This window comes from Alexandromys fortis, unplaced genomic scaffold (genome assembly GCF_014885135.2).
Source record: "Alexandromys fortis isolate MF-2015 unplaced genomic scaffold, M_Fortis_MF-2015_v1.1 scaffold_89, whole genome shotgun sequence".
Classification (NCBI taxonomy): Eukaryota; Metazoa; Chordata; class Mammalia; order Rodentia; family Cricetidae; genus Alexandromys; species Alexandromys fortis.
In genome coordinates this window covers 5,195,753-5,310,694 of record NW_026067973.1, presented here as the reverse complement: position 1 = coordinate 5,310,694, position 114,942 = coordinate 5,195,753, and the positions used below count along the sequence as shown (strand labels likewise).

Below are 114,942 nucleotides of genomic sequence, written 5' to 3'. Positions count from 1 at the left end.
AAAAAAAAAGATTAGTTTCCCCTGTTTCTGTCATGAGCGATAGAACACTGACACTTAATATTGCCTTTGTATTAGACTTATTTGAAAAAATGAGAAAAAGATGTGTCCAGTGCCTACCCCATACAATTCAGAATCTTTAGGGGGCAAACCTTGGCCATGGTCATTTTGTCCTGATACACAGGACATGTGGCAGGAGGAGGTGAGAGCTGGAGGTCTTGTATCACACAATCCCAAGTTCTAGTGCAGTTTTGATTTTCACAGCCTGCCTTTTTCTTGGGTCCTTCTGAACATTCTTAACTACCTAATCTGTCTTCCTACTGGTAGAGTGAACAAGAGTTGTTCATCTCCCCTTTAAAGAGCTAGATGGTGGAGGTTTAAAGAGATGGAGAACTAGCAGGAGCCAGGGGATGTTCAGAGGTGGAGTATGGATTTTCATCCAGGCCTCCTGACTCCAGCTCCATCCTGCCTCCTCTGTAAAACCCACGAGCTCCAAGCTCTAATGGAATCAGTGACCCATGAAAGCCAATGCCCTCAAGTCTAGGCTGTTTCTGAAAACTGTGTCCAGGAGGCAGGGGGATACATAAGGTGACCTCTGACCAGATTATGGATTTTTTTTTCAATCCATCCCTTTATCTTGGCAGGCTCAGGTGACTCCTTGAAGTGGATCCTTCAACTCTCTGATGGCAAGAGCTAGGCCCCAAGTGATGAAGAGCTGCAAGTCTATGAGCACAAGATGACTCTCCTCTACTTCCTAGTGGGCCAGGGCAGTTTGGAGCAAGTGAAGCTGCTGCTGTCCCATAAAGTTGATGTGGACTGCCAGACGGCGTCTGTCTATACACCACCCCTCCTTGCCCACGATCAGCAGCCTGACCTCTGTGCCCTGCGCCTGGTACACGGTGCTAGTACCAACTTGGTAGATGAGGATGGCTAGGTCCCACTGCATTTTGAAGCCCAGAATAGGGATGACCATATTTCCCATATGCTCCTGAACCATGGGGTCCTGGTGGATGCTCAGGAACATGAGAGCTGGACTCCACTCAGCCTAGCTGCACAGAATAACTTTGAGAATGTTGCATAGCTTCTGGTCTCCTGACAGGCAGGTTTCAACCCACAGGAGGTTTAGGGTAAGACGCCCATCCATGTGTCTGCCTGCTTTGGCTATATTGATCTGGTCAAGCTGCTGATAAGACATGGGCTGAGATGGATGCTCAGCAGAGAAACCTGAGGACACCCCTGCACCTTTCAGGGGCGAAGGGGAAAATGAGAGCCATCCAACACCTGCTAAAAGGTGGGGAATTTCCTGATGCCCTTGACCATGGTGGTTACAGCCCATTGCACATGGCTGTAACCAAGTGTAAGCAACTTATCTTCGAGATGCTTCTCAGATATGGGGCCAGCCTGGAGCTACCCACGCAACAGGAAGGGACACCCGTAAGCCTAGCAACTTACAAGGGTCACATGGAGATCATCCATCTGCTGGACAAGAGCCATGCAGACCTAGATGCTCTTGGAAGAACGCATGGGACTCCCCTGCACATGACTGCCTTCCATGGAGAGGAGGTGGTGGTGGTGTCGCTGCTTCAGGGTGGGGCCAACCCCAATGCTGCTGATCAGTCTGGACTCCTCTCCACATGACAGGGCAGAAGGGGGCCTTCCTGGTCATCATCCACCTTCTGGAACATGGTGCTGATGTCCACGCCTGCAACAAGGTGGACTGGACAGCTGCCCACTTGGCTGCTCTCCAGGGCAACATAACCATCCTTCAAGTTCTGGTCAAGGCTAATACCCAACTGTACATCAAGGATGGTGTTGGCTGCACACCTCTGCAGATGACCCTCTGCAGCCAAAAACAGGGCATAGTGACCTTCCTGGAGGGCAAGGAACCTTCACTAGCCATTCTGGGAGTTTCTGAGCCTGGATCTTAGACAGAAGTTTAGCTGTAACAGGGCCTCTGTGCATGGAAGGAAAAAGGCTATGGAAAGTGAAAGTGGCTTTGGAGAGGCCATTTCCCACCTGCCCATTTGACCTTGAGAGGAACCAGTCTCCTAGGTGACAAAAAGGGGAGAGAGTCCAGTGAGGTTGTTCTGGTGAGCTGGGAAAGCTACAGACTGCCTGGAAAACTGATTTTAGCTACTCTCCAAGTAGTTTCCAGTCAAACCTCATTCTTCCTTCTTTTCAAATGAGCTCTTGTGTCCATGATAAACTTCCTCTCCAGCCTCAAGACTCTACCATGTTTTGTTGCTTGCCTCTGAGTAATGGAGCCCTTGCATCCCAAGAAACCACCCCCAAATAAAGACCTAGAGATAAGGATAGAGGGCTCCTCTCAGCTCCAATTTTGCATTTTAGGTTCTTCACCTTAGACTGGGGCAGGAGAATCAGATGCCTGCTTTACGTAGGGAGCATGCACTTGGAGCTCAGAGGACATGTCTACTCACTGGCAGGCTCCTGCCACTGTGGTGACCATAGCTTCTGGTGGCACTGGTCTCAGTCTCTGGTATTCTATATCTTGGAAGTGATTTTTAAAAATGTGCCCAAACTGTACATATATGCTCATCTATGGGACGCCAATTTCCTGTCTCCAACCCCATGTTTCTCTGTGCCCATTTATATGGTCAGGTTTCAAACCCCATAGTGAATAAAGCTGATGACCTCATTCTCCTAATTAGATATGGACCAGCTGGGTACCCATGGGATCCGGTGGAGTTGTTGTGGTGTGTGTTTTTGTCTGTCTGTGTAGTGTAGTGTTGTGTGTGTTGTATGTGTGCATAATATATGTGTGTGAGCTTACAAGGGAGGAGAGAGAGGGAAACGGAGGGGAGCTGGGTGACTATGTGTACATGCATAGGTGATTTGTCTGGTGTGGACATTGTGCATATATGATACTTGTGTGTGTTTATGTGAAAAGAGGTAGAGCAGCGAAGAGAAACTGCAGATGTATGCATAATGCATGTATACATAGAGAAAGCATCTGTGAATCTATATAAGGGATTAGGCAGGGTATCCAATAGGCGATGGAGGGATAAAAGTGTAATACTTGCATGTGTTTATAATTTGTGTGTAAATACGTGCAAGGGAAGAGGCAGGGCAGCTGAGAGGGAGTTGGTGGTGCAAGGGGGTTATGTGGACTTGGAGTGGAGCTACAGGATCTTTCTTCCTTATCAGCTGCTCAGAGAAGTACTTCCTGTGAACAAATATAGGCTACCCATCCATTGGTCTACCCACCAGTTGTGGGCAGGCTGGGGAAGGGCCAAGGCTGCTAGTATTCACTGTGTGTGTTGGTAGGTCTGGTTCAGTGGTAAGTGGGTCAGTGGCTGTTAGAAGGGTATGAGGTGGGCAGGTTCTCCCCTCTGCCTCATCCCCCCACCCCATCGTCATGCTGGCGTCATCATGGGGTGAAAGATGAGGCAAGGGAGACTTGCTACCCTATGTGGCATTCTGCCTAGGGCTTGAGTTCATTTTGGCAGCCTCACTTTTTGTCCTGGAGTTTCTAGACCAGTTCCAGCTGGGCTCTGAACAGTTTAGGGACAACCAATGGTAAGCCTGGGGGTCAGCGCTTGGCTGGGTTGTGTCCTCAAGAAATAACTATCAAGCTAGACTACACATCAAAATATCCTGATGAGGGATTCTTCAAATATATATGCAACCAGTTAAACCACAGTCAGATCCTGGTGTGACTGAGCAACTTGACTCTGAATGTGGAGCAGCCAGGGCTTAGGGTGACCACCAGGGGGCATACCCAAGGCTTTCTCTGAGCTTTTCTCAACAGAACCATGCCCATGGCACAGGGGAGGTAGGAAGTCTTCCCCTGAAAAGTAGTAAAAACTCCTGGGCTCTGGGACTATTCAACAAATTGTTTATCCCTATTCTATGCCTGCTGCAATTAAGAAAATACCCCTAGTTTTGTCTCCTAAAACAATCAGCAGGAGGAAGGGGAGGGTCAGGTCTGTATGTTCCTCTTGAATCCTAGAATACTGATATGGCTCCGAGTCTAGGATTCTAGAAGAGCCAGAAGAGATGCAAGGTCTGCATATTTATATCTGGGTGGGTCAGGGCAGCATATGTGAATGGTAATGATGGAGCCATAGGACAAGATGGTGCCAGGCTTTTCACAGAAGAAAGGGTGTGAGGATAACCTAGAAGAAAGGTGTTGGGGAAAATGCTTTGGCATGCATTATCCAGTATATGACAAAGGTGTCCTAGAAGTGTGGTCAGGACTGTGCCTGTAAATCCCTTTGTCTCTGATAATCCTGACTTTGCATGGAGGTTCTTAGATCCCTGCTTCTTTGAATCAATTCCTCTCAAAGCTAATAGTGATGATAGATTGGGCTCAGTTTGCTGTCTGCTGTATTCATGAGTTGCCTTAGTCAGACACATACACCTTGAGCTTCATTTGGACACACCTGCCTTTTCAGTTGTGTAGGGATATCTTTAATTGGGTTTTAAGGGGGCAGTCCTTGAAATCGCTGGAAGTGGATCTCTAGTAGATTTCCACTGTGTTCAAAGTGCCTAAGGACAGGAGTCCTAAAAATCGGGCCCTGATATCCTACTGGACACCTCCACATGGGGGTTCTAGAGAACCCTTAAACTCAAATCAGCCTTAAGTGAACATTCCCTTCCCATCCACAAACCCACTCCTCACTCTTTGTCCATATCTTAGTTGAAGATCCCCAAACTCCAAATGTAGGGCTGGTATTTCTAACAGAACTGTAAGGGAGGGAAGAAATCAGTGGGATCTACCTTATTTAGTAGGGTACCACTAACTACTTGTAGGAGTAAGTCCTTGAGATATGGTGAGTGTAAATGAGAGAGCAAGCTTTTATTACCATTAAACTTAAGTAGCCATGTATTCATAGACTGGATAGAACCAGTCTATGAGCTCTCCTTTTTCACCCCTTTCCAGCAGTTTCCAACCTAGGCATTGGGTTGGTCAGAAAGAGCCTCCTGAAAGATGTAAATGTTGGAGACAACATGGATAGAGCTTAGAAGGGCCAGAGGTTAGGCCTGGTATAGGCGGAGGTACCCCATAAGCTCCAGAATGTGGGAGGGACAGATTTATTTCTACAGGCAAATAATGGGATGTATTCACAGCAGGTGAGACTCTGATGTCTACCTTGGGTCTCGCATGCAAGAGGATGTGGAAAACTCCCATCTCTTTCCAAGTAAAGGGTAGATAGACAGAGCCTGAATTTTCAGTGCAATCTGAAGACCCCTGGGAGCTGTGTGCTATTGGGGAAGCTGGGTGCTGTGGTAGAAAACTGGGATTCTAGGCTATGACAGAGGATTTAGAGCTGGCCAGACAAACCTGGGCTAGAGTCTTCATTTTACACTTTATTAGTGGTAGACTTTTCCTTGACATCACCACCAAACAGGGAGGCCTGTAGATGCTCCAGCTCCAGTGTGTAGAATTTTTTGATGTGCGGATGCTGTTGGATCACACACGGCCCCAGCATGCATCAGCACTTACCTTCACTCTGTTCCTCTTCTGTCTTCCAACTCTTGTCCTCTCTCATCAACATCATCCCACTTACCTGCTCTTTCTTTACCAGGTACAGAGGCGAATTCCTTTCCTATTCTAAACCTCTGCTTGGGTGACTTCTTGTCCTTTGAAGAGTCAGTGAATAAAACCCTCCCAGATAGGAGACGGGGAAATCAAAGGAGCCATGCATTTTTGCAAACCACAGCCAAGGGAGTTAAGCTGCAGACTGGACGTTCCAATTGGCTTGTGAGACCTTCTCGGATGGGACTCAGGCTTGCAGTCATCTGCAGAAAACTATAGGGGGCTAGAGATGCCCGTGGATGCATCCTACAAACATTGAGAAAGTATGGGGGTGGCAGAGAGTGCAGATGCAAAGAGAGGAAGCCAATCTCCCGACTTGTGGGAGAAGGGAGGGCATCATCAAGGCAGAGGAGCCCTCTGGACTTCTGGATACACAGATGGCTGCTCTGTTCATCTGCTCAGGAACATCCTTTTATAGAGCTGTCCAACCCCAGGATAATACCATAACCCTTTGCACCAATGCTGGGTTCCCTTCCCCAGTCTGTGCCTGATGGGGTCCTACATAGCACCCCTTGCACACATGCCCAGATCCAAACCACTAATTTCTACCTATGAAGCTTTCCCTGCCTGCCCTGTTGGAGATGGCTATTCCTGCTGAAGGAATAGAACTGACAACCCTTGATGTTTGCTCTATTGCTTGCTCCGGTACACAGCCTAACTCTTCCTACATCCTGTTCTTCCTGACTTAGTGTTCAGGACGGAGAAAATGAATTACCCATGGTGCCTAGTCAAATTCTAGGCAATGGGACCTGGAAGATTTTGGGCGATGTTGTGTAAAGGACAAAGGGCGGGCGCCAGGCCAGCATGTGGCAGTGGAGGGAAGCTGGAAAAGGACTGTGGGGAAGGTTGGTAAGGTGGGCCCATGACGGAGACCCAAATACAAAGCTCTCCTGGGTCACAGCCTTGCATAACCCCAAGCTGCTGGAAGTTCCTTTGCTTCAGTCACACCACTTAGCAGCACTTGTGTCCTTGGGGAATTGTCATTATTAACTCTGAGGCCAAGCCTATGGTATGGCAAAGTAGTTAATAGGTACTCAACATTTCAGTTTCTCCTAAACAAGAGAATTATTTTCTCTTGGAATAGGGCATAGATAATCAGGCTTTGGGGGCCTTGTGAAGAATGATACCCTAGGACATAGCCACCTGGTGTCCAATCTGGGAAGGAAGGGTGATTCTCTCTGGGCCTTTGGATGGACTGTGATCTTGGAACACACCCACTGTAGTGCAAGGCAAGGAAAAGTCCCTGGCTCACTAGTTGTGACCTCAGAGACGCGGTGGTTAAGACCATCTGCAGACTACTGTACAAAAGGCCCCAGCAGTCAAACAGCATAGTGTAGATCAAGCCATAGCACCATGTCTGCAGCCATAAGAACGGGACAGGGTGCAGGCAGGGTCTCTGAATGCCATAAGAGGCAGCGAGATGATGGATGAAGCGGCTTCAAGAAAAGGACGGGAAATAAGAGGATGGTGGTACTACCTAAGGACTGACGGGAAGGAGGGAAGCCATCAGGCCCATGCTGCCAGTCTTTCTGCCTCTGGATGTGACCCTGATATTCTTCTCTTGGCGACTCCATGTTTTCCCCTGCTCAAGATGGAGCTAAGAGAATAACCTCACCATGGCTCTCTTCCTCACACTTTACATGCCTGAAGGCGAGGCTACCCAGATACCCACAAGGTAATGGTATGGCTTCTTAGCCCGGTGTCTCCATAAACTCCACTTCTCTTAGCCCCCTCAATGGTTCCACCTCCTCCCCCACGTGACTTCAGCTCTCCATTTGACCTCTACTTGGGTGGCTGGCTTCCTCTCTCTGTCTCAGCTCTGCTCCACACCTTAGGATGTGCTCATAAGACAAAGTTCCAAAGTAATGTTATGGTCAAGTGGCTGACATTTTCCTTCTCCTCTCTTTTCTTAAGATAGGCTTGTTATACTGCCTTGGCTGCCTGGAACTTGCTGTGCTAACCACACACTTACAGTGGTCATCTTGATTGCTCCTCCCAAGTGCCCGGATTATGGGTATATGTATGTATGTACTCCTGATGGATGAGGTACTAAGGATGAAACTCAACTAGGCAAGCACTCCGCCAACAGAGCTACACGCCCAACAACCTCTATGGTGAACTATTTTTTTTAAATAACTTGCACTCTCTAGGGCTCCACCTGGGGTTAAAAGATCTCTCTAGAAACAGCAATAACTACCACCTTGTTCCCTCCTCTGAAAGTAACTGGGCAGAGGGAAGATGGGAATAGAATCTCTTCTTATCTGGATCTTCCCTGCATCATCCTTAAAGCTGGGGATGGGTCATTTAGGTCTTCTCACTTAGAAGAGACTGTGTTTTCTCTTCCCCAGCTTCCTGCTTCACTTGGTGTAGCAGAGCTACAAACATAACAAACGGGAAAGGATGTGCAGAAACATCAAACACCCGGACTCTAGACTCCACCACCCGCTGCTGAGCAGGAATAGCTGTTTGTATGGACCCTTGATGATCATCCTAAAGATCTGGTCTCAAGCAGGTCTTCTTTCTCTATAATAAATAAATAAATAAAGCTACTCACATTAGCCACTTCCACCTGCACTCCACACAATGCATAAGATTCAATCAGGGGTCTGAGCTGTCACCCACCCAGGCAAACCACCTCCTCAAGTGAGTCCAGGGCATAGGAATGGCCTCCTGGGACTAGGAGGGGAGGACTATCGGGGAAGGCAAAGCCCAAAGTCGCGCTGTACAGAGAGATTCTGAAGTCACAGATTCAGACTCTGCCCTTGCACCCAGGAGGACAGAGAAGACTGGGCAACAGGTAAAGGAAGCCATGTCGTCTCTGGGGACAAGAATGATCTAAAATTGGGCTCCAGGTATGTGGGGACACTGGAAATGTCAGGGAAAGGAAATGGGGAGGGAAGGCTCCCGGAGCTTCCTTCCCAAACCCAAGAGGAGCAGGGGCAGGGCCTTTTTGGAGAGCCAGAGCCTGGGATACCCCTTTCTGCTATGTGTTTTTGGTACCACTCCTCCAATCCCTTTGCTCCCAAGTGCTTAAGGGGGAGAGGGTGGAGCCCAGCCCTCCCCCTGCCCACTCCAGCTGTCAATCTGCTGTCTGGAAGAAAGACTTGAAGCCTCCTGACAATTGTGGGCAACTCTCTCCTGCCCCGCCTCCCGCCCCTGCCCTGCCCTCTTCCCCTCTTCTCTCTGACAGGGTTCTTCTCTGATTGCTCTGGGGCTTGCCTCCCCACCCCACTTTCAGGGCCTCCCTTCCTCTTTCTCTTCTCTCTCTCTCTCTCTCTCTGTCCTCTCCTCAAGTTCTCACAGCTGGTAAACTTGAATGTCCTCATAAGACTTCTAATGATGAAACAAACTTTAAAACTCCCAGCCAGGTCAAGATCATCCATCCTTAGGCTGACAGCATGGTGTGTATGTTTGGGGGGGGGGGGTGGTTATTAGGTGGATACCAGCAACCTAGAGTTTCTTAGAGTTTCTGGACTCAATGGGGGTTTGATCCACTTCCAGGAGACGACCACCAAGTTTTTGGTGGTGCTGAGCTACCCTAGCGGACCTGCTTAGCTCACCTTCTGGTACTAGGGTGCTCCTGGGGACAAGAGCCTTTCCCAAGGCTTAGCACTACATTCAAGTTCAGCAAGAAGATCCAAGTCCATAATTAAATGCTCAGGGCAAGTTAAGTGCTCCAAACTTTGGTGCTAAAAATATTATATTTAGCATGCAAATTATGCCCTGACAGCTGCCTAGAGCCTGAGCCCGTGGGTGCCACTACCTTGTTTGTCATTATTCCTGATTTTTAAGGTGCCAAGAACATTCCTCTCTCACTGGGTTGATTTCTAGCTCTCTTTTAAGGTGTCAAGTTTCTGTGGTTGGGGCAGTATGAACCTGCAGACCCTGCAAGCTTGGAGCTGGGAACAAGCCTGGGGTGAGAAGAGGTTCACCAGTCCAGGCCGCTCCCTTCAGACATGCCCTGCCTCACACTGTCCATGCTAGAGACTGGACGAAGAACAGACAGATGCAAGCAAAACCAACACCTCAGGAGACACTTTTACCATGGAGCTCCCTCTGTCCTGGTGGCTAACATTGGTTCTTCAGAGGTACTGGGATCCAGGTCCCTGGGTGTAGCTGGAGTCCTGCTAATTGTTGTTCCTTTTATGCTGTGTCTAAATGTTAAAGATAGTATTGGTGGTGTTCCAGGCCACTCAAGGGCCCATGGGAATGACTCTTGTCAAAGTTTTATTGGTTTGGTGCATGGATAGTGATGTTACAGAGTTGGAGCCCAGGGCCCTCCAAGCTGCGGCTTCCCCTCCCCGCTCAGGGCTGGACTACACCCAGCCCAATAGTGTCAGTGGCCTCCTACCCACAATCTCCTCTAAGGCAGAGGCACTGGGAAGGAGGAGAGCTTGGGAAGAGAAGACGTCGGCAGGGACATGGAAGGAGGCTACCCACTCCCCCAAAGAGACCCAAGTTATCACCTCCAACTTGAGCTCCAACACGGGTCCGAGGCCTGACTTCCCAGGATGGTCAGCGTTTGCTGTGAGGAATAAATTTGTCCAAAAACTTGGCAGAGGGTAGCAGGGCAGGTTAGAGGACAGACCGAGATCAGCTATTTTTCTCCTTATGGTCCCTCAATGAGCCCTTGAGGATTAGAGTTGTTCCCCTCAAAGGGCACAGAAACCATATGGGGTGCTTTAACAGGATAGGGTACAGTGTGGTACCCACTGCTATGAAATGTAGGGGTTCACGCTGGAGTTGGGGTGGAAAACAAATTTTCCACCTCAATTTCTCTGGGGTCTGTGGAGCTATCTGGTGTTTATGTGTGTCTCCCAACACTAATGTTGCCTGGGATCCTTGGCGTGTTCCCTGCTTTCCTGTATAGCCCCCGTGAAATCTGAAATGTCCTTCCCTCCCACCGCCTGATCCAACACAGGCAAGCAATGACTAGGTCAAACTGACTACCAGGGAGTGCTTGGCCACCACGCTAGATTCTGGCCTCAGCAACCCCAATGCCCCCGAGAAAGGTCAAGGAAGGCCGCTGCATCTTTGGTGCCAAGGAGACAGGGTCTGGATGGGAGCGGGGCACTCTGTGAGCTGCCCTGAGCCACGAATCCAACCCCAGAGCTGATAAGATACCAGTCTCCCTGGCAGGATGAGGGTTTGTGGGCAGAGAGGGGCACCAAGCCAAGCTAACACTGCAGGGCCTGCAGGGTCAAGAGAAGGCCAAGTCTATCCGGGCCTTTCTGCCCACAGCTTGCAGGGATGAGGTCTGGCCTGCCGAGTCAGGGAGGTGGGAAGCAGCTGATGTGCAGGCAAGGGGCAGACTCAACAGTGCAGGATCTTCATGAAGGCCTTGCGGAACTCGATGTTGAAGGTGGTGTAGATGATGGGGTTCACGGCACTGTTGACATAGCCCAGCCACGTGAAGGCGCTGTAGAGGACTGGCGGGATGTTGCAGTCACAGTGTATGTTCAGGATGTGCGTGATGAAGAAGGGCAGCCAGCAGATGATGAATACACCTGGGGAGAGGGCAGGGTCAGGCTCGCCCCTGGCCAAGGAGAGGCTAGCCTGACCTGAGTGGGCCCTGCCCCCTTTATGCCTGTCTGCTCTGCCACTGGCTTCCCTGGGTGCACTGGGAGTGCTAACTGTGTGCAGTAGTTCCAGGATCACAGCCAAAGGGGCTCCTGCCTCAGATCTAAGCATCCTGCTTCTGACACCTATCAGTCAGAAGGTCCCCACGCCTTCCTTGGCCTTATTTGTTTTTTCATCTGCTGAATGGACATGACATCTATCTGCTAGGGAAGGAAGTGGCTTACAAGGGGAAATGTTAGCCTTCTGACCCTCATCCGTCTCTGCAAATGGACACACAGACTATGTCCCAGTTACGGTTAGAAGCAATGTTATCCTCAACTGGTGACACTGGAGAGAATGTGCTGTCAGCAGGGTGGGTTGTACAATTTAGGGAAAGGGGGAGCTAAATTTCCATCTTGCTTAGTTTTCATAATGGCTCCATGAATTCCATGGGAAACTAGAGTTCCTGTTGTCTTTATATTGTCCGTGAGGCCTCTTTACTCTTAGTAGCACAAGTAACTCTTGTTACTAAGTGTTACTTGTGTTATTTCCCACCTGTCTAGGTCCCTTAGATGCCAAATCTGTTGCTCCAGCCTTTCCCAAGTTTGCTCAATATTGGTAGACACAGCCTTTGTTGGTCCCAACAAAAAAAACCCTGTCTTCTTAACACAGGCAGGCCTCAGGGCCACTTGCTCCTGTTGGAAACTCAATGTGTAGGTGCAAGAGGATGTTTTAGGGGCAGAGCATAGACCCTAGGGTAGAACTGGAGGACCGTCACATAGAGCCTTGCTCCAAACCCATCCCTTGCCCGTCTGGGGCCTCTGTTTCTGAGCAGGAGGGCATCAGAAGCTGCCCACTCATTTGCCAGAATCTCCTGACCATCAGATGGGGTCCCAGGGTCACAGAGATGGCAAGCTCACATCCTACCCTCCTCTCCCAACTGTCTGCATCAGTCTGCTTCCTAGGTGTTGTCTGTCATTAAACAATTTTCTAGAAGTTGAAAAAAATTAATTGCACTGTGTGTGTGTGTGTGTGTGTGTGTGTGTGTGTGTGTGTGTACATGAGCATCCATGCTCCACATGAGATCAGAGGGCAACTTGGGGGTACTGATTCTCTCCATCCACCATACGGGACTGAGGGGTTGAACTCGGGTTATCAGACTTGGTGGTGGCGAGCGCCTTTATCAGCTGAGCCACCTCTCCAGGCCATAGACGCTAGAGACACCTCTCAAAGGCCCATCTTATTTTTCACAGTTTTATCCCACAGGGACATGGTTGAGTGAAAATGTCTATTTCCAAATTCCTCACCAATAGTGATAGTAACATATCACACAATTACTCACATATGTGATGCTTTCCCAGCTCTGTGCTATCCTTACTATAATAACAACCCTGAGAGGCCACTTACTCTACAGACTGGGGGACTAGAAGGAGAAGACGGGGACACAGCCTGGTACACAGGCTATGGTGCCTTCCCATAGATCAGTGAAGCTCAGACACTATAGTCAAACTGCCCGAGTTGACCACGGTCAATTTGTGTAACTACTCAAAGTCCTGGTTTGCCCTTTTGTACAGTGGGCACCATAGGAGGTTCTACTGAATATTGACTGAATGTAACGAGCATGACCTGTTACTAAGGAAGTACCCAATCCATGCCCCTCCAGCCATGGTCATCAAGACAGAGTCTGGGATTGCAGGGGTTACCCTTTCCCCTAGCGAGGCAGGCCATAGCAGGCTGTCACTGTCAGCCTGATCTGACTCACCAAGTACAATGGCAAGCATCTGTGTGGCTTTCTTCTCCTTCTGCTGGGAGAGCTTCCTGCGGCTCATTGACTTAAGGGAGGTCCGGGTTTTGCCATTGGGCATGGTCTGGATCTCAAAGATCTTGGCAATCCTGGGGTTGATAATCCTGGCATGCCCATTCTTCTCTGGCTTGGCAGGACTGTCAGGGTTGCTATGGAGGCCGTGGTGGGATGGATCGGGGAGAGTTAGCTGGTGGTGACTGGGTGGGATGGGACTATACCGGGTCCTCTCTGGTGGACTGGTACTCGACAGCATCTCCATCTCCAGCTCCTGGGCTCGGCGGGCAGCATCCTGTGGTGGAGGCAGAGAACTTAGGATGAAATCTCTGGGCAGAAATCACCAAGCCTTGGATTTCCTGCCCTTCTGCACACTCCTGCAAACAACAGGGTGGCTCTGCAAGGAAAACAGAGAAGGCCATCACTGGGAGGCAGGGCCATCTGAATACAGCACCCAAACTTATGGCAGTCACTCCCGGACCACTTCCTAAATCCTTGTGAAGCCTCAATACCCTAGAAACACTTGGGTGCTATTACCCAGGGACTTCTCTTATTTTTAACCTGAGTGACACTTTCTCGGTTCTAACTAAGGGCCAGACATCAATCCAGATATTAAGATAAGCCTCTCCCTGACTGACATTCAGTCTTGACTCACCTTCAAGAACTCAGTTCTGACTACATGGAAATCGTGTTCCCCATCCGCCCTGCCAGGCTGGAGTACAGACTCCTGCACCAACACGGGCATGTGGGCTGATTAGCCTGATCCAGAAACCAAGGGCTGAGCTGGAAACTCCATATCGTCTCTGCTGGGCTGACCTGGAAGGTCCAGCACAGACGCACACATGGCTTCCAAGTTCTTCTTTAGACTCCCTTATCCTGGGCATTGGTGGTCTCAGACCAGCCTCTGAAATACAGCCTAGGTGCTCGGATGACAAAATGGGCTGCTGCCTTGAATATAACCTGAGATCTCTTTTAGTGTCTGCTTCGCAAATGGTTCTTTAAAGTCTTATCCCTGGGAGGCAGGCCCATTGTGGGGACCCTGCTAACTAAGAGACATGTTTCTGGACTTTAGATATAGTCCTCCATGGGTTTCCTGGACAGCAGGGGGATGAACTCTGGTGCTAGCTAGTACCACGAAGGGCTCAGGTACGCTATGTATCTGCACAGGTTCTACTTATAGGATATGCTTCTTGTCCACTTCCGGTGCTCTGCTCCTCCCCTATCCCACTGCCAGCTACCAGCTGCCAGCTCCCAGCCCCAGAGCTGCCTATCCAGAAGGTACCACACACTGAATGGACATTGTGGATTCAGAAGTCACATAGATCTGGACTCCAGGACATGCTCGACACTAACTGTTCAGACTTGGGTGAGCTACCTGTACTTCATGAGCCTTGGATTCCTCTTCTGTGAGCTGTAGACCAATAAGATTTACTTCCCAGGGTCACATGAGGATTTGATGGGATGACAGAAAGCATGGCAGGTGCTTGAGAAGTGGAAATAGCCCCTATTGTCACTTTTGGTAGGTTACATAAGCAGGTCATGTCTTCCAACAAGCTTCTGTGTGTCTGCACCTTGCAGAATTAAGGTATCTCACTGCACCCATACTTGGAAGTATGCAAGATGAATGTGCTCTCAGCTGATGCAAAATAGGGGTGCCAGGAGGCATGTTCCCCTTAAAATAGCTAGCGACGTCCCAGGATCCAGGATTGCGGGCTCCACTGGGGGCAGAAAGACGGCACTGGGTCCCTGGCCTGAACACTTACCATTCTCCGCCTGTTCACTGGGAAACTCCCATTAGACTTCATGATAACGGTGCAGAGTTTCATGTCCTCAGGGTGAGTACAGTTGCCCTGTGGAGTGAGCCAGCACATGGGTCACACAAGACAGTGGGGAGCAGAGGCGGTAAGTGGACAGAAACCCAAGGCAAGGGAGTCCATGGAGAACTCAGACTCTGAGCAGAGAGGCTCAGGAATTAGAGGAATGCGGTCACAGAAGACAAGCGGGGCAAGAATGAAGGCTGGCACTGTGATGAGAAGAGTGGGCAAGGGGAGGGGCAAAGGGACCTCATCCTTCCTGGAGGACCCACTCAGGACCATGCCAGGCACATGCTCACATCCTCTCTCACATCAATTCTTCAGGAGCACCCTGTGAAGTGCACATGACTCCCGTTTAACAGACGAGGAAACCGAGGCTCACAGAAGCTAAAGCAACATGCCCAAGGACACACGTCAACAAAGTGATTGCACCAGGGTTTGGACCTGATGCCTCTAACCGGTGAGTTCTTGCCCTTTCCATACCCACACTCTGCCTTCACTGTAGTGTTGATTGGAAGAGGGAGATTATATGATAAAAAGGGCAGGGGAAGGCTAGAGGGGCAGCAGAGAGAAGTAGAAGGGATGAGGCAGGGGTGTGCGTGGAGGGAAGGGCAAAGCATAGCAGGTCAAAAGAGTAGTACGGAGAAGATGGAGGAAGGGAAAAGGTTAGCGAGAGAAAGGTAAAATTACATGAGGAGGAAGAGAGAAACTAAGGACCAGACCAAGCAAGAACTGCTCTGTGCAGCCACAAAGGTCTCATGTAGACCATTCTAGCTAGCATCCTTCACGGACCCACGTCTTCCCTTTCTAAAGATGCTGTCACTCAGCTGAGGTGCACACCATCACCCAGCCCCAGGAAACTCCTCCAGCCTAGATTTCCACCTTACTGTGATGTCTCAGGTCCCCACCCAAGTGTGGTATGAGCCCTCTTGGTAGTGGTTAGGTTAGGTAGGGACCCTCTTCGGGGCTGAGGTTTGAGAACCTTGAGTGGGGTCTTCAGGTTGGCTCTGAAGGCTCGGCTGCTGCGCTTGGTGTTGACCCGCTTGCGGCGCTTGCGGAGGACAATGTAGATTTTTATATAGACCAGCAGGGTGACGATGAAGGGCACGTAGAACGAGACTATGGAGGAGTAGACCACGAAGGCTGGGTTGGCGATGATACACTCATTCTGGTCTAGAGGAAAGGAGAAACCCATACGGGCAAGGTGTCAGCAGGCTCGCCAGACCACAGTGCCACCAGAGGACAGTCATCCCCCTTGGTGGGAACCAGAAGCAATTTTACAGGCTAGATACTGGCTGTTGCCTGGAACGCTAAATGCAAATAAAGGCACAGTTTAAAAAAAACCAGGGTATAAATTGTTAGTAAGAAGTAAAGTTGGTACTATTGACTGCTTCCAAGTTTTTCATTCCTCTTCTCTAATTACTTGCTCGTTAGTTTTGTCCTTTCTGGGCATATAGGAGAGCCATGATTCAGAAGAGATGACACAAGGAAACATTTTCAAAAGAGAAAGCCATTACTTTAGCCTTTCCTATATAATGGGGGAAAGAGAGGCCCTGACACACCATAATTTTGTTAAGAGAATAATTTTATCTGCTTACTGAACTAGCTTAGCCATGTTTTAGTGTTTAATATGCATCCACAGTCCCTTCCAGGTTGACCAAATGTGTGTTACTATCAAACCCATTCTGAATTAATCAAGTATAACTAGCCTTTTCCACATTTCTGGGGACTCCTGCGGCGCCTGTATTCTCAACTACTCATTTGTGGAGCTTCACTCTAGCCTATGAACCACAGAGGTGCCTGTGTAACTCTTGTCTCTCTGCTGAGAAGCATCCCCATACTGCAAGTTTTCTGTTCCTCTTTTGTCTGAGATGCTCCTGACTCTGCCCCACACAGGAAGGGCATTGGGGTTGGCTTACTTCCTACTTGTTTGTAGCTTTTTTGATCCAGGCAGCATGGAACCTTCACTCTGCTGACCCACTGGGTTTCAATCTCATCCCCTAAATACCACAATCTGATATGGATGGAGTAAGCTCCCTGCTAAACACACGTGAGCACACACACACATGTGCAAGGCTATCTGGCTTACTTCAACATATTAAATGATGTTGAAAGTGGTCAGACTCCCTCCTCAGCCATTTTCCCCGTCCCCCAGACAGTCCCAATGTGCGTGGAGTCATTGTTTCCTCTCCCGCTCAGTCTGGAGCAACTCTGAGTTAGGCAGGAGCTGGGGGATGTATCCAGCCTCCTTGAGGATAAGAAGGGGCTCCCACTGGGCTCCCACCCATTTCTGCATCAAAGACTCAGCCACTCAGTGTCCTGAGTAGAGCAGAGAGGTGCAGCTCTCTGAGCCCCAGGCCAAGGACAGACTTGCCTGTGTTGTTGAGTCCGAAGAGCAGCGGGCAGGAGATGGTGAAGGACAGGACCCAGACAATGGCGATCATGACAGTGACCCGGCGCTTGGAGCTATAGCGCGTGTTGTACAACATGGGCATGGCCACAGCTGTGTACCTGCAAAGGGGAGGGTCCTAAGTTTGGGTTGCAGGCCATGTGTACCTGCAAAGGGGAGGGTCCTAAGTCTGGGCTGCAGGCCATGTGTACCTGCAAAGGGGAGGGTCCTAAGTCTGGGCTGCAGGCCATGTGTACCTGCAAAGGGGAGGGTCCTAAGTCTGGGCTGCAGGCCAGAAGATGCCTCCTTCTGCGAGATGCACCCAGATGTCCCTTCGGCTCGGTTCTCTGACATCTGAGGAATTCACTCGGTCAGCCCTTCCCCTGTCCCCACTTCAAACACACAGTCAAGCTCTTACTGAGAGGCAGCTACTGGGGACTCCTGGGCCTTTACACTAATTAATCTCCCCACCTGAACTACAGACTTCCTGATGGATCTTTGCACATTTGGAAACGTACTTACTGTACTGGACTTCAGGCGGTGGAAGAATTTGTTGACGAATGGTAGTTCTGTCCCTCAGAGCAAGCCCTTAGCCCCATTTAGCAATAAGGGATAATAGTGGCAGCCATTTTTAATCCTCCCCCACATTCCTCTACTGAGCTCTACTTAATCTGGTCTTCCAATAATCCTGTGAGGGGGAAGGGCAGGGCCTCTGGAAACCCTCATGATGTGTCTGCATACACGAGTAAAGGCTCTAAGGACACAGTTTAGTCAAGTGGGCATGGCTTGGACTCCCTTGACCATATCGCTTGTGCTGGACACAAAATTCAAACTCAACACCATGGCCTAAGGGACAGTTGGTGTTTTCATGTCTAGAAAATGAACCATGGAGTTCAAATAATTTCTACAATCTTCCCATGAGCTCCAGTCAGAACTATTTTTTATACAAGTTACAATCTGGGTAGTCCATGGGGAGTCTACACTTACTAGCCAAACACACACACACACACACACACACACACACACACACACACATACGAACTCACATACACGTAGCCAGGAGTTATAGCATCACAGAGAGAGCATGACCCCGAGGAGAGGTGAGGCACTCAGCAGAAAGGTGAGTGACCAGGATCACCTCACCCCCACCTGGTTGCCCTTACCTGTCGATGCTGATGGCACACAGGTTCAGGATGCTGGCCGTGCACATCATGACATCCAGAGTAACGAAGATGTCGCAGTGAATCCTGCTGAACTTCCACTCGCCCACCACCTGGAGACAAAGCAGTGTCATGGATGGGAAGCAGGGTTGTGGAGAGTACATATCAGTGGTTCATTACTGGGAGAGGTTGGGCAACAACCTTTCTCTCTCACTCTACAATAGAACAACCCTAGCATCTGTATTTGTGACATTTCTCCTTTCTGCAACAAAATACCTGGCAAAAGCAATATAATAAAGGGATTATTTTGACTTGCAGTTCTAGAATATTGCCCAACGTGGTGGAAAACGCAGGGTGGGCAGTTGAAGATTAAGGCATCTGGTCATGTTGAGTCAAAGGTCAAGAAGCAAAGAAAGGTGAATGCTAGTGTTCATCTGGCATTTCTCTTTGTATCCAGTTCACGTAGTCCACACCATGGGCTAGCATTTGCCCACATTTAGACTGGGTCTTTCCCCTTCAGGTAACTGAATCTTGAAAAGTCCCTCACAGACGTGCCCGAGGTTTGTCTTCTATGTGGTCTAGATCCCATTAGGCTGACAGTCCCTGTCCATCCATCACAGAAACCTTACAGCTCATCAGCGGAGCAGCAGTGAGGAGCAAGTGGTGCCTTCGAGGACCTGGGGCCTGTATCCCTGACCTCTCTCCTTTCAGACGTATGAAGCTACTTTGTATACCAGACACTTTGTGTTAGAAGAAAGATGGCTCACCCCATCTAAGGGCCGCAATTTTGAACTCTAATCTGTAAAGCGCCTGCGTGATTACCTTCTAAAATTCTGGCTTTGCCCATTTAGCATCTACTCACGACACAGACCATAGCCACTCTACTCTCTGATTTTTGGCAGCACATCTCACAGATCTAAGGTAAAGTCATCCCTCCCAGGGTTAGCTAACTCAGCAAGTCTGGAGTACCCCAACCATAGAGTAAACCTTCTGTCTCTCACAGGAGAGAAGGGTGAGAAAGCCCCATCCATGTCCTGGAGCAGGGAAGCACCCACTGAGTGTTATATAGAGTCCCCGCAATAATTGTCAGGTTGCTCTTTCCTAACGCTGTCCTTTCTTCGCTTCCCAGACATTAAATCAAACATTCCCAGGTAAGCTCCACTGGGGGTGCCCCCACCTCCCATGGATGAGGCAGCAGTTTTTCTGTGTACACCTTCTGGAGGTTCACATGAATCTTTTCCTGCACTGTGGGAGCCATCGCTGACTGAGTATCCAGCTGTAAAGCACAGCTATACAGAATTCATTTTCAGAGGACCACTGGGCAGGGCACTAGGCCCATCTGATTCACACTAGCTTTGGAGTCCCTCCTGAGACTGGTATCTAGAAGCTACCCCCATGTCCCTGAGGACCCAGAATTCAAGAACCTCTTTCCCATCTGTCCTGCCCCATTTCTACCTACCATTCATCCTGTCTACAAACATCTACTCAGTATCTTGGTGTGTGCTATACTCTGACCTAGACTTCTGGATAGAGAAGGAAATGGTCCAGACAGTCCAGGCTTTCTCAAGCAGAGTGTATTGTCTAAACCCTGATCAGGTTTTTCATCCATGGCATGGAAATTCCTCAGGTCCCAGGTTCAATGGGGAGAGGAGGAGAAAATGCTCAATCAGTGTCGAATAAGTGATTCAATGACCCTGAAACCTTTGCAATCTCATCTCTTCTAAAAAAAAAAAAAAAAGGCTCAGAGCAACTCTCTCTGTGAAGGATGTGAGACCTTGAAGTCTCCAGAGAGGCAGGAGCTCTCTCTCCTCTGCCCTCCCTCAGGAATCTATCTTCCTCAATTATCTAAGTGGAAAGGGGTGGAGCCAAGAAAGCCTTTCTGCAAGTGGACTCTTGAAGCACCTCTAAAACAATGGTGAAAGTTATGAATAAGAAGACATCTTTGTGTGAGACTGAGGTTCCCAGAGATCCCAATGCAGTTGGCGCAGAGATTTGCCCCTGTCCCACATGGTGTCTGAAAGCCAACAGAACCCACGGACAGAGCCCTGAGCCGAACAAGTTTCCCTCTGGAAAGAGAGTGACTCTTTGCCTGTGCACGAAGAAGGGAAAGAAGGGGGAAGTGGAAAGAGCAAAGGGAAGTGGAGGGATTCTAAGTATCTGTCACCTTTTCACCTTCATCCTCCTTGTTATGTCGTATGATCCATGAACCATCCCAGGCACTTTGAACATCAGGATTCATTTGATTTTCAAACAATCCTACAAGGTAGGGACTGTTGTTCTTCCTAACTTATAAGCAACGGGTCAAGGCACATGAAGGTTAGTTGTGCTCCTATTTCCTCAATCACTGCTCTGTGATTGCTTGAGGTGTAGGACCACCCCCCTTTTTTTTAAGGGAACAGGGGCAGATCAAGCCTGAGAATTAGGAGGTTCTTCAGGGAGAGTTTTGCACAGGGTTTGGAATGGACAGAGTCTAGGACCCTCACAGAAAAAGGGTCATGGAGGGGCAGCAGTGGGAGCCTGTGGTGGTTAGTTCTGGTTCTCAACCTGCTGCAACCTACGCTCACCTGAAAAGAGAGCCTCACTGAGAACAGGGCTGGCCTGTGTCCGTGCCTGAAACTCTTTGGTTTTGGATGGGTTCATTGAGGTAGGATGACCCACCATGGATGTGTGTAGCTCTATTTCATAGGCAGGGCCCTAAACTGTATAAGATTTGAGAGAGCAGCCAGGCCATGATGGCACATGCCTTTAATCCCAGCACTTGGGAGGCAGAGGCAGGCGGATCTCTGTGAGTTCGAGGCCAGCCTGGTCTACAGAATGAGTCCCAGGACAGGCACCAAAGTTTCACAGAGAAACCCTGTCTCAAAAAAAGTAGAGAGAGCAAGCTGAGCATTTACACATGTATCACAAGTATTTCTATCTGCTCTTTCCTGTGAATGAGATGTACCAGTTGCTTCAAGTACCTGCCTTGCCTTGTCCCAGCAACAGTCTATAACTTGAATTATGAGCCAGAATAAATCCTGTCTGCCCTAAGCTGCTTTTTGTCAGAGTATTTTCTAGCAACAGAAACAAATGACAACAATATTAAATACCTAGGCTTTGTCCCACGTACCCAGACTTGTGACTGCCACCTGCCCTGGACAGGCCACCCAGGCTTCCAGGCAGAGAAAACATTTGTGCCCACTGAAATTCCCCAGTACCCCATATCTGCTTGCTAGGCCTGGAGAGTGCCCTCGGGAAGAAGGGAGCCACTTTGGAACTTCTCCACCAGCGGCTCTCCACTTCCCTGGGAGACTTAGGTCAAGACAGACCAGACTGCTTTTCCTCAAAGCCTCTGGTTCCTGCTCCAGGAACTAAGCATAGAACTGTCTGTTCTTAGTTTTTCCATCAGTGTCCTCAATGTGTGATCCCTCAGCAGGGAGCTGCCTGCCCTCCAGTTTGAGGGATAGCTGGACTCTGTCCTGGAAGGTTGCACTATCCTCCCCGGGGAAAAGGACTGCAGCACAGGCTGACTGACCATGGGCACCTCTACCAGAATCCAGGCACCAGAATAAACTGGGAAGAGGAAATAAAGGTCACACAGAACAGCAGCCCCAGCGTCTGCAATGTGGAGAGAATGATGAAGAGATTCGGGCCTCAGAGCACAGACATTGTCCCCTCTTTAGGGGTTCTCCCTAGTGAGTCTCGCTTCTAGTACAACCTACGGAAACAATTCCAGGGCGATGCAGGATTCTAGCGTGGACCTTCCAGCCGTGTGAGTAGAGAAGACATTTATCTTCTCTGACCAGCTGGCCCATCATCTGCAAGATGGTCACAGTGCCAGCTCCCTGCAGGGCTTCTTTGAGGATCGTATAGGAAGATTCTGTATATAAAATTGCTATCCATTACGCCATAAGCTTAGAAAGTACACTGTGAGTGATGGTCTTAATTATTATGACTGTCTAGCCCATAAAGAGAAAGATGAGTCCAGAGGAGAAGGAAAGGCTACCTGGGGGAAGTGGCAGAAACCACTGGAGTTTAAGAATCCAGCCTCCAGGACTAGGTTCTCCTAGACGAAGGCAGGGACCCAGACCTACCTCCAAGTAGACGACCCAGGGCATGACCAGTGTGGCTACCAGGAGATCGGCCACAGCAAGGCTGACTATCAGGTAGTTGGTGGTGGTCTGCAAAGCCTTCTCTCGGGATACAGCCATGCACACCAGCACATTGCCAAAGACGATGATGAAGATGAGGAGGGTGAGCAGCATGGCATAGTAGTTGTAGTGGGGCCTGTCCGCCTTTCCTTCTGACCCATTGAAGGGCCGGCTCCAGTTCTGCCTCTCCAGATCATCATCGTACCAGGACAGGTTCAGTGGATCCATCGGGGCAGCGGGGCCACTGGGTGGCAAGGTTCTGCTTGGGAGAGATGAACACAGAGAGTGAACGGGAGGGCTTTCCAGGCACGCTTCCTCTCAGTGTGGGGTTCCCCGAAGAAAACCCAAGCACTAGCAGAGTAGAGACTTCTCCAGCCTGGGATTTTTTTGCTCATATTCAGTGATCTTATAATGTTGAGGCCTGCTTCTGTTCTTGTAGCAGATGGTATAATAAATGAAAAGCATACATTTCTTCAAGTGTAATAAAACAAATAAAAACTTCAAACAAACTACTTATTCATTCTTTTACTTGCTCAACCTACTCATATGCACAGTAAACTAGTTGGGAGTTCCAGTATCTGATGGTGGAAACAGGAACAGGCACTCATTAATTCCTGATGCTATTAACATTTATTAATCACCATTCTATATGTGACTAGAAAATACAGGCAAACCAAAAAGAATAATGGTTTTGTATCTTACATTCTAGAAGAAGTAATAGCTACTGTGCTCAGTAGCACAGACCTGAGATTCCAGTTGCTCCCAAAACTAATGTAGGGGGACAGAGATTGCAAGGCTATCCTGGGCTACAGGGTGAGTTCAAAGTCATTCTGACAATTTACTGAAACTCTGTCTCTCAAAAATTCAAAGAACGAAAAAAAGATGTTTTCGTACATTTTAATGGTAGAGAGTTTGCCTAGTATATACAATGCTGTGGGTTCAGTCTATAAAGAAAGAAAGAAAACAATAGCCAATTGATCAAGCAATGAACTTTGTGGTGGTGGCGGAACTAGGAAGTGGAGAGATCTTTGAGATACACATCTAGTTTACGCACTCAAGCAAGACTTTTTGATGAAAGTGACATTCAATTGAGACCTGAAGGATATGTAGGAACTAGACATGTAGAAAACTGGAGATTGTGGGATAAGTCCAGACAGAAAGGCCAGGTGCCATATTAAAGGGCTTAAAAGAGATTTGAGGGAACAGGAGCTTAGACAGTCTTGGCATGAGTTGAATCAGAGCAACTATATTGGTGAGATCACAGAGGGCCTGAAAAGTCATTAAGACTTGATCTAAGGGCAGAAACCACATGTTCAGGTCTACCTGACAGAGTGTGATGAATCTGAGCATGGTACATATTGGATGGGAGAGGTCCACAGAGGAGGCAGGATACCAGGAGGAAGCCAGTGCAGGTATCCAAGCAACAGATGATGAACTTCCACAGAATGCATCTTGTGGTAGGCCTAAGATGAAGTAGGAGGAGACTGTTAAGCAACTAAATGTTGGAAGGTTTTTCGCCTGGGAAGAACATAGCACAGCCCCAACAGCAAACCATTCTGTTAAGCTAAAATGCAGGGCATGACAATGAGATTCAGGAAAATTAAAATAGAGGGACATTCATAGACTGAATGGGTTTTGTCAGCTTGGGAGTCCACGGAAACTTAGGAGGAAAGAATGATGGGTTCTGGAAAGTTCACTGAATGCTTAGGGTGGAAGAGAGTGCAGAGTGAAACAAGGTAACTTTAATTCTGGAAAGAGGTAGTGGTCACTGAATGGCAGCAGGTGAAGTGAGCACAGACAGTAGGTGCCGAGGAGCCTGGTGGTGGAGTCATTGGGGACAGGAGCGGAAATGAGGCTAAGAAGGGAAAGAAACATCCATGGAAATTCACGGATTTCCCTAGGGCTAGCAGAGATGCGCTCACAGAGAAAATGTAGCTCAGGAATAGAGTCGGTAGGCATCAAGCTTGACTTGGGCTATGGCTGTCATTGAGACAATGCACACATTGTCATGGAATATTAGTTGACAATGTGTTACATTAGTTTATGCTGAGGAACATTTGGATAATGATGCAAAGACATGTTGCATTCTTTTATGTTGCGTTTGTTTAACTCTGTAAAGCTGTGCTACTTTGCCTGTCTAAAACACCTGATTGGTCTAATAAAGAACTGAATAGCCAATAGCGAGGCAGGAGAGAGAGAGAGAGATCTGGAAAGAGAGAGTAAGTAACAAGGAAGGAGAGGAGAACTCCAGGACCAGCCACCCAGCTATACAACAAGCTACGGAGTAAGATGTAAAGAAAGGTATATAGAAAGGTAAAACCCAAAGGCAAAAGATAGATGGAACAGTTTAAGAATAGCTGATAAGAAACAAAACAAGCTAAGGCTGGGCATTCATAAGAAAGAATAAGACTCTGTATGATTTATTTGGGAGCTAAGTGGCAGGCCCCCAAAGGACAAAGAGTAAAACACAACAGAGTAAAATATACCAACTACATCACATAATATAGTCTTAACAATGGCAACAATATGTTCTGACTTCATGGGGTTCAGTGAACTGTATTGGCTTTCTGAGGTCTTCCACACAAAGCACTATGACCTCCAGGGGCTCCCCTACCCAGATGGGCTGTGAAAGCCACCAGTCAATGCCATTTGGGATGAAAATGGGGGAAAAAAGCAGATGGCTGATCTCCTATTCAGCACCACCGCTCTGAGATCCCTGGGGAAACGGAAATGTCTAATTCAGTGTGGTGCGACATGGAGCGCAATCCTGCAGCAGGTTTCCCAATTCGCAGGCAGTGAGGCATCGTGTCTTATTGATGCCGCATTCAGCAAAGCCAATGAGTTCCTCTTCCCACTTGGAGCACACAGCGGGAGACCTGTATGCACATATTGATCAGGCAGCCCTGCTGCTTGTGACTTTAATTTATTCAATCAGCATCTATTGAACCTGCTACACATGAAGCACCGTGCAATGCGTTGAAGTCTAGAGGAACCTTCACTCCTATTCAGTTGGCTTTTTTTCCCAGCACTGGGAGATTGGACTAAGGACTTAGCGTCTGCCACCTTTCAGTCCTCTTTCTCTTTTTATTTTGAGACAGCCTTACTAAAGTGCTCGGGCTAGCCCTCCATCACCAGGAAGACCTTTAACTGGTGATCCTCCTGCCTCAGCATTCTCAGTCACCATAATGGCTACTAAGCCTGCCTCTACCCCAAATCTCTCTGTCCCCCTTCTCATTGCCTTTAGTCCTCCTGGCCTAGCCAGTGGTACCTGCTTTGGTTCTCAGTTCCCTGTATCTCCTCCCTTGGCCCATTCTCAAGAGATCAGATTTGTGGTTCTGCAAAACAGGGGTGAGCTAAGATAATGGAGCCATCTACTTACGGGCTTGAGAGTCTGCCTGGTGATTTTTAGATATACTGTCTCAACCTCTAAACATCTGTCTGTGAGCTTCCAATATTACCCCTACTTCATAAACGAGGCAAGTATCCAGAAAACTCAGAATTCTCTGTTCTGGAATTAGCCTGGACTGTCTCCACCCCCCTCAGGGCTCCTGCTTGCCCATCCCAGGTTCTGTCCTGGAATACCCCTACTTGTGTGTCTGCTTTCTCACTGAGGTACAGCGCTCCTTCACTTTCATGGAGTAAATACACAAGCACACAGCTTTGTTCTTTCCTGACTCCCTGTTCCGTGGTCTGCAGGCAGTGAGCATTAAACAGATGTTTGCTGAACTGAATCAAAGGTTCCACTAGTAGACCTGGGAAGAAAACCCATCTGGCCCTGAAATGCACTTGCTGACACTGACCACTAGATTCACAAACGCCCAAAAGTAATGCAGCCCTAAGAGCATTGAATGATGTGGGAGTGATTTCTTATTAATAAAGAAACTGCCTAGGCCCATTTGATAGGCCAACCCTTAGGTAGGTGGAGAAACCAGAACAGACTGCTGGGAGAAAGAAGCTGAATCAATGAGTCTCCATGATTCTCCCACTCCAGAGAGACGCAGGTTAAGATCTTTCCTGGTAAGCCAGTTCATGGTGCTACACAAAATATTAAAAATGGGTTAGATCAATATGTGAGAGCTAGCCAATGGGAGGCTGGAACTAATGGGCCAGGCAGTGTTTAGGAATACAGTTTCCATGTAATTAATTCGGGTAAAGCTAGCCGTGCGGGCAGCCGGGTGCTGGGGATGCAGCCTTGCCGCTCCTACTACAACAATTGAATGGTGACTCCAGTAATGGGCTGTATTGTGTTTCACATCAGCCTTGCAAAATTCATATGCTAAAGCCCTAACCCCAAGATCTCAGAAGGTGATTGGAGATAGGACCTTTACACGGAAAATTAACTTAAAATGAGGCCCCTAAGAGAGACCCTTCTCCAATCTGATGTGTGTCCCATAGGAAGAGAAACCCTGGACACCCAGGGTTACCAGGGCTACAGGAACAGAAGAAAGATCACCCGGGGATGCTGTATTAAGGGGAAAATGTTCGAAGAGGAGGTAAAGCTTGTGCCTGGGCCCCGGCTGCAGGAAAAACCTACAAGTAAGGTAGCAGCTAGCCTGGAGGTTTCTTCTTTCCCAGGCCACCTCCTCTAGTCAATTGCTGTAAGGTGAACTAACTTTCTTGGGTCCTCAGAGTGGAATATAGGCTTCAGTATTGATTTAGGGAACGCCAAGAAAGCAAAAGGATAGCGCTAACCTCCAGCACAGACTTAAGATGCTGTCAGTTACAAAGAGCATTCTGACTTTGTAGACACTGAAAACGGAAGGGAGGGAGGGCATTGCATCTTAGAATGGATTAGGCAGAGCACCTTTTGGACTCCTTCAGAAAGCCTGAGAAAACCTGGCAGGATCAGAACCCTATGTTCATCCATCTCCTTCCTCTTTTCCTTCAGCCTTTGGATTGCACAGGTTGTTGGACCCCCCAAAATATCAAGAGACACAGAATACCTAGAGGACCCTGCCCCCTCTCCTCTCCCCCATGTCCTTGACCTCTGAGCCTCTGGATTTTTCATCCTTGCCAGAGATTATCCCTATGGGGTGGACAATGAGAATGTCCATATTGAGACATCTTGGGGCTCCTCCAGGTATCCTGGGCTGGTTGGCCAGAAGGGGTCAGCATCTGCTCCAAAGCCAGATGTAGTCAGCATTTGCTCTGAGACTTGTATGCAGAACATGAGAGGCCACATAGCAGCCAGGACACTGGATTGGCCAGGAAAGACCAAAATGTTTGTTCTTTTCCTTTTTTTTTTTTTTTTCCTGAGAATTGCCCTGAGTGAGCTATTCTTCCTGTCATAAGAATTTTCAGGTACATATGGTCACATGCCAGAAGATTTTGGTTGGGGCTTTAAAAACACAAAGGAATTGCTCACCGGCCCCCAAGTGCATCCCCCATTTGTTCATAGGTGGCTCCTACCTCCTGGAAAAGTACAAAGGCTCCCTATCGCAGTTCCGAGTTAACGAGTACTCACTGAGTAACAAATACAAACGTGTTATGGCCATATCTCAGCCTGAAGGGTGTAGCCACAGCACTGTGCGTCCTGGGAAACAGGCAACTGATCTAACCCTGAGATGCTTGGCTCATTCAAGGAGTGTCTGGGTCAGTGTCCCGAAAGTACCCACTATATCTACCTGAGCATCAAAAGGGTGGTGACAACTGTTCCCCATCCACCCCACCAGGAGACACGGTGCCATGCGTACTGTGGAACCTCTGAGGCTTGCTTTCTCAGATGATCCCATGACAGATGGGATCATAGGAAAGCCTTTAATATAGGTGGCCTACAAGCCCTGGGCCAGTGAGGTGACAGAAACCACCTGCCCCTCATCTGCTCCCAGTATTCACTGTTTCTGCCCTTGTTTAGAAAGGCAAAGGTCATCTAAAAAGATCTTCCAGAACCATCTATTCTGGGGCTCAGTGCGCCCCGCCCCCACAAGTGTCCCTCAAACACCCAGCCCAGCTCCAGCCTGCATTAGTTAGCAGTGGCCTCTTAGAGCAAATGTCTGCAGTGAGCTAGGATGTGTGGAAATAGCGAGCCAAGAAGATGGAGTCAGGGTATCCAAGCTCAGCAGCTGTATTGTGTGTTGCCTAATTTGGAAATAACCCAGCTTTCCCACGGAGAAGCTGAGAGACTCCTTGGTGCTGAGCTGGATTCCCAGCAATCTAGACTGACACCCTGCAGAGACCACCCTCTGCTGAGCCAAAGACGGGGAGAACACAGCATGGGACAGGGAAGGGAGCAGAGGTTATGGTACAAAGCACCCCCCTCCTTTTTCCAGTCACACCCCAGAGACGTGCAGGCTCTCGGTCTGTCAACAGATGTGGCTCTTCACAAGCAGGTTGGGAGAAAGAAGAGGCGCCATGGTTGAAGGATGACTCCCAAATGAGGTATTTTCTCAGGGACAGAACTTGAGGGGGGTGATCAAGTTTAGCCCCCAGACAGCTAGGGTAAAAGGTCAAAGAGTTCCATCCATTGGGACAACCTGGGTCACCAAAGGAAAGTTGGTTGGTCCAGGAAGGTGGTGTCACCCTTTCATTCCTCCTTCCGGCCTCTGTGTCTTCTCATTTCTGTTCCAGGGAGCTCAGAGCTGGAGGGTGGGGGAGGGGGGAGAGCTGCTTCGTGAACCCTAGCAGCCTGTTTCCTGTGCTCTCCCCTCAGCTTCTCTGTGCTGCCTCCTCTGAAGTTTGGCACTTGAAGGAATCTAATTGTCTAATTAAAATTTAACAATCCCTTATCAGGCTCGATGGCGGGTGAGACACTGCTGTCTTAAACACATCATTTTTTTTTCTTCTTCTTTTCTGAGACTTTAAGCATTTCAATGAAAAAGTAAAGGGGGGGGCAGTTCTCATTCCCATGTCAAAAGCAGTTTGGTGGAGTGATGTGCTGGATGGGGATGGGGAGTGAGTAGGTAGGGTGCTCCTCTCCAGGGGCCCTGGCAACCGGAGCCACCACTTCCCTCCTCTAAGAGAAGGGTGGGGGTCAGGCTGTGGTTCAAGAGTGGCTCTTTGTCGGGAGTCTCCAGAGGCTCCAGGAAGGCAGAGTGGGACAAGGAGGGGGAGGGGAGGAGATGCTCCATCAAGTAACAGTTCCTTATATTTCTTGACCAGCCTCTGCCTGGGTGGGGGATGGACAGATGTCACCCTAGGAGTCCTAGGTAGAGCACCTACCAGGGATCTATTAGTAGGCATCCACCCCACCACAGAGACCCCTAGACCTAGACTCCAAGGGCCTGGAGTGGTAGACAAAGATATTAGCATTGTCTGAATGTCAGGGTTTCTTAAATCCTGAGCTGAGGGTCTGGGGTGGCAGTGTCTGTGGAAATGGCAAAGAAGAGGGATGAAACTGGCCGTGACAAGGGGTGGTGGTGGACATGAGACAAGGCATATACTGTCAGCTCCAGGTTCACCCCCCTCCTCACTCAACTCCTGAGAACACTCTTTCTCAACACCCTAAGCCCAGGTACACTGAGAAACTGGGTCCATCTCAGGTCTCAGCAACTTAAACATGAGTGAAGGTTTTAGAGGGAAAGAGGCTTTGGGGATTGGTTGTCCCCCAAGGCCCATGTGCTGACTAATGACTCACTCCCCAGGTTGGCATTATTGGGAGGTGGTGACAATAATAAGAGGAGGGGCATGATGGGGGCTTTTAGAGCACTGGGGTGAGCCCTCAGGAATTCTTACCCATCTTCTTCCTCTAGTTGCCTCCCAACCACTGTGAGAAGAGCAGTTTTCTCCACCACAGTCTCCTGGCATGATGTGCTACCTCCACACCAACCATAGAACCAAAGGGCTGCCATCTTGCTCTCTAAACCAGCCTTTCTCAACCTTCCTAATGCCGCAGCCCTTTAATACAGTACCTCATGTTGTGGTGAACCCCAACCATAAAATTATTTCGTTGCTACTGCATAACTTTCATTTTGCTACTGTTATGAATTGCAATGTAAATATCTGATATACAGGCTATCTGATACGCTAGCCCCCAAAGGGGTTGGGACCCACAGGTTGAGAACCACTGCAAACCCTTCCTCTTAAGTTGATTATCTCCTATGTTTGTGATAGTCATAGGTATTACTCTCGGGCTCCAGAACAGCACCCTCCTCAGCCTCAACACCACTGTGGGGCACAAGTCTGTACTATTTAGAGACCTAGACTAGAGGGGGGCCTTCCCTCTAATGACCCGGCCCACCATTGCTGGTGACGGGTCTCTATAGAGGAGGTAGGAAAGAGCACAGGCTGATATCACATTCTTATGTACCTCTACTTCTGACACCCTCCACGTCTGACATGGACCAACCAATCTCAAGTTTCACAACACAGCAGCAAAGCTTGTCTCCTTGTAGGACACTGTTAAGTCTTCCTTAGAAAGTGTGGAAAAGCCAAGAAAAAGATCTCTGGCCCTCTCACTTTCTGGCTGTGTCTGCCCCTGCCTTGCTGGAGCCAGAAGGTATAGCTTATGTCAAGGCCTTCAGTGACCCAGCCTGAGGGTGGTAGTTCAGCCATCAACTTGAAGTCCCCAACTTCAACCCACTTGCTGGAATTAAAGCTTTCCTGGCAGCCTCCAGCCTCCTGCTTTATAGGAAAAATGGAATCTTCCTATGGATTTGCTGTCACCAAATCTGCAAACCTCCAGCACAGGATGCTGCTTGCTACCTTCCTGGGTTTCAGTGTTCCACTTCCTCTGCAGGGGCAGCCCAGACTTGGGCCCAGGATCCTACCACATTCAAAGTCCAGCCCCGCCCTCAGGCCTGCCTTCCCAGCCTTTCTCCAGGGAAGCTTCCATTGATACCTCTCATCCCAGCACAGTGCTTCTGGAAACAGTGCAGATGCAAGGCCATTGTTTGCCAATTGCTCGGTATCAATCAGTGCATCTTACCAAAAGTAAGCAACTTGTTATAAGGCTGGCTTCTACCTCGTTCCTTCCAAATGCTCACCTCCGGGCACAGAGCCTGGCAACAAGAGATGACTCACAAATGAAAGACATCTATAGAACTAGTAGTATCTCATGCAAGGGTCTATACCCAGCAGACACTGGGCTTGGGGTCTTATTCACCTTGTAATAGTTTCTCCCTCTGGATCCTTCTCCATAGGGACCATGCTTCTCTTCTTAGAGCTCACCTGGCTTTCTGCACCCCAGTGACAGAAACTTAGCTATTAGAGTCCTTCTAGGGTTTCTATGAAGTGTATACTTAGCACCCAGGGTTCCAGGATGTGGGAGGGCAGAGTTTATGCACACCTGAGATTGCAGATAAGCAGGAGGTAGAACTGGATCCCAGGTAACTTGCATTCTGTGGAAAGGGAGCCCCCAGCTAGACTCTGCGTTACTGGAGGCCAGGAGATGCAAGGTTTCCTAGCCTCTTGATTAACGACCCACTGAAAAAGTGAAGTTGTAGTGTGCAAGTTGTCATCTTCTAATGGAGTCAAGTAGGATGCTAAAGATTTGCAAAGAGCTAGCTTATGTATGGGGATGGAGAGGGGTCTGGGGTACCCTCAGTTAGATTGGAGCATGCTCATTTCTTCAATCAGCCACAGAGAGACCTCTGACTGAGAATCTTCTGGAAGAGAAGGGAGCTGAATGTGGACTAGGGTCATTTCTGTCCCAGGATAAATGTGGCTGGAGTGTCATCACCTCTGGGACCTTCATCCCAGGCAGTCCTCCCTGCGCCTCTCCTTCTCACGGGGACAGGTGTCACATGGGATGTCCAGTCATCCCTGGCCATATGGATCTCCCCAGGGAGGCCCAGGCAGCAGAGGGCTGATGTCAGAGCTTTGTCTCCTGCCTTACTTGCAGGCCTTCAAGGTCTGCATTGGAGCTGGGCAGCATCTGGAAACTCGGCAGAGACAAGCAGGCATGCATGGCTCCCAGGCTCATCCTTGTGCATTTTGATGGCTCCGTAAAAATGTCTCCGCACAAACTGTCAAATTGTCACACATTAATTAACTGTTAGCTGAGTGACTCAGTGTGGGGAGGGGTGGGGAGAAGAGCTCCAGTGGTGCTAAGTGAGGTACCATTCAGCATGCGCCGCGCCTTTTGATTAAAAATCTTCACAGTGCAAGGGAAGGGGCAGATCTCCAGGGCAGCTCACGTGCAGCAGAAAATTGACAAGTGGGACGCAGGTGGAGGGGATGGAGCCTGGAGCCCCCTCCTTGAGAACAGGAACACGGATGCAAATATGAAGCTTCTGGGAACTGTCTGTTTCCTCTCTCCCTCCCCCCTTTCTCCATCTTTCCTCATCTCCTCCCCCAAGAAAAGACCTGGGGAGGTGAGTTTGATTATCCCAAAGGGGCTGGTTTGGACGTCTGAGCCCAGAATGCAGCAGGACCAGCTTCCCTTCTGCAGGAGCTGGGGAGGGAGGGAGCCGAGTGTCAGACCATCCTCCTGACCTTTACTTTAATTTCAGGAAAGAATTGAGAAAACACACTCTTGAAAGTCAAGAGGGAAACAGATCCTGAACCTTATTGCTCTAGAAAGAGGGAAAACAATCCTGGCTATTTGGAAGAAAATTGTTCTGCTTTATGAGAAGGCAGTCCTGTTCATAAAAAGGAAAAAGGCCACAGACTGCATGGGCTGGGCTGATAGAAGGGTTGTGATCTTAATGCGGGGGACACTCAGCGAGCAGCTCTCCCCAGCTTCTCCTTGCTGGGTTGCAGCAAGCAAAGGCAAGGACCATTGCTGTCCCAGGCAAAGAAGAAGACAGGATCCTCCCTGCCTTCCTGCAGTAGAGTGGATAGGCCAAGCAAGGCTGAACTTTATGACTCCCAAATAAAGAGAAATTTAGTTTCAGGACCATGAAGACCAATAGACGGCAAACTTCACAATGGAATAGAAAACTCAGATAGCAGAACTTGCTATAGGCCAAATGGCCTGCTTTCTTCAAAAACAAACTCCAACTAAACCAACAAAGAAGCAAGAGCCAGAGAGGCCTCTAGGATAAGTGCCACTCCGATGCTCATTTAACCAATCACAATGTGTGAAAGTATTTATTTGGATTTTGAATCAAAACCAGCTGCTCAAAGTCCATGACATTTCTGAGACAACTGAGAACCTTTGTAGGAGGATTTTTGATATGAGGACTATGAATAAGGTTTGACAAGGACATTTTGATTTGATGTTTTTCTTTTAAGAAAATCTCAGATAGCCCAGACTGGTCTCAGGGTTACTGGATAGCTAAGGATGACCTTGAACTCTTGACCTTTCTGTCTCCACCTCCCAAGGGCTGAGATGGCAGGCTTGTACCACCATGCCCGGCTACACTCACATTCAGGTTTTAAATTTTGATGAGTTCTTGTGCTAGGGTGACACAAAATGAAATGTTTATAGATGAGGTCATGTGCCATCTGAGACCTATTTGAAAATGATTATGAAAGTGAGAATAAAAGTGACCGTAACTTGTGGTTGAAAGCTGGTGATGGCAACCTTGAGTTTGTTCTGCCACTCCTATTTCTGTTTACGGGTAAAATTTTCCCTAACAAAATGTTTTCCTCTTAATCTCTTTAAAATCTCCTTATCATACCACACCCAAGTTTCTGACTATTTCCCCAAACTATAACATTCTTGGAGTACCTGGGGTACCACCTTGCTTTGAAAAGTGAACTCTATGGAGTACTGAGCTCAGGGGATTCCGGATAGAAACAATATGTATGGAAAAAATGTGGGTGACCCTCATTCTCTCTTGGGTCCAGAGCAGCCTCAGAGATCTTCCCTCAGGCCCAGTCAGTCTGACTTCCTACTGCCCATTAGGGCTTCTCCTTCCCTGGGCCATGGCCTCTGTACTATGGATATGGACCGCTTGTTCTCGTGGGCTGTTAGATCGTGGGCCTTAGAGAAAAACAAGATGTATATTTTGCAGAAGGAAACATGGAGGCAGTGGCACTGTCCTAACTATAGGCTGGGGACATGCACAGAGCTTTCTCCTCCCTCCCTCTCCAATCCTTCAGGTTTTTCTAGGCCATGAGAACCACAACATAGTGTCACAGATAGGAGCTGACGCTTTCTGAGTTTGCATATTTTTACCAGAGACTCGCCTGCTCCTAGGCTCAGCTTAAACACTTCTAGCACTGTGTTCCTCAGATTTTTGTTTGGTTTTGTTATTTGGGGGTTTTGGTATGTTTGTTGTTTTGAGACAGGGTCTCACTGTGTAGCTCTGGCTGCACCGGAGCTCCCCTCTGTAGACCAGGCTGACCTCAAACTCACAGAGATCCACCTGCCTTGGCCTCCTTGAGTACTGGGATTAAAGGTGTGCGCCACCACGCCCAGGCTTTGTGCCTCAGTTTTCTTCTCTGGAAAACCGGGCAGTAACTCCTCCCTCATTGGAAGTGCTATGAAACTAACTTAGGAACTGTGACTCCACTCGCGGCAGTAACTGTACACTGACATCATAAAGAGAGGTATCAAAATAGACAGTCAACGGCATAGATAAGCCTGAGCCCTGCAAGGGTCCCAGACAAAAACAAACAACAAACCTTGTACTGGGATAAGAGGCTGTGAGAGCCCTGTGGTTTCTCCATAGCTCCCAAGCTTCTTCAGACCTAGAGACTTCAGCCTTAGGGTCACAAAATTCCCACTAGTAGCCATGATCTGAACCCCTGAGATGCTGAGGTACTTCACAGTTACCCTTAAAGTCTTCTTGATGTGTGCCTCGCGGTATGCAACAATGGTGACCCTTCCCTCTGACTCTCACAGAAGTCAGTCACACCTAGCCTGTAGCCTTTCTAGAGAATTAGACAGAATCAAAGATCTGAGTCCTGCCCTTCCCCTGAAGGCAGAGGTGGACAAGCAGAGAACTCCATTAGGACCCTGAGACTGTAATCTAGAAGGGCGTCATCAACCATGAATTAGTTCATCTGACATGCAGCCATCTGATTGGGTTCTCTTGATGATCCATATTCTAATTCTCGGTTAAATAATTAATAACTCAATAAGGATCTAATAACGAGTGCTCTTGTTCCTAATTTCAGAGAGTAGAGGAATCAAATATAATGATACGTTTCAAAATGATCTGCTGACTTGAAAGCCTTACAAAAAAAGTACTGCTCTCTTAACATCCAGCTTAGGCCTTTCTTTGGCCGTCTACGGATTGATGGTGCATACATTATCACTAGAGAGGGTGGTGGCTAGGGATGCTCCGCTGACAGAGCGCTTGCCTATCATTCATAAAGCCCCGGATTCTAGCCATAACACTGTATAAGCCTAGTGTGGTGGCACATAAAGTCCTTGTATTTGGGAGGTACAGACGAGATGATCAGGTTTTCAGGCTAGAGCCAAGCAACAGTAATTCTCCTGCCTCAGCCTCCTGATTGCTGAGATTGCAGGCATGAACTATCGTGCCCAGTTCAGCAGCCACATGTCCAGTAATGCTGTGCTGCTTTTATTTTCCTTCGGTGTTAAGAGTTAAGATAAGCCCGGCTCATGCTAGGGAAGCGGTTTACCACTCACCTACCCACATCCTCTGCATCCTGCTTTATTTTGATCAACGGCTCAACAGTGAACCTCAGAGACCCACTTATGGGCTAAGGGAGAAATAGAGAAAGTACCCCCTTGGGGAGCTGTTACTCTGCTCTGTGACCCTGAGAACTTCGGAGACTGAGCAAACACTTGGATCTTCTCTGGAGCTCCTGGGACACTGATGAACTAAGTTCCCTGCTCCCTCCGCGGCAAACAACATAATGTTGCTAATCAAACTTCCTATGCACCCACCCAATTTTATAAATCAGCCTTTTGATGCACTAAGTGAAGATGAATTAGCAGTAATGAGGCTGTGACAGCTCCCTGAGGCACGGGCTTGACGAGAGCTTTGATGGCTGTGGCACGGAGGAGGGGGGGGCCGCTCCTCTCCTTGCAGGCGTCAGTGCGTGCTGCCGAGTTCATGCACCCTAGCTTCGCTTGGAAATCGTGTGCGGTCCCTCACACATGAAGTCAGTACCCAAGACAGTTTGGCCTTCGTAGGTCTGAGAAACCGAGTCACGCACTTGTCATCAGTTCTCGGGCAGTAGCAATCCCGACACATCCACAACAGACAGCAGTCCCTGTTTGTATATGGGAGAAGGTGGAGAAGGTGGAGGAGACCAGTTCTAGCAGTCCACAGCCATCAAGGCTGCCTACTCCCTGGCCAGTCTCCACCAACCCAGCGATAGTGGCGAATCCTCTTCTGCTCACATGTGCAACCTGATAGCCTATGGGCCGCGTTTAGTTTTGCAGATAGAATGTCTTGGGCTCACACAACATTGTGGGGAAAACGGAATTTGTTGCCGTTATTTAACATTTGGAGATTTCATATGAAAATATAAAATCTCTAGCATCTCATCTAAAGAATGCTAAGTCTTTTGAACATTGGCTCAGCTTATCTATTTGATTACTTTTTGGACACGGTCTTACGTAGCCTGGAGTTGGCTTTGAGTTGCCTAGGATGCTGAACTCCTCATGCTCCTGCTTTTACCTCATCAGTATTGGGATTATGGATGCAATAAGCCTCACCTGGCTCTGCATCAGCCTTCTTGTGTGGCAGCCGCATGCTGGAGCCAGGCAGAGGCAGCCAGCTTTACACAAGACCCAGGGAACTGAAGAAGGCCGAGGGAGGGCTGTGCCTGAGCGAGGATAGTGTTCCTAGGTGAGAAAGGGAAGGTCGCCATCTCTGCCCTACATCTCCTCAGTTGGCTCATCCTTGGAGATGTTAGACTCCAAGAATTTAGCAAAAGCCCCCATCATGACACCCAGTCTTGGCTGGCTGGGGATACAAGCTCCTGGGTTTGCCACAGACCCTATCAGTCTTGATAACCCTACAACCAATTGGTTTTATCCCATCCATATTAACTATCAGGTTCCAGAAAGCATTTAAGTTTGTGTCTCCTGTTTTTATGTTTTTGGAGCAACTGAGCTGTTATGCTGCTAAACAACAAAGGCTGTGTGTGAAAAAGACTCTGGTGCCCTCTCCCCTGGCCACCCCACAGCACAGGGGAGCAGCAGCAGAACGGATCAGGGAGGCTGGAGGCCACTCCCTCCATGGAGACAGGAACCAGGTCTCAGGACTATTTCCTTTGGACCTCTTTCTCTCCATAATAATAGTAGAAATGACATCATCATCTTAATATCTCCCCCCTCAAAAATTGTTTTTGAAGTCATACGGTGATGGTGCACACCTTTAATCCCAGCACTCGGGAAACAGAGGAAGATGGATCTCTGTGAGTTCAAGGCCAGCCTGGTCTACAAAGTGGGGCAGTCATAACTGTTATGCAGAGAAACCCTGTCTTAGAAAAAAAAAAGTTTTGTTTGCTTTAGATTTTCTGTGACTGATCATCTAATTACAGCAGCAGTCAAGAAAGTGGTTATCTCTCCAGGAACTGGGGTACACTCTGCGGATTGAGACAAAACAGTCCATCTTCCTGGCGTGTATCAGAGAGTGGCATCTGCCTTGTGCACTGGTCAAATAGGCAAGGGTACTGGTGACCTAAGACAGGCCCCTGCCTGCCTTTAATTTTCTATCTTTGTTTTATTAGCATCTCTGCTACGGTTTTTACTCTGTGTAGTGCTGAAACCTCTGAGGGATGGCTGTGGTCTGCTACCTCATCCTCCCTTCCTTCCTCTGTAATTCTAACACACATACCAAGGCTTGCTGGATGTCACAGGATCCAAGGATTCCTCTCTTCTCTAGGACGCTGGTAATATAACATGCAACATACACTCAGCTGCTGGTACCTGCAATTTCCATGCCAGGTAGCAACTTTGTTAGCCTGCTTGCTAGTACAATTGGTTTATTTGAGAAAATGATGCCCAATTCCCTTTTCTCTTCACATGTATTGCTTCTCCAGAAAGCTTGCTGCAATCTCTCCCAGGAAGAATTATTTACTTGCCCCCCTTCAGAGAACTTCACAGGACTTATTTTTGGTACCAGTGGATCAAAATCCACAAGTCTGCCTCCCCTGTCTCCTAGGCTCATAATTAGCAAGGTCTATGTTGTGTTCCTTCTTAGCTACGTGAGCACCTGGAATTGGCTGGTGCTGATTGGGAGCTAGGCAGTGGCTGATGGAAGACCATATGTGTGAGAAAGTCTCCACTGACCTCTGAGTTCTTGGTGCAACGGACTAGTCATCACACCAAGGAAACAGATTGATGCCCACGGCAGGTACTCTTCTGCTGGGAGGATGCTACGCTCTGCCCCCATCATGAACAATCCCAGGGAAGGTGCGGAGCCCTGCCTGTCGTGCTCAACCCTTGGGAGGATCCAGGACCCTCTCCACCATCTCAGCACTGGGAAAGCTTACAATGGGCTTACAATGTGCCAGCCACTTGCTATAAGCTCCCGGGGAGCAGCAACCTTGAATGGTCCATAACACAGAATCAGTCCATGTAGTTATAAAGGAGAGATGGATGGCTGTCATGAAAGATGAGAAAATTAAGGCAGATGACGACCTGGTCAGTCTCCATCAATCCAACAATAGTGGCGAGTCCTCCTCAGGCCAAAAGGTTGTTTCTGACAATGTCATTAATTAGTTCACTGTTTCATATGCCATGATACACAGGCATCAACTTGGGTTATTGACCCATGAAAATGAAATGGAATGCATGGTAGAAATTTTCTGACAAAGACAAATTGAACATAAGGTTTTTTAATTAAAACTACAGGAAGAGATGAAAATAATAACAACAATGAAAAAACAGGGGCTGGAGACAAAAATAAATAAATCCTGACTAGTTATAAAGTTAAAAATGTTTAAAATCTATATTTATGTTTTAGGAAATTTAAATATTTGTTTTTCTTTAAAAATACTGGAATTTGTAAAACATAGATATAATGCTTCAATAATTTGAGTTAAACTTCATATAGTGGACTCAGGCATAAAGGCAGGACCTAAGATGTACCCAAATAATTGGGAGTATGATCATGCATAGGTGCTCTCAGGTAAAATGCAATGATTGACCTATTATTGGTTAGTAACTCTCTTCTCTAAAGGCCCTTTTCAGTGAGACTATCAACCATGCTGAATAGAAAAGAGTGATGGTTAATAAAATATCATCAATTTGACAAGTTCTAAAATCACTTCAGAGACAGATTACTGTCATTTTGAGGAAGTTTCTAGACTGGATTAATTGATGTAAGAAGACCAACCCTAAATGTTGGACAACAGTATCCCACGGGCTGTGGTCCTGAACTAGACAGGAAGAAGAAAGCAAGGTGAAGGCCAGAATTCATGACTCTCTGAAGGTACAATGTACCCAGCAGTCTCCAGCTCCTACAACTATGACCTCCCGGCCCCAATGGTCTGCATCTTTAAACTGAGGCAGGGTAAACCATTCCTTCCCTAAGTTGCTTCTGAGGGATGCTTTGTAAGAGTAATTAGAAAAGTAATGGATACAGAGGACTTGTGTAGGTGAGTTATGTTGGATATGATGACTTCATTGATCCAGTACATCTTACTGAACCTGTATCTGCAGCCTTGATTAAGGGCCTTGAATACACGACTAAACGAGTCAGGCCAGGCCCCTTGTCCTTAGGGAATCTGTTTAGTTAGAGTGTCTGTGAGCACAAGCTGGCCAGGGTGAAGAGGAAAAAGCACACTCCTCTTGCAAGGGGAAAGTGGCTAATGTAGCAAGCTAAACAGATTAACTCGCTGCCACTCTTGTAGCTGCTCCGTAGGGCAGATCCTTGGCAGAAGCAGTATCTCCGGCAGAGGAGAAATATAAGAAAGCAAAGTGTATGAAAGCAAGCCTGCCAAACTGTGCACTGCCTGCTCCAGCACGAATGTTCAAAGTAGGTGTCACATATTCGATAGTGCCTTCCCACATTCCTTCCAACAGTCTCCAGGGTCACAAAAGACAATGAAAAAGAAAGCTATTGTCCCAGGTTAGAGAAGGCTAAGAAGGCTTGACAAAAAGACATCACCTTGCCTCCAGGTGGGAGGTGGAGAGAACGTAATTCTTGGGCAGTCAATAAGCTGTAAAGTTGCCCCTTTACATGGGTACCTGAGCATCAGAACTGCATCTTGCCTACCCATTCTGCAGCACCTGCAGGGTTGTGTTCCTTTGTTCCTTCGTTTGTTTGTTTGGGATGGGATCTCACATACTCAGGCAGGCCTCAAACTCTCTAAGCTGTTACGGATGGCCTTGAACTTGGGTCCTCCTTCCATTGCCTCTTGAGTGACAGGATTGCAGGTGTTTGCCACCATGTGCAGCTCAATACCTGTGCCTTACCTGAGGTAACTTTAGACTCAGAGAGCATTGCAAAAGCAATTCAGAGAATTTACACACACCCTTCACCCAGCCTTCCCCATTATCGTCGTGTTATACAATCAGGAGGTTGTTGTTCAATGTTATTAACGAAAGGACAGATTTTTCTGGGCACTTTATAAGCTTTTTACCAATGTCCTTTTTATGGTCCAGGCCTTCACTTGGTCTTCAGCTCCAGCTGTCTGTCCACCCCTTCCAGATCTCTACTGCTGGATGTGAGACAGCCTGTGGAGCTGCTCTTTGCGTGGGGCTGGATCCAGCCTCTAACTACCAGGTCCTTGTCATTGGAGTGATTGTTATATCATTTCTGCTAAGAAGATGGGTTTCTTCTACCTGCACTCTGAGACCCATGTGGGGCCGATGCTGCAGAAAGTGGATTCTTGTTTACATTAGGACAGTAGTAAGTGTGATCATAATAGTACAAGGTGGTTCATCGGGTAGGGAGCACCGTGTTGCCCACTTTACACACCTCTTTCTCCAGCCCCAAAAGAAGTACAAACGGGAAATATTACCAACCCTTGTACTATGGATACAGCAGGAGGTCCAAGGGAGGCCAATATCATTGTATAGCTAGTGGTTAATGTGGAGTTCTAGAACCCTGAGTTATCTACCAGAGAAGCCCTGATCTCCTCTAGGAACAAGGCCACCCAGCACGGTACTACGGAAGTAAGATGGGACCTATGGGATATTGTCATCACGTGGCTGCCGACCTGCACTCTTAATTCAGTTCAGTGGCTGGGTTTTCCAGTATTGATTGACACGGGTACTTCTGGAAACAAGACAAAGAATCCTGCAGTGTTTCCATTGTTGATGCCTGTAGGCGTGCTGCTGTCTCTCTTGGGACAGGATGCTGCCTGCTTCCACAGATCATTTCTTGGAGAAATGGTTGATCACTTGGCTAATCCATGGTCTCTAGCCTGTGACTCCTCCACCAACTTCAGAGCCAGGTCCCACTAGCCTCGGCCTATACAGATAGGTAGAAACTGAAGTGTGGTTTCATGGTGTCACCATCCAGGTTGCAGGTGTCTGTGCCAAGCACAGTAATACACTGTGTGTTCAGGGAGCATCACAGTTTCTGATCTGCTTGGCTGCTAAACATGTAGATGGGCTCGTGGGACAAAATTCCTAACTGGCTGCCACCTACCTGTCTGTGACTTTTTGAATTTAATCTATTTTTTTAATTGGAGAATACTTTATTATTTTCTATATTCAAACTCACAAAATAAGACCTTAGATATTTAATATACTGCATTACCACTCTATAAATGGGAAAAATAAATTCAATCTTTCAAGACATTAGTGGTTTGAATGAGAATGGCTCCCATAAATTCATGTACTCAGTCCCCAATTGATGGAACTGTAGGGAAAGGGCTAGGAAGTATGGCCTTGTTGGGGGAGGTGTGTTGCTGGAGGCTGGCTTTGAGGTTTCAAACACTCATGTTATTCTTAACTCTCTCTGCCTTGTGCTTATGATCAGGATGTAAGCTCTCAGCTACTGCTCCAACACCATGACTGCCTCCCTGCTGCCGTGCTCCCCACTGTGATGGTCATGGTCTCACCATTTGAAACTGTAAGCCTCCAACAAACCTTTCTTCTATAAGTTGCCTTGGTCATGGCATCATTATCACAGCAATAGAAAAGTAACTAAGACGTAGACCAATATGGCTATTGATTTCTGCAAATGCCAACTCAACACAGTAAACTGGTAGGCTATATTTTACAAAGTTGACAGCACAGCTCATGTCTCCAAAATTCAAATACATTATATATTGTATATCTTACATTTATATATTATATACAAATTATATTTTAAGTATATATGAATTATATTTATGTTACATAAAATTTATGTATTAAAAATTATACTTAGTTATTATATAAGAACTCAAGAGTATATATGAAAAGTCCAATAGCTGTATTTCTGCATCAATAGCAGCAGCAGCTTTTTCAGGCTCTGCAATCATCTGAACAAAATGATAGAGACAACCAGTTCACGGCATTAAAAATAATATTAAATAAAAACAAACCCCATAAAGCAGCATGGTTATGTAACTGTTGTGGTACCTGGCACAGTTTATTATTTATCATCATCATCATTATATTCTTAGTCACCACCTGGAAATAGAACATTCTGAATGACAGCATTTTAAAACAGTTTTGATGAAATACGGCCACTACTATGCATCATAATGGTACAAGCTCATCTGCATCCACAGAGGTGCAGTACTGTGCTGTCCCACATCCATAATGCTGGAGGATGCCGTTGAAAGGGCATACTTGAGACCTGGTTCTACTTGTCAAGCAGAGCTGTCTGTAGCTTTGATGCTTAAGAAAAATTAACACCCAGCCAAGAAGGCAGCTCAACAAACTCTGAGTAATTCTAGAACTGTGGCAAAGTTCTCCAGCTCGGGGGAATAAATCTCCCAACATTTTATACCGCTTGAAGGCTCAACCTATCTCATCTCAGTTGCTCCAGCATTCACAGATAGGAACCCACACGTACTCTGGGCCTAGCCTGAGAAAGGAGTGGGCTGAGGAGATGGACGGAGCTGAGCCACCACCCTCTGCTCTCTGGTGTCCATAACTGCCTCCACTGGAGCAGCTCTAGCCACCACCCAGGCTTCCCTCACCCCTTCCTGAACCATTTTGCAGCCTGCCCTCAGGTTTCCTATTGGCTAGGCAGTTCTTTGCACATCTGTTGTACAGGACGTTGTGTGGACATGGACGGAATTGGCTTTGAGAGCCAGAGAGGGAAAAGTTTGGTCCTATTCAAGACTCGTGTTTGACCCTTTGAGAAAAAGAGAAGGAAATCTTGGTCCACATTCAGAGAAGATGTGAAGCAGCCAGCCAGCAAACACACTTACCTTGAATACAAACAAAGCCACATGAACTCAGTTAGCATCTCGGATGCAGCTGGACACCCTGGGCCAAAAGAGATGCACAGTACAAAACAGGGAGGGGAATAAATGTGAAGAAAGAGCTTTAGGCTTAAAGCAAACCCCTGAGTCTGGCCCTGAATCTTTCCTTCCCAACTGTGTTGCCTCAAGCAAGTCACCTTGCTCCTCTGGCCCTCAGGTTAAATAATTTTGCCTGTGTTAGAGGCTACATCCTCCCAGTGAACCTACCGTGATAGGGTCCCCAGCCTTATCTGTGCTAAAGGATTGTCCCAAACCTTCTGGGCTGTCAATCATGGGACTTCTGTCTACTGTGGCCACTGTACCTGTCCTGTCTATGGCTATGATGAGGGTAAGGCAGGGCCTTTGGAATGGGCCTAGCATCAGCGAATGTGAAGCAATGAATATCCGTCAAATAGAAAGTCATCGTCAGTGTGAAATGGAGCCAGTGAGTGAGCCACCAGGAATCACAAGTCCCCAAATGGGATGAGAGTCTTACACTCTTCCAATCATTTTGAGACCTGTAGTCCTTAGGCCAGTAGCATGTCCAAGCTTAGAAGGCACCCTGGAGCCATGAGAAAGAGAGTCTAGCCTCAGCCTGGTACAGTTCAGTCTTGGAAGCAAGAAGCGCATGGCTGCATACTGTAGCTCAGATGAGCTGTGAGTCTCCAGGTCCACCCTGGTGATTCTAGGAATAGAAAGACTTCAGACTTCCTTTGAGTAGCTCCCCACTCATGTGAGAACAGACACCGCTGCCACGATGTTTCCTAGTGCACCTGGTAACTTCTTGGTGATGGAATCGTGGTGTTCCTTCTATGGTAGCCCTCAACATCTTTTGTCCCCAGCACCAGAGAGAAGCAAGTTGAGGACCTGGTGTTCTTAACCATCCTCCCTCAAGAGCCCAGCTTCCTGCTCTGTCTTTCCTCAATCCCATGATTGCATGTGGGGTGCTCCCAGATATGAGAGAAAAAAAGTACATCATTGACAGTATGGCTTTCCCTGGCCCCTTTGATTGATTAGAGTCAAGAGTAGCCTATTTTTATGAAGCTGGGCTCACAGGCCTTGAGCCTGATTGGGGGGATTGGGAGAACACTGGTTTGGAAGTCTCTCCACGCCTATCCACTAGTGAAAGCCATGGCTTTAGGTTCGTATTGTCACGACTGTCTTTGGCTCTTCTCCTGTGAAAAGGCAAGGCTCTCTCTGGGACTGGTCTGTCTTGTGTCTTTTCCTGCCTCCACATATTACGTCATCAGCCCAATCCCTCAATTTGAGTGTCACCATCTCTCCATTTGTCACCACTCCCAACTGTCTAACTCCCGTCAGTCTTTCCTGACTGCTGGGCTACGCGTGACCTCTTCCTGGGTTCTCACGACAGGGCTCAGAAGAGATGGCGGGCAAAGGAACACCCTAGATCCCTGGCAGAACAGAGCATGGCACAACTTGGGAACTTAGACCGGTAAAGGAGGAAGATTCTGGCGTTTTCGCGTTTAGAAATGTCAAGCATTTGAGCGTACATGGGCAGTGATCTTCCAGCTTCTTTTCAGTCAGACCAGTCCATGGGCTGAGGGAAGGTTGTGAACAGTGTCTTCCCAAGGACCACACAAAGCATTCAGTGAAACAGGCTGGGCAAATAAAGGCCTGTCTGAGCAGAGGGTGGTGGTTAATACTACCATCCACTTGACCGGCCTGACAAACACCGACGTAATTAGTGGTGCTCCTCTCTGCCAGTATCTTTGATGGCATTTCCAGGAACAATTAGATGATGAGGCTCTGACCTAATCAAGAATTAATCATTGGACTGAGTCATAATTTGATGCCATTATATGGAGCTGCTAGAAGGTAGGAGGTAGGTCACAGGTAACAGAAGTGGGCACCTGGGGCAAGGGTGCCCCTGGGAGCTATGTCTTGCCCTAACCCTTTCCCATGCTCCTTTTCTCTACTTCTTACCCAGGATAATATGAACTGATTTTCTCTGCCATGATAGACAGACACTTCCCAAACTATAAGCCAAAATGCATCATTCCTTGGTATATCTGTTTATGTGTGGTTTTTTTCATTACATAAAACAAATGTACACAGTGACAAGTTACAGGTAGCAGTCGTGACAGAGTGGTCCCCACCCAGACGATGTCTCCAATGGAGCAACTATTAGGAGGTGAGGCCAAGATTTTAATCTGGAGTGAGAGTGAAGGAGAGGCTAGAGACGACCTTCAGTGAAGTGAATCGACTCAAAGACGGGTATGTTATCCACAACTGAAGGCAGGGAAACTATCCGAGAAGATAAATGTCACCCAGAAGTGAATGCAAGGTGGCTGGAAGATCAAGGAGGAATGTGGAGGTGGTTTTTTCAAGTCATGGCTCATGTCCATCAGGGTAGAGCTGATTGCTTCCAAAGCTACTGATCAGACTGGAGCAGCCCTGACAACTGGCTGTACTGAACTCTGTCCCATCCATCTCCTTTTACTTGCATGTACCTGTTCCTTGGGTCCTCTCAATGAATTCAATCTGCATGAATGAATAGTGTGAAATGGGTGGGTCATGGATGTAATTAGTCCCTTGATCTACTATTGATGTGTGAGACTATGCCAGAGTTTTCTGTATTTCTAAAGAACACAGAAATGTGTGCATGTTGAAATCCCCTTAATTTGGAAATGGGTGTTACTGACTGAGAGTATCCTGTGGGCCAAAGCTCTTCCGTGGGGCAGATCCATCTTGCTCTCTCTATCCAAAGCCAAATGGTAACCACAGTTAAAGACATTATACTCTCCAAAGTCCTCACAGCAGCCCTCTGGCCAGTCCTCTAAACATGTTGGAGAAACTGTTCTCAAAGAGGCATATTTGTTTGCCAAGAATCTTTCATCTGGTTAGTAGGAGAGGCAAGACCAGAATTTCTCAACACTCTCTGTAGCTCTTTCCCTAGGTCCTGCATTGTCTCCAGGATGGAAAGAACAACAGAGCCTTGTTACCTGGACAGTCTGAGAGCTCTGGCATTGGCTGCTGGTCTTGATATTCTTAAAAGAGAAACTGTGAGAACAGTCAAATGCATCCTCACTTAATCTCTACAGGCAGAGGAAGGAGTTCTAGATCAAATGAACAGATGGCAACTTTGAATCACCAAAGCAGAGTCACAGTCTTCCCTCAATTCCTAGGGAGACTGGGTCATGTTGAGTAAGGTCTCAGCTTCATTGTCAAAAGCCACAGGGTGATCTTTTTTGCCATCCTTCTCCAAAGGGACCTCTGGACTTTAGCAGGATAACTGAACATTGCAAAGTCTTTGGAATGTGTTGGGTAGTGACTCTGAATGACACTAATTCTCAGTGGTCCAACACATTACTGTGGGTCTCTAGACCATTGGAGAACATATGATCATGGAGTCAATGAGCTTTATCTTAGATCCTTCTCCCAGTGAGTCCAGAAGATCCCCACCCCCAAACCAGCCTTTACTTATTTCTCTGGCTTCAGAATTCATAGCTGAGACAAACATATCCAACAACATGTAAAATCCTCCAGAACACAAGACCAGTTAAATTTCTTAGAGCTGTTAAGGCTCATGTTATCTAAGGGTGTTTAAGGCATGTTAACCCAGGGATCTGCATTTTATGTGTTTAGTCTTTGTTGCCCACAAGGTTTTCTCAATATGGTAGATGCTAGCAAGAATAAAACCCGAAAACACACGAAAGATTCCTACCTTATAAAAGATGAAGATATGAAGATAAGTCCACGCTTTCAGATCATATTAGGTCCTATAATCCATAGAACACTGGGTTTATAGCAATCTCATGGCAGCTCTACCCCCCACTGCCCCTCTTACTGCCCTCCCTCCCTCTGATCCTCTTCTTCTCCCCCAAGAAGCCCCACTCCTACCTTCGTGTGTTTATTTTATGTGTATGGCTCACTGGTTTAGTTAGAAATGCTTGCATGTGAATAAGCGTGTAGTTATTTACTACAGTACAGGCAACTTCCCTGTGGCTCCACTACTGAAGAAAAATAAATAAGTCAAGTCCCTCTCCCCCAGTAGCCATTAGTTCCTCAGCTAGGGTTGGGCCCTGACTAGCCCATCCCCATCCATGACAGTCTTTGATTTTTCTGAGACAAGGTCTTGCTCTGTAAGACAGATTAACCTCGCACTCACTATGTAATGCAGGCTGGCCATGAACTCCCTGCAGTCCTCTGCCTCAGCCTCTGGAGGGCTGGGAGTTCTCTCAACACAGGCATTTCTTGTGTCCTTTCCAAAGCCAACTTTGCCATCTCACTAGTTAATGAATTATGCAAATCTTTGGCACGTACATGTTTGAGAAAAAGGTTTTTAACCTTTCGAGAAGTATTGCTTTAACAGTTTACGTGACTCCAAAGATAAACACCTGTGAAGCATTCAGCTGGCTGGATTAGATGGTGGAAAAAGGTCTGCCTTTTCCGTCTTCTCTCCCTTGGACCCTGCAGCCTAGCACACTGGGCTCCCATCAGCACCCTGGAGCAGGAGGGAGGCTGCAGGATGACCTGCCCATGTATGTGGAATATAGACACCCTCCAGGCTCAGGCGGCACAACCACACTATGAGAAAGGCCAGAACCGCCTTCATAGCCTGGGGACAGGTGATTTCTTTAGGTACCTGTAATTAGAAAATAAACACATAGGAAAGACAATGGCTACCCAGCCTTTCCCCTGTGGGTCCTATTAGATGGGGTGAGTTTGCCTCAGGCATTTCCTTCACTCTTCTCACTGCAGAATAGGGGCAGGGTCACAGGTACCTCTGTGTGTGTGTGTGTGCGCGTGTATGGTGTGACCACAGGTACCCAAGCATGTGTGTATGGGGGGGGGGCAAAAGTACCTGTGTGTGTGTGCATGCACATTCACGCAGCCACAAGTACCCAAGTGTGTGTGTGTGTGTGTGTGTGTGTGTGTGTGTGTATGTGGAGTGGGGAACAGGTACCCGTGTGTGTATGTGTGCATGTGGGGGGGACATAGGTACCCGTGGGAGGGCACAGGTACTCTGTGTGTGTGTGTGTGTGTGTGTGTGGTGTATGTCTACAGGTATCCAAGTGTGTGTGTGTCTACAGGTATCCAAGTGTGTGTATTTGTGTGTGCTTGTGGAGGAGGGCACAAGTACCATCTTTGTGTGTGCATTCGTGCAGTCACACATACCCACATGTGTGTGTATGTGAGGGAGACACAGGTACCTGTGTGTGTGTCTATGTGTTTGCAATCACACTCACACAGCCTCAGGTACCTGTGTGTGTGTGTGTGCATGTGTGTGTGTGCTTGCAAGCACACTCACACTACCACGGGTACCTCTGTGCATGTGTGTGTGTGTGCGCACATACACACATACATGCATGTTGTGTGCCTGAGCTGGAGGATGGGAGACAGCCCCCATTGAGCAAGTCAGCTCTTTGCACCCCAGGTTACAAACACCCGCACATCTTTTGCAAGCTTCTCTGACTCCCCAACATCAGCGCTTCCCTTTTCAGACCCAGCCCTTGCTGTTTAGACTACTGCAGACCACACTGTTATGCTGGTCATTTGATCAGGAATTAGAAGGTCTGGGTCACCGCCTTGGTTCTGTACAGTTAAGATTAGTCATCCCCCCCCCCCCCCGCTTCCTCTCCGAAAGCCCCAGTTATATCAAATGATTACAGCTACTCTCTTAGTTAATGGGACAATGAGCATCAGGCTTGCTTCTCGGCTCTCCACGTCCAATGACAACAGCCGAGAACGGAGGGGATCTACTTAGCTTCCGCTGCTCGTTTCGTTTGTGTAACTGTAAGGTGTGAGAACAGTCCTGACACCAAAGGAGCAATTTAAAGATGGAGTCGTTGCGAAGTGTACCTGCAGTACTGAGCAATGTGTGTTGTGTGATTACATCAATGCCTGGCATACCGTAAGTATTGCAGAAGTGCCCATTCCTTTAACTACAAACTCTCTGGAGCAGTGGGGGTTTGCACCCACTAAAAAATACTGTATTTATGATTACTTATTTTATTCTATTACACTGCTTCATATTTGTGGGGGGTTTGCCTCTTCAGGAATAGCTACTGAATACCGGGAATATAAAAATAAACAAGACATCGTCCTGGTCTTCAAGAAGATCACAGCTCAGGGAAGAAACAAGGGTGGAGCTGATTAGCGCCACACATTTATGAGCTGACAGCCCCTGGAGGCCATCTGACCAGGCTGAGGTCCCTGCAGGCAAGACCGAGTCACGTGACTCGCAAAGCTGACTCCTAGTTCCTCCCATCTTTATGCTCTGCTACTAGAACACAGCTTCGCACGCTTCGTACATCAGAAGGTCAGCGTATGTTTGTTGAATAAACGTGGAGCTGAGCGACCTTTCTTAGTGTGGAGGTCACACGAAGTCCCTCGGTAGGGGAGGGGGAATAGCCTCTCTCATCCCAAGCATCACGAAAGGCGTGTTTCCCATGCCCTGGTGAGGTGTGCTAACACTGCATGCTCTCCCCAGCTGCGTGCTCGGGTGTCTCGCTGGTGGTTTGCCACGGTTCACTAGCAGTGGCACTTGGGATATTTGGATAAGGAAGCTGCCACGAGCCACACATGAGGGTGTCACTTTTTCCTGGTGGGTTGGCTGTTAAATTGCTCCTCAGTGAATCTGTTTCACAAATGAGGAAATGAAAACTTAGAGTCATGAAGGGACTCAGTTCACTCAGAACCCCACCTTTTCTTGTGGCCCACCCTTTGTCCCTCGGTTGCTTGCAGTGGCATGGGTCACTCTGCTGCCTGTACCTTGCTCTGGCTAAAGGGGGAAAAGGAGAAGCTCCCCTCTATTCAAACTACCCAGAAGGCTCAGGGCTCTCCCGGCCAAGACCAAGGTCCTTGGCAATCCCATGCTATCTGTCTCTTTTATTATTACTTTGGGGCTCCTTGTTCAACTCCATCAGAAAGGATGGACCAATGAGACGATATTCCGCCTCACTGACCTGAACAGGACAGTGTAAATATAAGCTCGAGCTGTTAGTGTGACCATTGTGGGAAAACAGGAAAGAACAAGTATGGACAAAGATGTGGAGCAATCAGAACCCTTGTAAATCTTCTAATACAACTGTAAAAAGGTGTGACTGCAGCAGTGAACAGCACGAGGTTCTTGAACACACACACACACACACAACTGGGATGGTCACGGCTCTAGCAATCCATTTCTGGAGTGAGACCCAAAAAAGCTGAAAGAACAGCACACCCACATTCACTCCAGGCATCATTCACAGCAGCAGAAGCAGCAGCTGCCCACTAAAGAGACGATAAAGAAAATACGGCTATCCATAAGGTAGAATATTACACAGTCAATAAAAAAGAAAAAAGGCCTGCGGGTTAGAGAGAGCAGAGCTAAACCTCTGCAGCTATTATTGGTTGATTTTCAGCAAACTGGACATGAGCACACAAGACAAACAGGATGGTTTCTTTAATAAGTGCTTTTGGAGAGAACTGGCTATGCACAAGCAAAATAATGAATTAGGACATTTATAACACCCCTTACTACAAATCCATTTGAAATGGGTTGAAAACATAACACTAAAACCTATAACTGTAAAAGTGAAAACAAGAACTACTCCAAGATATGAACTTGGCAGCCATACCCAGTTTTCATATGACCCCCCAAAACAAGACAGGCAACAAAAGTAAAACCAGGCAAACAGACTCACACAGGGCCGAGAGCTGCTGAAGAGTAAAGGAAATGATTGGGAGGAGAGAGAGAGAGAGAGAGAGAGAGAGAGAGAGAGAGAGAGAGAGAGAGAGAGAGAGAGAGAGAGAGAGAGAGAGAGAGAGAGAGAAAGCGCATCTGCAAACCCTTCATCAGCCAAGGAGTTCACACCCCAAACCCACAGGAAATTTACACTCTTAAGTAACAGGGAAACAAGGAAGCATTAAGACCTGGTGAAGTTGGAGCTCAGAGGTCAAGAGTGCTTGCTGTTTTGGGGGAGGATTAGAGTTCAATTCCCAGCACCCACACTGGGCAACTCACAACTACCTGGGATTCCAGACCCAGGGGATCTAATGCTCTCCCCTGGTCTCCACAGGTATCTGCACACAGATTTATAAATAGATAGATAGATAGATGGCCTGAGTGAAGATTTCTCAAAAGAAGACATGTAAAAGTCAGACAAATAAATGAAAAAAGTTTGAACGCGATGTGGTGGCTCACGGTTGCAGTCTTAGTACTTAGGGAGAAACTAAGGCAGGTGGGTTGACATGAGTTCAAAGAGCCTGGGCAGCTGGCTCCAGACAACGTTGATCTACAAAGTAGATCTCAAAAACTAAAACAAACAAAAATAAATCATGAGGAAGAACAATTTAAAATCCCAAAATGGTACCTCCCACTCTTAGGATGGCTACCATCACCATGGTGAATGGCAACAGAAGAGTCATTACAGAAAAAAGGGCCAAAGATGCTCCTAGAAAATTAAAGCAGGGCCAGCAAGATGGCTTAGGAGGTGAAGGCACTCTCTGCCAAGCCTGACAGCCCATTCTGTCCCTGGACTCACATGGTAGAAAGAGAGTCCTGCAAGTTGTCCTGTGACCTCCACATGTACATCATGGAACACACAAAAGCATAATTACCACATGATATAAAAATCTTGCTTCTGTAAAATATATGAAGTAATTAATATCCATATGTGGAAAAGACACCCCATGTTTACTTCAGAATTATTCACAACCGAGATCTGAAAACTAACTACCAAAGAACAGTTGAATGGAAACTTAAAGTTTGTGGTACACATATACAGTGGAATATTACTCAGCCCTTAAAAAGATTGAACCCCTTAGACTTGAAATAGCAGAAATGTGGAGAGCATTATATTGTATAATACCCCAGCCATAGAAAGACACACATTATGTGATCTCACGTCTGCCCACAATCTGAAAAACATCACTGTCAAAGTAGGGAGTCTGAACAATAGTTACCAGGTTATAAAGGAGAGAGAGTGGGCCTTGAAATCCATGCTAGTCAAAAGGCGCCAAGTCCCAGCTAGTGGGAAGACTATGCTCTAACTGTCCACTATGTCGTAGCAAGGTGATTGCCACTCACAGGAACAGACTGAGGATTTGCGCATATCTGAAAGAGTAGTTTGAATTGTTCTCAACACAAAGAAGTGATAGAAAATGACAGACATTAATTTGCCTGCTTTGCTCATTCTTCAATAAAACTCGTGTCAAAGCCTCATCCTGCAGTCCTAAATATGTGCAATTATCACTTTCAATAAAAAGTAATTGTACGGGAGGGAAGGGGGAGGGTGAAGAGTGGGGGAGGTAAACAGTTGAGAATAAAGTTCAGTGGAACAAAAAGACGCTGCGATGAAGCTAATTGTTTTGTACACTAATATAAAAAGGCTAGTGTAATTTTTAAAATAGTAATTGCTTTTTTAAGGGAAATCCTATCACATGCTACGCTGATGAATCTTGAGGACATTACGCTAAGCAAAAAAAAAAAAAGACATACAATAAATTACACTGCTACAAAGAATCTCCAGTGGTCAGATTGGCCAGCAGACATAGGAGTCTGGGAGATTCACAACTCATGTTCACGCTTCTCTTGCAGAGAGTCCAAGTTCAGTTCCCAGCACCGTGTCAGGCTGTTCACAGCTGCCCATAGCTCCAGCTCCAGAAGCTCTGATGCCCTCTTCTGGCCTCCATGGCCACCTGCCCTCATGAATATGTTCCACCATACAGACATATGTGTATAAGTTTTAAAAATGAAATATTTTTTTTTAAAGATGGAAAAAGAAAACTATGCCCAGACTGAGGAGATAGCTCAGTCAATAAAGTGCTTGCTTTAAAGACACGAGGGCCTGGACTCAGCCGAGCCAACCTGCTTTGGTGAAGTCCAGGCCCTAGGGAACTCTGTCTCAAACGAAGTGAACAGTACCCATACACACATGCACACACGTGAACACACACATGCAGACACACTCACACACATGCGTACACGTGCACAGTTCACACCTACATGTGTGTGCACATGCACACACACATCCTGTGTTCTTCCTGGCCTGTGCAGTCCTGTCTGTACCTAGGCAGTGAACTTTGGGGTGAAACCTCATTGTATGCAGCTCTTCCCCCAAGTGAGATCCTGCAGCAGTGGGATGAGCTCTAAGCCAGCTTGGTTTCCCTGACAAATACCTCCTCCTACTGCCAGATACTCTAGGAAGTCAGAATGAGGCTCTTAAGCAAGACACACACACACACACACACACACACACACACACCCCACATCACACATCCCTCCCAGAAGCAAGACCAAAGTATCCAGGGGCTTTCTGGGAACTAAAGCTCCATTTGCATCTAAATGGCTAAATGAAATGGGCTAGTGTTGGGCCTGCTTGACTATGAATAAAATCAGTTCGCCTGTCAGATTTCTGTGTCTGCCTTTGCCAGCTTCTGCTAGAGCTGCCTCGCAGCTTTGTCTGCACCACAAACTAATCCAGGCCTCGGAAGCATCTAATTTGGAAATTATGGGCTGCATGAGGCTGCTCTCCAGGCCACTAGCTTAATGCTGACCCAAGTCCCTCTGCAGGCAGCGGTTCTAGCCAGCCGTAGGCTCTGTCACCTGGTTCTGCTCATTAGAGACAAGGCCATTTACCTCCAGCCTGGGAAGCAGAGCCTCTGGCTCCAAGGGCTGCCCCACAGTGGATGGGATCTGGCAGGTCAGAACCCAGCCTGGCTGGGGTTGGTTACAAAAACTTGAGCTCTACAAGGCAGTACGGAGGGAGGCTAGACATTAAGATAATAATAATAATAATAATAATAATAATAATAATATAATAATAATAATAATAATAATAATAATTAGCTGAGCTCCCTGAAGACTTACAACTAACTGGTTACACAGACAAGACTTGCAATTAGAAAAACAAGTACCTGGGTCACGGATCAGCGGATAAAACGCTATCTAACCTGACATTAATACACAGCGCACACACAGCCCTGAAGTACACAGAGTCAGCCTTTTATAAATGCTTTCTGAAGTCCTTTCCTCCTTGAGTCCCTTCTCCTTGGATTTTGTATTCTCTGGCCTATGTGGGTAAGGTGGGAAGCCAGATCTGCACATACACAGACGTTTCGGCAGGAAAATGCAGGAGAGAGAGAGAGAAGTTACAGCTAACTGCTTCTGCAGGAGGAATGTGGCTCTTAGTAGTTTCTGATGGAGAGGTCACACGGGTCAGCAACACACTGTTGGGCATCCCTCCTGCTTCTTCCCAAAGCATCAGTCGAAATTAAAGCCTTAATTTATTTAAAATGATACGTGCTGTTAAGGAAAATGCAATTTAAGCATGTTTGGTGTGTGTGAGAGAGTGTGTGAATTCACATGAAGACTGCACACTCTTCTTGAACATGGTGCTGTTGGCTGTTCTTACCGTTTTAAAAACTAAGCCTAAGTTATGTGTGCTTTAAATTTCGGGGTGTACCATTTCTTCTCTCATAGAGGCGTTCTCCACATGGTCCTAAGAGGCCGTCGCTAACCTCCTGTGCTGGGACACTAATGGCATCAGGAAGGAAAGGGCAGTTGGTGATATCACCTCGTACATAGACTGTGGGAAAGGGCAGAGTGGCACAAGATGGTTTCCCGTGGCTCCGGGCTGAAGTCCAGGTTCCCTAGCAGCTTCAGTCCTCATCACCAGTGTGTCTAGGGTGCAGTCACTTAAAGTCACTTCAGTCTCAATGTCCTCATCTAAGAATGGAAACAATAATTCTAGTTCTTAATGGTGGCTTTCACAGCAATTAAAAATAGCATGGATGGATAAGGGAGGTTTCCTTATCTCTCCTCCTCCTCCTCCTCCTCCTTTTCCTCTCTCTCCTCCTTCCCTCCCTCTGTGTGTGTATGTGTGTGTCTGTGTTTGGCCAAGACTAACACCATTTTGTAAAGTTCCTCTGTTTTGGTTAAACAACAACCACAGAAATTAGAGTAGCTGGGTTTATAACGAAAGTAACTTGATGATCTAGAATTTTGTCTTTTCCACCTTAGTGGCACCCAGTAATGGAGGCTACAACCCTGTTTACAATCACTTGACATTTTTAAACTATCTGCTCACTAATTACCCTTAGTAACTGTCAACCACAGGCCAAAGGAAGAAACTCTTGAACCCCTCTCCTTTTCCACTTTGTCCTCCAATCACCCGGCCTATTAGCACAGCCTACACACTCTTGCTTTTTGTTTTTTGTTTGTTTTGCTAGAGATCTCCCCACTGCAGGACTTTTTCCAAAATAAAAACCTGTACTACTATCAATTTGCTCATTTCCGTGTGTGTGTGTGTGTGTGTGTGTGTGTGTGTGTGTAGGCCAGAGAAATTCATGGCCAGTAAAAACCAGATTACCTGTCTCTACCTCCCCAATACTCTAAATAAATATTTTTCTTTTTTTTTCAGACAAGGTCTCACTGTGCAACCCAGCTCAGCTGGAACTCACTGTGTGAACCAGGCTGGCCTTGAACTAACAGAGATTCACCTGCCTCTACCAAGAGCTAAGATTAAAGGGATGTACCACCGTGCCCAGCTATACTTTTAAATGTTGGCTACAAACACCCAAAATGCTGTGACTAGAACATCTGTGTGGGGAAGAAGTATCTAGCTGTTAAGCTGACAGTCATGTCCACACGTGAGCAAGGTTCGGGACACATAGGCTGCCAATTAGGGTGGAGAAGTGGAACTAGACCCGGAAGGCTGCAGACCCCAGAGGCAGCTGGGAGCCCCACGAGTTGGGCGCACACAGGCAGAGCCTGCTGACGAGAAGCAAAAAGCAGAGCCATGGTCTGGAAGACACACACTGGGCTCCAGCTCTGATTGTCACTTTTTTTTTCCATCCTGTTAGATTTTCCAGAGACTCTGTCTGGAGGGCAGAAACTTGGAGACCGGCATTAGCGACACTATCAAATTGATGGTCCAGACAAGTGGCTCTTTTCTATCATCGTTACAGTTCACTTGGTCACAGTGTTCCCAGGGCCAAAGAAGCTATTCAGTGGGGACTCTGAATGTTTCCTGCAGCCCTGCAGAGCTTGGGAGCTGCTGCCTGCAGGCAGAATGGAATCTAAAGAAGAACTTGGGGACCACGACAGGTGTGTGTGTGTGTGTGTGTGTGTGTGTCTGTGTGTCTGTGTGTCTGTGTGTCTGTGTGTGTGTTCATAGTGGTTAACTGTGTTAACTTGCCTGGATTAAGAAACACCTAGGGCATTACTGAGCACACCCAACAGGCCTTCCCAGAGAGCATAAGATGAGGAACCGAATGTTTAAGATCTGCCCTAGATGTGGGCAGTAACCTCCCATGGACTGGAGTCCTGGACTGAGTTCAACGAGGAAAAGCAAAATGCCAGCTGGATATGGACACTCATCTCTCTGCTCCCTGTCCTGCCGAGATCTGAGGAGGCGACGAGGCTCAGGGCACACATTTTCTGCCTCTTCTTTCCTACCATGGTGGACTGTATAATCATGAGCCCAAACAAACCCTCTTTCCCTTTGCTTTCCTCATGGCATGTATTTGATGCTAGCAACAAGAAAATGAAGTGACACTGTGGGCTTTCTGGGACCACACAGAACCTTGGTTGCACCCCTTAAAAGAGGAGTGTCCCCCCCCCACACACACACACACACCACTCACTAAACTCTAGAAGCCTCCTGAGTTCAGATATTCCCCTTGCTGTTCAAGCCACCTGGTTGTTTGTTTGTTTGTTTGTTTGTCTGGGCGGATGCCTGCATCCTCAGAGGCACTGTGGAGGGCCCTCAGCCTCGGCCCTCTCCACCGCCTCACAGCCCATTCCAGCTGCTTTGTGCAGAGGCAGCACACGGGCACTGCTGGCCACATGCCCTCCTGCCTCTGCCCTTTTCTCCTCTCTCCTCCACCAGGACCATAGACTTAGTGGCTGTGACATTACCATGGAGACTGGGTAAGAAGAGATGTAACAGAGGGCAGGTATCCAAGCTGCTCAGGGATGCAGAGGAGATGAAAACCAGAGAAGCTGGAGGCAGCGGGGAATGAGAGGTTATCATCCTACGAATTCAGGATGCCAGTGTAGGTTGCAAGCCACATCCCAGTTGGAGCCCTTGAGAACTCAAGTCCCAAAACTGGGACTATAGAATAAGTTCTATGGAACTCCACCCTACCCCCTTACTTCTTTTCTTATACCTACTGTCGCTTGCCACAATGAGGACATTCAATCTTCTCTCCGGACTCAAGTGTCATTCAAGTGGTCTAACCAAAAAAAAAAATCTCCTTGGCACCAGTAATACTCCTCATGTCTTGGCACACTGGCCGAGTAGGTACACTTAACTCCTTCCAGTCCCACTAGTCTTTTTGTAAAGTCTTTTCTCTTCTCCATAGGAGTTTACATCCTATATCTTCCCTTCATCACTCCTGGTGAAGCTAAACTTGATGACAAGAATCTAGAAGCATCCTTGTCCCCAACCCCTCCAGCTCCAATCCTGACACAGCAGCAAGCAACAGTAAAATGACTTATGGAAAGAAGCACCGTTTAGTCAAGGCCTGTCCAGATGCAGGGATGTCCACAGGCGCCCTTTATAGACTGCGCTCTGCGAGACAAGAACTTGACTGTGTGTGACGTACACCGAGACTTAGAAGGGTTATGTTTAAGTCTTAGACAATAGCCATGATCTGTCAGAGCCTCAGAATGGTTACCTGTCAAATAAGTACGTTAGACAGAGCCTAGGTCATGGACAGCATTAAGTAAATGCTTGTAGAACGAATATTGAAGGAACAATGCCAAATCTCTGAGCTCTTTGAAACTCTTTAAGAGATCCAACATTTGCACCAGCCCTTAGGATTACTGAGTGCCTGGGCCTCAGGTCCCCATGGGTCTCCCCTTGCTAGAACATTCAAAGGACTCTCTTCTTCCTAACCCTCCCATCTTGCCCATACACTAGCCAGTCATGCCAGCAGGTCGGTGAATCCCTTTAAGCCCTGATCCCAGTTGTACTAATTGCTTTCTTTCTTGTCCTTATTTGCCTTCCAGCTTGGGAGGTGAGACTTCAGTTAGGGCCATGAGCAGCTGTTCCCAAGCAGGTGACTGGGAGGGAAGTGGTCCTGCCCTGGAGGAAGCAAAAGATGCTTACAGGGACCAGGAACATGGGAGGCAGGAAGCTCTCTGCACTGGTTTGAAGGTGTCATCCCCAAATTCACGGCCACCCAGAACTTCAGAATGTTACCTCATTTATTGATGTCGTTAGTAGAGGTAGAATCGTGTTGACTTGGAGTGGGACCTAAGGCAGTGACTGGTAGTCCCAGAGGAGAGGAGAAGCAAAGACATGGAAACGCCAGTCTAGAGGTGGAGGCAGACACTGCTGGAGTGGTATCTCCAGAAGCCAAGAAATGCTAGGAACCACAAGAAGCTGAAAGGTTCAAAAGAAGCTCTTTCGCTAGAGACTTCAGAGAATGTGCAGCCCTGTCAGAGAGCTGATACTGGGCTTCTAGACAATCAAGTGTCTTATTTTAAACCTCCCAGTTTGGAATACTTTATTATGATGATTACATTAACCTACTATATCCCTCAAGTTCTCCCAATTCTACAACATTTGAGCACACGGCTGTGATCTTGCCAGGAGACATCCCAGATTCCTTCTCCCTCTAGAGTCTCTTGATGTCTTAGGCCTTTAGTGCCCCAGTCAGATGTCCAAACACCCTGCCCCAGGTGCCTTTTAATCTTTTGTGATATTGTGGATAGAACCCAGAGCTTCATGTCTACTAGTCAAGCACCAACTTCCCATCCCTCCCAGGGCCCACTCTGTCTTTGAGCAAATTTCTTTTGCTCCTGCATCCAACACCTATCGATGCTCTATTAACCTCTAAGTGTGACTAGGTGCAGAGCCTGGGAACTGATCTTTCTTCTATCCCCTCCTCACTTCCCAGTCCGTAAGATCTGACTAGAGACACATGTCAGCACAATACTTGGTCTATTAATTTAAATAACAACACAACATCTAATTAGTTGTGGGGGTTTTGTCTGTTTATTTGTTTGTTTGTGTTTTCTGACAGGTGTCATATAACCAGACAGGCCATCCTTGAGATTGATATGTAGCTAAAGATGATCTTGAACCCCTAATTCTCCTGCCTCTACTTCCCATGGGTTGGGATTACAGACATGTACCACCACACTTGATGGCAGGGATCTAACCCAGGTCCTCATGCATGCTATGCTGGTGGTTGCGCAACCAAATTACATACCCGTACTGCTAATGGACTTTTTCCATGTCATTTGATATACAGAACACCAACCTGTCTATCATGTGCTTTTTTGTGAGGTAATGGGAATACTGCTAGCTCTACAGTCCTGACACTTGAGGCCATAAACCCTCCAAAGTGAGGAAGCAGAAGAGAAGAATGGTAAAACAAGACCCAAGGCAGAGGTATGGACCATTGGACCATCTTTCAAAGCGGACCCACCTCGCCCAGCCTCATCTCAGAGCATCACTTCCTCTGAACTCTCTCTACTTTCTGTGCCTCATTACTTCCCCACTGCTCTCTTGTATAGACCCCGGTCTTCAGAGGTCCATCACAGCATCCCCATCTCTCTTAGTCTTGGTTGTCTATGAATTCCCTGCTTTACTGAAGCCTTTGGCACCTAGCTTATAGTTTTCACCCAACCCCAACTCCATTGAAGTGGAAGGGATTACCTTGCAATACCTTGATGTTTCAGCTCTGTGGCCTTCAGACCTTCCAATTCAACCAGTGTTTCTCAGGACTACATATTGGACTCTGTATCATCCATTTTGTGTCCCCACACTGTGGCCACAACTGCCTCTGCCTCCGAACACAATCACCCCAAAAGTCCAGCTTGTTCCAGTTCCCTGGCAACATCACAACCATCAATCCGTTGATTATGCTTCCTCCTGTATCCCCAGCCTTTCACTGATTCAGATTTCTGGCCCAGAATTTAGACACCTTTACAAACATCCCTAACACACCATGCTTGTTTTCCCATAACCATCCTTGGCTTCTCTCTTCATCTCATCCTCTGCATCCCACCAATCACCAGACTCTAGTGTCTTCCAAGCTCCACTGCCCACCTTTGTCCAGGTCACCTCTACACTGCTGTCCTGGACAATGGCAAACCTTTTACTGTGCCTCTGCCGGCACACACTCCTCTGTAATTAGTTCTCCCACATAGTAGCCTCTGCATTTTTAAATGCATTTTGCATCAATGAAGTTATTCTTCTGCTCAAAACCCAACCTTCAAAATGGTTTCTTGTTTCCTTCATAAGACCTGGAGGTTCACAGTGTGGCCCCTGCTGATGCCTCTGGCCACACTCTGTACCATCTCCAACTCAAACTCTACTCTTTATCCACTAAGTTCCTGAAACACTTCGCACTCTCTTCTGAGAACAGCTGCACAGAGGGTGGGAGAAAGGCCTGGAGCACAAGAGAGTGTAATCCAGCTCTGCTCCCTTGCTGGGTAACACTGGGTTCTTCGAAAAGAGTCATTTTTGTCTAGTTGCCTTATCTGCAACGATGTTTTTCTTCTCCCCAGAAGAGAAGAAAAAATGCTGAGCATTGAGAAGGAAGAGTCCTGCAGACATCCCCATGCTCCCTGATAATTCTAAGACTAATACCTATAAATGTTATTTAAATAGTTTATTTGCTTGTTTTATGTGTATATGTGTGTGTGTCTGCATGAGTTCATGTGTACCTTGTGAGCAGAGTACAGGTATGTAAAGAGGCCTGAAGAGGATGTCTGATCCCTGGAAGCAGAGCTACAGCTGGCAGTAAACTGCCTAATGGGAGTGCTGGGCCAAACCTGGTTTTCTCTGCCAGAGCAGCAAGTCCTCTTAATCAGAGTCATCTCTTTAGACCCCAGGAAATGCCGTACATCATGTGCCAAGACAAACAGTTGATATGCACAGTTCATTGACTTGGCACAAAATCCCATCAAGTAAGTGCCACCATCATTTTATAAGAAAACAGAAAAGTCTGAGTCTCAAGAAGGTGAGAGTAACTTGAGCAACATCTCACAACCCACTAATGACTGAGAAAGAAAGAAAAAAGAACTGAGAGGAGACCCTATCACTCTGGCTTCCAAGTTCATATTTTGAGCTAGTTTGCAATGCTTTGTAATACTGATAAACAATTAGATGGCCTATTCTACTTGTGTGTTTGTGTGTGTGTGTGTGTGTGTGCGTGCCCATGCATGTGTAGAGGCCAGAGGTTGACATCAGATGTCTTTTTATATCAGCTCTCTATCTTACTCTTTTGAGTTGGTGTCTCACTGAACCTGAAGTTTGCTGACTCAACTAGATTAGCTGCTAGCTCTACGGATCACTGTCTCTGTGATTGTAATTAGATGTGCCCCACCATGCCTGGTTTTCCCCAAGGGTGCTGGGAATCCTAACTGAGGTCCTTCTGCATGAATGGCAAGCACTTGACTGCTTGAGCCATCTCCCCATCATGACATACCATTTTAAGAAATACTTTTGGGAAACTGACCTACAAGATTTAGCGTTTCTGAAGAGTCTTAAATTAAATGATGCTCTCGCAAACTGAGAACTAACTCACCTTGCCAAACTATAAGTCCCAGCTTCAGAACACAGGATCTTCCAAGAGCACTACAAACAAACTCCAAATCCACCTCCACCCTGAGTGTCTGGGGCTCCCATCTGACCTGCACCAATACATCTGTCTGGGTTTCCTTGCTTCTTGGTACCTTTATCTTGGCATGAGTGTCTAAATGATGCGGTATCTTCCCTTCCCACAGGCTATAGCAACTACGAAAATTTTTCAGCCAAACTGCCACACAGCTATGGCAGCTAGCTAGTGTTGGTTGAAGGCAAAGGAGTGTGAGGCGTCTTGTTGACCCACTAACATGGAGAACACTGCACACACCGCCAGACTCTTGTTGAGCTTCAAGTGAGCAGAGAGTGGGTATCTGTCAGGAAGGAGCGTCACTCATTTGACCCATCGCTCACCCACTCCACAATTTAAGTGTCCACCAAGCGCTTAGCATCACTTTCGGGTATAGCCATTTCCAAAGATGCATGAGACAGATTCTCCACTTCAAAACCCTCATAGTCTAATGGGGGGAGATAAGAAATGGATAATTAAAACACGAACATTATGATCCAGGAAGACAGTTCAGTGGGGAAACCGCTTGCTCTGCAAGCATGAGAACCTGAGTTCAGATTTCCAGCATCTACATGAAAGCCAGACATGACAACGCACATCTGTAACCCCAGTGTCGGAGTGGGTGGGCGAGACAGGTGAACACCCCCAGAGCCGGCTGTCTAGCCAGTATAACTGAAACAGTGAGTTCTAGGGACACTTCATCTCGGAAAAATAAGGTGAAGAGCAATAGAGTAAGACAGGAGACTGTGACCACTGACACAGTGATCTCCACATATACACAGAGGAGTGAGAGCCCTGACACACACATATGCACCCACATGCATACACCACACACACACACACGATTGTAAAAAAGCAAAGCGTCAATACTAGCCAGGACTATGAGGACTGGGGTTGTAGCTAGGCGGCAGAGCTTTGGTTGAGCATCCCGGGTGTCTGGCTCTGTCTCAGTACAGCAAACACAAGAGTACAAGACTTCATGAGGCAGTGACTAGTGACCCTGAGAGAGTTTCACTTCACCTCTCTGAGTCAGTCTGCACAACAGGTCGTAACGACTATCTCGATGGGTTTCTGTGAGGAGCTGCGGGGACAGTACACATGAAAGTGCTTCTCAGATGAAAGAGTTTATTACTGCCTGATGGGCTCTGAAAATTAAAAGAGGATTCCAAAATCCAGAGTCTCATCACGATTGTTTCACGGGGAATAAGACAATTATTTTAAATGCTTGAAAGTGAGCAACAGACTGGATGATTCCACTGTCTGGAATGTCTGCCTTTCCCTCGACGTCTGAACAGCTCACTTCCGCATCCTCTAACCCCTTTCCCCAAGTGTCTTCCTCTCCACAGAGTCCATCCATCCTGCATATCTTATCTATTACTACAAAGCTATCTCTGGCTCTGCACCTCTGCCCTCCAGATCACTCTAATCCTCATCTGATCTCACTGTTCCTTGGCATGTGTTACCGTCTGACATACTCAGTAATTCACCCTTTTTATAGTTTACCATTTGTCTCCTACCAGTAGAATATAAATTCCAGGAAGGCAGAGATCTTTCTTTGCTATGGTCGTGAATGTATTTGCAACACAGGAGGTGTTTAATAATGCGAGTTAGATGAGAGAATAAAAAAAAAAACAAAATTCATGTCACATGGCTACCATAGCAGAGGATACCCAGAGAAAAGGGATTCAGGAAGAGAGAACCTAAAAACCAAAGTAGGTCTGAAGAGATGATGGTGGAGGGGAATTTGTGGCCATGGTGTACAAAACGCAAGCTTCCAATCATTAGACTAACACAAGCAGAGGGACCACTGGGGAAGCTTATAAAGGTCAGGCCATTTTTATGCAGCAGGCAGTGATAGACCCCATGCCATTTCAGAAGACAACCTGGCATAGCCATAGAGAATAATTTCTCACTGTGTATCTGTTATCTGTTGTTGTGTAACCAATTGTCCCAGAGCTTAGCAGGTTAGAATAATAAATACATTGCCTTGTAGATTCTAAATAATGCGGTGATATTTCATTTGTATTTTAATAAATAAAAGTTGCCTGAAGTTCAGAAAGTAAAATGGCTGTGCTGATCAGCCTTACAGACCAGGCAGTGGTGACACACACCTTTAATCCCAGTAGCCACACTAGTTTGCCATAGAAACCAGGCAGTAGTAGTGCACACCTTTAATCCCAGCACTAGAGAGGAATATAAAACAGGAGGAGACAGCTCTCACACACAATCTCATTCTGAGATTCCAGGAGGCAAGAGCGCCATTTTGGCCTGAGGTAGAGGTAAGAGCCAGTGGCTGGCTGTTTTGTTTTCTGACCTTCAGGTTGAATCCCAATTTCCATCTCTGGGTTTTTATTAATTGTGCTCTACAGTCAGGAATGTAGACTGTTCAGTTAGGAGGCTCTGGCTCAGTCTTTCCAAAGGTTCTGGTGGGGCTGGAGAGACAACTCAGAGGTCAAGAGCATTGGCTGCCCTTCCAAAGGTTCTGGTTACAACATTTGCTATTGTCACTTCAAAGCTCATTTGGAGAGGGAAGACCTTCTTCTAAGACAGTTCACCTCATGGCTGAAACTTTAGTGTCTTGCCATCTAGATAGATCTTTCCAGAGGGTTCCTGGTGTATCCTTTTGACATTTTTTAGTTCTCCCCAGAAAAGCTATCCAAGAAAGAACTGGGTAGAAGCTGGGATCCTTTTTGAATTTTTCTTTAGAAGTCACATTCTCTCCATTAGGCCTTCTCCTGTTGGCTCACCGGTGTTCCCTGCTCATGGATGTACTGATCTCACAAGAACATGAATGCCAGGAGGTGGAAATTCCAAGGGCCACCCAAAACATTGGTTACCATGGATTGTACCTAAGGAAGCCGCCAGGATGTTTGGAGGCCTAGGTTGGTCCACTGACATTACCAGTTTCCCCAGCTACCTAGAGAACACTGACCAGAGACGTGTTATCTCCTACCCAGAGTCATATCAGGCATCTGGCTAAATACATCACTAAAGAAAATCTCTGTATCAAAGCTTGGATCCACCTTGGAGTTCCTTGTATCATTTTCTTAGGCCCTGAATGCTATTCTCTGCTTATCAATACTTCTCTTGTTGGACCTGCTGTAAATGAAATGAAAGATCTGAAGATGCTCAGAATCTAAAAGAGGAACAACTGAGGATGTTGACTGGGGAACAGAATCTGCACCATACCCTCTAAAATCTCTTCCCATCCCTGAGAAGCAAGCACATGTAATCAGCCCATAACTACATCACATACAAGAGTCCTTCCCACAGAAAGATTCGTAGACGAATGAAAAGGCCTGAGAGGATAAGTTGGTTTCTGAATTGGAAAGCATCGCCACCAGAGGCTATTAAATGACACTTCTTTCTCAGGCAGGACTGTGCTTCATCCAATACATGAGTGGCATTTTTTCTGTTACTAACATCCCCAGAAGATGCAAAGTATATGGGTTGGATTTCTATTGGGGGGGGGGGTGAGACTGTTTTTGTTGCTGTTCGGGTTGTGTGTGTGTGTGTGTGTTGTATATTGCTGGTATGTATGTTCATGTGTGCAGGTACAGAGGCCAGAGAAGATATGGTGGGGAGAGGCTCTTGCTCTGCTGTACTCTGCCTTATTCCCTGGAGATGGAATTTCTTACCGAATACAGGCTGGAGTCCAGAAAATCTGAGCCATACTCCTGTCGGTGCCCACGCCATGCTGATGGGATTATAAAAGCACCAGTTTTTTACACGAGCTTTAGAATTCAAACTCAGATCCTCCTGCCTTCTCAGCGAGCACTCACCCACTGAGCGTCTCTTCAGCCCTTCTCTCTTATCTTAAATCAAAAGTGACCTTTCTCAGACTGCTTACTGCACCACACATCTCGGCCAGTCAGGAAGGATCAACCACAAAGTAGCAGGTAAAGGACTTGGGGCAGTTGGGGGTGGTGAGGCCACGTAAAGCCATGACAAGGAAAGTTGACACTTCCTCCTGGCTTGTGTGGGGTGGTATGGAACTCGGCAGTGCCTAACTCAGAGGGGTAACAAGTAGCTCAAAACCCTCTCCCTTGGAGTGAGTCCCAAGTGCCAGCCAAATAATTTTGGTAATGATAAATGCAGAGCATAAGAACGAAGTGTAGGCTTGAATTCTGTGGAAGTCTTAGGAATGTCATTTCTGAGATGTAAAATCAGCTTGTGAATTGGGGGGAAGGTAGTTAGCAGTATCAGTCCCCACAGTGAGCACCCAGAGATTGCTAAACCAAACGTCAATTTTCGATTTTCAAAAATTCAAAAGAATAAATAAATAAAAGCATTTTCAATGCCTCATTCTGTCTGTTACCTTTGGTCATTATCACCAAGCAGTATTAGCATTGACATCCAACCATATAGAAACCCAGGATAATAGATATTAATCAGTCTGCCTCCAATCACACAGCAAAAAAAGTATCAATGTTAAACTCCACTCGACGCCTCTGAGGTCAGAGTCCATAGGCTTACCTGCTACCCTAAGCTGTTTTAAGGGGTTAAATCAGGAGCTTGCCGGTAAACAACATCCATAAACCACCCGATGAGATTCAAAAGCCAGAAACCTAGCATCTTTCTAGGTAAATATCATTTTTCTCTCAGTTTAATAGAGTCTTTGGTGCTTCTGAATTCTGGGGCAATTTGGATGTGTTAGGAAGCATATTGGCTCTCTTATTTTGGACCTGGAGAGACTCACGAGCAGGTTAGACACTCTAATCAATTATAATCCAGACCTCTCCTGTCTCTGCCAACCAGAAAAGCAGCAATCATCTAGTCCTGAAAGGCTCTCAGGAGTGTCCTTCTATCGGTTGGACCACCCATGCCTATCTATTTAGTCCTATCTATTTATCTTTTGAGTCCGGGAGACCAGTGACTATTCAATCCAGGTGTCTATTATAAAAAATCAACAAGCAGATATGAATATTGACAGGAGTTTGTTTTTCATTCCTTAGACAGACTGAGTCACTCAGATGTGGAAAAGAAGGCCACATCACCAAGCTTCAGTTCAGCTTGAGAGATGCCCTATCCACTCCTCATCCCTTGCTCCCCGCTCCAATGTGAAAGGCTTGGAAGGCAGTTCTGCCTCCATTCTATCCCTGCCTCCTGGTTGCTCACTGAGGTATGTTCCTGGTGCATTGCATCCAAAGGAGCTCAGAGCCGGGACGGAGCAATACTTCTTAGCTGGTCCCAAATTTAAGAACGCCACAGGGTAATTCCGTGCATCTTCTCCTTCCCTGGCAACATTTCCAAAATCTATGAGCACTTCATTTATTAAAGAAGACTTATCCAGACTGAAGAGATGGCTCAGTAGTTAAGAGCATTTGCTGTGCAAGCATCGGGACCTGAGTTTACATCTCCAGGGCCCACATAAAATCCAGTCATATCCATGCACACCAATAACCCCAGCACAGGAGGAGGAATGGAGGAGGAACCAGCCAGTCTAGCTGAAAAAGGCAAGCTCCAGTTTCTGTGAGAGACCCTGTTTTGAGGGAATCAGGCAGAAGGTGATTAAGTAGAGCACCTACATCCTCCTCCAGTCTCTGCACATGAGTGCAAGAGCACATGAACAAACACACATTTCTCTTTCCCTCTCCCCACCTCCCCATACATGAAAGAAATAGAAGACTTATCCCCATCCCCATTCTTCTCCCTTTCTCATTATTTATGCCACTTACGTAAGTCAGCAAGGTCTATTATTTAACCATCACACCGCCTGGCTTTAAATCTCCACCCCACACCTTTGCTGTGTGACCTTGTTCGAGCCACTTATTTCTCTAAGGACGTGCATATTTCTCTGCCAAAGAGGGATAACGAGGATCATTTCTAGAGCTCTGATGAGATAGCGAGTTGAAATGGAAAACACCTGTCCAGTGTTGAGCACAATGCCCTACCCTCGGCAAGTGAGGGCTGAGTTTTGGATGCTGTGATGATGAGGCCAGAAGTGGAGGGAGGGTTGCTGGTGAGCAGGCCCACTTGTTATAAGCAACCATTTGAAGGAAAGTTGTGAGTGAGGAGGCTCTTTCCCAGACCAAGGGTTCCCAGGGAACTGCTCGTGATGCTGCTGCCTGGGGTAGCAGGAAGGAACTGAGGCAATTATACAGTATGCAACAGAAATAATTTCATTTCTAATGCCTTTCCCCTGCTGAGCCACTTTAGACCCAAATAATAACAACAAGGCAGAGGCAGGAACAAGCGGGGCAGGCACGTCCTGAAGGAGCTCAGAGATGAATAGACGGGACCCCAGGACTCATTTTGTCCTCCAGACATCTACAGTGGAGAGTCCCTGGGGCCACAGCTGCAGTTCTGTGCTGATAGGCAGTGCCTTGAGCCACTGGAGGCTAAAGCCTCTCCGTGGGAACAAGCTGACATCATTCCAGGGGAAGTCAGAGGTCCTCCCTTCTCTTCTTACTTGGGCAGACAGCAGACTTCCCTCTTCACCTCCTTGGAAAAGTGGAAGTCCTTTGAAGGTACCCTAAGGTTACAGCAACATTGCCCACACAGCATGAAATCGATGCCTGCATTCAGTGTACTCTTATGCCAGCCTATTCTGAGAGCCCCCACAAGCAGTTCTCCTCTGCTCCCACCTTCACACACACACACACACACACACACACACACACACACACTGCCCCATAGTCTCCAGTCAACCTCCAGGTCACTGAGTTTGGGGCAATGCAGCAATATAGCCTCTTCTACCTAGGGGAGTTCTGGGAGTCCCTATGCCCCGGTGACTCATCTCTGGCTCCTCCCTGTACAATGGAGCCAACAAGAGCCTTGGCTCCTCCGAAGAAGGCCATCTCTGTGTCTCCTAGGGAAAGAATGAAATATGCTCTCCCAGGAGCAGCATGTCTGCCAAGGGTGTCGATTTAACCCATTTGTCGGGTTAAGGCGAAAGGGACAAAATGAAGCAAAACCTGTTATCCAGCAGGCAAGTGTCTCTCCTTTCTCTGGACTCCTCTGCAAACTGAGTGTCGGTGTCTTATAGCTTTATTTCTCCTACATTCTAACACACTGACAAGCTATTTACCAAGCCTATGAGTTTAGATAATATGACTCTATTGTGTCTTTTAAGTAAGAAAAAAAAAATAAATTACACCGGTGATGGGGAGAAGTGAAAGGCAGGGAATAATCACACTGGACTCCAGCATTCTTCGAGGTATTAAAAAGTACAGCGATAACATCAGTCTACAACCCAGACTTGGTGAGTAAACAGCTTCCACAACCCCAGTCTCTCTATAAATTATCATGGAAATCTGGGGGGATGCATATGCCCAAAGGCAAACCGTGGCATCTTCCCAGGGCCATAAGATACCTTTTGTGGATAAAAGGGAGGGAACATGATACACTTACTTAGCAGTTAACTAAGTGGCAACACACAGAGATGCAGAGGAGGGTTTCTGATGAGGAGCTAAGCCAAGTTATTTCCTTTCTAGTGTCTGTGGCTTTCATACATTTCCAGTGTACCCAGAAGGTCCTTGCTAGGCAGAACACCCAGTAAGATTGGAATGTTTGGTCAATAAGTCAAACCAGAGAGTCCAGGAGCTAAAAACGTGACGCCACTTTTTTGGGAGAGAGTAATAGGAGGGAAGTTCCGTACTGGGGTACACTTGCCCTGTTTGGCTACAAGATCATTCAGGATGACCTCCAAGGAGCCCAAAGAATCTAAGGTTCTAAAGTTCTATAAATGTTATCTGAGAGAAATATGAATGACTGGGCCATATTCTGAGTTTTCTCCAAGACCTAAAACCTTATGAAGGAGTGAATGTCTGATAGCAACCGGATTCTGGGAGGTTCTGCCAAAGTGGCTTCAAAAGAATCTCAGCTTGGATCCTCCATAACCTGCGAAGGTGAAAAAACATCTTTTTGCTCTAGTTTTGTAGCTGTTGACCCCAAAGGAAAGAGGGAACAGAAGATCAGAAAGGATGAGTCTTCAGACCGGGGGGGGGGGGGTTGGCTCAAGGAAGCCTGATTATATGTCATACTCATCCCACGGGCTCATGCGTGCATGAATGCTTACACACATGCACACACACACACAGAGACGTGGTGTGACTTTCACAGTCACACTTCTTATTATCACAGTGCAGCTTTCAGTAATAGGGGAGATGGAGACAGCTCTCTCCAGGCAAAGTCCATGTGTCTTCCCCCCCCCCCTTTGTCCTTGTTTCTCAGAGAACAGTGACATGAGACCCATTTGGCCTCAGCAGATTGATCCTGGGAATATTTAAAGCAGTCTTTTTTTTTTTTATGAGACTCTAAGCTCCCCTCCACTTTCCCTGGTATCAGAAGAGAAGCCAATGAGTTTCTCTCGTGTTGAGGCTTCTCTAAATTATTCTCAAGATTACATTTGCATGTTATAAACAGAAATAATCCAGCTCGGAAGGTAGAAGACTGATGGCTGATTCATCCCCACAAACCTTCCAGTTTCTGGAACAAAGACTCAAATCAGTGGCGTTAAGGAGTCACTGCCAAGAGAGCATGAGTGGCTACCAGCCTTGGGAAGTGACGTGCTACTGGGCAGAACTAATCACACCTTGGCATTTCAAGAGCAGTTGTGCTAGCAGCAAAGACCATCACTCACAAGAGGGAAAAAGTAGGAGGCACACATTAGATTGGCCTCCAGAGAAAGATAATATTTACATGGGGCCATCTGCCCCTATATTGGTGACTCTTAGGAAGGAAAAAAGAACCATTTGAAAAAAATCAAAGCCTGGAGAATAGGAAATTGGATTGCACCTTTGCTGCCAGCAAAGAGACTGAATTAGGTAGATGGTTTTTCCACCCCCAGGCCCATGTTTGAAGAATTTAACATGAACTTTAGGATAGAGTGGGATAAATGAGAGATAATTTTTAATGTATAATTTGTATCTATTAAAATTGTCCACACAGACTCTCTTAGAAGTCTGAGCTTTCATGAGAGGTGACTACCCCGAAGCATGCATGGACACATGGGCACACACACACACACACACACACACACACACACACACACCCAGATCCCTGTTAAAACATAACTTCATGGGCCTTGGCTTTAGATTTTAATTCAGGATCTTATTTGGAAAAAAAGCAAAAACATGCATTTTTAACCATCTTCCTAGATGATTCAGATGCAAAGTTCTTCTTTGCAATCCCTCAGGGAAATGCTGCCTAGGACCTCTACAGCAGATCAGAATCTTTGTGTTCCAGGCAAGGACAGTTAATGGAATCAGATTATTCTTTAGCCGACCAAAACTGAGAAATGCTGGGGATGTAGCTCAATAGCAGGACCATTGCTTAGTGTACATAGGACCCTGTGATTAATCCCTGGCTCCACTAACAAGCAAGAAGATCACAGCTCGGAGGTCCCTACGTATTTCTGGCTCTTGCCCTCTCAAATCTCTTCCCTGTTCCACATCTGAGCTCAGAGATATTATCAAAGCTCTCAGAAAACAAATTTGTAGTGCATTTGTGAATATGAAACAGCAAAGCCCAAAGCTGAGACCCAGCAAATCAGCTTCCTGATTCTCTTGAAGTAGGTTGGATTCACTTAGGCCGCTCTCTGGACACCCTCATCAAACAGTGGCACATGGGAAAGATGAAAAGAAAGCTTGCTCAAGTGGCCCTAATGCGGCAGGATGAATCAGGTATAAACACAGTATTTGCATCTGAAGCAGGGGTGGGGGGCAACGCTGAACATCTAGTTCCCCAGGAGAGGAGCAAGGATTAGCCTAAAAGGTTTGTAGCCTGATCAGAAGCTGTAAACGGCTTGTATGTGCAGAAGGACCTAGAGAGGGAGTCCACAAACTGGCTAGCGCCTCATCCAACCTCAGGAGCCCCAGAACAGAAAGTAGCAGGACACCCAGTTAGGAAAGGATGAGTTGCTCAGGCAGCTTCCCTGTGACTGAGAACAAGAGCCTATCCCCAGGGAGCTGCAGTGCTGTGCCTTGTGTCCATGGCAAAGCCTGTTGTGTAGATGGCAACGCGCTCTCTTACCTTTGCTCCTCAAGAGGAACGTCACAGGCTGCCCGCTGCCAAAACGGATGGATGGGGAAGTGTTCTGCTTGACATTTAGAGAAGAAGTTCCTCATCTCCACATGGGGACCTAGCGGGGCTCTTGATCCATTCTAGAGCTGGACACTCACCCTGTGCCACTGTCCCCCGCCCCCACTGTCACCTGCACTCCCTGGGGGAAAGGGGTCTGAAATCCCGGGCTTTCTTCCGGATTGGGTACCAGAGAAATGAACAGAGAGCAGAGATTCAGCACCAAGGACAGCGGAACGCCTACATCTGGAAGACTGCTCTTGGAAGTCACCTCTCCATCATCCTTGGCTTTTGCCCTTTCAAAAGTCTCAGGTTGCACCAATAACAGAGACGTCCAAAAAGCCCTTCTTCCTTTAGGGTGTTGGGAAACTCTGATGCGGGGCCTGGGGTCCTACGGAGGACAGTGTCCTACCAAAACCCTTGGGGATCAGCCACCCTCCGAAGCTGCAGCTAAGGGATAAGGACTCCCAGCCAGGTAGAGCAAAGGACGCCAAGGAGGAAGGAGAAGTGGGTGGCATCCGCCGAGGTCCCAATGCCTGGGGAGCAATCTGCCCGACAGAGACTCAGAGGAAAGGGTGCTCCGGGACAAGCGGCGCTAGAGTGGTCTGACAAACTTCTGTTCCCGGCCGCTCAGCTCTGGTCTCTGCCTCTCCTCTCCTTACAATCCTTGCAGAGGCCATGGGCGGTTTGTCGCTCCATCCTTCAGGTGCTTACCTTCAAGCCATAGGGCGCCCGGGGGCAGAGACGGCACCGGCTGCTCGACGCTTCCGGCTCCCGCCGCATCCACGCACGGCCGCCCCTCCGGCAGCCGTCCGGGGCCGCCGGTCCCCTCCGCGGGTCCCTCAGCTCCCGGCCCCGCCGCGCCGTTCAGATCCCCGGCGGGCAGCCGCTCGGCCGGCTCGGGCCCGCGGGGAACAGTGGACGGGCCGCGGCGGGGCAGGGTGGAGCAGGGCGGGAGGGTGGGAGCGCAGCGCGGGGGACCAGGAGCGGAGGCGGGCTGGTGGCACTATGCACGAGGGGCGACCAGCTCTGGCACTGAGACTGGACAGCTCCAGGGAGCCAGAGCGCTGCGAGCGCGGGAGGAGGGGGCGGGGCCGCCCTGGCCACGAGGATCCTGGAGCCCCGCCCATGAGACAGGCCTCACCCACCCAGGGCCCGAGTGCAATCTCTACACTGTCGGGCCTGGGGAAGGAACCGAAGAGAACTGAGACAGCGCATTCATCCATGGCTTTGGGTAGAGGACAGCCTGCGCTCTGGACTGCCCATTAGAGTCCCCCTACAGTCATCAAGTAATACCTATCCATCTAAACCTATTCTGGCACAGCATTCGCAACACCGGCCAGTTGCCCCCTACTCCTCCTTTAAGGAGCCGGAGCCAAGAGCTGGGCGAGGCACTACCGGTGGTACATCAAGTCTTTGAAGGAGAAACAGATTCTGGAAGGTCGTCCAGGGTCTGTGTACAGACCTTAGGTCTAAAAAATCATAACGGTTGGTCCTGTTTCTGTTTTCCCAGAGGAAAACCTAGGCAGAGCTGATTTAAGACAGAAACTATAAAGAAAGAAGTCCCTGGGTGTTCCCGTTCATCCTTGTCTCTGCACCGAGGTGCATGTCCAGAACAGCAGGAGGAGGAGGGGAAGACACACGGTCGTCTTCGGCCCTTCCCAGGGTCATTTCCCACCCAGGGAACCTACTGCCCTTTCCTTCCCCTCTCTTTCGCATCTTTTTCATGCAGCTGGTGCTGTCTGTCCTGCTTCCATTGGCCTCTGTGTCAGATTTAGAAGAAAGCCAGGTCCCTATTCTCACGTGGGATCAATTCACCAGAGTAGAGAATTCCATGAAAATACTTGGGCTTAACCAGGTGCTGTGGGACACCAACATGGAGAACTCAAGAGAAAATGAGAATTCAAGGGCCGTGCAAGTCCCCGAGGAGAAGGTGGCGCAGAATTCCAACAACAGCACAGAGGACTGTCTGCATGTAGCAGAAAGTTGGCCCTACACTTAGCTACAAAACAGAGAGTTCTTCCATTGACTCACACAATCCAGAAAACTGGGATTGGAAAAAGACCTTGGTATGCAACTTATCCCTGTTTGGTTTGCAAGGGGAGAACTGTAGTCCAGAGAGAAGGTGTGCCCTTCCAAACCCCATGGGGACTGAGCAGAGGAACAGTCTCTACCTCCTGAGACATGGCACATTTTCCTTAGATGTGACCTTGTATGGAGGCATTTCAAGGAGGGGAAACCATGAGGAAATGCAATGTTGCCTGTCCACGGCCCTGTCTGCTATATATGGCTATCGATGAAGACAGAGGAGAGGAAACTGTGAGTGAACATGATGTATTCTCTTCTGCCCCTGTTCATTATGCTATGGATTTAGCCTGTTCTCTGATCTTCTTTAAGCTTGGTAGGGAAGTGTTAGTGTAATGGTTTAAATAAAAAGCTGCAGGTCCCAAGTGGCAGCAGTGGGCAGTGGGCCATGAGACTACACCACAGGTCCCCGAGCAGCAGCAGGCAGCAGGTCCCAAGACCATGGTGGGCCATGAAGGTAGCCATATCCCAGGCAGGAAGCTTCATGGCGGGTGAGAGACCTAGATGGATAGGTACTCCATGCAGAGTAAAGTTGGATATTTATTTAGTGGGTTATGAAAGGGAAAGGGAGAAGGGAGAAGAACAAAAAGGACAGAGAGAGAGACAGGGGAGGAAGGAGAGAAGTTGGAAGAAGGGAGAGACAGAAGCTGCCTCTAAGAGAGAGAGAGAGAGAGAGAGAGAGAGAGAGAGAGAGAGAGAGAGAGAGAAGGTACTCAGGCTGAAAGCTGAAGATCAGCTTGCCTCAGCAGATGGGGGAGGGAGTAGGAGTGGCTTGTCTCTTAAAGGGACAGGACAGACCCTTACATTCCCATCTCTTTTTTGTAATAAAAAGGCAGAAGGTTAGGCACAATAGGTTAAAGGAATTGGGGCAGCAGATTCTCAAGACTGCTTCTTGCTTATTTGTGAGTGTCATCTTGGGGGGTGGACCTGAGAAAGCTGGGTACTGGTCACATGCTGGGGTAGCTGATTTCTTTGTTCCTGTCTGGTGTTTGTGGTATGGAAATGTCTGGTGTCTCTTATACCTGTTTAAGGTATTGACAAACAGAGGACAAAGTTAAGTTTAGGAAAAAAATTTAGGACCAGGGAATCGAGAGGGGTGTATCTGACCTGTTTAAAGTGGATCCTTTAATTTGGCTCCCTGGAACTCACAAGAATTCTTTGGATTTGTGAAAACAGAAGTTTGAGACAGCAGCAGAATGATTGTGACAGATGTTTTTGCACAATGAAAAGCAAGACTATGGAAGGCAGCGTGAGAGAGAAATTTCATAGTGTGTATTTGTCCTCATTCCTTTATAACTTGTAGATATACACCTTAATAACTTGTACTGAAATTTGTTTGGTGAGGTTTTCCTTTTAAATGACAAAACCTCTCAGCTTTCAAGCTGCACTAGAGATCTTTGAGAAGGATAAAATTTTACTTGTGCTATTGATTTAAAAATGACAGAGAACTTACTTGGTTGGCACCTAGAGCTACACCTCAGGTCTCCATGGTCACTGAGGGTCATATTTGCCTTTTGCTGTTTAGTGCAGGGCCTGCCAGGCTCTAGAAGATCCTGTGAACTAAGAAATCTGTAGGAAGACAAGCCTACTTTGACCTGAGCAGCTAGGCTGTCGATTCAGCAATTCTGTCCACATCTGGAGATGTTCAGTTTAGATGAAAGGCAGTTTTCCCCAGTGGTCAGCACTTGGCAGTTGAAACAAAGTGCAGATGGACACTGTTGTATGCCCATTTGTCTTCTGTCTTCTTTGGAGGAAATAGAGTGCTGCTGCTAGGAGCCAACCTGTCTCTTTTTGTTATGAAAAGCCTTTTAATAATTAAATATTTACATGCCATATTCCCCAGATCTCTGAGCAGTTGAGGGCTGTTTATGAGGTATAGATGAGTTGTAACTACAGCATAGAATCTGCATGGAGAGCTGAGTCTAAGCTTGACTGTACTGACTAAACTTAACAGGTAAAGCAGGTTTGAATTAAATATAAAGTATATTTGTAAGAGACTTAAAAGTACCTACCAGTTTAAAACATGATACTTACTGTTTTTGTAGTCTGAAATGAGATGCAATGAATAGACAATTATAACATTTAACAGTAAACATGGGTGCATTTAAATTACATGAATGAACATACACACACAGAGTGAACAGGAATTGGATGAAGTGGATGTTCTTGGTGGGCCCTACCAAAGTCATGCCACTGCACAAAACACACATGTAACAGTCAGCAAAAGGAAATTAGAGACAAAAACATAAGTAAACTGGGGGACCAGGCAGGGTATACCTCATTAAAGATGGCGGGACTTGGTCACCTGACCTGGTTTGCAGTTAATATGACAGTGAAGTCACCTGACCTCAGTTGAGATAGCAGTAAGGTCACCTGATCTCAGTCAAAACAGCGGTGGTCACATGTTGTATGGAAAAACTATGTTTCCTAAACTGCGGAGGTTTTAAACATAATAACAAGAGAGACCTAGAGGCATGATCCACCCTGTTGCCGAGCTGCCACACCACAAGCCGCGGCAGAGAGCAAAGGCTAGAATTGAAAACAGCCGCCTCATGGATCCGACCAATCTTGTTGATGGCAGTAGCAGTGGCAGGGACAGTCTGAGGAAGTGGAGCCAGTGGAGCTGGTGGGACACCGGCAGAGCGAGTGATTACACCATAGCTGAAAATGTGAAAACCTGCAGAAACGGCAACACCACGAAGTTCATAGGGGGACGTCTCCCCTCTATAGACGAGATGTAAAATGGCAGCAAATACTGCAGGGCTTGTAGAAGAGCATCCTCTCTCTGCAGATGGGTGGCTAAAGCCTGACTGGCTCCAGTCTGGGTGACTTGGAAGCCAGAGAGGTTAGAGTCCACTCCGAGCAGTCTCTCATGGTGGGGACCACTGACGAGTGGTCCAAAAGAAAAGAAAACAGGAGAAAGAAAAACCTGGGGGACCCTGGGCTCCAGTTGAATGTACCACAGATCGTGGGCAGTGCTAATATGGGAGGACTGACCCTGGGTCGGCCAGTCTCGTTTTTAGCTATGGAAAGCAGCAAAGGGCTCAACCATAGCCGTTAAGGCCGTAATTGGGGGCTAGAAGGGGAAAAGTCACCACCAAAGCTGCTGGTGTGCATAGAGTGCTCAGGCATATGGAACACATGGTTGTTGTAGAAAAATATATCCGGTTCCAGATCCCGACCCTGGGAGAGAGGTGGGAGGACCTACCAAATATGATGGCACCAATGTAATGGTTTAAATAAAGTGCTGCAGGTCCCCCAGTGGCGGCAGTGGGCAGCAGGCCACGAGACCATGCCACAGGTCCCTGAGCAGTGGCAGGCAGCGGGCAGTGGGTCCCAAGACCACAGCAGGCCACAGAGGCAGCTGGGTCCCAGGCATGTGGCAGGTGAGAGACTGAGACAGAAAGGCACACCATGCAGAGTGAAGTTGGATATTTATTTAGTCAACTATGGAAGGGAAGGGGAGAAGGGGGAAGAGCAGAGAGAGAGGCAGAGAGAGAGGAGAGGGAGGGAGAAGTGGGGAGAAGGGAGAGACATAAGCTGCCTCTGAGAGAGAGAGAGAGAGAGAGAGAGAGAGAGAGAGAGAGAGAGAGAGAGAGAGAGAGAGAGAGAGAAGGAACTCAGGCTGGAAGCTGAAAATCAGTTTATCTTGGTGGACAGGGGAGGGAGTGGGCGTGACTTGTCTCTTAAAGGGACAGGACAGACCATTACAGTAAAGACCACCAGAAACATCAGCATGTTTCACATTTGCTTTTAAGGCATTCAAACATTCAAAAAGGATATGGTTGAATCCCATTGTTTCCTTTGAGCCCTTGGCATGCTCTTATAATCTACTTAAAGAGGGACTTGATGCTTCTCAACTCACCTCTGTAAGGGACCAGCCTCAAATAAAATGTCTCTTGCCAGGGTAGAGGCATGGGGATTTAGAAAGTATTAGTAAAGAATATGGTGATACAAATGAAAATAATAAAACAGAAAAAAATAGAATAGTATCAGGATGGAGTTCCAGTGAGTACTGAAATTAGCCCATATTTAATTTCCAACTTTTTAAAATACCCTTGACCCCAAAAGGTAGGACTAAGACAAAAAATTGCATTAATATGATACAAGGAAATGAACAGACCAGTTGAAGGTCATGGGCTACACCCACAGTTAAACATTCTGTTGCTAGAATGAAACAAATCACACTCAAACCCTAGACCAAAACTTTCTGTAGGCAAACCACTGGGTGGAATGCAAAGTTATCTCCTTAAGGGAACTGGACCTTAGTTGGATCCTTAAACTTTTGTTTGAGGTAGGAACATATCTGCTTCTTTATTCCTGAAATACAAGGGCTGTGTATTAGTCACACCTGTTGAGAAGCCATAACCTCACAAGAACAGAACTCTCTGGTCTAAATCTAGGTGGGACCTTTGTTTGAGGTAGAAGCACAATAACTTTGAAGGACTTAGAGGTTAAGTTCCAACTCTCTAACCTTTGGTCAATGTGGAAATAGGCTCACATTTTCTGGGCCTCCACACACCTGTATGAAGTTTCATCTAGTCTGGTGTCCTGCCTGCTATCCATCAGTTGAAAGATGTTGCCTAAATTGTTTAACCTCTCTGGGTCTCAGTGTTCACATCTTTACCCTGGTACACACGATGCCTATATATCTGGGATGCCCTGAGGATAACAGGTGAGCTCTCAACCTAATAAACACTCTGGCTGCTCTTAAGCAGGGAGGTTTGTTTTGCTGGCTGAGGAGACAGAAGCAGGAGCCAGATGACTTCGGTGAAGAAGCCTCCACCCAAAGACACCACACCTCTACCCTGCCTGTTTTACCCACATCCTGCATGGCTGAGTGATTTCATGCTGCCTGTGAGTGAGACGGATGGATCTTTTAGTTTTCAATTAGCAAACGCCTTGCTTTTTAAACAAGCAGAGCAGCAAGCAGATGCTCTGGGTGATTGATGGCAGGGAACATCTGTGGCCAAGCAGTGGCTGGCACCAGAGACTCCCAGCTTCCCATGCGGGGGCCCTCTGGAGGTCATTCAGTGCCTCCCTGACCACCAGACTGAAATGGCTCCAATTCAAGTAGGTCAGGTGGGAACCAGATACCCCTTTTCCTCATATGCTTCCTGGAAAGGGGGGGGGGTACAGTAGTGGGTTTTTATTAACTCCTTAATTGTGTGCTTCAGAGCTCAGGGGCTAAGATGTTCTACCTCATGTGCCTCCTAAATCTTCAATTTACCTCTACCTTTGTCGTAGGTGTGGGTGTGGGGTTAGATGCACACATTTCTGTGGTCCCGTGCATATGTGTGCCTTGTGGACACCAGAAGTCAACATAAGACGTCTTCATCAACCTTTCTCCACCTTAGTTTTCAAGACCAGGTCTCTCATTGTATTGAAGCTCATCAATCTCGCTAAATTGAACAGCCAGTGATCCACCTGTCTCTGCCTCCCCAATGCCTGAGCTGTTGACTTGTGCTCTTGAGTGTCCTAGGGGATCTAGACTAAGGTTCTTATGCCTGTGTTGCAATCACTTTATCGACTGAAATTTCTGTCAAGTCCAAGATCAAGGTGCTTCCAGATTCAGCATCTGGCATGGGGCTGCTTCCTGGGAAGGCTAAGAAGGCATGAAAGGCAATCAGCTGGGTCAGAGGATGAAGCAGAGCAATGAACTTGGCCTTGTGTGCCTGTTGGTGTCTGTTATGATGCAGAAACCCTGAGAGGGGTGTCGTGTTCCTAGTTACTAAAGTTACTGAGAGACACAACTGTCCATGGAAAACCCAAGTGAAGGGAGTGGGGGGAGTTGGGGTTAGACTACTCACTCTGATGCCATAGGCTCTTCCAGAAGGACCGAGGTTCAAGGCTCTGTTTGTCACAACACAGGAGAGCAGTTACTGGAGAGCTTTGACAGCTGTGTGTGAAATTCACCCTAACAGACCAATTTCCTTAACAGGAGACTCTAATGGGGCTTTACGCCTCAGTGCGAAATGGACTTTTTGATGGTTCTTACATCCTTCTAACAATAAACAATAAAAATACAGGTGCGACCCACTTTAAGAAATCCAATTGTACAACTCTTCCCCATTATGAAACAGATAAATTAGAGTTCTGCCACCCATAGAGTTATTTCCTTATCTTATGGAAAGGCAAAAATGCTCACAGAAATAATACTTTTAACAGATGACTTTTACTTTGTCTTTTATTTATTTGTTTTATTCTTTGGTGGAGAGTTCCAAATACCTGGACTGGCCATGAACGTTAGCTACTAATCCTCTTGCCTCTACCTTCTATGTCCTGATATTATAAAATGTCTGCTTCCATGCATGGTTTATACAGTGCTGGAGTTTGATCCCAGGGCTTTATGCATGATAGGCAGGTGATCACTCTGTAAATTGAACTCCATCCTCAGTGACATTAATAGCCAAAACATAGAGGTGATATCAACGTGAATGAATAAACTATAATATGTCCATATGTGGAATATTATTCAGTCTTTAAAAGGAGGAGTTACACACAAATGATACCACGTGAATGAATTCTGAAGATGTTATATTAAAAAATAAAATAAGTCACCCACAAAAGGAAAGACACTACCTGATCTAACTGAAGGCACCTAAAGTTACTCACAAAAGGACAGTCATTGCCTGATCTCACTTATACAAGACACCCAAAGAAGTTAAATCACAGAGATAGTGGACTGGGGGCAGAGATGAATGGGGAAACTATTTTAAAGGCTCTGTGTTCAGTTTTAGAAGGTGAAATAGTTTCAGAGATGACTGATGGTGATGGATTCACAAGAGTATGCACATACTTAATATCACTGATCTATACACTTGCATAGTAATAGTAAGTGTATAGTCATGTAACAATGAATATGTAGGAAGTTGATTTATATCATGTGGTGGTGTGAATAAGAATGGCTCCTATAGGCTCATGCATTTTATTATTTGTTCTGGGATGATGGAAATGTTTGGGAAGGATTAGGATGTATAGCCCTATTGGAGGAGGTATATCACTGGGGGTTAGGGCGGATGTTTCAAATGACCTATGTTTGATGTAGGATTCCCCTCCATATGCTGTGAATACCTTTGGTTAATAAAGAAACTGGCTTGACCTGATATGGTAGAACAAAGCTAGGTAGGGAAAACTAAACTGAATGCTGGGAGAAATAAGGGCAGAATCAAGGAGAAGCATGGAGCCACCGCCAGAGACAGACACACTGAAATCTTGCCAGTCAGCCACAAGCCTCATGATAAAATATAAAATGATGAAGATGAGTTAATTCTAGATGTAAGAGCTAGCTAGCAATATGCTTAAGTAATTGGCCAAGCAGTGATTTAATTAATATTTAATTATTACAGTTCCTGTATGATTATTTCGGGAGTCTGGGCAGGCAGGAAATGAACAAATGGTCTCCTTATGACATTATGTCCTCTCTCTCTCTCTCTCTCTCTCTCTCTCTCTCTCTCTCTCTCTCTCTCTCTTCTGTCTCCAGTTTGAGAATCAGAGTAAGCTCTCAGTTACTTCTCCAGCACCATGAATGACTGACTACCTACTGCCATGCCACCTACCATGATGGTCATGAACTAAACTTCTGAAATTGCAAGCCCCCAGTAAACTCTTTTTTCAATAAGTTGATTTGGTCATGGTGTCTCCTCAGAGCAATAAAAAGTAATAAAGACATATCGTGTGTGTGTGTGTGTGTGTGTGTGTGTGTGTGTAGGTAGGTACATATGCATGTTTATATGTGAATATGAAGTTCAGAGGACAACCTCTGGTATCATTCTCCTACCTTTTAATTGATTTATTAAAGGTCTCTCAGTTTTACTGGAACTCACTGGTTTGCCAATCTCAGTTGGCCAGCAAGTGGCAGGAATCTGCCTTGTCTCTGCTACTCAACTTTGGCATTATAAGTACATGCCACTGCACCTGGTTTTTATATGTGGGTTCTGGAAACAGAACTGAGGTCCTCATGCTTATGTAGCAAACTCTTTACTAAGACATGTGTGGGTCTCTGTGACCACCATAGCCAGCAGAGTAATAATCCACGGAAGACAAGAAGGTAGTTCAGTTCAACATGACTCAGTAGCCAGTGTTGGTTCAAACTTTAAGTCTGACCCCAAGTCATTCATTTTAGACATATTTAAGCACAACAAATTTGGTGGAAAGTATCCTGGTGATTAAAAAAAAAAAAGCTCAATCCCACGTACACAACAAAGCTTAGTACAAGACTACATCAAAAGTCTTTGTCAAGTACATTTGACATCTTCCATAAAGATGGGTTCTGTAGCCTATCTGAAATAAACAAGTTCGTAATAAAGGTCTGGAAGAGGTGGTCATGGCTACATAGAGCTCACAAAACTCACCAGGCTGTTATTGTGACCACTCCCAGCTTTCTGAGAGGAAACATCTCTCCCTTTAAAGAGATGATCCTCTGTGTTTAACATCTCTGCTTTCCCTAGTGCTTATCTGGGAACATAAGAACCTCTGTGCCTCTCATATCTCCTCCAATTTTTTTTGAAAGAGAAGATTGTAGCTGTAATAGAGACCAAGGTTGAATGCATTCCCCGCGTGGCAGCCAGGAAATACGAGCCTATTTCCATGCTGACCAAAAGTCATAGAGTTGGAGCTTGCCTCTAGTTCCTTCAAGATCATCGTGCTTCTACCTCAAACAAAGGCCCCACCTAGAGAGTTCTGGTCTCTCAAGGCTACTATCAACAGGTGTGGCTAATATCCAGAGCTTGTACTCCAGGAGTAGAGAAGTAGAAGTCTAATAATCCAGCTAAGTTCCAGTTCCCTTAAGGAGATAACTTTGGATTCCACCCAGGGAGTGGTTTGCCTACGGAAAGTTTTAGTATAGGGTTTGAGTGTGATTTGTTTTGTTCTGGCAACAGAATGTTTAACTGTAGGTGTAGCCTGCGACCTTCAACTGGTCTGTTCATTTCCTAGTACTATGTTAATGCAGTTTTTTGTCATAGTCCTACCTTTTGGGGTCAGGGGTATTTAAAGCAGTTGGAAATTAAACACGGGCCAATTTCAGTACTCACTGGAATTCCCTCTTAATACTATTCTCTGTTTCTCCATTTTATTGTTTTTATTTACATCTTCTTATTCTTTACTAATATTTTGTAAATCCCCATGCCTCTACCCTGGCAAGGGGCATTTTTGTCGAGGCTTGTCCCCAGCATGCCTGCACGGCTAGTCTAACATAAGCATGTATAAGAGAGTTATAAGGAAAGCTAACAGAGGACAAAGAAAAGGGGAAAGCCATCTACACCCTAGTGGCTATTCAAAGGTCACTTGAGAGATTTTGTTTATCTCTTTACACAGAACACTAATTTCACCATCTATAGTATGAGACACATATGACACATTAGCAACACATACCAGCAAATTTTTGACCACCAAGATTATGCTTGAACAACAGATAATTCATAGTTGCTCTATTTTGTAAAATTGTGGTTCTCAATTTGCCTATCTCTTGACTAATTTCTCCTAACACTTTTTTTTGTTGTAATACTAATTTTCCTAAATATAAGGACCATTTCTGAAACCACTTTTTATATTCCAGTAATCATTCCTGGGACTGGCTAGAATTACCTGGCGCAAGTGAGAAGGAAACACGGAACACGCAACAAACCCACTTAGGAGTTTATTGGGTATGTGTGTGCAGGCCTGGTGAGGTCAGTGGGCAGAGAGAGAACTGAAGATGGCGTGCCTAGCTTTTAAAGGCTGCCTAGCACATGTGCAAGGGCTCACAGAGTTGCGTCATACGTAGGTGCTGCACATGGGTCATGCCTGAGGACTTGTCCACACATGCGTGGCTCTGGAACCCAGAAGTTCTCAGCCATGTTGGTTTGGTTGAAATCATAACACTGGCAATTTAAAAAAAAAAGTGGCTGTGTCTGCACCATTACAGGATCCACTAGATCAATGAATTATCAAAATTTAATCAGAGAAAGCTCTCTTGATTCTATTGATCGATTGCAAAGATTTACTGAACAAAATGGGTGTGATATGGTCTGTCCCACATAAACCTTTATAATCTGCAGGAAGGGCAATATAAGTAGAATTTTTGGGAAAAAGAAAATGGCCCAAGTTAGCTGTCTACCAAAGGGAAGGGTATCATTAGCAGTAGAATTGCAAAAAGAATGAATATAAGTACATTTAAAGCCTAATGTGATTTAAAACAAATACACCACTGACAGGAATATCAGGAGAAACCCTATGAATACAGTATGCAATTCTATTTTGTCCCCTTACTTGCATATAATGCATATTAATAACTTCTTTGCTATATACATTTTTTTAAAAGACCAGGACTAGACAGGTCTCCTCTGATACAAAAAGATTATTCTTGTTGACTGCCAGGAGCCAAAGGAAGCCAGAGTTTATTTTCTGAACAATTAGCAGCAGGTACACTATTCTAGGTACAATGACACTAGCCTGAGTAAGCAATACATCAGATATTCCATTTTGTCTTCAAACATCTATAATTTTCACTATCAAAGCTTTCTAAGGAGTACTTAAGTGTGCTAAAAATCTATATTATTGCATCCAGACTGATCAATTAGATTAGTCCAACCAAAATGTCCCCCATTCATGTGGCTATATATTGTATAACATCTTTTGTCCAGACAACTGGTTCAAAAAGGATAAAAACAATCCTTAGCATGGCAAAACAACAGTATACTGTCTCCTGTTACACACAAGCCTCTTGACACCCCTGACAAAAGGCATTTGGATTCTGCATTAACATGTAATATAGTCAGTAAACATAACAGCATCATGGGGGGGGGGGTGTCGGTAGTGTTGTGTCCTTGTCTTTCTAAGTCATTGGCTTAGTCTTCTTCTTGAAACATCTCTTCCTGATGGGTTAGTTGTTTGTCTACAGAATTTTCCTTTGTCCGGAGTACTCTGGAGTACTCTCCTACTCAGATGCATGAGTGGAAGTACAAGTGTCAGAGCTTTAAAGGGAAAGGTATCCAGACTTGCTGGAAAGACAGGCTACACCTAGAGCTGCAGTGGGATAGATTTGGAGGGAAAAGCTCTTCTCACCTTGCCCGAGTCTGATCGTTTATGTCAGATCAACTACAAGCACACACACACACACACACACACACACACACACACACACACACACCTACTTGTACGAAAGATTTGGGAATCTTCAAAATTCAGGGCAGTTTTAATTCTGAGCTCAAGGAGACTTTCCTTCTCTTTAACAGGAAACTCAAAAGTACCCGAGAAATAATCACAGAAAACCTGAAGGAGAAAACAATTGGGTTTTCCCATGCAAGCACAGAAAGAACACACACAGCTGATTGTGGAAATGAAGCAAAATGTGAGAAACGTCGAAGCATAACAGGTGCATGGAAGAACTCAGGGGAGCGCTCTGGTTCCTTCTGCATTTCACAGGCAGTCTAGTGTAACAAATTCTCAGGCTGTACCAAAAATAATTTTAGGTGAAAACATGAAATAATCTAATTCCTACTGACTGCACCTTGGGTTTCACCCCTCCTGGCCTCCAAGGGAATTTGAGGAACATGCAATTGTTCACCTCCCTTGGCGTTATCCAGAAGAAATCATCTAAAAAACTTTGCAATTTTTCACCTATTTTTCCTTTTAAAGACTTATTTATTTACTTATTATGTATACAGTGTTCTTTCTGCATGTACATCTGCAGGCCAGAAGAGGGCACTGGATCTCATTACAAATAGTTGTGAGCCACCATGTGGTGGCTGGGAACTGAACTCAGGACCTCTGGAAGAACAGCCAGTGAGTGCTCTTAACCTCTGAGCCATCTCTCCAGCCCTACTTTTCCTTTTAAAATCTATCCCAAGATGGTTCAAGTTGCTATTTTTACTTTTTAAATATTGTACAAAATACGAATTTTTAAAAAATGAAGTTTTAGTAATCATGAATACAAAGGAATCTGGGTGGCATTTGGACTCTCAGTGCATGAAAGCCCTGACCTGCCAATAAAGGACAAGATAAAATTCCTTAGTTCACTAATGCAGTCAGCTAACACAAGCGCATCACTGAATGGACTGGTAACTTGACCAAGTTTCAGCAGGGCAAACATCTCCTACATTGTAGGTATCAGGCAACTCCACACCAACCCTCTGGAGCAGCCTCCTCCCTGCTACAGCCATGGCTGTTCCTGGTTTCCCCCCTAGACAGGCTCTTCCTGCTGGTGTTCTCTAGAGACAGACATGCCAGCAGTTCAGAAACACTACCGTGTTTCAGTAGGATTGGGCTTGTTTTCCTATTCACTTTTTATTTTCCAGGCAAGGAAACTCAGCTAAAGGAGCCCACTAACCCTTTCTAATGTTTCTTTCTCCGTGTCCCATCAGTTCCAACTTTCCATTCACTAGACTCCATACTTGAGGACCTCATCCCAAAGGTTTCTATCCTCCCCTACATCCTCCCTGCATTCACAACCCTTCTGCACCGTTCCTTTTCTCTCAAGTTAACCAGTTCACGTTCGCAGTGTATGTTTGTCCTTCCTGTGCTAGTTTATACGAGAGGTCAGTATGTTGAGCCTCTGTCTTCCTTTAGGATGGCCATTTTTGTGTGAAGATGCATAAACTGTGACTCCTAAGCTATCCACCATGACTAGATTCCTCCCAATCCACCCAATGAACTGCCATCCAAATATAAATGAACAGCAGAGTCTGGCTTTACAAGACCTATTTCTGCCTCTCAGCTTTTTCTGTTCTCCTGCGCCTCAGAGGTCTTGACCACTCGGGCTAGTTCCAGTCTCCTCAACCTGTCTATCAAGTTTATCTTGAGCTGGCCACCATCAGGATGTAAAAGGGTAGAGAAAAGGCAGTCTTATAAGCCAAGTATAATAATGAGAAATCACAGAAGGATCAGGGAGACCTGGCTGGATGATGTGGGATTCCTGTCTGTATTCTGTGAATATCATTGGTTAATAAAGGACTGCTTTGAGCCTATAGCAGAGCAGGGAAGAAAGATCTAGGCAGGGAAAACTAAAGTGAATGCTGGAAGAAAGAAGGGTGGAGTCAGAGAGAAGCCACGTAGCCCTGCCGGATCCAGATGGAACTTTAGTCGGTAAGCCACAGCCACGATAAGTCGTGATATACAGATTAATGGAAATGGATTAACTTAATATGTAAGATTTAGCCAATAAGAAACTAGAGATAATGGGCCAAGCAGTGATTTAATTAATACAGTTTATGTGTGATTATTTTGGGCTAAACAGCCGGGAACTAACAAACGGCCTCCTTACTACAGCGGTTTTTTTTTTTTTTTCAGAGTAGCATTGATGTCCCTGTAGTCATGTAACAACTAAAGTGTATTTTTACCCCATTTATGAATTATGAAAGTAGGGAAATTCCAAGGAACAACTGAAGATTCTACATGTCCTACTTGCAGTTATTTATTTACTAGAAGTTGGACCAATTTCAATTTTCCCCAACGAAGGGTCCATTGATAAATCTATATTGGGCCATTTCTGCTATGAGGAAAACCTAAGTGTTAGGTGCCGGGCAGCCATGACATCCATGTGGCAGTGGAGCCCTGCCCACCACTGCTTGGAACTCAGGTGTTGCACATCAGATGGGGCTCAGGCCATGCTCAGCAGGATCCCAGGCAGCTGAAAGGGCTGCGGGGCCAGAGGGCTCTGAATTCTGGTCAGCTCGTGACCCTAAGCTGTGCCTGGCTCAGTGACTACAGGTAGTCTGGAGTAACCTTGAAGCTCACTCTGCCTGTCCTGCCAAGACCTGCCAAACTGTGTCCAGCAGAGACCATTTTTTATAATTCTCCTGTGAAATTCCAAGTAATTCATTAGTGTAGTCCTGCTTACAAAATAATCGACAGGGATTTTTATCCTTTTACTTTAGCTCCTATGTGCTTCCAGCAATCAGCATCTGTGGTTCCTTGTTCAGGAAACCAATGTTAAATTTTACCGTCACTTGTACAAAGTTACGGAGCTGTTACTCTCTGAACATTTTGCTCCTCTGTGTCTTAGCAAACATCTTAATAGTTGTATGAAATGCTCCGCCTCGGAGGAACGAGAAGAGCCCTGCTATTTCACTCACGTACAACATGGTCCTCAGGGGAGAGGACCGGATTCCTACCCTCTGTTCCTATTTAAAGAAAGATTTTCTTACTTCCTCTGAGAGCTAAGCCCCACAGATTAGTGGGTGCTAATTGTGGGGGTCCCTGTGACTACCACGGCCAGCAGAGTAACAATCCGTGTAAGACAAGAAACCGTGTAAGTCAACATGACTCAGTAGCCAGTGGTGGCTCAAACTTCTGAGTCTGGCCCCGCATAATTTATTTTAGGCATATTTAAGCACAGCACAATTTGGTGAAAAAATTCTTGGTGGGGAAAAAAAACTCAATCCTGTGTGTACAACAAAGTTTAAGACCTGACTACATCAAAACTTTTGGTAAAAAAAAAAAAAAAAAAAACATATGACATCTTCTATAAGGTGGGTTCTAGCGATTAACTGAGCAAAATAAGCTCATCATGAGGATGAGGGAGAGGATCCGGAGTGGCTCCCCTAGGGCTTATCTAGGAGCACAAGAACCTCTGTGCCACAAAGCCATTTACTATCTTTTTTTTTTAAGACAAGGTTTCACTGTGTAGCTCTGGATAGCTGAGGATTCACTATGTAGGCCAGGTTAGCCTCAAATTCTCAGAGATCTACAGCTGCTGCTGCCTCCCAACTGCTGTGATTAAAATACACACAGTCTGTTCCAGTGGTCACTCCAGGTGATAACATGCACACACACGCACACACACACACACACACACACACACGTGTGTGTAATCAAACACCTTGATAAACAGATGCAATGGGGCTGTACTGCAGGGCAAAGCCCTGGAGTTCTCCACCCTCCCCACCCCTAGAGTCCACAGCCTTTAGAATCTGTGCTCTCATTACTTTCCACTGGCCTCATGATGTCAACAGTGAACTTGGGATGATGTCATATAGGTTATAAAAGGTTTTCTCTTCTAGAAGGTAAGACTAGGCTAGAACAGGACAGTTTCTGCAATGATTTGTGAGTACAAGGCTCCATTAACCACTCGGGTTCTGGATGGCGTCGTTCAGCTCTGAGATAGCTCTCTGCTGTGAGAAAAGCTCCATCCCAGTTTGATTTATTGAGGATGGGCAGATAAGGAACAGGGTTGGTTTTAGTCTATAAACTAGCTAGCAATCAAGGGGATTCTGCCCCCGGATGTGCATGGCCTTTTCTGAGGAACACAGCTTCCAACTTCTCAGGGCCCCCTGTTCCTCCAGCACAGCTGGGATGGAATGAGGGACCACAGGTGTGGGAAACAGCTCTGGCAATTTGAACAGAAATGAATTTTATTGAAAATAGTGCAGTAGCTTGCCAAGTCACAGGGGAGATTGGAGAACCTGGTTTGTAAAAGCAGACAGTAACAAAATGCTCAGACACTTAGGTTTTCCAGCAAAATCAAGTCTGAACAGCGCTCAGCAAGAAGGCAGCTATTGTAGCTAAATGAAGGCACCAGATGGCACGTCCGTGGCTGCTGGCACTGGAGGCTGGCATCCTCCAGGCACTCTGCGATGCTGTTCTCCTTGTACACTAAAAGTTGTCTCTGCTTGTGCTACATCTGCGATTGATGCTCCACTGTCTGCACTTCTTCGGTTCATGAACTCCCCGCTGGCAGTGTAGAGGAGCTGCCTGTCACTGGCCGAGCTGGGTCATGAGCATCTTTCAGTGGGAAGGGCACTGCCTTCTATTAAGAGCTTTGTGCCACAGATTCTCAACATAGGACTGGGACAAAAGGTACTGAAGAACCAAACAACACCCCCTCCCATAAAATCTAAAGTATAGGGGTTCCAGAGTCCTGCCCATTCTACTTTACTAACAGAACACAAATCACCCAGTCTCCCTACTCCTGATGTCCCCTCTCTCTTCCAGTCCTATACCCTCCTGTACTGAGATCATCACAAAGCCTTCTGCTTCCCGCCTTCTTCCACTCTGGTTAAGAACACTGGTTCTAACACATAAATCTGATCGAATCACGTACTTAAAACCCTTCAGAGTCATTCCTGCTGTCACTGTGATAAAGCCTAATCTTACTAAAGTGAATTAAAAGCTCACCTCATCTCTCATTGCCTAACTCCAGCTACTCACAAGCCATTTTCCCTCTGAGGGAATGAATCCGTGAACGAGAGAATGATATTCGGAAAAGCAAGCCGGGAGGACCCATGCTAGGATTTCCCTACAGCCAGTAACTGAGTTGAAGACAACATTAGAACCTGGAAAACTAAGAAAAATATACCTAATTAGGGTCCCAACTCCAAATCTACTAGATCAAAGTTTAGAAGGCAGAAGTCAGGGCTCTCTGTTTCCACGAAGCCACCCAGTGGTTCTAAGCTCCAGCCAGGGATAGGGAAAGATACATTAATCTATTGCCCTATTTTACGTGGGTGGGAGCCGAGGGCCAAAGAGGTTAAATTCCCAAGGTACATGCATCTCATCTACTATTAACAACGAAGCAGAAATTCAAGCAAATTTGACACATTTAATGCTATATATACTCCTTATTGTGCCATAAATGGTGGGTAAGCTAGTCAGATGGAAGACTGTTGCTATAGTTACAGAAATCAAATTATTAAAGGCGAAGGGTGGGCCCAGGGGGAAAGGGAGCCATTGGGAAAGATTAGATGCTCCTCCCAGACACCACCGAGGCTCCCAGGCTTGCCACCTGCATCCTCACAGGTTCAAAGTCAGGTGCATCTGCTACGGAGTTAGAGTCCACAGTGGGAATTCTTGGCAGGAGGTGCTTCAAAGCAAGCCCTCAGAGAAGCATGGGGAATAGCCAACACCTTCTGGCCCCTTCCTCTAAAGAGTAGGCAGGAACTATGAGAGAAGAGAAGGTAATCACTGTGGGCGTCAGGTCCTTCCATGCAGAGAATGAACCGGAGGTGGGATTTGCAGGAATCCCATTCTCTGCCTATGTCCAGCAGAAGCATCTCCTCGGTGTGACGGAATAGACCGTTGTCTTCTGGACACAGGCTCCAGGTCCATCCCTCCCATCACTTGAAGTGAAGTCACCCTGCATGGTGGTCCATCTTCATTGTCAACATGATTGGATTAAGAACCGCCTAGGACATTCGTGAGGCGCATCTTTGAGTGTGTTTGTGCGGTCCTCTCCAGAGAGGATTTATTGAGGGAGGAATACTTGCAGCACCATTTGCAGCACTATCCAGTGGGCTGGAGTCTCAGACTGAAATGGGAAAGAAGAAAGGCCACTTAAGTATTCCTCTCTTCTCTGCTTCCTGACCTGCCCAGATGTGATCAAACTCCACAGCCTCCCACCACCGCACCGTCCCTGGCATGGTGAATTGTATCCTCTTAAACTGTGAGCCAGAAAAGGTCTCCTTCATGAAGGTGTGATTGCTAGGTTTTAAATCACATGCCAAGCACGGTGACCCATATCCATGCATCCAATACCTGTCGGTCTCTCAAGACACTACGCACAGTTGCATTGCATTCCAGGTTTTTCCTCATCTCGCCCATCCCAGTCACTGGTCTCATATTCCTACCACTTGATGTCACAGGAGGAGTTAGGATGGGAAGAAGCTACCCTACCCATCATCCTAGCACCAGTTCAGCTCCTGGACTATTTGGGCTAAAAGGGAAAAGCATAGACGTCTAGTAGTCAAAGCTCCTTGTTCATATTTCTGTCTCTCTCTCTTGGAGCTGGAGACCTGGCATTTTCTGCAACAGGAACCTATGCTTTTCTTGTCAGTCTCATGGGCATTGCCCGGCTTTGTGAGGTGGAACACATTACCTGGCGGAATGTCAGCGTCCTTTACTCTGAGATGAGTGCGGTTATTTTAGTTTGGAAAGTCCTGGTGGGGATTGTGTGTGTCCGTGCAGTGGAAAGAACGTCTCGTCTGCAGAAGTGTCTATAAGCTGGTTTGCCATTTTCATCCACCCTCTCAGGCAGGTGACTTAGCAGGAACTGTAGAGAGTAAACCTACTTGCATGGGTATGGCGTTCTCATGGGGGACAGGTAAGACTCCCCAAGTATGGAGATAACCATCCTTCCCCATTGTCCACAGCTCCTTGCAGAATTCTACAAGCCTTTGCTAAAAAGCCTGACCTTTCCACTAAGCCTCCTGCTTTCCTTTGCCACATAGGCTGGAAGCCCAAGAACTCTCTGGGTTTCCTGAGCACTCTAAAAAATCCTTTAATTACCCCAACACAGAATTATTTGCTGGAATCTATGGCTCTTAAGTAGTTTAGAACCAGTTGCTGCCCAGACAGATAGCAATAAAGAACAACAGGCACAGTGCATGCATGGGTCCTGCTAGTGGGGCTCTCAGTCGCATGTCAAGTGTGGTGGGAACTACAGCCATGAATTCTGAGCCCCTGCTACTACGGGGCTCTGTGGGGCTCTGTGGGGCTCTGATGAGCTCTGTGTGCTCCTGTGGGAGACTCTGTAGGGATTCTGTGGGGCCCTTTAGGACCGGTTCTAATAGATGCTCTTGCCCAGCTCAGACCCTCACTTTCACCAGCCTGTACTGTTACAATTGTACCCTCAATAGCCTCTTAGATCCAATTTCCCCAACCCCTAGAGAGGACTAAGCAGACGCACAAGACCCACCTGTTAGCCACACTGTGATGTGTGCACCTCCCTGTTTGCTCCTGGGTAAGATATCCAAGCTGCCAATGAGCGCCTCTCACCCATCATCAGCCACGTCTCTCACCACTTTTTACCCCTCCTTTTTCCTCCACAGCAATGCCTGACCATCCTGCAGCCCTTCCATTCACAGGCTTTGCCTGTCCCTCCATCCTTGAGCTGACTCTCACCCTACGAAAGAATTCTGGAAATCTTTCTTTCTAGCAAGTTCCAGATCAGAGTGTGGGGGGGTCCCAAAAATTCCTCTATGTAATCATCATACTTCACATTATGCTGAACTTATTTTAAAAGGTGGGTTTTTTTTTTCTAATTAGAAAGGATGCCTCACTGTGTATCCCAGGCTCACCCAGAACTCATAACCCTGCTGCCCCTGTCTCCTAAGTATAAGCATTACAGGTGTGCACCTCCACACCTGGCTGCCTCTGTCTCCCAAGAGTAAGCATTACAGGTGTGCACCTCCATACCTGGCTCTGGAAAGGACTTTCTTCTCCATCTTCAGTTTCTTAGTGTCTAGTATGGAGCTTCGGAAGAAAATACTTAGTGATATTGAGCTGAATTTATCTGTGAATCCTTCAGTCTGTGAATACTGCCCAAAAGCCCATATGGCTATGGCTCACTCCCTGGACAGACCATCTGAGTCCCTCCAAGCTGGACCACCCTGTGCCTGTGCTCACACCCGTCTTGAGGCCTTTCGCTCAGTTCTCCAAGCACAATCTCCCTGTCAGACTAGCCAGCTATCCATCCTTCACAACCCTTACCCCTATGCTCTGCTTGCTTGACATCAGGTGACCTTTATTCCCAGATCTCTACCAACCATGGCATAGATCAGTAAAACTCAAACCAGGAAATGTGGTACCAGATGAAGTGTCATCTAATTCTGGATTGGAAGGGGCTGCCAGGAAGAAAATCCTGTAAACTGAAGATCTCTCATCTGGGGTCGATCATTCTTGGGAGCTAGATAGCCTCACTCCTCTATGGTGGGATATTCATGGCTCTTATGTTCCCGTCTGTCCTCCTACCCTCTCTTCCTCCCTGGTAGCAACTGCTTCCTGTCAACTTTGTTGGTCCCTTCAAATTACAATGGAGTCCCATTGTCACTAGCCCCACAAAGCTACATTATCCCTTCTGATCCTTCTGCCTACACATTTGTAGTAATCTTTCTTACTAATGTCCTCCCAAATGATCCCGTTTGAGTTTGCTATCTGATTCCTGGTGGGGGTCTGAAAGGTAGAACAGAAAGCTTGGAGTGAAAATCAAGGTACAAAGACAGGGACTTCAATCAAGAAGTCAGGGAGCCTAGTCATAAGTACGAGAACCAAGGTCAAGACCTCACACAACCAAACAAGGCTGGACATACTGAAAAGTGTACTGAAAAGTGTACAATGGAAGTCCTCTTCACTCAGACAGTTTGAAGATGGAAGTAGATTTTTAAAAATTTGTTTATTTTGGTAAATTTTGCTTCACGTTTGGTAAGAATCGCTGGGTGCTAGTGGTGTACTCCTTTAATCCAAGCACCCAGGAGGCAGAACTAGGCAAATCTCTGTGAGTTCAAGGCCAGTCTGGTCTACAAGAACTAGTACCAGCACAGTTCCAAAGCTACAGAGAAACCCTGTCTTGAAAAACAAAAACAAAAAAAAAAGAGAGAATCTTCATTATGATCACTTTTTCTGTTTTGTTTTGGTTCGATTTCGTTTTCGAGACAGGGTTTCTCTGTGTATCCCTGGCTGTCCTGGAATTCCTCTGTAGACCTGACTGGCCTAGAACTCAGAGATTCACCTCTGCCTCCCAAGTGCTTGGGTTAAAAGCATGCACCACCACCCTGCGCCATTATGATTACCTTTGGTGGATCTCGCTGCCCAACCCTCCAGTACATGCTAAGGTAGAGTCTGTCTCTCTCTTCCTCCACCTTGGCAGTACCATGTGGCCTGGGATAAATGTGGTGATATTTTGTTTATGCTTTAACAAATAAAGCTTGCCTGAAAATCAGAGTGCAGAGCTAGCCACTTTAGTTAGCCACAGAAGCCAGGCAGTGGTGGCACACACCTTAACCCCAGCATTCAGGAGACTGAAGCTGACGGATCTCTGAGAGTTCAAGGCCACCCTGGGCTACACGAGATTGAACCAGTCTAAAAAAGAATCAGAGTTTACACCTTTGATCCTAGCACTTGGGATCACATGCCTTTAATCCCAGCACTAGGGGTGTGGAGACAGGAGTGATATGGCTGGGTGGAGAGAGGAATATAAAGCAGGAGGAGATGGTAGTTCAGTGCATTCAGTCTGAGGATTCAGTAGAGGTAAAAGGTCTCTCTAGTGGCTGGCTCCTTTACTTCTCTGATCTTTCAGCATATACCCCAATATCTGACTCTAGGTTTTTATTATTAAGACCAATTAGAATTTGCACTACAGATGAACAAATGGATGCTTATATGTCTACTTTTCCCCTGGAGCCAGTGACCCTACAGTGAAGAACATTAGGAGTACAGCACAATATGATTGGGGTACCCTGCAAGATCTAGTGACATCTAAGGCTGCCCCTGATAAAAGACATAGTGTCCTCCTCTCTCACAGCAGCCTTGGTGCCTGATCACCTTCATGCCAAGGTCTTTGTTCTGAGAGTCACTGTACCTTTCCAGTCACCCATTTCACCTGCTGATGCTAGCTGGCACCAAACCCCAGGGACCATAAGCAAGGACCCCAACTTGTACACCAGCACCAGGTTCTCTGCAAAGGAATCCTGGGAAGAAACCCCAAGGGCCAGGTTGCATTTATCCTTGAAGTGACTTGTTAGGTCCAGCAGCATCCCAAGTTAATGTGCAGCCAAGGATACTTGAACCCTTTGATTTATGCCAGGAGACTCCCCCCAGGTTACTTTACTCAGCCACATCAGTGTCCTGAGCCCAAATGCGTCACACTGCAGTAACCATTCACCTTCCCTTTCAGCCCACAGGGCCTTTGTACAAATCAGAGGGCCCTCAAGGCATGAAGGCATGGAGGTTTGCCCTGAGTGCTGCTCAGATCAAACCTTGTCGATGTGGACGGATGTAAGACATAATTCAGGTGCACAGCTGTGAGAGAGAGTCTAAGAAATGGCCCTAGGGTATTATTGAGCTTCATGTGCTCTGGAAAATCTCTCCATACACTGTGAAAGGAAAAGTTTGGGAAGATGATACCCAATATCATCCAGCATCTGCACTGAACAGCCAGCTACTGTTGAAGACTGGAGTTGGCTTCAGATGACCAAGATGACCGAGACAGCCTGACACTGCCTGCTTCTTTCTTCCTCATGTGGGAAGGTGTCTTAGTCACTGTTGCTGTGAAGAGACCGTGACCATGGTAATTCTTATAAAGGAAAGCACTTAACAGGTTCAGAGGTTTAGTCCATTATCAGCTTGGAAGGAAGCATGGTGGCACACAGGCAGACACATAGGCCTGAAAAGGGAGCTGAGAAGTCTACATCTGGATCCTAGGCAGGAAAGAGAGAGAGACACTGTGCCTGGCTCAGGCTTTTAAAACCTCAAAACCCTAGCCGGGCGGTGGTGGCGCACGCCTTTAATCCCAGCACTCGGGAGGCAGAGGCAGGCGGATCTCTGGGAGTTCGAGGCCAGCCTGGTCTACAAGAGCTAGTGCCAGGACAGGCTCCAAAGCTACAGAGAAACCCTGTCTCGAAAAACCAAAAAAATAAAAAAATAAAACCTCAAAACCCATATACAGTGGCATACTTCCTCCAACAAGGCCACACCTACTCCAATAAAACCACACCTCCTAATCCTTCTAAACACCACTCTCTGTTGACTAAGCATTCGAATATATGAGCCTGTGGGGACCATTCTTATTCAAACCACCACAGGAGAGGTACTGGACCCTTGAATTACATTCAGCTTCCACCCCATCAGTTTCACAACCATCTTGGATTGATTTAGGATGGGGTAACTGCTCTGATGAATCACTCCCCTGGAGCCTCCATTCTGGATGGACAGTTGGGCAGGCATGCTGAGTTCAGCGAGAAACTCCTTTTCTCATTACCAGGCAGTTAATGTATGAGGTGGTCTGGTGTAAATGTTTTTCTTGTTGGAGACAGTCAGGATCAAAGGACTGTTAGGTGTTCTTTATCAGAAGCTGGAAGTGTGAGATTCTATAGAGAGAATCATGTTGCTGGGCTCGGGAGCAAAAATGAGTGCAGAAGGCAGTCGGGATGAGTCAAGGACCATGAGCAAGGATGAGTAAGTGACATTGCAGAGAAATCTAAAATTATGAACGAGGGAGAGATGAGAGTGGAGCGAGAAAAACACCAAAAAGCAGATTGTAGTGCAGAGAGCACTTCAGTAAAGATCTAGAGCCAAGTAGGTTTGGTAGGGGCTCCTTGTGAGGCCAGGCTGGAAAAGCTCCCTGGCATCCTTGAGGCCTGGCCTTGTAGCTGAGATCTCTAATCACTAAGTGTGGTGTTCTTCCTCTCAGCTTTCCTTCCCTTATCCCATACTCATGCACACTCACTTGATAGGACCAAAGAAGGCCTCCGTCCTTTCCTCAAAAGGGCCTAACATCCTTCAACCCTAGGCTGACCCCTATTTCTGAACAGCAGTTTCCTTCCTTCTCCCCAGCACCCAAGCCCTCCCCTGGTACAGAGCTGAGATCCTTGACTTGTTAGCACTGCCAACTGGGGGCTCTTTCTGAGCCAATCCTGATTCTACTGAGTTGAAGCCAAGACCTCAGAAAAATAAATGAGATAGGAGACCACTAAAACTTAAAGGAGATACTCAATGGTTTGTTTAATTATGTATTTAATTATATAATTCCTTCTATACAAAGAAACCTAAGTCAGAGTGAGAGGGTGGCTGCTGTCCTGAGCATCCTTCCCCACCCCCAAGTGTCCCTTTGGATCTTCCAGATTCCTGCTTCTTCTCCAGATGGCCAGTGCCCCCCATGCCGCTCAGAACTCCTTGCCTTCCTTTCTTGTGGGCAGCTCTTCTCTCCCCCTAGATCAATAAAGAAGTTGATATTTTACAACTGTAGAAAACTGAGGGAAAATCAAACACAGCCCAAATGGAAAAATAATGAAATGAAAAATAATGAAAAGGCCAACCAAGGCCCACTCTGTTTGTCTAGTACACAGCCTTTATCCCAGGGCTCCCGGGGCTCCTGCCTAGGTCACTTAAGGTTTAGTTTGGTATCCAGGCCTCAGAATTCTCAGCATCATCCTCTAGAATAGAGTTACTGTTTTATTCCACGGGGCCTCTCTTTTCACCTTTGCCAGACTCTTCTTTGGTACACATCTAGCTGCCACCAGTCTCTGGCCCCAGGCCTTCAACTCCTATATCTCCCCTGGAATCTAGGTGACTGGATCATTCCTGAAGGTTTCTCTCCTACGGAAGTGTTTCTACACTTCTACTTTGAGAAATCTACACTTGGCCTTCAGCCAAGTTTGAACTTAATGCTGTCTTTGTGAGAGAAAGAAGCTAGCACTCACCCTGGAAATGACTTTTCAGGCCCTCTGCCTCCCACATTGTTGTAGAATATCATTTTCAGATGTGTTACATTTCTTTGCACCGTGAACATTTGCTTAATGATGCAAAGGTGTGTTGCATTCTTTCATGTTGCAACTGCTTAACTCTGTGAAGCTGTGTTACTTTGCCTGTCTAAAACACCTGATTGGTTTAATGAAGAGCTGAAAGGCCAATAGCAAAGCAGAAGAGAGAAACAGGGCTGGGCTGGCAGACACAGAGAATAAATAGAAGAACATTAGAAAGGACCTGCCCGTGGGTACTTGTGTTCAGAACAGTCTCACCTATTACAGCATGGCGAGTTTTGGTCAGAGTGTGGCTGTAGTGGGTGCCTTCAGAACCGCTGCACAAGAAACTAAGCCCTTGGGAAGGGGACTGTGGCTTGTTCTCTTTGTACAGTTTCTTATGTATATAGTCGTTGAGCTTTGTGGACCAGGAGTTTTGTTTTGTGGACAAACACTAGAGAAGGGAATCTGAGTAAGTTTTGGTTCTCACCAAAACAACCTCCAGCATATACCAAAGCTTTGACCTGGTTCAGCTCTTGAGTCATAGAAGTTGATTTTGCATTTTGTTGCACGGTATGTGTGTGTGTGTGTGTGTGTGTGTGTGTGTGTGTGAGAGAGAGAGAGAGAGAGAGAGAGAGAGAGAGAGAGAGAGAGAGAGAGAGAGAGAGAGAGAATTTACCATCTGAACTCATTGTTGACTGCCCAAGCTAGACAGATATTCTGCAATGCCTGTGTAGACATGACTGTGTAGGGAGGCCATGGCTTCTACCATTGGGTGCTGATGTCATATCCTGCACAGGGTTGTGGGGCTGCATCCTGTGAGGTGTTCCCGATTTCCCCAGGACACACAAACATAGTTGTTTTGATTGTCTGGTCTTTTTTTTCAGTTTTGCATTTTTTATTCAAACATTACCTCCTTTCTCCCTTTGAGAAACACACTGGTGTTGACTTTGTAGCAGGGGCCTTTCTTCTGAGGTCGTGTGTGTGTGTGTGTGTGTGTGTGTGTGTGTGTGTGTGTGTGTGTAAAGGAACTTGGGTAGCTTCCAGATTTCTGTTCCTCTGTTCCATCTTTGGCCATGGGTTTGTATTTACTTCCCAAGGGTGGAAAGCAAGGGTAGCCCAACTTCTGAACTTCCCACCTGGGGTCTGTGTAAGTAGAAGGAATTCATGACGTACAGTATGTGTGCCTGTAAATGCTGTTTCAGAGCTATGTGCTGATTTTCATATGACATTGTTTTGTGCTAGAAATAATACCACGGAATAGGCAACGGCCTGTCTGCATTTGTAGAGCAAGTCTTCATTTATATGTATTTTTGAGATAAAAATAAAAATTGTAAATATAAAAATAAAGCTGGTTGGAAATAAGCCAAGATATGACTTGGCATTCATAAGTAAGAATAAGCCTCCATGTGATTTATTTGGGAATTAGGTGGCAGCCCCCCCTCAAAAGAGACAGAGAAAAATAAAACCATAGGCAGATTTTTATCCCATTGAGTCCCCACCTTCCTTCAAAATTCACTGATAGTGGGGCATCTTTGGGAATCACTTGAAGAGGAAGGAACATGATCCTAAACTTGTGCAAACTCAGGACTCTGTGCTTTCAGCCCCTTTTTCATGGGGCCTCTAAGTCAGTTCATGAGGATTCATCGTGAACATCAGTCCCAATTAGCTGCCTGGAGTGGTAGGGCAAGAAGCAGTGAAGCCACATCTGGACTCAGTGGGAAAGAGTAGGTGATATGTTAGATATATCTGGTTATAAGAGAGTGACAGGCTACATATGTGCCCTGCATTTACCAACCATGGGCTAAGCTGTTGTGGAAGTCACATGGGTACCACTGTCCTCAGAAACTCTGCTTCCCTGAGGAACTTTCCTGCCGTGAGGAAGACCTAGCCCCTTCTCAGCCAGCATTCATTCCTCATCTTTGCTGTTTCCAACCACAGGACGTTAGGCAAGTTACTTAGCCTCTTTGGGACACAGTTATTTGGAAATAGCAGCTTTGCATAGTCTCTTGTGGTGATATTTTGGTTTGTAATCTAACAAATAAAGCTCGCCTGAAGATAAGAGTATGGAGCTAAGTCACTAGCTAGCCACAGAGGTCAGGCAGCGGTGGCACATACCTTCAATCTCAGCACTCAGGAGGGTGGCAGAGGTAGACAGATCTCTGTGAGTTCATGGCCAACCTGGGCCACACTAGATTGACCCAGTCTCAAAGAGAAACAGAGCCAGGTGGTAGTGGATCACACTTCTTTTTTTATTTATTTATTTTTTATTAATTAATTAAAGATTTCTGTCTCTTCCCCACCGCCGCCTCCCCTTTCCCTCCCCCTCCCCCACACAAGTCCCCCTCCCTCATCAGCCCAAAGAGCAATCAGGGTTCCCTGCCCTGTGGGAAGTCCAAGGACCACCCACCTCCATCCAGGTCTAGTAAGGTGAGCATCCAAACTGCCTAGGCTCCCACAAAGCCAATACGTGCAGTAGTCAAAAACCCATTGCCATTGTTCTTGGATCACACTTCTAATCCCAGTCTTTGGGAGCCACACACCTTTAATCCCAGCACTAGGAAGGTGAAGACAGGAAGGGATATGGCTGGGTGGAGAGAGGAATGTAAGACAGGAGGAAACAGGAGTGCAGGGCATTCGGTCTGAGGATTTGGTGGAGGTAGGAACTAGTGACTGGTTGCTCTGTTTCTCTGATCTTTCAGCCTTTACCCCTATATCTGACTCAGTTTTTATTACTAACACCAATTAGAAGTCACGCTACAGTATTTACTATGTAGTTTCCCTTCATCATGAGCAAAATATGTGAAACAAACATCTTGAGGAAGTGGAAGAGACTTTAGAGATTGGCACGGTGTTAGAGAAACATTAGTCTGTAGTGTCAAGGAAGACACACTGGCCGGGGCATCTGATGGGGGCCTCTCACATGTGCTGGTCCAGGAGGCAGAGAACAGCTGGAAGCAGGGGCTGGACTTTATCCTTTAAAGGGCATCTCCCAGTGACCTACTTCTGTCTCCCTGCTAGATGTTCCAGAGCCATGAAAATAGTACCTGTGGGGGACATTTAGGATTCCAGCTGTAACACCAACGTCATAGGACTTCCATATAAAGAGCTGACAAGACATAAAGCACCGGGTATACTACCTTACACAAAGCAGGCCTTTGGCGAGTGTTGTTGGCTATTGTTCTATTGATATCAAAGCCTACAAGCTATACTGCTGTAGATACGAGCTTCCTCTTCCTATGACCCAGTCATAGGAAAGACTAAGGTAAAGAGCACCCAGTCTTCCCAGATGGCCCATGTTCTCCTCCAAATGCCATTGGACTTGTGGCAGCTCTTCCAGGGTCTGTGTTTTACCTAGAAGCCCTATTATTCTCCTCTCTACTGTTAGATGTTTCAAATCCTCCCCACAGGTTCCCTCCCTTGTTAATGTGATTACACGTGGTGATTGTTTCATTAAGCGCCTTTGCATAGTGTGTTTGGTAAATACCTGGCAGAATGTGAAAGCTAATTATCATCTTAATTGGTGAAGATGAACTGGTACATAATATGTGTGATTTAATTATCAGGGCGAGCCCTCTGAAGGTTAATGAGAAATGAAAACTCATAAGCAAAGGTTCTGGGGTTTCTGGGCAGGTGATTGCTAAGCTTTGGAAATAACAGAGCTGGTCTCTATGACTTTAGACCTTGGGGTGCTGACCTTCCCTTTGCCTGAATCAAAAGATGAGAACTGCGGTCTTATCAATACAGAGAATGATCTATTGTCTACTTGGTTTGTTTACTTATATAAAGTCTCTCTCTCTCTTTCTCTCTCTCTCTCTCTCTCTCTCTCTCTCTCTCTCTCTCTCTCTCTCTCTCCGTGTGTGTGTGTGTGTGTGTGTGTGTGTGTGTGTAAATTAGGGTTGTTTTCTTGAAGATACCTTCAAGGGTATCTGTTGTTTCCCTTATGTGGTAAGAATCTTGGGAATTACTAAATTTATTGTCCATGTCCTCTTTTGGTCTTGGATTCCTTCTTTCCTGAAGGCCTGGGATCTTTTTCACATTGACTGGGCCATGCCTCCCATCCTTGCTGTCTTGCCCCATGCCTGATCTCTTTGCTCCCACTCTTGCTGTCTTACCCCATGCCTGACCTCTTTGCTCCCACTGCCTTGAACTTGTTCCATCACAATACAAGATTCCAAAGTTTGCTTGAGAATCAACTCCCTGGTTAAAAAAAAAAAAAAATGTTGCCTTTCTAGAAAACTCTTGAACCAGGTGGACTCTTCACCTTAACTGCAACTCTGCTCTTCCCCGGGGTTGTTGCTTCCCATGCAGGCTTCATAGTAGTATCTCTTCTCCCTTCTTCAACCCAGAGATCTCCACTAGGAGCTGAGGGTGGCGTTCTCTACCCTCTCCAATGTTATGTGGATAGGGTATGAGGGAAGGGTTAGGATAGCACCCTTCCCTCAGTCCTGGCTTCCCCAGGTAACATGCGTTCTTCACTGGGTACTCCAATCCTACCTCTAGGTTCCCTTGATGCACCCCCTCATCCAATTGTCATCTCACTGCATGTCCGTCCATTGCATGGACTACCTATCTAGCTTCTAGGACTCTCCCAGTAGTGTTCTTAGCTTCCACTTCTTTCGCCTCCTACCTGCTCTGTAACCATTGTCTGAATCTGGACAGCGTCCCAACAGCTCCTTCAATCTCTTGTGTTACTACTCCTGCTCAGCCACTTGTACCCTCTCTCATCTTTATGCTTATCATCCCCTCGTGCTCTCCGTGTCCTCTCCATAGGCCCCTCTTTCCTCCTTCACCACCTACCTTACGGTTTATCATTGAAGTTACTTTCTGCCATTCCAAACTATCACTAACCCACAGTACTTTCTTCCTCTCCCTCTTTGCTATGGCTCACTGCAGGCAGAGCACTTTCCCCTGTCTTTTCTTTCTTTCTTTTTTTTTTTTTTTTGGTGATCGAGACTAAGATTTCCATGTGCCTTGTTTTAGATAGCCAAGTGTGGGCAGTGGTGATGATGTGCTGGTTCTGAGCCAGGGACTTGGTAGACTTCAGATATTTCTGGTTCTCCTTCTTCAACCTTTACCAGCACAGGAGGAGAATATGTCTGGGTAGCTTTGGAGTTTGAGGAGAACAAAGCAGATTCAGACATGTAAGCCTGCAATGTAATACAGAACCACACAGCTAGCATGAAGACACATGAGCTCAATAAACGTTTATTATTGCTATAAACCACTGAGATTGGAAGTAGTTTATTGCATAATATCATTGTATCAGTAACTAATGAAGCCTTCTGGATCTTAATCCTCCTTCCAGACACTTCCTAACAATATTCAAACGTGTATCTCTCCCTTCTTACAAAACAAATCTAATTCTACCCCATGCCCTGCCCCCTCCATGGTCTTTTTTACCTGCTGCCACTTCACTGTCTACTCTCAGGTGAGATACACCTTTTCTTTCTTACTGTCTACTCTCAGGTGAGATACACCTTTTCTCTCTTACTGTCTACTCTCAGGTGAGATACACCTTTTCTCTCTTACTGTCTACTCTCAGGTGAGATACAGCTTTTCTTACTGTCTACTCTCAGGTGAGATACACCTTTTCTCTCTTACTGTCTACTCTCAGGTGAGATACACCTTTTCTCTCTTACTGTCTACTCTCAGGTGAGATACAGCTTTTCTTGCTGTCTTCTGGACTCACCTTCCTGCAGTCTGAATGTGTTCCCCACTTCCCTAAACCTGCTCTTCCCAGGATTTACCCAAATAACATTTACTGGGCGTCTGCTCCGTGCTCTGCCTAGGGAAACAAATATAAAACACTGGTAGAAGCCTTGACAGTCTGGTGGGGCTTTGAACATGTGACTAACCAACATACTAAGCTGCACAGGAGTGGAAAGGGTATGCAGAGGAATACACAAACCCAAATCCAGAGGTTAGAGACCTAAGTTTGATAAAGAATAAGCAGAACGTAGCAGACAAAAAAAAAAAAAAAGGTATGTGGTAGGGACACTTTTCAACCATTAGGAGAAAATAATTGCCCCTTCAAAGATACAAATCCCATCACTTAAAATCTTTGTTTTTGTTTTTGATCTGTGCAGTCGTGTGGGGGAAAGATCTTTGTTGATTATTTTATCCTTACTGGGCTTCTCATAAGAATTTGATAATATTAACAAGCAAAACGTTAACAAGATTCTCTCAGGTGAAACATTAGAATCACCAGCCAATGCTACTCCCTAAATTCCTTGGCACAGTTTTGTTGATAATTAGGTACTAAAGTAAAACCAGTATTTGTTTCATGACTAGCACAATATTACATGCCAGAGTTGGTGCTTCGTAAGTGCTTATTAAATGCATATGATGATTGGTAACCAAGAACTCGGGATATTCTATAACCCTATAGCTGTGATCCAGTCTCAGGGGACAGAAAGTGAAGTTCTGAAAAGATACGACAATTTTCTAAGATCACTCCAGGAAGAAGTACTGATCTCATCATACTTTAAGGTTCTTGTGGCAAAATCTACAGTTTTCCTTGGAGCAAATTGGGCCAAGATACATGCAAACTACAGGACTGAGGAAGCCTCGCATGGATGAAACATGAGCTGGACCTGAGATGTAGCATCATATTGTAAGATGAGAGATTTGTTCTGTAAGATGGTAAAGGTACACGTTTAAATATTCATCAACCAAAACTTGCTCAGAAAGGGAATTGATGGTGAAGGGACCAACAGCAACACAGGAACAGAAACAGTGATGATGGATAGATTGGTGGGCCAAGGGTTCATACTGTTATAAAAGGCCATAACCAAAGACCAGGTTGAAGTCAACGGTCAAATAGTAACTCTTCCTCCCTGATAGCTGAGTCTCAAATTAACTCCAATTAAAATCATCTGGAGCAAAAGGAAAATGTGTTAAGATACACATAAGTGTTACCAGGCAGAAGAAAGGACACCAGCATCTTTTCCCTCTCTATATACAAGTTCTTGTAGGACTTGTATGCATGTAATGTATGTAGGGACATATATTCATAACAGTAGACATGGATACACAACTCCCAAATTGAGTCATACCACTAAGACCAGAGACCCATTTCTTAGACAGTTGCAAGTCCATTGCAATTCCTAAAACCTTGAATGGGACTTAGTGTCAGTCCCATTCAAGTCAGTTTAATCTGCATGCAAATCTTAATGGATCAAGAAGTGTCTGAGATGAAACAAGAGAACCACTGAAGCTAATAGAACCATCAGAAGAGGGCTCAGTGGGAAACGGTGCTGCCCAAGTCCCAGCCACAGCTACATGTGGTAGGTAATAGCATCAGATGTGTTTGTGGAGGGAGCCAACACAGTCTGTGTGACCATTTGGAGTTTATTGAAGCCTGTAACATTGATTGATATTCTGTGTCAATTGGATTTGTATCAACTTGCTCTTCACAATTTTGAGTAATTTTATTTTTGTATCACAGAGAGATTAGGAATTGCCTGACACTAAGACTTCAAACCTATATTCTGATGGGCTTTTGTCCTGGGAACTTTTACCACTTCTTTATAGCTTGCATGCAAATGAAGCATAAGAGAAACTATAGCTTGATTTAAAAAAATAAGGAACAAAATTCAGCTCGCTGCAATCCTAGCAACCTGGGATACCTACAGTTAACTGACTGGTATATAATTCCCTGGGATCTTTGCATAATTTCTAAAATAAAACTTTGAGCGTACTGTGCATATAATTTCATATCCTGACTTTTATTTGACAATGTGCGCTGAACGCCTTTTCATGTCCATAAATCACACATCTCATTGTCACAGTCACGCAGTGTTCTACTTTCCTGGTCTTGTGGATGATAATCTATTGTCTGACATCTAAGTTGTCATCGAACTTCAGATGTCATAACAGTAAATGATGGCTCAGTGGACCTCTTTGTGCATTCAGTGGGACCTGCTCTTCTCACGTCTCAGAAAGTCCTCCCACCACGAGCAATTCCTTCCTCACCATCACGCGTTCTTCATTCTCTTAGAGCAAAAGGCAAGTGTTGTACTCTCCCGTCCTTCTCCCTTTCACTGATTAGTAAGGACCACTGGCAAAGGGATAACGTCTGCCTTGGTCAACTTTCTGGAAACAATGCCAACACATAAGCAGTACTCCATCAGCATCTGCAGAGTATCCAGTATATAAATTCCTCAGGACAAGAATGCTAAGCCAAAGGTTCCCTCTTGCCAAGGCATATGATGCATGTCCAAACTGGCTGTTTGCAAGGCCTCGCACAGATTGGCTTTTGCTCTGATAGTGTGTGAGGTTACTCATTTCCCCATAGCCTTGATGCATGTGAAAATTCGAGAATCATTGCTCTCCATGGGCTCTGTCTTGGGAACCCCTGACTAGGGTGATGTGCAGTGGTTTGTAGAGGAGGCTCAGCACAGTAGGGTATAAACATGAAAGTGTGTGTTTTCCAAGCTTTGCTTTCTGCTATGTTCTGTTGAATCCCTTTTCCCCATCACTTAGTGATATTTTGAGGGAAAAAAAATGAATGTTCCTGTCACTGTTGGTTATCAAAAATTCAGTCTAGTTAGTTCCAAACTCAAAATCTGTGTTTGTTTCAAAACTCTTCTTCCCCTGCCATCTCAAGGGCCAGGAAGCTCTGGGATTCCAGGGGTGGGAGAGCTGTGTGGTACCTTCTCTCGCTTTCCTTCTCCTCTTTTTCTGTTCTAGACTTGGGAGCAGGAAAAGGGATAGGGATATGACAGGCCCTTCAGCCCAGAGGGGAGCAGAAGTCATGAGGGGGGCTTCTCTAATCTTGGTCAATTAGGTATGGTTCTGTGGGACAAGGATGAGTGCTGGTCTGGCGGTCCCCATGTGGACTGTAGGGCTCTTTGTCAGAGCAACATTCCACTCACCCATACTTTCCTTTCATGTAAGGACTCACTCAGATAAAGGGAAAGCCTCCATCAGCATCTCTGAAAGGAGATCTCATAACTTTCTCTAGCAGCCAGTTTGACAGCTCTCAGCTCTTGCCCCTCCTAATCCCACACTCCTTTAAATCAATCCACAGAAAACGTTTGTCTTCTTCTCTGCCCTTCAAAGATCAAGGGGGGAAAGAATGGAAGCACCTCCGGTTCTTCCTCCATAGGTCCTGGTTACGAAACTATTGCCTCAAAATGAAGCAGTCCTTCCTGGAGTTCTTGGAGAGGCTTAGAAGACTCAGGAAGTAAAACTCACTAGGCTTAGAAAACTCCTAAAAGTTACAGGATTCACAAGGTCCCTCCCTAAGGTTATATAAGCACCAGCAATGGCTAGGAAGAAGAGATTTAGGCTGAGCTGCCTGCAAGTTATGTAGGGAGTTCTAAAAATGTAGCTTTTGTGATTCATTGCCCTGCTGAGGTGGGCTTTTGGATGATGCAAGCTCTTTTGAGCCATCCAGATTCTCAAAAATAACTCCTTTCCCATATTCCTGTAGGTGACCCAAATACACTACCGGTGGTTTCTTTGGCCTTTGGTACTCTATCTAAGATGAATAAATATTTGTTCATGTCTCAGCAACCCTACACATCTTCCTTCTCCTCTGCTGACAGGAGATACATCCACACTTCTTTTGCAGAAATCTCTAGACCACATGTGGCCACTGGTCGTCGGTCCTGTATGTCTCCCAGGGGAAATAAAGGACAAGATACTGCAATGGTAACCATTCTGTAGCCATCTCATCACACCATTTCCCGTCCTCACCTTATAAAAATAAGAGTAGAGGGACAGAGGTCAAACTAGAAGGCAGGTTGAAGGCGGCAGGTCAATCCCGCAACCTGTGACTTGCAAACTGCAGTGGCAGAGTGTGTTGGCTCTGCTCCTTGGCATATCTAGTTAGAACACGGGCTTCACTGGTGCTTCTCTTATGATTTGGTTTGTGTCTTGGCTTTAGTTCTAGGCAGCAGAGCAATCTCATCATTTTACTGCAGATGTGTTCATCTTAATTCACAAAAATATTTATGTAACTATTGCAGAAGGTGATTGCATATGGCTATTTCTTGAAGTGACACGAAGGGGAAAAAGCTGCAGGTGAGACCAAGCAATTTGTGATTAAAGGAAAAATTTCCACAAAAAGAAAAGTGAGGTTAAGCCCAGGATCCTGCAAGGTAGGGCTGTGGGAGGACAAAGAGCGAGACCGTGAAGAAGTAGTGGTTCTTGTGCCTCCAGGAGTCTGGAAGGTCAGGAACCTCTTGTTCAGTGGAGGCAATCAATGTCACATGCAAAACACAGAGGGAGAAGAGGTCCTAGTAAAAGCCTGGATCAAGTTTGTCCTCCAAATCAAATGCCACATCCAAAGACTCTGGCTGAAATCCCCGCCTTCCCACTGTCAATGCCTATAGCAGTTCGTTCTATCAGTTCCAGCACCTGAGCCTTTAAAGCTGATTGAGTATCTGCAGAATTTGTGGATGGGAGGATGGATGGCAATAACTCTCCCAGCCCCAGTATCCATTGGAAGAGAAATCTGGGACAGGGTCTCAATGAATCATTCACAATGACAGGGCCTTCTCTTCCTTGCTGGGTGGTCTCTGGAAGTTAGATGTTCATTGAAGTAATTACAGTCAGTGTTGGTGACCTTGGGATTCATTTATCTTGACTTCAGTGACATTGGTTTCTTGGTTAGCAATTAGCTTACCAGAGCCCTTGATGGCATAAGCTGTCCATTTACATAATTAAGACATAAGTCTTTGGCTTGGATAGTAGCCAGGGCACTGGACACTGGACACTAAGGGCAGCAGGTGCCTGGCAGCTTGAGTCCCAGCATCATGATCCTACCAGCTGAGCCCATTTACCCCGTGACTTCAGTGGCCTGAGAACTTCTCTTTATGCACGTATTTTTAAGGGCTGACACCAAGGAGATTGGCCTACTAAACCTGGACTCTGAGAGAGTTGCATTCTTCACAGTTGCATTCTTGTTCCTTCAAAGAGTGAAGTCCAGTTATCCTGCCCTTCAGTATAAACCAGTCAGTAAATCAGCAATAATGGTCCCTCCCTCCCCTTCTCTCTCTCCCTCACATCATCCTTCCTTCCCCCTCCCTTTCTCCTCGTCCTCTCAATTTGTCTTGGGGGGACATGATTACTGGGCTATGATGCTGTTTAAGCAGCTCATTGAATCCCCCCACCCTGGGGAGACACCGAGGCTGTCTACCAACTGACAGCATGCCCTGGCCAGCCACACTAGTGAGCTACAGTGGAAGTGGGTACTCCTGCCCCCACCAAGGTTTCAAATGGCTACAGCCCAGAAGCCAACCCTATAAGACACCAAGAAAGAACCTGCCAGTCAAGTTTTCCCCAGTTTCCTGACTGTGATAGTAAATGTTTATTAGGATATATGTTTTTAGAAATGATTTATTGCACATATAAATCATGTGCAATAGAGGGCTTGGTTATGACATTGTTATTCATGCGCATGGTATATTTCAGTTGCATCCACCCTCTGTTATTCTCTCTTGTCCTCCTCACACTCTTACTGATCCTCTCCCTCACCCTCATCCACTTTCATGTCTTTCTTATGATCAGATGGATTTTATGAAGGTTGCTCTCACGAGCAAGGGTAAGGATTTGTTTGCAGGAGCCTAGATACCTTATTAGTGACTATGCAACAGAAGAAAATGGTTCTCCTCCACTAACCACTAGCTGCAGTTGGATTCTCAGAAAGGGCTAGGCCCCATGAATCCCGACCCACACCGTGACAGGCTACTTTTGGGCCCCATCATGTGCGGCTTTGTGCAGATTAATCACAGCTTCTAGGAATCAAGAGTGTAACAGACACGTCATGCTCAGAGCACAGAATTCTACACTTCCAACCTCTCCTCTGGCTCTTACATTCCTTCTGCCCTGCCTTCTGAAGTTCCCTGCATCTTGGGGGGGGGTGATATAGATGAACCACTTATGGCTGAGCATTTGACAGCCATTCTCCTACCTGCTGTAACTAGTTACAAGTCTCTGCAGGCATTTTTGCAGACAGGAGTTAGTCTACGATCCTAAGCATAGTTAATTAGAAGGAAACGTGGCAGATACGTCATGTCTCTATTTAGGAAACAACGGTAGTGTCCACACTAGGGCCTATGATCTCTCAAGCCATGGTCTTTTGACTGGGTTTACAGAACCAGAAGTGAATTCTTTCCTGTGACTCAGGCCTCAAATCCAATCAAAAGTATTTAGCTACCCCATAACATACTATCATTATTGCATCATTGGGCACACCCTGCCTGCCTGGTCAATATTGCTACACACAGGGTACACAATTGAGTAAAAGTTCATAAGGAGCCTGTATAGAACCTTCTGGTACTGTGAGGTCTAGACAGCAGGAAGAAAGCTTCCAGCCCAGTTCCAGCCTGATTTCTGCAACCAGGATAAGACACGATAACTAATACATAGGACATTAATTTTTTCAATGCTGTTTTTAAATATTTTTTAAAGGTTATTATCTTATCTGTATGCGTGATTTGCCTGCATGCATGTATGTCTGTGTACCACATGTGTGCCTGGTAGCCCAAGGAAATAAGAAGAGAGTGTCTAATCCCCTGGGAATAGAGATATAGAAAGTTGTGAGCAGCTGTGAGGGTGCTGGGACTCGATCTCAAGCCCTCTGCAAAAGTACCTAATGATCGTGATCACTGAACATCTCTTCAGCCCCCGATGTTGGTTCTTGAAGAAAGAATTTGATTGTAATATCAAAACAACTGAAAGTATTCATATTCTAGACCACAAATTCCTCTGACAAGAATTTGCCTTATAAAAATGTCTGAAATGTAAGTACTCCCAAGTATTTATAAAAGTTTCTTATTATAAAAGGCATCATCTCTAACAGTAAAAAAAGAAATTGATGGGTATTCTTATCGCTAGAGGTAAATAAGTGACAGAGAAAAGCTGAGTAATTCCCTTCTAAGCATTAAGTAAACGAACTTTGCATTAAGAAAAATCAAAATTCCAAATCCAGATGGTTTAATTAGTAGCTGTCTTAATTAGGATTTCTAGTGTGGTGTTTTTTAAAAAAATGACCACAAACAACTTGTGAAGGAAAGGGTTTATTTCCTCTTATCACTTGTGGTTGATTATCCAGGGAGCTCAGTACAGGAACCCAAGGCAGAACTTGGAGGCAAAAACTGATGCAGAGGCCCTGGAAGATCTATCTGCTTACTGACCTGTTACCCACAGCTTGCTGGGTCTGATATCTTATACAATCTAAGACCACCAGCCCAGGGATGAAATTGGCCACAGTGAGTTGAGCCCTCCCACATCAATCGTCAATCAAGACAAAGTACTACAGGCCAATCTGATGGGGACATTTTTTTTTTCAATCAAGGTTCTCTCTTCTAAAAGGACTCAAGCTCCTGTCAAGTTGACATGAAACTAGACCACACTGTAAGTTCACCAGCAATTTATGGGGAGGGAGGGGGCATAAATCTTTATACAAACAATCCCGATACAGAAAAAGAGAGGGAGAAGAATTCCCAAGTTAAGCAGAACATTAACTCTGAAAGTTGACAAAAATGTTTTTTAAAGGGAAAATTATGTGTAATCACGATTCATATCATATTCATATGTATTCACGATCATTAGCAGAGATTCAAAAATTTCAAACAGTATTTTAGAAATAGCAGTAGGGACTGGGGAGATGGCTAAGAAGGAGAAGGAACCTGCTGCCAAGCCTGATGACCTGGGTTTGATCCCCAGAACCCATATGGTAGTGGGAAAGTACTAACTATCAGAACTAGCCTTCTGTTATCCATTTGTGCAAACGAGCTCCCTATAAATATAACACAGAAATGAAAGATGAATTCAAAATTGTTTTTAAAATTTGAAGTAGTTTACTCAGAACTGAGTGTTTCAAGGTCTTTCACAGTCTGCATAAGGTCTCCATCAAATGCCTCCCGCCACAGGGCTCAGACAACCCCATGGAAGAGGAGGTAGAAAGAGCAGAAGAGCCAGAAGCGATGAAGGATACCTAGAAAGCAAGGCCCTCTAACTTAACATGATCCAAGCTCGTATCAACTCACAGAGACTGTGACAGCATGCCCAGGACCCACAGAGTCTGCACATGTCCTTCCATGTATTTTGTGGTTTCCAGGTCAGTGTCTATATGGGATTCCTGAGTGTGTGAACAGTGGGTCTCTGATTGTTGTGTATCTTGGGCTATTTTCATTCTGCTTGTTTTCTCAAGTTCCAGTGGTTTAGTTTTAGTTTTATTTTGCTTTATTATTTATTTATTTTTATCCTTGTTTGTTTTCTAAGGAGAGACAGAAAGGGAATGTATCTGGGTGGGAGGGGAGGGGGCGGGATGGGAAGGCATAGGTGGGGGGGAACCGTAATTGGAATATATTATGAAAGAAAGAAATCTATTTTTAAAAAAGAGAGAGAAAGAGGCCACAAATTTGGGCGAGAATTAGGGGGAACATGGAAGAGGTAGGAAGGAAACAAAGGAAGGGGGAATGATGTAATTATATCTGATCTAAAAAAAATTAAAAAGAAAAGTCATTGGGGGAGAGTGATGGGGAGGAAAACACATTATCACAAAGTGGAAAATTATCTCTTAACAAAATGCAATATTTATTGATGATTTTAAAGAGTCATTTACCTGAAAGAAAGAAAAAAAAACACAGAAAGAGTGCTTTCGTAACACTGTAGGGAATGTTAGGAAACAGAAACTGATGTTTAATACTAATGGCTGAAGCCCAGCATTGGATTGCAGATCTTGCCTGGTTCATTAAGGCAAGAAAAATAAACTAAAAGTACAAAGATTACAAATGAAGAAATAAAACAGTCACTGTTCACTGGCAAAATTATTATGCACCTAGAAATTATGAAAGAGTTTACATTTGAACTATTATCATTAATAAAAGATTAGTAAGCTTGCTAATACACAAAAAATGGTATTTTGCAAGAAAATGCTATTTTTGCATACAAGCCACTAATAGAAAATGAAATTTATGAATTATGTATTTCATAATAGCATCAAAAACTGTCAGCATCTAGGAATACAGCTGTCTCCCACTATGATGGACACTGAAGAGTTTTGCTAAAGTGGAAAACAAGACTTCTAGGATTCCACGGCATAAGATGCTGCCTCCATGTGGCACAGTAGGTTAGAGGAGTGAGCATAATAAATGATAAATTCTACTCCAAAGAGAAAATGATGAGACCACTAGAAATAATCAAAGGGGTGTTAGGAAAGGTAGGAACTGTAGAGACAGAAGCCCAGAATGGGAAAAATGAGCAAGGTTAATATGGCTTCAGCCATGGCTCTGCAACATGAGAATGGGGGGGGGGGGGAGAAGCTTCATCCAAAAGGTAAGCTATGCAGATTTAATAAAAAGTACCCAGGAGCCGGGCGGTGGTGGCGCACACCTTTAATCCCAGCACTCGGGAGGCAGAGGCAGGCGGATCTCTGGGAGTTCGAGGCCAGCCTGGTCTACAAGAGCTAGTTCCGGGACAGGCACCAAAGCTACAGAGAAACCCTGTCTCGAAAAACAAAAACAAAAAAAAAAAAGGACTCAGGACTCCTGCCCATGAAAGAAGCCCTCCAGGATAATGGGCCAGCAATCTAGAATAGGTTCCTTCTATCCATACCATATACTGGGAAATTTCACTCAGAAACCCTCTTGAGAAGACATCTAGTATTTAAGACTGAGCTACACTGAAACCCTGAAAAAAATAATACTCACATATCAAGGATACTTGAAGTCAGCCAATCACAGGTCCAGGGTGGTTACAGGTATGGGAAGCAGTCCAGAAGACATGGTGGACATACCAAGAAGGACAGATGGCCCAAGGGTCAGCTCGAAGGACAAGGTGGTTGGTAGCCCTATTCTCTGTAGCAAGCCATTGACCTCAACACCTGAGAATAGCAGTGGTGTCTGATAGTCCTGAGCTGAAGTCAGTGGGTGGCCAGACCTTTGGAACCACCCATCTGTCATGAATTTGATTGCCAGCAGAACTGAAAGCGCTGAAGTTTCAGTGTGCTCCTTAACTTCTACCGCTCAGCTCTCCAGCAGCGTGTTTGCTGCTGTGTACATCAGGAAAGCACAGACATGGGTTATCTTTTACAGACAGAACTCAGTGATGATTTCTTCTTCCACTCTTCAATATACTCAGGAGACACTTTTCCAGAACACTGGCTTGTTGTAGAACATTACTTTAACCGTGTAAAGATGGGATGTACTTGTTTTACCTTGCCTGCCTAAGGCACCTGATCGGTGTAATAAAAAGCCAAACCTTCATCCAGCAACTGATGGAAACAGAGGCAGAGACCCACAGCAGAACACTGGGCTGAACCCCCAAAGTCAAGTTAAAGAGTGGGAGAAGTTGTAGAAATAGGAGCGGCGAGGCTGCGTCCCCGGCACCCGGCCGCTCGCATGGCTAGCTTATGCCCCGAAATAATTACATGGAAACTGTATTTTTTTAAACACTGCCTGGCCCGTTATCTGTAGCCTCTTATTGGCTAGCTCTTACATATTGTTCTAACCCATTTCTAATATTCTGTGTAGCCCATGAGGTGGCTTACCAGGGAGGATCTTAACCTGCGTCTGTCTGGAGTGGGAGAATCATGGCGACTCCTCCACTAAGTTTCTTTCTCCCAGAATTCTGTTCTGTTTACTCCACCCACCTA

General features: G+C 46.4%; 2 protein-coding genes across 2 annotated transcripts in view; one reads left to right on the top strand and one right to left on the bottom strand.

The window, feature by feature from the left end:
• Ankk1 (ankyrin repeat and kinase domain containing 1) overlaps positions 1–1,925 on the top strand; it is a 16,068-nt gene extending 14,143 nt beyond the window's left edge. The window contains 3 exon segments of the mRNA XM_050156208.1: positions 642–1,193; positions 1,196–1,612; positions 1,615–1,925. Of these exon segments, the coding sequence (XP_050012165.1) occupies positions 642–1,193; positions 1,196–1,612; positions 1,615–1,925 (1,280 nt within the window).
• Positions 1,926–10,870: 8,945 nt separating this feature from the next.
• Drd2 (dopamine receptor D2) lies at positions 10,871–72,888 on the bottom strand. The gene is made up of 8 exons (XM_050156269.1): positions 72,811–72,888; positions 22,351–22,669; positions 18,281–18,390; positions 17,103–17,239; positions 15,711–15,901; positions 14,678–14,764; positions 12,879–13,209; positions 10,871–11,064 (listed from the first exon to the last, which is right to left on the bottom strand). The coding sequence occupies exons 2-8, from the start codon at positions 22,633–22,635 to the stop codon at positions 10,871–10,873; spliced, it is 1,335 nt and encodes a 444-aa protein (XP_050012226.1). The 5' UTR covers positions 22,636–22,669; positions 72,811–72,888.
• Positions 72,889–114,942: the final 42,054 nt, after the last annotated feature.

Bases quoted from the DNA above. Each gene is read 5' to 3' on its own strand.
- Drd2 (XM_050156269.1), bottom strand. From the start codon at position 22,635: ATGGATCCACTGAACCTGTCCTGGTACGATGATGATCTGGAGAGGCAG. The intron at 13,210-14,677 runs GTAAGTGTTCAG...CCTCCACCACAG, and splicing joins CAGTGAACAGGCGGAGAATG to GATGCTGCCCGCCGAGCCCA. The intron at 11,065-12,878 runs GTGAGTCAGATC...CCCTCTCCCCAG, and splicing joins GATGCTTGCCATTGTACTTG to GTGTATTCATCATCTGCTGG.